This window comes from Ambystoma mexicanum, chromosome 3p (genome assembly GCF_040938575.1).
Source record: "Ambystoma mexicanum isolate Mex_15411 chromosome 3p, UKY_AmexF1_1, whole genome shotgun sequence".
Taxonomy (NCBI): domain Eukaryota; kingdom Metazoa; phylum Chordata; class Amphibia; order Caudata; family Ambystomatidae; genus Ambystoma; species Ambystoma mexicanum.
In genome coordinates, this window is record NC_090925.1 from 199130729 (window position 1) to 199274907 (window position 144179).

The 144179-nt window shown below is 46.6% G+C and overlaps 1 protein-coding gene across 1 annotated transcript; it reads left to right on the forward strand.

Moving 5' to 3' along the window:
• Nucleotides 1-11843: 11843 nt before the first annotated feature.
• LOC138580248 (tumor protein p63-regulated gene 1-like protein) lies at nucleotides 11844-111705 on the forward strand. The gene is made up of 5 exons (XM_069650632.1): nucleotides 11844-12172; nucleotides 72711-72802; nucleotides 77356-77532; nucleotides 103838-103991; nucleotides 106966-111705. The coding sequence occupies exons 1-5, from the start codon at nucleotides 11975-11977 to the stop codon at nucleotides 107158-107160; spliced, it is 816 nt and encodes a 271-aa protein (XP_069506733.1). The 5' UTR covers nucleotides 11844-11974; the 3' UTR covers nucleotides 107161-111705.
• Nucleotides 111706-144179: the final 32474 nt, after the last annotated feature.

Here is a 144179-nt window from a genome sequence, read left to right on the forward strand (position 1 = left end):
GCACAGACGATAACCCCAGATTGGTGGTGTCCTAGAGAAGTGGGAGAGCGCCTAGTGGGTCACAGTTCACAGTGGCAACAGAATCACAGTGGGGAGGGAAAAAGAATACTGTCGGTGTGGAGTTTAAACCTGGTTCTCGTGGGTCTTATGAAGCCACCCTTTCCTTTTAAAAGATTTTAAAAAAGATTTTTAAAGATTTAACATCTTTTTAAAAGATTTTTAAAAATTAAAAAATCTTTTTAAAAGATTTCTAAAAGATTTTAAATCTTTTAAAACGATGTTATCCTTTAAAAAGATTTTTACTACACATGGGGGTAATTTCTTGGTGTACTCTTCCTACCCCTACGGAGTGGAAGAGGTGCCCTGTGACATCAGGAGGGAGGAGGTAGTGTTCAGAGTCAAGGACCACCATCTCGAATCCCTGGAACCTCCTGTCCAGGTCAACGCCATCAAAAGAGATCTCTCCATCCGACTGGAGGATAGCGCTGAAATTGACAAGCCTGATGTCTTTCCTGAAAATTGTCCAGATAGCTGCAGTTTTGCAAGATGGGATGTGTAGTGTCCTGTCAGTTGTAGCATTGGTTTCAGCCTAAGTGCAATTCTTTCAGTGGGGGTAGGCGGGTCAGAACTTCACGTCAAGGGTGTGACGCTTGCATGGGAGGGAAACAGCACTTCTCACCAGCTGTTTCATAGTTACCAGCACTTTAGTCGCTGGGGTCCCATTCAGTCCCCAGGCAGTGTTTCAGTACAGGTGCAGAAAACCCACAACCGGCCCTCGCAAAAAGGTTTAGGAAATATGCAATCCGTGCCCTGCTTCAGGTACCCCTCCCTCAACCCTGTCTCCCGAACCCGCAACACCCCACCCAACACCCCCTCCCCAAACCCCCAGCACTATACCCAGACAAAAGCACTTAACACAAGTTGTGTCTGGGAGGCCAACACCTGCATTGTGCTTTATATGGCAAGAGTTAACTTACAGGTGCTTTGTGTACATGTCATCACAATGACTGGATACTGCTCTGAACTAGGATCTTGGCTGTGCCGGTGAAGATATTATTTACCTCCTCATCTGGTTACCTGACAGCGCACAGCTGTCAGCATGGACGTCAGAGCGGGGAAGTCGGCGTCAGAACCCCATCATGAAGTTCCAGTCGTTGGCATCTTCGGTCTGCAAGTCCACGCACGGTGATAGTGTTAACGGCAGCCTGCTTCTCCTCTCTCACGGCTGCAACGATATTGTTATTCATACCTCCAAATCCAAAACTATTTGGAGACACACCAACTATTAGGTTCTCGGCAATCTGGCTTCAGACCACTGCACGGTACTGAAACGGCCCTCATTGACCTCAAGACACAAATCGACGAGTTGAAGGATAAAGGTACTACAGCTATGCTCCTCCTCCTTGACTTATCAGCGGCCTTTGACCTGGTGGATCATGCAGTATTATGCAACCACTTAGCGTCTGCCGCTCACTTCTCAAGTGAAGCTATAGCATGGGTACAATCCTTCCTAGCTAACCGTACGATGAGAGTGTTCTCCCCTGTAGCGGCAGCGGACCCAATCCAGATCACTTGTGGTGTCCCACAAGGCTCATGTGTCTCCCCGACAATGTATAATATCTTTACTAAGCCTCTCTTTGACAAACTTGACAAATTAGGGGTAACCTATACGAATTATGCGGACGATACGCAGATTCTCATACCACTATCAGGCAACTTTGGCAACTTTGTCAAAGACACAGCTTTAGTAAACAAAATTTACCTCCTCATTCAGGCATGGATGGCCTCCCACGGCCTCTGCCTAAATGACGAAAAAACTGAGATATTGATCTTGGGTTCCGACTCCAACCTAAAAAAACTGAGTCCCAACTATCGCAACTTCAACATCGATGGTAACACAATCAAGGTGGCTACTGAGGTAAAAACTCTTGGCTTTTACCCCGATTCCACTCTATCTCTCAAAAAACAAGTTAACACCCTGGCATCCTCTACAGCGTACACCTGTAAATTAATCAGGACCTGTAGACCTTACCTCTCTAAAACTAACTGCATCTTGCTAGCCAACGCATTAGTAATGTCCAAACTGAACTATTGCAATGCCCTCTATGCAGGTGCCAACAAATCCATTATCAATAAAATGCAAATCCTCCAAAATAATGCTCTTAGAGCAGCCCTTGACATACCCCGCAGAGCACATATTTCTAACGTTAGGAAAGATCACCACTGGCTCAAAATCAGTGACAGAGTCCTGCTCAAGACACTATCACTTACCCACAAAGGGCTCAACAACACAGTACCTCCCTACATCTCAGCCAGCTTGACTAGAAAATCATCCAGCCACCACACTAGGGCCACCAACCACTACCTGCTCGAAACACCTAGATTCAGACGATCCAAAGCAGGCGGAGCAAGCTTCCCTGTCAGAGCTGCCCAGGCCTGGAACGCATTGCCCATCGCACTGAGAGCTAACCTACCCTACTCCAACTTCAGATGCAAGGTAAAAAATTGGCTTTGGTCGAACAACAACTAATTCTAGTGGCACCCAACGGCCATGACACCCTTGTAATACAGTCCAAGATGATTCTGCTTTCTTAATACTGTAACGTGTTAGTGTCTCATTCCAACTGCTTGCATTGACATGTATGTACCGCACTGTTATGTACTTTTATACTCTGTATGCAACCCAAGCTTAAGTAACCTTGTACCTGCTGCGCCCGGCTACCCCTGGGTTTTGTGCGCATTATCAAATAATAAACATAAACATAAACATAGCAGCTAATCCATATAAATCTGCAAGCATAATGCTGCGCAGAGCCGGAACCACTGACCACCCCCTTCCCTTGCTTAAATCTCTAACTCGTAACTCTCCTCCATTCCTCCCCACCCACACCCCTGTTTCCCTTTTCTATATTGGGTCCCCGCCCATTTCAAAGTACACACTTACCTGCTGACTGCCAACTTAATCCCACAGGCAAAACTGTCACTTGTTGCAGTTCCCACTTCCCCTCCCCACTTGTGCCCCCCATTTTCCTATAGGTAGTAATCTCTGATGGGTAGGAAAAAATGATGACTTTTGCAGTCAAATTTTCCTACCCTGTCAAATTTTACCACCTCTGCATTTTTACATTTTCTTCAGCATTGGATCCTTCATAGATTTACATACTCTGGATATTCCTCATCGTCAGGCTGTGAACCCCCAGTTACCTATGTTGTAATACATTTCCTAAAGGACAAATGGACACCTTGAGTGTCCTACCCACATTGTTGTGGGTGCTTTTGGTCCCTAGCAATGGGATGTCGAGTGTATAGCTCTGCCCCAGCAGCTTCCCCTCATATTTCAACCATCTTCTTTGCTGACAGGAATCCTTGTGTTCGTCTCTCCAAAGACAAAAATTATTTCAGCAACAAATGGCTGGAAATTACCTAAAGTACCAACTGAGTATCACAAGAACGCAACAATCACGTTGCCCTTCTTTTTCCAAAATGCTTCTACTCAGGCGGAGACAGCATTACATTCTTTAGACGTCAAATGGGCCTTAAAGTATTACCTCGACCGCACAAAAGACTTCAGGGCTACAAGACAACTTTTCATTGCATTTGGGTGTAGCTTAGGCAGCAGTGAGAAAGACCAAACCCACAGAGATTCATATTATTAGCACTCGTATCCCAGAAGGAATGCGCCCTGCAAGGCCACGAGGGGGCTGAGAGCTCCCTGTGAGAAGTTATCCCACGAGAAAGAGGGCATGAGCCTCCAACCTTCACCAATCCAAACACTAAATTATAGTGCCCAGATGCCCCATCCCATGATCCCAGCATTCCAGTGTACCGGTCAACGCCAGTCCACCGGCCATAAAACTGTAAGTGTCCTATTCCATTACAAGGATCACAGCAGAAAGGGGAGTTCACCCCACCTGATGTCCCTGTGATTTGTGCTGCGAGGTGCCAGGACGGGAAAGTAAAAAGTTTAAGCTCAGGGTGGGAAGAACTGGAACAGCGCTGCCGCGTCTGGGATAGAGCAGGGGTTTAGAGTTATCATGACCTCAAAAGTAGCCTCTGCGCCCATGTCTGCAGTACCAGGTGCACATTAGGCCACAGAAAGGAGATCTACTGAATTGTTACAGTAATTGCCAATTACGAGCTTTGCACTGGATGACGTATGAAGAAGAATCCCATGTGGAAGAAGAGAAGCAGACGAAGCTGGGCCCAATGGCATGGCTTTCCCTGTGAAGCAGGTCGCATGTGCATAGGGTCGCACCAACCAGCTCAGAGGATTTCTTACCTGTGTGATGTCCAAATGTGCTATCGGTAGGATTTTCTTATGGGTAGCCAAAAATGACATTACATGCAGTCAGATTTTCCTACCCTGCCAAATGTTCCTATCTCTGCATAGCCTACCAAATGTGCCTTGTGCCTACCCATTGAAATGTACCCACACTTTCCGTCTACACGGTCAAAATGTGCTATTGGTAGGATTTTCTGATGGGTAGCCAAAAACGATATTACATGCTGTCAGATTTTCCTACCATTTCAAATTTTCCTACCTCTGCATTGCCTGTCAAATGTGCCTAGTGCCTACTGTAAGCCTACTGTAAGGAACTCATGGTGGCAACAGTAAAGACAAACACAAGTGATAACAGTTCAAGGGTGTTTATTAGACTGAATGTGCAGGGTGGAAAAATGCCTAATCTAAACCTAAATCTAAGATGGGGGCAAGCTACGACCAACAAATACTAATAAGGCAGTCCTAGTGGCATCTTGTTAAATAAAAGGGCCTATACTAAAAAATAACTATTGCCAATCCTTACAAATAAATACAAAAGAGATTGGGGTAGTGTTGACAAGAAAGAAAGAAGTGTTCACAAATTATAAGTCAGGATGTGTTAGCCGGGGGCCTCCCTTCCCCACATTTTGAGCGCGGGACACGGCGGGATTCCTGAGCACAGCACACTCTCGAGTTTTCCCAGCACGAGACGACAGTTCTGTTCTCAACTATCGGGACTTTCGGTGGTGAAGTCTCTTTTCTACAAAAAGTCTCTTGCCTCCGAGGACCTGATGCGTTCAAAATAACAAACAGAAAGTTCCTTTCCAAATGTATGCTGGGTGATGACTTTTCACCCCATGGATCCTCCCCCTTCAGGCTCAGATCCACAAAGGTTCCTAGCAATATCAGGACCTTTGGTGATTAAGTTTCTTACTTCCGAGGGCCTGGTGTATTCAAATAATAAACAAAAAGTTATTTTCTGATTGTACTTGGGTGATGATTCTTCACCCCCGGGTCCCGCTCTTCCGGGCTCAGACCCCTCTTGAATATCAGCCTCCCTCCGTCGGGCTCACTATGGCTTAGTATTCAAAACAATTTCCCATTTTGCATTTACATGTCTTAATGTCTTTTTAAACAGTTCATTGTTGACATCCCTCTGTCGGGTTCACTCTTGTCAAAACACTTTCTTTGGGATTTCAGGCTTAGCCCCTATTCATCGGCATCCCTCTCTCGGGTTCACTCTTGCCAACCATACAGTTCTTTCTCTTTTCTCACTATACAGGATTCACCGTCCTTAGCTTTTCAATTACGTGTAGGTCAAAGACTTTCGACTGTACAGGGGGTTTTGCTAGGCCCCTGTATGACCACTATGACCTTCTCCTTCGGCTCTTCTAGGGCCTTCTGGTATCGGTAGTTTCAACAAACATGGGATCAACCAGAGTCTCTCGAATGAGCACCCACGTGGTGCCGGACCTCTCTGCAGCTGGTTTTTCCTTAATGTTAACAGTTCTTTTAACTTTCCTTAATTTGCCCTTTTTAGACTTACATTCAACACAGTTCAGTTTCTTATCGGCTCTCCCCTCAACTCACTGGCTGTGATGAACCGCTTGGCTTTTCTTATCTCAGGTGTCAAGGCTGGTACCCTGGTAGCAAGTGTCTCTCCCTATGCTGATTATCAATGTAGACATGCTCTGTGCACCGTTGACATCTGCTGCAACACACGTTGGCTATTGTTCGCGGTCTTACATTTCCTTTCAGGGAGGCTTCATGGACTGGGTCGTAAAGGGCAATGTCGTTTCTCTCCTAGTCACCCTTCCAGTCTTTGCCGCCTTTCTCCTCCTCTTCATCTGGCATGCTTGGATAGCTGTTTCGTTGTGCCATCTGCCTTGTTCGTCATATGCTCTCAAGCTCCACCTTTTATCCCTGTGGGGAAGGGAAAGGGGCATCAGGTGTGCATGACGATGGTCAATTGCCCGACTTTGCCTGACTCTTGTGTTGGGACATAAAGACAGATTAAGTTCATTATGGAGGAACTCCCGTCCCCTGCACACTTTCACAAGCTCAAGAATAGAGCCAAACAGTCAAGATTGAATTTTGTTGACACAACTTGTGTTTTACATATACAGTTCTTCAATAATTTCAATTCATCAACAAGCAGTTTTTCACTTCAATGATCACAACAAATCATAATTCTTTGAATTCTTCATATGTAGTTTAATTTTTCAAAAAGGCCCAACGCGTTTCAAGATAACATCTCTTCTTCAGGGGAATATTTGATATGATATGATAGGTTATTTATAACGCGCGTTTCTAAGTGCGGACCCGGGGATCGAACCCGTGTTGCTCCATGTCGTTTTGCTTCCAAGGCGAGCACGTTGCCGCTGAGCTATCCTCCCGAGACGATTTTCTCGAAAATTTCTCTATTTTAATCACATCTAAAGAAAAGTTTCAAAAGCATATCATTACTAATTTTTAAAGAATAATTCATGCATTCATTATTATTGAGTTTACATAAAATGTGTTCAAAAGGTAAAGCTTCTATGTAACCATATGAAGAATACATAACTTTTATTTCATGTGAAATGCTCATAATTCAAAAAGTAGTTTTACGTTTCGTATAGCCAATTTTTGACCTCTTTGTTGAGAAACCACTATAAGGTTATCACAATCTCTATTACTGTCTATTATACACCTATATAATGAGTAAGCCTTCTGTTGTGCTGGTTGAGAAAGTACAATTCTCTAAGCTCTATTTGAAAAAATGCTAAACGCAATAGTTCATGAAAAGACATACTTATGGATCAATCAAATTGTAGTCAATTCGGTATCTTACTCAGTTCGATATTGGTAAAGGGCCCTAAATGGCTGTTTCTAAAATGGACCTCAATGATTTTTAAAGGACTATAAATTCCAACATTTATAAGGTCCTGTAAAAAAGGATCCAACAACTGTCCAAGTGTGTTTAAAAACCAGAAAAAATTGTAAATCCAAGCAAGTGAGGAAAGTTCCTTTCCCCTTATCTTTAAGATGAGGTTAATTGCAGTTGGAAGGTAGTTCAGGATGTGATAAAGGAAACCCAGTCTGTATTCACTTCTTGGGTTAACATGGCTACGGGTTTCTAAGAGGTTAAGAAGCCTTTTAAATCACTGTTCTATGATTTATAGAGGTCACTATTCCTCATGGGACTAGGTCCAAGTCTAAATTGGCTCTCACTTACCTAGTTCTCCTGCAGTAGGGAAGATGGTGTTCTTCTCATTGCGGTTGCTCTGTGAGTAATGGTTACAAAATGGCAATTTTTTAAAGCGGTGCTTGTTGGTGACGTCATCACGTAATAACGTGTCATGACGTCACCATAGTAAACAAAAGTTTGTCCGCTCGCGGGAATATGAAGAATTCTATTTCCTGTCCAGTAGTAAATCAGAAATGTATAATTGTTTGTAAAACTAATATCTTCAGGATTGGACAATGGGCCAAAAGGTGAATGTGAGGAGTGAAGGCTCTGCTGATTAGGCATGATACAAGGTCTGTACTTATATTTGCTAAACAATAGTGGGAATTCAAATTGGACTCTAATAATATTAACCCAAATCTCTAAGATGTCCGTTTCGATGGTCGTCTCTAGAAACGGTGCTAATTGGTGACGTCGTCACGTACTAACGTGTCATGATGTCACCATTGTAAATAACAGTTTGTCCGCTTGTGGGAGTAAAATAATTCTATTTCCTGTCCAGTAATAAACCAAAATACTATAATAGTTTGTAAAACTATTATTTACAGGTTTGGACAATGATCCAAATGGTGATTGTGAGGAATCAAGGCTATGCTGATAAGGCATGATGCAAGGTCCGTACATATAAAAGCTAAATAATAATGGGAATTCAAATTGGACTCAACAAAATAAATGTTCCCAAATCTCTAAGATGTTTCTATCGATTCAACGTGCAGCACGGATGTTAAAACCGTGTGCAGTGAAAAAACTCTTGAGGAATAGATGCCTTAAATGTTAGGATATTTGAAAAATGTGACCGGAAAGTTTCTGTAATCTGTTACAAGGGAAATAAAAATGTTATGTGAAACCCAAAGATTAGGTATATACTAACCTTTTTTGTTTATGCAAAAAAACATTTTGTGCAAGAAATCTCTATTTCGTATTTTTTACCTTTGTCTAAAATTGGTATTAGTACGTGACGACATCACCAATTAGCACAGTTTCTAAAGATGACCATCGAAACTAACATCTTAGAGATTTGGGTTAATATTATTAGAGTCCAATTTGAATTCCCGCTGTTGTTTAGCAAATATAAGTACGGATGTTGTATCACGCCTAATCATCAGAGCCTTGACTCCTCACATTCACCTTTTGGACCATTATCCAATCCTGAAGATATTAGTTGTACAAACAATTATAAATTCCTGATTTACTACTGGACAGGAAATATAATTCTTCATATTCCCACGAGTGGACGAGCTTTTGTTTACTATGGTGATGTCATGACACGTTATTACGTGATGACATCACCAACAAGCGCCGCTTTTAAAAAACTGCCATTTTGTAACCATTACTCACAGAGCAACGTCAATGAGAATAACACCATCTTCCCTACTGCAGGGGAAGTAGGTAAGTGAGAGCCAATTTAGACCTAGTCCTTTGAGGAATAGTGACCTCTATAAATCATATAACAGTGATTTAAAAGGCTTCTTTACCTCTTAGAAACCCGTAGCCGTGTTAACCCAAGAAGTTAATACAGACTGGGATTTCCTTTATCACATCCTGAACTACCTTCCATCTGCAATTAACCTCATCTTAAAGATAAGGGGTAAGGAACCTTCCTCACTTGCTTGGATTTACAATTTCTTCTGGTTTTTAAACACACTTGGACAGTTGTTAGATCCTTTTTTACAGGATCTTATAAATGTTGGAATGTATAGTCCTTTAAAAATTATTGAGGTCCATTTTAGAAACCACCTTTTAGGGCCCTTTACCAATATCGAACTGGGCAAGATACCGAATTGTCTTTTCATGAACTATTGCGTTTAGCATTTTTTCAAATAGAGTTTAGAGAATTGTACTTTCTCAACCAGCACAACAGAAGGTTTACTAATTATATAGGTTTATAATAGACAGTAATAGAGATGGTGATGACCTTATAGTGGTTTCTCAACAAAGAGGTCAAAAATTGGCTATCAAAACCTACAACTACTTATTAAATTATGAGCATTTCACATGAAATAAAGGTTATGTATTCTTCATATGGTTGCATAGAAGCTTTACCTTTTGAACACATTTTACGTAAACTCAATAATAATAAATGTATTCATTATTTTTGGAACACATCTTATGTAAACTCATCAATAATGAATGTATGAATTATTCTTTAAACATTAGTAATTATATGCTTTTTAAACTTTTCTTTAGATGTGATTATAATAGAGAAATATGCCCCTGAAGAAGAGATGTTATCTTGAAACGCGTTGGGCCTTTTTGAAAAATGAAACTACATATGAAGAATTCAAAGAATTATGATTTGTTGTCATCATTGAAGTGAAAAACTGCTTGTTGACGAATTTAAATTATTGAAGAACTTTATATATAAAACACAAGTTGTGTCAACAAAATTCAATCTTGACTGTTTGGCTCTATTCTTGAGCTTGTGAAAGTGTGCAGGGGACGGGAGTTCTTCCATACGGAACTTAATCTGTCTTTATACATTTCACAACCCATATGCCAGGATTGACTGCTATCTCCCCTGCACCTTAAATTTGCTAAAAACATTTCTGTTACAAAGAATAGGACAACATAAATTGAAAGAACTATCGGGAAGAGGAGTGCACAGTGAATACAACTGTAGATCCTTGTGTTGGGACATGTCAGGTAAACGGCTCTGGTGTTTGTCCGTTGTCTTTCGTGGTGTGCGAAAGTGATGGTGTTGGAAAGAGGGGCGGGGGGATTTTCTGAGCATCCTGCAGGGTAGGATGGGGAAAGAGTGTTATAGGGAATTATAACCCTCATACTAGTGCGGTTGGTAAACTCAGGACGATGAGATTGGTAGGGTTTGTGCAGTCGAATGGGCGACTATTGAGCTCTGAGAGGACATTGAATAGTAGCTATCCTTGGTGCAGCCATAACAGCCATTGGACATTCACACATACATGCCAGCATGCACAATTCCAGCAGGGAGATGCTAGTCCTGACAGTGAGGACCGGCTGTACCATATTACAGGAGCAGCTAATATGCACAAAGCGTTATCAAGCGCTTCGCAATGGAGAATAGGAGTTCATTCCTACTGGCATGTGAAATCGAGGAGAGTAGACATGACATTTATGAAGTTTGGAACTATATATATTCCTCTGGAACTGAGCAATAAGGATGAGAACGTATTTGAGGAATTATAACCCATTACAGTGTGGGTATGTGACCACAGTGTGGACATTTTTTGTGTGAATAAGAGCCCCGAAGAAGAGCTACAGGCTTGAAACACGGGTCGGCTCAAGAAACGAACAATACATTAGAGGACTAGATATTTCATTTTCTATTGGGCTTTATCACTGGTGATTATGAAATTGATCAGAGGCTTGTGTGCTGATGAAACCTAGTCTTCTACTTTTGGGTAGTTCAATGATTGGGTCATTTGTGGGATGACTGCCTTTTCTGGGTTTCTCTACGACACCATTCATTAGTTACCACTAGCGCATAGATAAGGTTTGGTTCCACGTCACAATGTGTTTCAGTCCTGATTTTAACTTTGCATTCAGGGACTTATCGTCCTGGGTTTATTCCGGGACTTCAGGTCTGAACCAGGAATGGACTTCCATCTCCCGAATGGAAAGTGGGACGTTGGCATGGAAGTTCACGGAATGGCTTTAGTTGATGCTCAGGAGGAAACTGCTGGATGTCACTGAAGCAGTGACACCTACTGGTTATTCGCAGTACGACAACGGAACCGTAGATGTATGTCATGTTTTGCCATCTGTAACATTCGCATGCATGAGTACATGGCTAAAGAAATATGATGTACATGTAAGCACGTGGATAACTTTGTAATTTGAGAAATTATAAAATTAGACAATGTGTTCTGATATTTGACTAAGATATAGACGTTCCTCCCAGCTCTTGAAAGAAACGTAATTCACTCCCGTTTAACTCACATAACCCTGCCTGTACTCCCAACACACGTCGTGATTAAAATAAATACACAAATTAGCACAATCCCGCCCAAACTCCGCTACCCAAAGGTGGCTGGCTAATGCACCTGCTGCATCAACCAGCATATGACTTGTGCTTGTATTTCAGTGAACTAGTACAAGAGGATAATGCACCTGCGGTAGAGGTCTCCAAGTGTAACTTGCAGGTCTCGTTTTCACATCCCTGTGCCCAACCAGAGACAGGAATTGTAGTAATACGTTGTTGTAGTGCTTGCGCACTGTATAAAAATAGACGTGTTCTCCTTCTTGTCTCTTGAGAATGCCAGAGGACACGGCGGTAGAAGGGGCGGGAAGAGCGGTTGTGTTGGTGAAAGGAGACTGTTTACCAAGCACCTTCCGGGTAGCTAAGGAGAAAAGCAGGTGCAGCAGGAACTAATACCCAAACCTCAGAGGCGATGAAAAAAGAGAGACAAAGCGAGCCAGGACGTCGACTGCCTGCACGGTAACCCGCCTGCAACCCGGAAGAGACACCCAGTGACAGGCCTCTGTCTGTACCCCCCTCAGCCGCCATGGAGGAGGTCAAGACCGTCAGCGGAGAGCTCCGGGAGCAGCCGCCGGGGCCCAGCGCCCTCACTGCCCCCGGGGAGGCGGGCCCGGAGCCACACGCGCACCTGTACCCCAAGGAGCCCCGAGTGGGGTACACCCCGAGCGCCCTGGAGCCTGCCCCGCGGAGAACGAGGAACGGGGCCGACTACTTCATCCTGAGGGTAAGAGGGTCCCCAGCACTCACTCAAGACGGCAATAACTGCCCCTCTGAGGCGAGTGAGTCAGGTGAACTCACACAGAGCGGCCACAATAAGCCAAAGAGTGACTGCGGGCAGTGACAGGCGAGTGATGAACGAACTTCGGGAAAGCCGCCTAGGAGGCCACACGAGAGGCGGGGCTTTCACCACGGAACCTTCTGGCAAGCATTAGAAGTTTCGCGAATGTTGACAATACCACTCCTGTAACATGCAAAGTAAGGTAGAGACCCTTTGCTGTGTTGCATGGGAAATGGGAGTGAGAAGGGGGTGCTTTTTGGCCTATTTCAGATGTCCACATCTCCTTCTGCCACACGCAGGGATGCACGGAAGCATCCTTCACATATAATAACATATTGGGATTTTGGGGTGTTTTTCTCATTTGTCCTTCCAGCTTTTAGGCGGGGATTAAAAAAAAAGGCACGATTTTATGGGGAGGTTTTCATCGTCATAATTAGGTGGCATTTTCCTCATGTGGTATCGCCGATAGGAGCCGGAATTATCAGGCAGTATTTAAAATGCCTCCTGTGTTCACCATCATAGCCAGTGCTTAAAGTGGGCCGGGGCCTGCCGTGGCCGGGCCCCGGCAGTCTCCAAAAAGTGGGACTGAGCCGGGGCCCTGCCAGGGCTCCCGTCCTACCGCAACATTGGCGGGATGATGTGCCTGCAATGAAGTCAGGCGAGCTGATAGAAGTGCCAGCCAGCCACAGCGACGCTGTGACTGGCTGCCACTTCCGTCAGTCATAGTAACTGCATCTGGTGACCCCTCGCGCGAGAGGTCACCAGAGGCAGTTACTGTCCCTTTGTTTCCCCAGGTCGCCGAGGCGTCTTTAACCCTCGGCGAACATGGGGATTCCTCAACATATTTCGAGGTTTATAAAAGATGGCTTTGAAAGTACACATTTCAAGCCATCTTTTATAAAGCTTTGCCGACGGACAATTTTGTCCGTAGTCAAAGCTTTATAAAAGATGGCTTGAATTGTGAACTTTCAAAGCCATCTTTTATAAATCCGAAATGTTTAAAAAAGATGGCCTGAAAACTAGTCAAACCGAAGGGTATGCACACAAATATATATAAATGTTATATATTTGTGTGCGTACCTTACTATGGTTTGTGTACTATGCAAGCCATCTTTTCTAAACATAGAAATATGTAACATATTTCTACGTTTATACAAGATGGCTTGCATAGTACACAAACCATAGTAAGGTACGCACACAAATATATAACATTTATATATATTTGTGTTTATACCCTACGATTTGCGTACTTTTAGGCCACGCCCCTCCCACAAGCCACGCCCCCAAATGAGGGCCCCCCTCGATTTCTTACCCCACTTAAAGCCCTGATCGCAGCCATGTTCTTCCCAGGACCGGGTCCATTACCTCCTCTCTTCCTCACACGACTTTAGACTAGGGGACATCCCTGCACGTGCCCCACTTAGTCCTGAGTGCAGTGCAGGTACTCGCTATCCTACAGTGCCAGCTTACTGTTGAGAATTGTCGATACTCCTCCATTAAAAATGTTGCCTTCTTGCTGAGAAGTGCAGATACTCAGGACCAGCAAGTACCTACCCATTTAAAGCTCTGCCTGCCCCCCTCACTGCCTGCAGAGATCAGAAAACTCGAAGTTCAGGAAACCCACGAACCAAAAATAGTGCCATGCACTCAGTCAAAATGAAGTCTCCTTCTTCTGTTTGATGTGACTCCCAGAGACCAGGAGCAGGCGATTCCCATCTGAATAGATGATGCTCGCGAAACTTCCCACAAATGCAGCTACAGACCAACCACAACAAACTGCCACCACCAGGGGACCCACACCATAATACAGCCACCACACCTCACACAACACCTCATTCAAATAGTCCCTCGTAAAGCCAACAATGCCCAAAAATCTCTCAGCCGCCCTAACAATAATCCTCATTTCCTCAGTCTTGCTCTGCGTTTGAAAAGAACAATTAATAACCTCAATCATAAACAGCAAAAACGTCTCCTTTGTCATCACCAACAAGTCACTCATCGCCAGTGGCTGCACAACACCAGCCACAGCAAAAACCGAAGGGGGCAAGAGACCACCCCTAGCCCGACAAACCTTCTCAACCCGATCCACACCAGCAGCTGGCAACTGTGCAACTGCCTCCGCATAAGACACATTGTGAGACACTCTTGGACTGCCCCTGAACCTCACGGACATACACAGGACACCCCTTAAACATAACGCGGTGATCCCCGCCACAGTTCCTACCAATGGGTACAATCTCACTTACACATCTTGACATCGTGGCCACCACCACGTTTTGCACAACACTGCTCACCTCTACAGACACCGGCCACGTGACCAAACCTCTGACACTGAAAACATCGCAAAGGAGGGGGCACATACTTTGCCACCCGGAACCTCTCATAACCAAACCACAAAAGCCGTGGCACTTCCACAGACTGAAACGACACCAAGACGGTAGTCAAAACCACTTCCCCATTCCTAGCACCGAACCTACACACCCCTAAGCTCAGACACCAAAAAGTCCAAATCGGTACTAACCAGAACACCAAAGACCACCACGTTACCACCAGCCACCCGAACAGGCGGTACAGAACACACCACCAGAATCCCCACCACCAGAATCCCCACCACCTTGTGTAAACGCAAAACGATCTCCTGCTGCTCAAAAGACACACAGCAAACCAAAAGCTTACCCCACCCACCTTACGGATAGACTTCGGCAAACAAGCCCACTCCTCCGCTGAAATCGCAATTCCAATGGGACACACCAGCCTGAAATCCCAACCCTCCACAGCACTGGCCACAAGAACCATAAAAGCTTTCTCCTCCGAAGCACCAGCACCAACCCCCTCACTCGCCAGACACCATGCCGACTACATCACCGCCCGCATCTCTCACCACTCAGAACAGAGATGCTAAGCCTCTACATGCTCCAACACAGAGTACCTCAAAGACACAGTGACACCATGGACAACCCCCACCGATCCACAGACACATCCCGTGGCTTAACCCTCTTCTTGGCAGAAACCGACTGCCACTCAGATCCAGAATCACTAGATCCCGAGGAGTCCTCCATCGGCAAAAACAAAAACTTGACCCAACCTCCGCTGCTCCCTTCAAGTTCCTCTCACATGCCCCGTTTGAAGCTGCCACTCGTCCAATCAGAACATCTCCCCCACTTACAACTCACGCACTTCGGCCGTCGGCTCCCGCCACAACTCGGGCATCCCTCCATGTTCTCAGCAGTAGCCTTTGCCGCCCACTCTCCTCTTTCCTCTCGCTCATTGTCTAGTCCCTATCCTAGAAACGGAACTCCTGTGCCCTCCCTGCGCTTCAAGTCTTCACTAACATTTTGCTCCAATGCTGTAGCGAGACAAGCAGAGGCTTTTAAAGCTCCCCAACGAGCTCCCGCGTCCAGTGGGTTCAAATCCTAGCACCTGCCAGCCGCCACAGGTGTTCTGCTTCTTCCACCAATCCTTGGCTTGTAAACATGGCGACACATCTGTGTAGAAGGCATTCTGGCAAATGTAGTCTTTAGAATAAAAAAGTACAACAGTCTTAGGGCGACCACATTTAAAAAGTAAAAAACCGGGACAGGGCAACCAACACAAAAGTAGGACTAACTCTTGGAAGTGGCTGTTAAGGCACTATACTTCAGTAGCGTTTGGAGGAGAAGAGGGTTTAAGTGTTACTGTTCAAAGAAACACATATAATTGATTTATCACAAATGAACGTTATCTTAAAGTTGTAAAATGCAGCATTTCTTCTGTGCGAGATTGTGCATTCCTGCCTGCCAGCTATGAAGACCTACTACCAAAAACCGGGACCGCTGCAGTTTCCAATGAGAACATAATTTTGAAAAAAGGGGACAGAGCACCAGATACTGGGACAGTCGCAGCAAAACCGGGACGTTTGGTCACCGTAAACTGTCTGCCACTGTCCTGAAGAAGATACAGATTGGAATTGAACTGAAATGCAATGGTACTGCTTCCAGATAACCAGTGCTGGAAAAAGATAAGAAATTACTAGGGGGGGAGTGAAGGTGACGAACGGGTGAGCGAAGAGAATGGAGGAGGCACCCCGATAACCGGGGCAGGGGCCTTCCTTCTTCCGCTCTCTCGTCCCTCCCCCCACAGGGGCAGGGGAGAGGGCGGCAAGGTGAACAGAGGAAAGGGCGCCAAAAGCCCACAAAAGCCCGCGAAGGGTAACAAAGGAAGAAGGAGGAGCTTGGGCTACATAAGCGGCGGGCGCCCGGCACAGGAACACTTGCAGCTCTTCCAGCAGCCGGGCGCCCGCCAAAATCGGAGGATTTCGTTTTAAGAAGGATGTCGTTTTGGGTTCCTGCTCTCCTTGCTCACCCCTGTTCGCGTTGCTGTGTGGCGGTCACTGCAGCTGAAGGCCTTTCCAGCGTTCGCGTGGGAGATTCTAGATGTCATGGTGGTCCAATGGATGATTTTGTGCGCCGGCTGCAGTCACGAGAGGAGCTCGGGTGTCGCGGATAGAGAGGGAGAGAAGGTACATACAGGGGGGAGAGCTGAATGCTCCGTTGGTTTGAGGACGGGGTGGATAATCATAGTGCGGCTGGCTCTGTAATTACATAGAAGGGGTTTTCAGTAACTGGTGGTCTGGTCGCCGGAGCAAGTAAGCGGGCTCATTTGAGGTGGGAGTGTTATGGGCCATGTAGAAATTGTACATGATGCAGCAAGCGTAACGTAGAAAGAGCGGGGTTTATGGATGTGTAAAGGCTAATGTGTAAAGAATAAATACGGTCCCGAGTCCCCCTATATGTCTAAACGCGAGTCGGGTTCAGACAGCGAATTTTAGCCAGTCTCGGTGGCACGGGCAGTAAAAGCACGTGGATCGAACCTGGAAGGTTGGTGGGTCAAACTCCCCCTCAGATGAAAAAACTGAGAATATAACCATGTGTGTTAAGGGGAGGGTGGTAGACAGCCCGGTCTCATATTTTGGTTGAAGCCAAGCGAAGGAATTGAGAGGGTATATAAAGGTAAAGGTTTGTCAGAATAGCTCGACCGCAATAACCACTTAAAGTGGGATAGACATTTAACAATATGGTGGTAGGCACCTTAGAAATAGCAATGGGCAGCGAGAGGAAGGTTGTTATGTATGGCTTCAGGCGCTTTTAGGAATCAGTATATATGGTAGTAAGGACCGGTCCCGGGCAGCGGGGTTTTTTAGAATCAGACTAGGGGGCGTGCCTTTTCCCAAACGGCAGGGTGATACTCGGAGCCCCCTATATGCAGTCGCCAGGTGCGGGGAATGCCGGTGCCTATTGCAGCGAACTGCTACGTACTCAAACAGGTCAAAGACCGGCAGGGCGGGGGTAGAGTCGGCTCAGCCGACACTGTAGGGGTTTCTGGAGTTAGTATGGCCGAGCGGGCTAAGGAGCCGCGGTCACGTCACTCACCACAACAGGCGGAGGTCGGCCCCTCACACCCGACGTCTTTTGAAGAAGGTGCGTTTCTTGCTTTTCGGCGTCGGGGCGGCATGGGACAGTGTAACTGATAGCGCAGGGGCAACGTGCTCACCGTGGAAGACGCTGAGCAACACAGGTTCAGGCGCTAGATTCGTGCTTGAAAACAGCTGGCATTAAGCACGTTAGAAGTAACAGTACAGTTACAATAGTATGCAGTGCTCTAAGCCTTTGACCTAAACTTACTGCGTCGCTCGCAGGAAAATAATGAATAGCACTTCATTGCGTACAGTGGTACAACACGACAGAAATGTTGGTAGCAAGCTCTTTTGATAAAAGGAAGGTGGTACCTGTTCAAGGGTATGAAACCGTGTGCTGTGGCGCCTGAGATTATTATGATTAACGGCTTGTGTAATAGCCCGTGAGCTAAGGTTTTTTCAGACTACAATCAACTTGTGGGGCTTGCATTAGTAGAGGACATGGGGGTGGGCATCATTGTGGCGTTTGGTGCGGTGTGGAATTATGGAAGAGTGCTGCGAGTTGTTTTAATTTGTACAGGGGCGTGTAGGGTGTCAGTATGTACCGCACTGCCGCCTGCCGGCGATATTTGCAGCTGTGCACTCGGGGCTAATGGTGCAGGGGTTTACTATGGCAGTGGGTGGTACGACATGCAGGACAGGGGTCTTCCAAGCACAACAAAGGAGGGCAGTTTCATATGCCTTACATGGACCCTATGGCAACACCATTTCAAAAGTGGTCTATATCGGGGATGGGGTTTTAGAAGCAACTCTTTTCCTAGATGCGAAGAGCTGAACGTACAGCTGGTATGCAATTTTCCGGCCAATATGTCCTCCAGCATTAAGGAAATTACCTTTTTACCGTCAGTTGAGATGGGTGAGCAGGGCAGTGGGCTTGCATATGTAACCAAGGGAATATTCCATGTTTACAGCCAGGTTTCAACTTGTCCTATGTGTCGCTTTTATTTTGGCCAGGCTGAGCGACCCTCTAGCAGCGAGGTGATGGTGTGCGGCCAGGGAAAGTATGGAAGGCTACAGCCGGGGGATTAACATGTGTAATTTCGGCGGCGGCAATACCACTAGACAGTGACTGTTTTTAAACCGCATCACTTTCCCGTGCAACTGCACATGCGTAGGGATAAAGGAATTGTACGCACTAAAATCAAGCATTATGGGCGATGTCTTGTGGGGAGACAACTGTTGGGCAAATCCTTCAATTGTTTCAGAAGCGGATGTTACCAGTTAGCAACGGCGAGTTTATTGGAGGAACAGCCTTAGTGCACAATAGCGCGTAGAGGCAGGCCCGTGTGAAGGGGAAACAGGAACCAGGGTGCCTCGAGCGGCTAGTGTGCCACCTATTAAAAATGTCAGGCTTCCCCTGGTGCAGGAGGGTTGGCATCCGTGGCTGGGAGTATCACAATCAGTTTATGGGTTACATTTGTGAACAGAAGGTGTTCACAATTACGATCACCTACATTACTGTCATGGGGCATTAACCAGCATGGTGGCTAGACGATGTCTTTCACCACGTTTGGAACGGATGCGCATAGCAGGTTTCCTAAAGATGGGATTAATGTGGCCATGGGGGAGTTATGACCGTAAAGACCGCAGGTCAGAAGGTTTCACGTCGCGGTTGAGGGTCTGGCGAAGGGGTTAATCATGGCCTTCTCAAGGGAGTCACGCGCGAGCAGGGCCGTTGCACAGGGATAGGTGGGCTAATTACGGGCACCTGCAAGCAGTAATTGTGGTACAAATTGCGCGGGAGCGGCGGGTGAATGAGGGCTGGCCTTGCGATGCTCAGGGAGAGCCGGCTGCATTGCAAGTTGCGGTACGGAGTCACGTTCTTTCGCGGGAGGCCAGCAGCAAGCAGAGCTGCATGACAGGAGGGAGCCCTCACTTTGACATCTGGGCTGAACCTGGGGACACAGGTTCGATTCCCGGCAGGGCCAAACTCAGCTGTTCAGTGAGAATAAGCAGCGCACAGATACCTGAGGGTTCATAACGCTATATAAATGCAGAAGTAGTTTCATCCCGCTTGGGAGCAGGACGACACTAACCAGACCGGAGTCCAGCTCCTGGTCCGCCCGGAGAAAATGCAGGCATTAAGCATATTGTATGATGTTAGCAGAGAGGCGGCTCCGCGTCAGGGACTTCTTGTGGGCCTCAGGGTCGAGATTTTAATGTGTTCACAATGGTTTGTATTTGAAATGAAGATGCGTGCCGATTAACATGACCCGACCAGGTACGGCTTAGGCAGCCTTTACAACGGACTAGGAGACAGGTATTGCAGTTAGGAGGAAGGTATCGGGTGTGCATTAACTGGCTGAAGTCTGTGACAGGATTATCAAGGGAGGAACCATTGGCAAGGTACAGGCACGAACAGTTTCGAGTTTTGATATTAGGGGACTTTTGGTGGCATATGATCTGGCAGTAGGGCCAGGGGTACATGCATATCTTATGTTCGGTTCCCAAAGTCATTCAACCTACCAGAGCCTTCAGACCATACCGATGGGTTTTAAGGCGCTATATAAATGCAAAATAACATATCATAACATAATATGTCAGATACATAGTCTCCAGAACAGACAAGAGCGACCGTGGGAGTACACGGTACGGCAGCCAGGTTGCGTGATGCTAGGGGCCTGTGGGTCGAATTAAAAATGCTCAAGGGAAACGCAAGGGGGGAGCGTTCTTGGGTCGGGAAAAATGTTATCGCAAAATTTATATGGCTAAAAGTGGGGCGCTAAGAGTAAGCGAATTGGTGCCAGCCAACAAGAAGGGGTAAAGGTTTGAGTTTCCTGAGGAGCTGTGACATAGGGGTACAAGGAGAGCGGGTATACATGTTGCGGAGGAGATCCAAGACGGATCAAACAGGGAAAGGCAGAAGCAGCATGTTAGGGGGTACCCGGGACAGCCCGGTTTGTCCAGTAGGATGCGTAAGCACGTATTTGAGGCCGAGGATTCGCACGGGGTAGGAGGAGCCTGTTCTGGTGCATAGCGATGGGTCAGCTTCAAGCCTTTTTCATTTTAAATAAGTAATGGACATGGCACTGGTGGAAGCAGGGTTCTCGATGAGGGTCTACGGGACACATTCCTTCGGGATAGGGGCAGCCAGGTCAGCAGCAGGGATGGGCCTGGGAGCAGAAGCAATCAAGCAGATTGGGGGCTGGAAGTCCGGTTGTTTTAAGCGATAGGTCAGGCCCGGCAAAATGTAAGATTAACGATTCGACCCCCCCCCCCCTCCTATCTCCCCTCAGTAGCATCGACGAAAGGAAGGCGACGGTCCGCCTGGGTGGTTGGCCTTTCATTTGTGACAAGCCAAGCAAGAAGAGTTGACCGCCGGGGAATACCGGGTGCAATGGCATGGAGTGCCAGGTATGGAGTGGACACAGCTGCGGGGGCACGTGCACAGACTCCTGAGGGAACATCGGAGGCCCGATGTTCTGGTGGTGCCCCTCGGTGGCAATGACTTGGCTGGTCTGGTGAGGGGGATCTTGCTCAGGGAAATGATGTCTTCATTTCAGGAGTTATCGGCGGAAATGGGGGAGACCGAAATCGTGTGGTCAGAAATCATCTCGAGGCACGAATGGAGGGCCGCTGAGAGTCAGGCAGCCGTGGAGAATTCAAGAAGGAAGTTGAATTGGGCCATGGCTAAGTTTTGCAAAGGGAGAGGCTTTCAGCATATCAGACATGGTTTGATCAACCTGAAAAACAGGCAGTACTACTTGAAAGACGGAGTGCATTTGTCGGAGCAAGGAATGAGTTGTTTTTTCTGGAATAGCTGCACAAAATTACTGGAGTGATAAGCCTGGAAAGGGGGGAGCCACGGTGGGCGGTAACCCACCTTTGGCGTGGCGGGTTGTGGCAACCTATGATAAGACAAAGACTCCGAATGAGCCATTGCTAAACCGGAAGGGGCTACGCCCATTCTAGACAGCGCCTCCTGGGAGCCTAAACGGCGGGGGTGTCTGGCGGTAGCAATTGGGGCTCAACTTCCCCCCAACAAACGGCGCTCCCCCAGTCCGCAAAGACCTGCAGGGGCAGGCAGTTTCTCAGGCTCGAAGGCCTTGGGGGAGTTGTGCCTGCAATTCAACATGGAGGTAAAGGGGGAAGCAGGACGAGGAGCAGTCGCCACACCTTTTGGATCTAATTTTTAATACCTGTTTGCAGTGGTTATGTATATTTAAAAATAAATCTGCGGCCTTGTTATGCCAAAACAAGAGAAATGTCTCATGAAGCACCTTACTGGAGGGGAAAGGAAAGGGGCTTGCAAAATGAGAAATGGTTGATACAAATGGCATAGCTAATGGACAAATGCCCAGGTTATGGGGCGTTGCCCCAGGTCATGCAACTCAGTAGCTCGTCATGGAACCCAGAACCCAAGCCTGGCGATTTGCATAAAAGCAAAGAGCACTTTGGGAATGTAAGAATTCACACACTTTAACATTTCAGACCGCTCTAATAGTGATTCTTCAAGACACTCTTTAAAATCATCAATGTAAGTTTAACTCTTATTTTTTTTAAAAAAATTGGTCACCATAATCACACTAACAAAAATTGCCTTTAAATTGCAAGACATATATACCATTTTGATCAGCTAATGAGCAGGCTATGAGGCTATATTTCTGCATGCCTGTCGGTGCAGGACGTGGCTGTTTCCAGTGACAGCCTCCTTGGCAACAGATCTGGGAGTTCTCTGTGCCCCAGTGCTCTGGCAGGACACACTTTGCTTTCTAGTTCCATCCGAATTCCTGCTCTATAGACCAATCTAACCATTTGCTTTGAGGGTTGGAAGCACCTAGTGGTGCCAGCTGCTCATTACACATGCTCTTCTGTTTTCCTAGCCCGCGGCTCCCCCTGCATTGGACTACGTTTTGGGGTGGGATTGTTTTCTCGCTGGTCTTTCCCCTGTCCCAGACACCTTTCCCCCCTTCCCTTTTCAGACTGTAGAACTGTATTTCAAGCGCCGTTTCTCTTCCCCCTTCATTATTCGTATGTTGCAAGGGCTGTAAAGCATGTCAATTCCCAAACTAGCTCTGCTGGGGTTGGTTGGAGTTGGCCAGTGTTGGTGATGATTGCTTTCTTGGCTGTGCATGGACGGGGCACAGGAAATAATGTTATTCGCATGCTGTCACTGTTTATTTTTATTGTGTACATTTAATTGTTCTGACCCAAGGTAATGTCATGTTCATGCTTTTCCAAATACAATAAATACAAACACGTTTTCTTGACCGAAACTTCCTTTCCCAAAGTCAGAAGTTTGTGAGACGCGTATACTGCGGTCCTGCGCGACCCCTCCTCTGGCTTCTGACTGGCTACTGCCCCATACGTACACCAGAAGCCCCCGCTTGAATAAGGAAGGGCTTCCCGGGTAGCCACTGGCCCCGGCAGGATGTTCCCGAGAGCCTCACATCTTTCCTGAGAGGCCGGGCTCCACTAGTCCTCCTGCAGCATCTTCGCTTTGTGAGCCTCACACATGCCCTAACACTGTACCGGCCGCGCCAAGATGGCTTCTTGGTGATCTCTAGCCACCCACTGGCGTAACAGGGGGCCCCCACGGCGCAGGGGGCCCCGCCAGCACATGTCCTGGGAGGGGGCCTCACTGGAGAGAAAAAAAAAAGATACATTGGGCCTCATTACGACTCAGGCGGTAAGGGTTTTACGGCGGCGTAAACAGCGCCGACCCTTACCGCCTGAGTACGAGGTCCCTTAGCGCCATGGAGGTTTTAACACCTGCTTTTAGCAGGTGTTAAAATCCATGGCGTTAAGGGACCATGGAGTTAATTACGCCACGTAATTTACGGTGGCGTAATTAACGCCTTCCCCACTCCCATTATGACCTATGGGGCAAAATGGGAATGGGGAAGGGTAAATGTGAAAATGGGGATTTACCGCCCCGCCAAGGTCGGAATGGGGCGGTAAATCCGCCAACCACCATGGCGTAAACGTAGTTTACGCCATGGTGGTAAAGTCACGGCCCAGGCGGTAACTTACCGCCTGGGTCGTAATGAGGCCCATTATAATTTATTCTGTATTCATAAAGAAAAGATTTCTGTAACAGAAATTATTTCTTTTTGAAGGCAGAGTGACTACAAAAAGAAACGTTCTTTTTGAAGTCTGAGGGCTCTGCCCTCCCCATGGCATGGAAGACCCTAGGCTGGAGGCCTCCATGTCATTGGGTGGGGGGAGCCCTATGACTTCAAAAAGAAATAGTTTATTTTTGAAGTCACTCTGCCTTCACAAAGAAATTATTTCCGTTATAGTTCGGTCCTTAACGGAAATATTTTCTTTATGAAGTAAGAGTGACTTCAAAAAGACACAATGGGCCTTATTAGGGGTTGGCGGTAACCATGCCGGTGCTACCAGCAGGTTGCCGCTGGACCCGTAATGATTTACTGGTGCCCGACTTCCTAGTAACACCGGGGCATTACAACCCCGGCGGTCTGGGAAGTCGGGCGCCGGCAAATGGTAATTCCCCATTTCCATCAGACTCTATGGGAATGGGAACCACAGAAGCACCGGCACCATTAATACCGGTGCTGGTGCTTCCATGAAAACTCTGCGGGTGGGTGCCGTTCTGCCTGGCAGGTCGGGCCTGGCGGGCGGGACAGCAACCCCCGCAGAGCTGTAATATTCTGGTCCGGAAACAACGGTGCCGGTAAGCCTACCGGCACTGTTGTTTCCAGACCGGCATAGTTGCAATGAGGTCCAATTTCTTTTTGAAGTATTAGGGCTCCCCACAACCCCATGACGTGTGTGAGTGTATGGTGAAAGGGTGCACACTTTAATGTATAGGTGGCTGTCTGTGTGAGTGTATGGTGAAAGGGGGCACACTTATATGTATGGGCTGGTGCCTAGGTGTGTGTGCCTGTATGGTGAAAGGGTGCACACTTAAATGTACGGGTGGCTACCTGGGTGTGCCTGTATGGTGAAAGGGTGCACACTTAAATGTATGGGCGGGTGCCTGGGTGTGTGAGCCTGTATGGTGAAAGGGTGCACACTTAAATGTACGGGAGGCTACCTGGGTGTGCCTGTATGGTGAAAGGGTACACACTTAAATGTATGGATGGTTGTCTGGGTGTGCCTGTATGGTGAAAAAATACACCCTTAAATGTATGGATGGCTGGGTGTGCGTGTGTTTATATGGTGAATGGTGTTTGTGCTTGCGTTCAGTGGTGCAACAAAACCTACATTTCGGGGGGCTAACCCTTCAAATGTTGGGAGAGGCGCTAATTTCATGGGCGGTGGGGGAGGGGCAAACTTATTTGTTTGGGGCCATCTAATTTCTTTATGCATTTTTATGATACTATTCTAGTGCAGCGTCAATGTTACAAGCAGTTAACTCTCTCCTTTAAGGTTGAAAGCACCCACTTATGGACTGCTGTGAGAATAGGTGGTCTCCGATTCCCCCTCTACCCTTCCAATCACTCCCCTGGCATGCAAGTATTAAACCCACATCACAATTTCAATTGCCTAAAAAATGTCGTATTTGAATGCAGGTACTAACAGTAAAATGCTTTATGTTAGTAATTGCTGGGCTCTTGTTAGCAGTAAAACCCAGGTGCCATTTAACATCTGTGTCCTGTTCTGTCTGGCAACTGCTTGAAGGTACATGGAGGTAATGCCTGAATTAGCTACCTGTCATCTTCATTACTCCTAGTCCCACTCTTCATCATCCCAGTACTTACCTATGAGTCAAAGAGACTCATACGTAAGCTCTGGGACAAGGAAGAGGGACGTGAAGGTAATTCTGGGCCCAGGAGCTGATTTTGGAGGTTCGGGTAGGGTTGGGAGGGAGAGGGGATGTGTGGGGGGGGCAGGATTGTGCAACAAATCATAATGGCTGTCCTTGTCCAGGCTAAGCAGGCATGATATTTGTATTTGTATTTGTTTATTATAACGCGCAGACCATCAGGCCCGGGGGCATCAGGGCGCAATTTGTACAGGGTTGCAAGAAAAGAACATACAGGCAGATAGATTACAATAAAAGTATACCAATACAGCATAATAACAATCTTAATAATTACAAATATTACACATGGTACAGTGTCCCTAGGCTCCGCAGAGGAAGTATCCCTGAGGTAGTTGGGTAGGTAGCAGACCGGAAATCGTGCAGGGGAACAGGCGGGCCGGGTAAGTAGGACAGATGTCTAACACAACTATTGCTGGTCAAAGAGCCAAGATTTGGTTTTATTCTTGAAGGTGTTGAAGGAGTCTTCAGCTCTGATGGCAGCGGGGAGGGTGTTCCAAAGTTTGGAGGCTAGGACAGGGAAGCTAGTGCCTCCCGCTTTTTGGAGCTTAAACCTAGGGATAGTAAGGTAGTGAGTCTGAGCAATTCTTAGTGGTCGGGCAGTGGAGTGGCGTGAAAGCCGACTGCAGAGATAGATCGGAGCCTTGTTGGCTAGGCATTTGTGCGTGAGGGCAAGCGTTTTTAGGGAAATTCTCTGCTTCACGGGTAACCACTTAAGGCTAGTTCTGGCTTCTGAGATGTGGTGGTTACGAGGGATGTTCAGGGCCGCTCAAATTGCATTGTTCTGGGTGGTTTGGAGTTTGGACAGGTTTTCTTGGCTGGTGCCTAAATATAGAGCACTACAGTAATCTATTTTTGCCATGATAAGTGTTCTCGCTAGTGTGACGCTATTGTGGGTGGTGAGGAATGGTCTGCAGGCTGAAATGAGTTTGCACGTGTAGGCGGAGGTGGACCTGACTGCATTAGTTTGTCTTGACAAGGATAAGGTGGAATCCAGGTAAAAGCCTAGTGTTTTAGTGTCTTTCGAGACTTGTATGGAGTTGCCGTCTATGATGAATGACTGATAGGATGGCTCAAGTTTGCTCAGGCGTTGTGATGTACCCAGGATAAGTAGCTCCGTCTTATCGTCGTTCAGACATAGCTGGTGATGGGCCATCCAGGCTTGGATGACCAAGTAGACGTCATTGAGGGCCTTGGTGTCAGCGAGATAATCACCAGAGATGGGAATGAGTATCTGGGTGTCGTCCGCATAGTTGGTGTAGGAGACACCCAGATAATCAAGCACATCAAAGAGTGGTTTCGTAAAGATATTGTAAAGAGTAGGCGACACGCAAGAACCCTGAGGAACACCGCAATGAATAGGGGAGGGAACTGCGGCAGCGGAAGGTGCAAAGACCCTCATAGATCTGTTGCTCAGGAAGGATTTGATCCAGGCCGCTGCGGAGGGAGAGAAGTTGGCAGCAGAGTGGAGGTGTCTGCAAAGGATCTGGTGGTTAACCAAATCAAATGCGGCGGAAAGGTCGAGGAGTAATAGCATTGCTAATTTGCCCTTGTCCTTCAGGACTTCGATCTGGGTTTTTAGGTCTAATAGAGCCGTTTCGGTCCCATGTCTGGGCCGAAATCCGGATTGTCGTAGACCTAACAGATTGTTTGATTCAAGGTATTTTTGGATCTGCAGGTAAGCTGCACAGTCCAGTATCTTCATCAGAAATGGTACTGTAGTAATAGGTCGGAAGTTCGTAGGTATGCTTGGGTCAAGGGAAGGTTTTTTTAGTAGCGGGATCACCCAGGCGTCTTTAAGGTTGTCCGGGACAATACCTGTTTCAAAGGATGAGTTAATGAAGGCTGTAATGAATGGGGCTAGGTCATGAGCGGAGTCCTTAATGATGGGAGCTGGGCACGGGTCACCTTGGCAGTTGGATGGTTTCATCCTGATGATGATGTTTTCTACTTCAGTGACAGTGAGCGGTGCAAAGGTGAAAGGTTTGATGTTGGCAGAGTTGGAGAGGGTGGGCCTAGTAGGGGAGAATGAGCGGTTGTCACGCCTCAGGCAGTCCTGCTTTTCTTTTATTTTAGATTGGAGCATAGAGATTTTGTTTAGGAGGGCTGCTTGAATGTTAGCACTCCATTTGCTGTCTTTCGTGCAAGTGTCTGGCGGGGAGACTGGGGTTTCGAGCTCTTTTAGGACTCTAAAGAGTTCCTTGGAATTAGAGTCGGCTTGCATGATACGATTATTAAGCGATTCTTTTTTAGCAATGATGATGGCGTCTTTATAAGTGAGGGAGGCGAGGAGGAAGCCGTCTTTATGCTCATCAGATGGGTGGCTTTTCCACCGGTTTTCCGCGCAGCGTTTGGCTTTGCGGAAGATTCTTAGCTGTGGAGTGAACCATGAGTTGAGATGTGCTCGTGGTTTAGCCTTTCTAGGTTTAATTGGTGCTATAGTGTCAATAGCCGTGAGCATCGTTTGGTTGTAGATGTCTGCTAGGGAGGTGGGATCAGAGCAGGTGTTGGTCGCCGCATTAAGAGAGGGGAGTAACAGTGGGAGGAGTTGTTCTCTTGTTATATTTTTTTTATTACGGGTGGGGAGGGCTGGGGCTATGGGTGTTGGGGCTCGCGGGGTAGCTTCAATGTTAAATGTTATGATGTGATGGTCAGACCATAAGCATGGGGAGTTATTGAGGACCTGGATGTTGCAGTTGGAACCGGCTAACCAATCGATGATCCTGCCTTTGATATGGGTTGGTTCTTGTATGTACAAGGTGAGGCCAAGGTCAGTAAGAGCATACTCCAGATCAGTTGCTACAGGATCCTTAGGGTCGCCGCGACCAAGATTGAAGTCACCTAAGATTATTGTTTGGGAGTTGTTTTTTGTTTTGTCAAGAAGAAGAGTGGAAATTTCACTAACAAAGGTGGGTGCCGGCCCTGGGGGCCTGTAGATAAGGTGAAGAGTGGCCGTTTGGTTAGGTGTTAGTAGTAATTTGATTGTCAGCAGTTCAGCTGATTCGAGTTTGGAGTCGGATACCACTCTTAGGTCAAGGGAGTTTTTGTGGATGAATGCCACGCCGCCACCTCTAGTATGGGCAGAGGAGCGGTCACAGCGCGTGATGCCATAGTCAGGCGGTAAGGCCAAGGATAGAGAAGGGCCAGAGGCGGCATGTAGCCAGGTATGGCAATGAAGTCAAGGTCGGCAGTGGTGATAAGGTCGGCTATGTCAAGAGCGTGTGCTGTGAGGGATCTAGCATTGATGAGGGCACCCTTGAACACAGGCAATTTAACCCCTGTGGTCTTAGTTTTGTAAGTGGCGGTGGGCGATGGCGGGCTGGGTGGTGTGTGTGGGGCTTGCTTAGTGGTGTTGGTGCGGGAAGGACGAATGCGGAATCTGGTGCCTAGTCTCTTGTTCCTGAGAGTGAGGGGGCAAGGTTGGTTAGGAGTTGGTTTCGTGGCAAAGGGTTTGAGCCAGAGAGCTGGGTCATTAAGGTATTGGTTAATCTGGTTGCAGGGGTGGTGAGCGTCAATGGTAGTTGCTGAAGGACTCGTTGAGGGTGTCAAAGTCATGGTGGGTGACGCTGGGTCACGTAGGTAAGGGCAGGCCAGGTTATTAACCTCAAAGGTAGGAGTGGTTGACTTGGGTGGTTGAGTGAATAGGGCAAGGTGTGTGGCTAGGAGGTAGTGCAATAGAAGGCGCACGCTGATGTGCATGATGATGGTGGTGCTGGCTGCCAGAATAGGTTCCCTATGAGCTTGTTGACAGGGACAAGATAGGGTCTCCTTGAGTGGGAGTGGTGAGATAATGGAAGGGAGTGAGGATGCTATGGTATGGCTGGAAGCCTGGGCACCTAGATAGGGATAACCCAATGGCTGGAATGCAAAGGTCAGGGCAGCACTAGATTAGCGTAATCACAGGCTGTCGCCCAGATATGTGGTATTAGTGGCTAGAGAGGCTTTTTGGTGCAGCCAGCCTAGCTATCCTCAGTTTGGTATGACTTTTTTAACTCAGCATTTCTAATAAGGCAGTCCTGCTAAGTGAATTACCTGGCTAGACGGCCATTTGGGTGATGCCAGTCTTGCAGTTTCTTACTGCAGCATTGTATATTTTTCTGGGCATCTTTGATCAAATTATATGAATCAAGTCATTTATAAAGCGCCTGTACACAAGTGTTTCTAGGCGCAACACCACAAGGGAGGGAGGATGGAGGCAGGACAAGACAAACAATCTTACTAAGCCTTGTGTCATTCAGATCGTGCAAGTGCGAGAACGAGAAGTGCGAGGGGGGAAGTGCAAGGGAGAGGGGAGGGAAAAACAGGGCAGCAATGCTCTTGAGTAAGTGCAGCCAGGGCAGCGCGGCTCTGGGTAGTGCAAGGAGAACAAGTACTGTAGGGTTATAGTTACAGCTCCTAAGTGTGTGGTAGGCCCAGAGGCAGTGCAAGGGTGACTGATCAAGAAAGAGTCTGAACTCAGTGAGACTCTGAGGGTGGCCAAGTAACCAGTCGATACAGCAGAAAGGTAGGTCAGGTAGGCCAGCAGGGGAGGGAGAGAGAGAGAGCAGAGGAGAAGAGGAAAGTTTTGAGCTGCTTCTGCTTCCGGACCTTCAGGTGGACCGGCTCAAGTTTGAGAGGGCCATGGAGGCTATTCCAGAGGGAGGCACCTGCATAGGAGAAAAATCTACCCCCCACTCTCTGCCTGGAGAAGCGTCTAACCCTTAGAGAGTTGTAGGTAGCTGAGGGAAGGGCTCCAGAAGGAAGGTATTTTGGAAGAGAGTGTTGGGTGTAGTGTGGGCCCCAGGCCCAGAAAGCCTTGTGGACAATGCAAAGGGTCTTGAACTTGATCCTTGCAGCAAGTGGGAGCCTGTGGATTTCATGGCTGGAGAGATACGATCCCTGGGCTTGAGGCCAAGGATAAGTCTCGCAGTCCTGTTCTGGATTAGTTTCAGAGGGTGGAGAGTAGAGGTAGGCAGATTGAGAAAGAGGATGTTGCAGTAGTCCAGCCTAGAGAGAAACAGGGCTCTGGAGACAGTGAGCTTCTGGGGGAAGTGAGAAAGGGAAGAGTCCCTTTGAGGAGGAGCAGCTGGTAGTAGGACTTCTTGGCGACGTCTGAGATGTGAGGAGAGAAAGAGAGAGTGGAGTCAAAGATGACAACATGGTTGTTTGCCTCACAGGAAGGCGAAGGAAGAGGGCCCAAGGCGGGCGGCCAGAGTGAGAGAGGGAAAGCAGGGGCAGGAGTCCAAATGAGAAGGATCTCCATCTTACTGACATTAAGGCAGAGATCCTTGGAGGCACACCAATCCTGAATTGCGGATAGACAGTCAGGAATGAGCGAGAGAGGAGAGGTGTCTGAGGGGAGCCTGAAGGAAAGCGGAGTGTCATCTGCATAACACTGAAAGTTAGAGGAGAAGGTAGAGATCAGGTGGGTCAAAGGGGCCAAGTAGAGGTTGAAAAACAGGGGTGAGAGGATAGAGTGGAGAGAAAGGGAACAAGTTGGACCTGGGAGGGGCTGTCCAAGAGGAAGGCGGTCAGCCACTCAAGGGGCTGATCCGTGATGCCCAGGTTCTCATGAAATCAATTGATCAGGATTGATCAGGATGGCGTGGTTGACCGTGTCGAAAGCAGAGGAAAGATCAAGGAGGATGAGGACAGAAGGACTGCTGGAATCAAGGTTGGAGAGCAGATCTTCACAGGTGTTCAGGAGAGCAGTTTCCGTGACTCTGGCAGCTCTGAAGCCAGACTGAAGGTCATGGAGACAACCAACAGATTCCGTGGGGAGAGTAAGCTGGGAGATGGCCAGCTTTTACACCAGTTTACCCAGGAAAGGGGTGATAGAGATTGGGCGATATTTTTCCGGGCAGGATCGGCAGACGGCTTCTTTGAGGAGTGGGTGCATAAGGGATTGCTTAAGGGGAGAGGGTAACGTTTCAGTGGCGAAAGAGTGATTACAGAAATGGGCCAAGGCTGGAGCGAGGGTGTCAATATGGTCCTTAATGGTTCTAGAGGAACAGGGGAGCACCTGTTTGGATGACACTTTCATAGATCAGACTTGTTTAGAAACCTTGTCAGGTGTTGTCAGAGAGAAAGAAGAGAAAGGAGGAAGAGAGGTAGAGATGGCCTAAGGGGGTCTGAGAGAGGAAGACGGAGAGAAAGAGGAGATGGAGGACAGGATGTCCTGAGTTTTAATGGAAAGTGAGATGACAGAGACATACAGAGGGCCTGGGAGGGAACAGGAGAGGTAAAGACTGCAACAGGATTGACCAGTTCCTTGCAGATTTTAAAGAGTTTGGCCGTGTTGTTAAGAGGCCACGGGCTTGAATGTGTGTTCTCTTCTTGATGAGTGTAATTGCTTCGATTGGTATTTTGGAGCAACCAGTCTAGGTATGTCTAAATGTGGCCTGGCATGCTTTACTGTAACTTTATTACATGTCTACACTGGTCTACATTGTGCAGCCAGTTGTTTTGTTTTCATTGTGGCATGGCATTTTAAATAGCAAAACATTAATGTCCTTGTGCACTGTTGGTGACTTGCATCTATTTTTTTAAATTTATTTATGTATTTGTATTGGCTGAAAAAATCAACCTTTCAATATACAGAATAAACACATTATTAGACAAATAATTCATTAAACAATTCATAAAAAGACTCATTTTTACAAGAGCTCTGGTTATCAAATCTAAACATCACTAAAATACACCAAACGAGAAAATTAAAAAATCAAAGAAAGAAAGAAAAATACTAATATTTCCAAACAAGGTTCCATCATACAATCAATTAAATGGTTCGGTACTAAGTTCTTGGTGGGCATGCTTGACAACCCTAAACAATAATATTACAAATCGTGACATTAGCATCTAAGATGTCAGTACAATGTTTTCTTCCAGTTTTAAACTATGTAGAAAGTTGACAGCTACAATTTGGATTGACATGTTGCCACAGCCCAATAGTAGAGCCCAACTTTCGTATTGAGATATACTCATCAGATGTTCATAATGTCGTGCAAAAAACATTTCTCTTTTGGGTCATAATATATGGCACTCTGTGATCACATGTGTTAGAGTCTCTGGAGTGATACCGTCATCACAAAAGCGACATACATTTTTATCTGTACTCACAAGCCTGCGCCTTGCCTTGATGTCATTAGTGACCCATAGGTTAAATCGAAGGCAGAGTATACCATTATGATACTTGAGCGAAGGACAGCGTATCAAATAAGGCGGTAAGATGCCGACTCTCTTCGGGGAAAAGCGCAGTGTGTCACTTTCACGAAAGGTTAAGCATAGGGCACAGGTAGTTATCCAATCAGTCTAGTGGATCTTGAGTTTTGCTTTATCAGGATTGGAAAGCAGAAGTTCAAGAGTGATCTCGGCTTTTGCCAAGATGTGATAGACTTGATCATGCGAGTTGTTTACAAATACATGATTGGTGAGAACATATACTGTGATAATATTTTCAGCAACACATTTAGCTTTGTGGACATCAAACATTTATTGAATAAGGAACAGACATGCCAGTTATAGTGCACATGGAGCGAAAGCAGCCCCAGCTCAGATTTTATCCATGCCATCGGTACACATTGAGGCAGATGTAAAACAGAGCGCCAAAATTTAGCTTCCCACTGAATAAATTTAAAAGAGTAATCACTCGGCATGGTTTCCAGACCATATAACAATATCGGTATAATTTTCTTGGTCCAAAAATGTCACATAGGCGAAATAGAAAATTTGCCATATTTATGCATGATGATGCAGGCTTGAGATATGGCTGAGGTTAACTTAGTCTCCAACCGCTCCAACTGGCCCTGCGCCTTTGGTTTCCCTTCAAAATGCATTCCCAAATAACAATAATTTTGTACAACCAAAACCGGAGCACGATTAATATTCCAAACAAACGTCAGTGGACCCTGATGCCTGGGTGAATACTGAACAATTTGAGTTTTAGTTAAATTAATTGTTAATCCATTTGATTGTATGTATTCCTGGAAAGCATCAAGTAAGTGCTGGAGACCGACCTGTGTCCTGGAAATTAAAACAAGGTCATCAGCATACATAAGAGATTGAGTCTGGTGATTATTTAATTTAGGGGAATCTGAAATAACCTTTGACAGAGGGACTCTAACATCGTGTATAAAATAGTTAAAGATAGCAGAGGCCAATGGACACCCTTGCTTTAATCCTCTGTAGGTAAACATTTTCTTTGAGAGAAGTCCGTCCAAGGTGATACGAATCTGGACGGATGTGTCATGATGTAAGGAATGAATAATATCATATAGGGCAGAGGGACAATGATCTCTTTGTAATTTGTTCATTAATATGAAGCGACTGACTGAGTCAAAAGCAGCGTTAAGATCAATAAACACAAACAAAGAAAACTTGCTGCTTTTGCTTGTGACATTGGGCATTAATGGCGTTGAGGGTCAATAAATTGATATTAGTTCCCATTCCTGCCATGAACCCAGTTTGATTGGAATCGCGCAAATTACAAGTCCCTAGCTAGATATTAAACTCTCGAAGAACCAATCTAGTAAAGATCTTGCCCGGAGCGTCCAAAAGCGCTATTGGGCGGTAGTTCGACGGGACAGACCGGTCACCTTTTTTAAATATGGGGATGAAAATGGAGGACTTCCATGATAACGGTATATTTCGTGTGTATGATATATCTTTGAAAATGGTAGCGAGTATGTGGGCCCATTCATAAGGGTTTGCTTTAAACATCTGGTTAGAAAGCCCATCAGGTCCCTCTGCTCTAGAAGAGTTAATCTTCTGTATGATATTGTATATTGTTTCAAAAGAGGAGTCCAGCTGCCAGACCGATGTTGAGACTGGGTCATAGGGATGAACAGCATACTGGGGGTCAGCATATAAGGCTGAAAAATGGGCAACCCAAACCTGGTCAGACACACCATTAATTTGAGCATCTGCTTGCTAATGACAGGTGTGATTGTTTAAAAGAAACCACAAACCAGAGGAGTTGTTGTTGCGCATTGCATAAGCCATAGCTTCACTATCTTGCTGGTATAATGTGGCCTTCCGACCACGTAGCCAATTTTTATATTTGCATTTGGCAGATTTTAGATATTGCCACTTAGTCGAAGTTGCTGTGGCTAAAATTGTTCTTTTGATCTTTCTAAATTCGACCCTTTTTAGATGGGTTTTCTTGGTCAAATACATGGGGATGTCGAATGATGTTACGTAGGGAATCGTAACTGTTTGGACAAAAGGTTGTAGCAGATTGGTGTACTGATTTTTGGATGTGGATTTCGAATTAGCAGCAACCGCATGCTCAAATTGGGTTAATGTCCTCAAGTTCCATCTCACTCGGGAGCGGGAACTATTAACTACTAGGTTGCCACGATAATACTCCTCATTGCGTTTTAGTGTCAAGTTCCAGTCAAGGTGGAGAATCAGAAGACTATGGTCGCTCTATGAGTGATCTTTAATGGTTAAGGATTCAATAGTTTGAAAAAGCTTGTGATCAACGTAGATATAATCAATTGTGCTGTTGCACGGGCCACGATGCCACGTGTAGTGCGCTGGCACATCTCCCTGAACTGCACCGTTCACCATATGATAGTTTCGCTCTTGCATGAGTGACAGCCACTTGCATACTGGTTGACTTTGAGGCTTATCTTTCCAACAGTCTAGATTTAAGTCTCCCAGAATGATGGTATGTGTGATCGTAGGATCTAGTGAGATGTAATGAAACATATTGAGGAGACCAGCATAGAAAACCTCATCAGACATTGCAATAACATTTCGATATATGTTAATTAGAGCGAAGGCCTTCTCTTGGTGATTTTGACAAGCTGTATATACGCCCCAACGGAGGCCCACGATAAAATTGAGAAAACTGCTTTGATGTTTACCGCTACGAGAAGGCCCAATGACAGTCTGCCTCCACTAGGAACCGCCGAAATCAGGGCCAATTCATAATTATCCCATATTGGTGGTTTAATTAGCCATGGCTCCTGGAGTGCTATAATATGATAGGATTCCGACATGTCTTTGAATGAAGAAATTAAATGGACATGGCCTCTAGAGTTCCACCTAACAATGCTTAACTTTGATAAAGTGGTACATTGTAATGGTTATTGAAGTAAGCTCTTGATTCCCTGAAGTTCTCAATTTCTCTCGAGTGGTGCCCCGATAGATGTTTGGTTTTGTGTTAGGTGTTTTAAATCTTGTTGATATACTCTCGGGGTCTTTCGCTAGCAAAAATCCCATGTCAAAAATGAGCATTTTACTACGCCATATAGAATGCCAAACCACACCCGAAGGAATCCAGAGTCTGACTATGGAGAGAGGGGAGTCCGTAAGAAATTCAATCTGGTTGATGTCTAGGGTAGAAATGTTACACAGGTCTTCAATTTCTCCAAATATGTTTAAGACACTTTGCTAGTTTAAGTCATAAACTGGATGGCTGCCCTCTCTACATTTTGGGATCAATGTGTGGAAATTTGCATGTTGTGGATGTAAATGCTGTGAATGAGTCAGAATTTCGGATTTGCGAGGGGTCCATTTCACAGCATCAGGCCGGGCAGAGGTTTTTGGTGGCCATTAATTCTCTGGCCGCCGTGAATCGTGGAGTTCGGCAGGAAGATTTGTTTTGTGGGAACCAGACAAATCGGTTGGACAAGTAGTCGAAGAATGTTGATGTCCAACTGCTTGAGAGAAAGCCTTTACCAAGTTTATGGCTAGGTATTCGTCAACTCTTTTTGAGTTCATCAACCGCACCCTGATGCGTGGCGGTTTCAACTGAGTGAAAAGGCTGAGATGGTAGGGCAAAGGACACTGATTTGGGCTGTATGAAAGGAGCCGCTAAAAATGGTGGTTGCACCACTGCTCCCTGACTCCCGGAACCTACATGCTTCTATAGGTGTGGAATCAAAAGTGACTTAACAGCCGCAGGAGGATTAGGTAATGAATCCTACTCATAAGGTGCAGTTTTCTGCGCATGCTGGAGTGATTGAACCAGTTGCGAGAGTGGTGAAAGAATCTCATTCGTCCTTTGCAATTGACTGGTAGTGCTTCTTGGTAGTACGGGCTGACTATTTACTCCTGCCTTTTTAGGTTGTTCAGCTTCAGTTGCTATTAGGGCAGTCTCAGTTTGTTGCGGTAAAATCGTATTTGATGTTTTACCAAGTGCTTTAAAAAGGGCATTTAAAGTGCTTTTTGGGTGTTTTGTGCCAATTATGTTTTTGGTTTTTTTGATATTGCCGATTTTTTTTTTAATTTTATTTTTATTTTTGAACTTGGGATTTCTAGATTTTAACTGTTGTAAATGACTTTGCCCAGCGGTCAATGTGATTTTCGCACTTGGCGCCTCCGCGACTGGCAGGATAGAGGGAACGTCATTGACAACAGACACGATTTTATTTGGTTGCAGAGGTAGAGCCCTTTCAGGATGAGTGACCATAGGACCTATTATGCCCGAAATAGGAGGAAGTGGGCAAGCGACCACGACCGCTGGAGCCACCGAATCTGGGGGTTGAGTAAACAATGATGCAGCGGGTGACTTTCCATTACATAGAGCTGAAGGGCTTGAAACCATGACTACGGACTCATCCGTACTTCTATTACTTTGGTGAGTTTTGGATAAAAGTTGCAAGGAAAGCCATTTCATCAATTCCTCAAATTGCGTTGCTTGATGGGCAACTTTAGAGTCCAATGATTCAAAAAGTTTGCACAAACTAAAGATGGCGGTATTAATAGCTGTAAGAGCTGGTTGTATCATTAGTAAGGTTTGGGCAGAGTTATCAATGGGAAGCAGTCTGTTAGGACGCGGCGTGGGTAAAGCAAAGGACTTTAACATTGGTTGCTTGTTCATAATGGAGGGTTCACATATCACTGAGGCCGAGCTAGATGTGCATTGGTCCCCTCCCATGGAGTTGTCAGACTCAGATAAGCTCGCATGAATTGAAAGCACTGAATGTTCTGTAGATAAATGAGGAAATTGACATATTCGAATTGGGCAATGCTTGGCAATTTTTCGTGGATTCTATCATGGTAATGTCAGAAAGGGCGTGCAATATGACGCGTTAACTTTTCCAATGGTCAGGGGAGATAGCGTGTGTCACCCCGGATGATGAAATGGACACGGGGGAGAGGGAGGGCACTCCCGGTCTATTGATTTGTGTATTAAAGGGAAATCTTGTTTGCCTTCTAGCAGAGCATGGTGTAATTGACGTGGCAGAGAAAAAGGTTTGTGGTAATGAGCCAGAGCCCAAATTACCTTCTGGCATTGAATTGGATAGTATTGCAAGAGATAACGGCATAATAGGTGGCATGCTAGTAGTTAGCTTGTAAGAAGTGAAAGCCGTCATTCATAAACACGTGTCACACAATGAAATAGCCCAAGGAGAGCGGACAATGACAAAATAATAGCAGAGTAACAAGCTGAGATTGTACGTTCACGCTCACCTAGAATATTTGCTTCCAATGTGTTCTTATTCAGAGTAGTGTCCAGACCCTTACCAGGTTAGAAAAACAAAACAGCAAAGTTTGCCAGGCCCTACCGCGCCGCCGTGGCTACGCGGCTAAGCGGACAAGCGTACTTTAGAAAGTTCTTTGGAACGAGTGTGTGCGCTCGTGTGCACGAGTGGGCTCTTTCTTAAAGGAACCCAACAATTAGTCCACAAGAAGGGCGGGACCTGGACAAACAGAAGCAAACAAAGCAAAATCGATGCTAAAGTCGATGTTTAAGTCCAATTTAAGTCCAGATGCTTGCCCAGAATGGGTCACCCGAATTTGGCAAGTCCCTTACTTGGGTCCACACGAAACACTCACTGGTGAATCCAGGGATCTAGGAACAACAGCTGAGCAGCACTCCCAAGCGGAGAAGCGTACTTTAGAAAGTGTTTGCGAAGAAGTGCATCTATTGGATTGGTGTTACCCTACAAAACAATTGCAAACACTCTGGCTTTTTAGGCAATTTTTATCAGAAAGTGTGCTGTATATCGCATTAAAACACATATTTATATCTTTCTCCTAGTGCAGTGTGTGGCACATTCCTTCGGCAGCATGTTTGCGCGTATTGTGCACGCGTGATAATCTATGCCGGCCCAGAGTGTGGTGCGACCAGTGATTTGTTGCTGAGTTGGTGGGGCCCCCTCAGCATGGCTCGCAGGTGGGCCCCCACATTTTGTGTTGCGCCAATGTAGCCACCTTATGCCCAACGGTGGTGTTTCTGCTGAGAGACAACTGCCAATTACTTGTTTCACTTTGAGCCCCCACATGTCACCCCTCCAATGCTTGAAATGGGACTCCTGGTTAAAAATGGCTCCACGGTCAAGATGAATCAGTGCAAATATTTTCAGCAAAGGCTGCATCTGATTCCTCTGGTTTTGGGAAGACGTCCAGGGCTTTGTTCCAAGCTAACGGGCAAGACCTGGTACTTGTTCTGTGTCACCCTCGGTAGGGTGATGTTGGTTGTTGGGGGAGCCTCTCAGCAGCAGGCATTTGGTCCCTGGTGCATTGTGTCCGCAGCACCATGGCAGCATAGCTTGCAGTGCTCGCCATGGTATTCCTGGGCAGTAGTTTCAGCTCTCCGGAGTGAGTCTTTGCCATCGTTTGGTGAGTTGAGGCCAGTTGTGAATTGAGCATTTTTAGTTACGTTTAAAGTATGATAGTATTGTGTTCAATAGTCATCTTGATGTTTATAATTTCCAAATAATATTATTTTTCCTGGCTAATACCCTATTGCAGAGAACTGCTTGTGGTACCTGCGTGCCTCGAGCAATTTTGTGCCCTGTTTAACTATGCAAGACATACGTGTAGGCTATAGAAAATGTAATATGTATATCGTACACTGAGGCGATATAAACAGAGACGGTGGACCGACCCTGCCGGTAACGGCAGGGTGGCCACTTTAAGGGCAGAAAGGAAGCCTGGTGTTGTGAGCTAAGGGCCTGGAGTGGGAGCCGGTTAACACCTCACAAACACCCTCTCCACCCTCCCACAGAGGACACAGATGCCAGTGTTTACCTTCCGGGCTCGACTCGCGCACTATGGTGCTGACGCGGTACCGCCCCTTTTTATTACCGCGGCAGAATTACGTCACTCTGCATCTCTTCACGTGACTCCACCATACTCCTTTATCATAAGAACAAACCAACAATTTAAAACATGCACACTAATAACCTGGGTCCACTGTGTCTTCACCCAAACTTCAAAACAACGGGGCAGAAACATTTGTGCAGAGTTCACCCATCAAGTATACAGACATTTAGACGGGATCTCTTCCACGCATCTCGTTGGGGATACCTTCTTCGCACTCCACTTCTCGTTCATCCCTCACTCACTGCCCCTGTGTCAACTGGCTCTTGGGGATACCACCCGCCCTCCTCCTCCTCCTCCTCATTCCTTTCTGCATCTGCTCTCCCACTCCTCTCGGTGGGTGGTGTGCTCTCTCCCAGCCTCCTGAAGAAACTCGAGTTCCGGTCCCGGTGCCCCTGTCATCGGATGCAGTCACCATCAATCCTTTTACCTCTAAATACATTGGGTTCCGTTCGTAGGTCAGTGATAGTTTTCCTTTGTGGTGTCTGTTTCTCACTAGGACCTCATCCCCCGGAGATAGATCATGTTGCTGGAGGCCCCTCCTTGCATTCTCCCTTTTCTTTCTCGCCCGCCTCTCAGAGAACATTCTCATGTCCTCAATCTGTCTGGGTGCTCTACCTTCTCTTTTGTGGAGCAGACCTCGAGGCCACCTCCAGAATAACACCTCTGCGGGTGCCACCGCTGTTGAGCAGTGTGGGGCGGATTAGAAACTGATAAAGGGCTCTTTTTAGGCATTGAGCCTGGCCGTGGGCAATCCTAAACACAGATGGTAAGGGTCCGCATTAAACGTTCCATTCCCCCATTCGACCTTGGTCACACAGGTAATATCTTGCGGTGTCGAATTCCACAGTTTTGCATAAACTGCGCAAAACTCTCTCCCTGGAAAGTACGACCATTGTCCAAGCATATCTCCTGTGGGAATCCATGCAATGCGAAGACCTTCTCCATCCTCAGCAGTATGTTATCGAAAGAGGTCGACTTTGGGGTACCGAGTCCATTGATCGATGAACACTAAAAAGTGGGTTCCAACCCCGGTGGACCAAAAGTCTATATGAATGGTGTCCCACAGATGATTACTCCTGGTCATGGCCTCTATCCGAGGCTCTCGCTAAGCCAGAGCCGCTGCCTGGCACCACACACAGCTTCTCACATACTCGTTGATGTGGCTCCTCTCCAGTTTCGTAAACCATGCCTTAAGTCTCAGCCAGGCCTTCGTTTTAGTGGACCCCTGGTGTCCTTGGTGAGCTAACTCTGTGACCTGTGAGACTAGTGATAATGGAACCACTGTTCTCTCTCCCCTCAATAGCAGTCCATCATGTGTAAATGATAGTTCCACGTCTGATCCTCTACAGCTGTTCGAGTTCTACTCAGGCCTCTCAAGTCCACGTGTTTAGCCCCATTAGGACATCTTTCCATTCACCCTTGTGCAGCACCTCCCTGACAATGCAAAAACATCCATCTTTGCTTGAGGCATCAGCTAAATCCTGAACAGGCATCAAAATTGTTGTGGCGGCATCCACAACGAGGTCGACAAATTCTTACGCCTAACACTCCTCTCAACCGGTCCCATAGTCTTTCCCGACGGGATGTCTCGACCGGCAATCTGCCGCATTGAGACCCAGGGTGGTACACCAGGCGTACTGCATACTCTCGCAGGGCCAACAGCCATCGCTCTATGCGAGGTGGCATTTACGATGATGATCCTGCCATGATTGGCAGCAGAGGCTTGTGATCCGTGACCAGAGTCTCCGGCCTCCCCAGATTGTATAAATGAAAATGCCAGCACCCCTACAGAACTGTTCCATGTCCGACAAGGACATGCTTGCAAATGCTACTGGTTTGACGTGTCCTGTGGGGTCGCACTGAGTCAGCACCGGCCCTAATCCAAATGGGCTGGCATCTACTATGATCTCAGAGTCAAGGCAGGGGTTGAAATACACCATGGTGTCTTCCATCGTGAGTGCCTTCTTAATCTCCTCAAACGCTTTCTGTTCCACGTTGTCTCTTTCTTTGTCAAATTCTGCAACAGCTCTGCTAATGTCACTACGTTCTGAATTTAACGTCTGCCATACATCATCATGCCGAGGTGACTATGTACCTCCAACACATTCTCTGGCGGTTTTGCTTCTTTTATGCCCTTTACTTTCATGGGGTCAGGTGACACGCCCCCTTCACGAAACAAAAATCCCAAAAATTCAATCCTGATTTGGAGAAATTCTAATTTTTCCGTGTGAGCCCCAATGACTTAATCCTTTCCACAGTCTTTTCCAGCCGTGACTTATATTCACTTATGTTCACTTATATTCAGTACTCCCTCTAGATCCGTCAGCACCCCTCTGACAATGTTCTAAAACACCTCAGCTGCTGACGAGACTCCAAAATTGAGCCTCTTGTAGCGGTATAGACCCCTGTCGGTCATGAAGGTGGTAATGTATCTGGATTCTGGGTGGAGGACAACTTGATGATGATCTGTCCTCAGATCCAACTTGGAGAAAAATCGGGCTCCTTAAAGTTCCCCCATGATGTCCTCAATGGTGAATGTTAAATGATGTTCACGTTTGATTGCCTTATTTGGCAGCCTCATGTCCATGCAGATGCTCACTGAGTCTGGCTGTCTAGGTTTGTGTGCCACTACAATTGGGGACATCCATGGGCTTGGCCCCTCAACCTTCTTAATGATGTCCAGTTGCACTATGTGGTCCAGTTCCTTGTTCCTTAATGTGGAATGGGAGCCTTATGTGTTTCAGGGCCACTGGCCGAATACATTCATCCATGTGAAGCTTCACCGGTTCACCTACAAGTTTCCCAATTCCTACAAAAACCTCTGAAAAAATGTCCAGCATCATATTGATGTCCTCAGCATACACACCATATGCAAAATTCACAATTTCTAGTACCTTTGCTGCCGCAGCACAACTGAGTAGTGTATCTTTGCAGAGAGCCCCTTCAACAGTATTGGCTCCACCCTGCCAAACGTGAATATCTGCACTTTTGCTTGTCCCAGCACTGGGGGCCCAGGTAATGACTCATAGTGTCTTTGTGCCATCACGTTGACAGATGCTCCAGTGTCTATCAACACCGCTACTTCGGACCCATCCACGCTGACCACGCACCTTGGCTGTCTGTCCTTCTTAGACATCAGGGCACAGACGCTGGAGATGAAAAATACCTTCCTTACTTCATCATCCTCTTCCTCAAATTCTTGACCACCGGGTTCTTCGTCCTGGTCCACCTGTGCCACCCTCTGGGGGCGTCTTTGCATAACAGCTCCCATTTTACTGGGGCCCTGTGGCACCACTACACTACAACACTACATCCGTGCAAAATGGTCAGGCACCCTGCACCTTCCACATGTGCGCCCCTTCGCTGGGCATTCTGCTGTTTGCGGGAGGCCATACTCGCACCTTAAACATGGAGATGGCAGCTCTGGCCCCTTTTCTTTCCGAGGGCACGCACCCTTCTTGAACAGTCTTGTTCCTTGTTAGTGCCCCACCAAGCACACCTCATCAATTTTTTTGTGTACATATCGCTGCATCCATCGTTGAGGCTCTCGTGTCAGCTAGCTTGTATGAGCGTCCCATTTAGAGAATGCGCGCCAGTCAGACCTAGTACTCTCAAGACTTGACGTCTCATCTTCCCAGAGGTGCATCCTTGAATTAGCTGTTGCTGAAACCTGCGGTCTTCGTTGTCCCACGCACATGCCGATGCCAGATTGACACTGCCATGGAAACTGTCCTGCTGAGTGGGCATTAACAGTTTTTGTTTGGGCCTTGCCCACTAAGGCCCTACCCTGTCTACGCCTCTGCGCAAGACAGATTCCTTCTGCGCATATCTCAAAGGATGCTAGCACATGCCTCGGCCTGCCGTTGGAACCTCTTGCCATTCTGACGGTCCTGTCAGAATGTGGATCCAGTCCAGCTCAATTCTTTCCGGTTTGTTTCTCCTAGGAGGGCCGCAAAAATCCTTTGGACCTCCCCCTTTAGATCTTTATCCACAACCGGCTCTGGCAGATTTTTTACCCTTATGTTAATCCATTTGCAGATCGAGGTTCTGTGTTGCCACATTAAGCCGCTCTATAGCTTCCCCGTATAGTGTCATGCCTTGTCATGTCTTTGTCCATTTCTTGTAACCTCCTTTTGAGGATGTCCGTCCTCTCCCCCAGCTGACCAACCTCCTGACGTATTCCTGTTAAGGCCAAATTGAGGTCAGATCTCATTAGCTCAAATTCTTCTTGAAATGGTCAGCGATGAATGTAAGGTCAACATATCGCTGTGGAGGTCCTGTCGTGAGGTGGGCACCTCAGGTCCTCCCCCTGTTGGTTCCCCCTGTTCTGCCATTTCTTGGGATGCTGTGGCCAGTCCCCTTGCTTCTGCTGGACCCCACAATGTGGATAGGGTGCTTCCCGCTTCTCCCGGTGGCGCTGCCTGCTTAGAGTCCTTTGCTTTAGCTGCTGACATTAGTCTTGCTCCCCTGGGCTCCTCACCGCTCTGTCTTCCTGGCTGTGTGGGTCAGTGGGCGTCTGTGCTTTGCCTTACTGGGTCCTCTCAACGCTCCCAGGCGTCCCCCCCCCCCCGCAAACCAGGGCTCAGCTGTACCTCCTCCCAGTGCCTGGGGGCTGTCCACCCCTCGGAGGGCCACACTACCTTCTCACCCGGTGGCCCCTGGGAGCAGCCCTCTCTCCCACCTTCTGTAGCTGTGCTGATGATTGCTATTGTCTTCTGGAGCCCGCTGGCCTCCACCAGCGCTTTTGTGCTCAGCTGAGCCTCTTTCCCTGCTCCCCCCGCTCCCCACCCCAGGCCTCTCCCCTCCTCTCCTGGGATGCTTACTTCTGACTGTGGCTTTTTGAGAAGTACTGTAGGGGAGCCTTCCGAGTCCTCTGCTTCCTCCTGTTTACTGCGTGTGGTGACACAGCCCGGGGCAGCCTGGATGAGTCGGACAGGGAATGGTTCTGTGCCCCCTCCCCTGGCCTCAGGGGCTTGCTCGCACTGCCACTTCTCTGTCTGGACTTGCTTTAAGGTGCCTAGTGTTCCCCTGCCTTTTTCTGGCATCCCTGGAGACTCTTGAGTGCTCTGTGGTGGTGGGGGGGGGGTTCACAGAATCTCCTCGGGCTTTCGGAGCGGCTGCCAACACCTGTACCTAGTTTCGGCGGCCATCTTGGAATCGTCAAATACTTTTTAATCCATCAATCCAAAAATAAAATACAAAAATGCCCACAACCCAGTCTGGATTTGTTGAATGCTATTTCAATGCTAGTATTGTAATTGCAGTTAAGTTCCTGCAGAGGAGGTCGCCTCCGGAACTCGCACGTTACTCTGAAGCACATAACCACATTAAGCTGTAAAAAAGTTGTGCACACCAAAGTACAAATGCGAAATTCAACAGGCTGCAACACCAACTCGCCAAAAAACGCCAGTGGTTCTATTCCAATCCGCCATGCGCTCTCCGCTCTCCTCAATTACTGCTTGGGCACTTCTTCCTCTTTTTTCAAATTCTTGGGTGTATGATTTTTTTGTTGTCATCCTAATGTTTCTATGTGGTTGTGTGTCATTGAAGCTTTTGCAATTATGTTTATTTCTTATTATTATATATTTGAATACATTGTTCTGATTTGCTTTCAGTGTGTAGGCTACTGTTCGTGGTACTCTTTGTGGGCATTCTGCCTTTTTCTTTATTTTGATCTTTGTATTAATGCAGTATCTCCAGAATGGGTCTGTGTCTGCCGTAAATGTGGGCCAGAAGAATATGCTCTGGACTCTGTTCGTGTGTTAGCCAAACCGAATTGTTCAGTGTCCCGCTTCCTACTCCCGATGCTGTGCCTTGGTCCAGCAGGAAGCTTTCTGTGTGCTCCCTGTAAAGGAGCTCCAACTGAAAAATAGCTTGTGCCTGGACAGAGTCACACTGCTGGGCTTCCCCAAATGTATGAATAAGTTAGAGTCCATCCTTATGGTTTCCAGTGAATGCCTCTCGGTTGTGGGGTACCAGGGACCCAATGATCCTGTAAGTTCACCTCTGCTACGCTTTCCTCTGCATCGGTGTCTGGACTTATCTTGCTGGCTTTTGGTTAATGGATGGAGGTTATCCGAGTCTGTGAGTTGTATTCATGGAAGGAGCACAGGATGGTCCTCATCTTTACACCCATGACAAGGCCAGAGATCGCAGGTGCACTCTTATGAACAGACGTCTCTTTGTCTGGCCAGGCATCAACTGTGTGCAGATCTCATCCATGTTGCTATTGCCAATTATGCATTGCTCTTGTTTAGTCTTTCGATCACTACCCTCTAAAGCACCCTCTCTGATCCCTCCGCTCCCTCCCCCACTGGCGTCTTCCATCAGCCAAGGGAGTGATCTGTGTACTGCCGTTCACAGTCACCCCCTCACTTACACGAGTTTACCACAGGCACCTCTGCAGCACTGATCGGCAACCATCTCAGCCAAAAGGAGGCTGCAGACCCTCTGCCCCTTCCTCAGTGTCGGGCACAACCTCTATCTCAGTGTGGTGGGTGGATGGTGAACTGCACACATGCACATTGTCAGCTGAGTGTAGTAGCAGGATGGTAAATGTCTGATGGGGTGTAGGTAGGTGTGGCTCAGCCGTTCTCTAGAGGCAATCTTAGGCGCTGGGCCCAGAGGAGGCTGGAGCTAGTCACAGGGATGCAGATCTGGTAATACATGCTTTCTAGGTCTGGTATCTCACAGATAAACCGCTGTTCTATAAAAGTACAAATTCTTCGGATGCAGTCCATGTTGCAACTTGGTCCAGAGGGAGGCTTGAACAATATGTTGTCTTCCTTGCCTGCTGAACCTAGAGACCCAAGCTACTCATCACTGATCAGGCCCAACAAGGCCGAAACATGGTTAGGGATGCTTGTGGTCTCGTGCAGAAGGGATGTGGCCAAGCAGTTTGGGCTGGACTGCCCCTTTCAGGGTGGGCCCAAATCTGATTTGCATATGGTCTTTCCACATTTTCTAATGGCTTGGCAGGCGAAGAACAAAGTTCAGGAGGGTTGTGGAGAGCAATGCCAGATTAATTCTAAACCTTCCAGCCATCACCCCTTTTCTTTTGCCATCTGCATGTTCCAACCACTGTAGGGGGGAGTCACCTAACTTGGGCGGCAGGGAGTTGGAGTTCTCAATAGCCCCCCCCCTAGGTCTGCTAGATAAAGGTTAAACCGCATGGAAGCAAGAATGCACCCCTGCTTGAGACCCTTTTGTGCGGCAATCCAACCCATCATGGTGCCCAACTGGTCCAACCATACGTGGACTCTGGTGTTATCATGGAGTTGGACAGTCATCTTCAGCAGTCCCGGTGGTATGTGCTAACTACTCAACTTCAGCCAAAGACTATCGACGGTGTCGAAGGCAGCATTGAAGTCGATGAAGGCAATATATAGGTATTGATTACGTAACAGCCAGGCTTGCTGGACAGTGGCGACAAGTGGAAGGCTATTGATAGTTGTACTACAGCCTTTTCTGAATCCTGTTTGATTGAGGGGAATGATATTAAATTCCTCAATCCAGCTATTAAGTTCCTCAAGGAGTACCTTGGAAAATATTTTTGCCGGAACATGTAACATGGCGAATAGCCGGTAATTCCACAGGTCAGTACAACCTCCCTTCTTATGGACTGGTACACTAATAGTGTCCCTCCACGATGGAGGGAGGGTTTGTGTCGCATTGATTCAATGGAATAACCAATAGAGTCCCTCAGCGCAGATGTTGCTATATAGCTTAGGAAGCCGATTACATAGCCCATTAGGACCGGGTGCTAGTAGCCGAAATTAATTCTGCAGTATCTGACTGATCGTTAGCAAAAATCCAGGCATCTGTCAAGCACTCATGCTAGATGTTCTTGGGTGCACCATCGCCCAAAGTTAATTTTGTGTGGGGAAACCCATTCTTTTTCATGAAAATTCCCCCCGTCCCCCACACTTTTCCCTGCCAAAACTTTTTATGGTCATTAGTAATGGAACAGTACACAGATTTACACCATTTTTGCACAGCCCACCAAATACCTATGCCCTTAAGCCTACAACAATATTTGGCCTTGAGAGTTTTTACTTTGTTGACCAGATCCCCCCAACCTAAGGTCTGACCTGGCCATTTTCCAGAGATTCTTCCAAAGGAGCCTCTCCATGTTCTTGTCGTGCTTGTGCCGGTGACCGGTAGTAGAGTCAACACCTTTACTGGCAAAGCACCTGGCGTTGACTGTAATGCTGGCTTTAGACTTGTTGACACATTGCTCAAATTTCTGCATAGCAGCATACACAATGGCATTATTGATCAAGGGCACAGCATTCACACTCGCCTGACAAAAGGTGTTCAGCAAATCATGTGCAATGGCTGAGGCCACTCCCAACCTGTTGCTGTTCCAAGAGCTACGATTACATTGGGGGTTCATTGTCAAAGTGCCCTGAGCTCCCATGGTGGGTTGTTGACCCTTTAGGTCAAATTTAACAACAACAGGTGGTGGCCACTATCATGTCGGTGAAAAATGCATATGTCTTCTATCAAAGATGGAGTCCTTGATATGAAGGCATAGTCAGTAATACTAGCTGTGTTATTGCCCATCCTAGTAATTTGAGGTGGCTTGTTTGAGGGATGATTTCAATTTATCACGGAGAATCCAAATTAGTAAATTAAATCTGCCCAGACTAGGTGTGGCTGGGATATACTCAGTGTTGCTCCCTCCGACACATCGTGCGGAAGTCACCACAGATCAAAATAGGAGTACATCCATTGATAAAAGACTCCATATCCACAAGGATTTCACCCAGTGGTACTCTGTAGGGAGGGTCATATTAATTCATTACGATTTCCCTTACACCCCCATGCACTTGGTCATTGGTCAACGAAATTCTGCCCATCAAAATATAATTTGCGTTGTTGGCTATCGCCACCACTTCCACCTGAGGTTCTACGCCCAAGATCAGGGCTCCCTTAGTTCTTCCCCAGGGTCCCTGAGTGGCAACTTTATTGATAGTGCACAACCGTCTATCACTATCGGTTCAGTGTGCCAGGTCACCTGCAGGACAACTACACCAAAAATATCAATTAACTCGAGCAGGCCATCCTGCTCATACAAGTGTGCATTTCCCCGGGTTTTCCATGAGACCAATAGGAACGGCAGACTAGGAACAAGTTAGACTTCGCTGCTGAACTAAGCTGGTCAACCACTCCCAGTGTCGCTCTTCCTCTCTCTGCTTGTGATGAGTCTTTTACTCGTTTCTTGTCGAAGACCTTGCAGGATTCCCTCCTTGGGCATTCATGTATGAACTTCTGAGTCTGCGATCTCTATCCGTCTACAATCTAGAGGACAGGTATATTCCCTACCCCGGCTCTTCGCCGAGCCCCCACATTTGACAGATTCCTATTGATCTCACCTTCCTCATCCATTATGCTGTGCATTCACACCCCATATTTAGAAAGGCTGCATACTATTGCAAGATGTAATCAATGGTGATTTCGTCCTGACAGTATATTAAGGTGATAGCACGCTTATCGTTTTCGCATATCTCTATAATGCGTACGTCTTCGCTTCTAACGATATAGATATATTAACGTAATGCAATTCTCCATCACCAAAAAGACCACTGATTCTAGGAACTCTGAACTTCTCAGTAAGCGCTGGTGCTGAAGCGCCACATGTCTGAGTAGGAGCAATGACACAGGTGTCTGTTTGCACTAGAACACCGATGACCGTCTCCTCTGTCGCATCATCAGTGCAAAATAAACCCACAAGACTGAACTCCTATTTGCAGTCTTCGCAGTGTGGCCCCTTCTCAGCCCGCTCCTCTTTCGACCGGCGAGCCTGCACCAAGTTGGCATAAGAGCACATATTCCCTTTGTTCTTTTTCACAGGTCGGGCCTATACAACCTCATCACCCCCTTTGGTAAAGGTGGTAGTAACTGCGCACTGAGAGCTGAATATGGCCTTGGGCTTCATGGAGAGTTCCACTTTAGAAGGCCCCTTAGAGACTGCTTTTGGTGCGCTACCAGTGGTGACCTTTTCCATCACGTGTGCTGAGGACCCGTGTACCTTAGTTTTATTTTCGTAACGGCCCCATTTTCCTTTCCTGGTTAGACTGAAAGTCCTGGTACATTACCCCCTGCCTAATAGATCTCTTAGGCTTTCGTTTATACCATCCACCATTTACCACCCAACCATCCTCATTACAACCCTCGTGAGTGAGGCGGTGCATGCAGTGATTTTGTCTAAGGCAACAGCTTGGGTCTTAACAGTGCCAACAATCCAGCTAATTAAGCCTTGCACTTCCCTGTGCATGGTTTCATGCCCTAATAGTTTATTCGACAAATCATCGCATTTTGTTGTAATCATAGTTGGAAGTTCTTCAAGGATTCCAAACTTGGTGCCAGAAGCACAGAAGCACAACTAACCGTGCTATCTTGTGCAACACTGTTGAAGTCCACCAATGGGGCCTCAGGGAAATCCAAATTCGGTGCCAACGGTGAGGAAGTGTTGCATGGCATAGGTGTAGGAATATGTATGTCCATGTCAGTAGATATGGGGCCTTAGGGGGGTGTGGGGATAATGGCCGTAAATAAATATCTTCATTCAGAACAATGGGACCCAGCAGAACAGTCAGTACCTCCGAGTCAATGATCTCGGCCAATTCCATCAGGGCCATTCAAGGGCAGCATACCAAGGGTCTCATCGGCTTCCTCAAGATTATCAGACTCCAAGATGATCAATGGCAGTGAGGTTGGTTGATGTAACACCAATGCCCTAACTACAGATTCAGTCGTTTTAGAGCCCAAGCAGGGCACAGAGGCCGCAAGCTCTGATGCAAGTTCAGAACAAGAACCCTTTAGATTAATAGATTGGTCAACACATGCTGAAAATAAAGTTGGTAATCTTTGTTATCCTCTTAGGGGCTGATTCACCTCCAGCCACTCGAAAAGTCTTCTGATGGCATGAACGAGACGATCGATGTGGGAGAACACCACTATTCTCTTCAACAAATTTCACTGCACACAAGCTCAAAGTCCCAGCATTCAGAGCGTTCCTGTCAGCTCAGCACATCATCTTCTTGATGTATGGGCTCCATGATGCCAGCCTGCGTCTCACCAGTATCTGTCGGCGCAAAGGTAACACGCTTAGCAGCGTGCGCCGCTATTGCCCCACCAGCTCGATTATGCTAGCCCGCTTGTCACCAGTATCTGTCGGCGCAAAGGTAACACGCTTAGCAGCGTGCGCCGCTATTGCCCCACCAGCTCATCGCTTCGGTGTCCTGCCAACTGCAGAGACCAGAAGTATAAAGAAGTCCAGAAGCAAGCCCAACAAAATGCAAAGAAGCACAGCTCAAAGGATACTAAACCCAGCAGTCACCACTCAAATTAAGACAAATTAAGAAGTTATTTACTTCTATTTGATGTATGGTTAGTGTGTGTAATTTTCACACAATGCTCCTAAACCCATCCATTATACAGACAGATGAAGGGTCCATATGATATCCACAGCAGCAAGTATCAGCAGATAAAACAACGGGTATAAGCAACTAAGAGCAGGTGGCGACTGAGGGATGTTTACACCGAACGAGCTGTGTACGTTTTGGTCAGGAGCAACTCCCAGTTACACCGAACTCGCCAATGTCAGGGAGAGAGGTAGTCTGCTCCATAGAAATGTCAGGAACAAAGGTTCTTAGCTGCAGCTGCTCTGCAAACTTCGGCGAACAGCAGCTAACAGCCGAACACTCGCCGACACTCTGTGAGCGCTCTGCGCTATGTGAGAGCTCTTGAAGCCTGATTCCAGTGTTCGCAAATAATTGGGCATTGCCGAAATCAATACTGCCAGCTAACAGCCCGAGACTCTGGAGTTATGGACAATTATTTTAGGAAGATTCTGAAAATAAACGAGCTTCAGGAAAGGAATCGGCACTGCTCTCAATGGGATATTTTTTTATAGAAAATTTTGCAAAAGCCGCTTCAGGGTCACCCTGTATTTTGCCTTTGTTTACCTCTCCTTGGCTTTTGGTAAGGTGCAAGAAGACTTCCTGTGCTCCAAACGGAAAGGGCGGGGCATCGACCTGGTCTAAAGAAGCTCTTGATATTGATACACACACACAGATATCGGTAAAGTTCAATTAAACGCAGATGGCTACTTTAGAAAGGATTCTATTGGCTGGTTATATTGGCACCACGCCTGTTTACCTTTATGTATCTGACATGAAGGAGGCCACAGGATCTACTCAGAACACTGCTCCTTAACTGGGTCAAGGAAAACCGGAAATAGCATGGCTCACCGAGGGGATGCCTTTGTGTTATGTGATCCGACGCCGGGGGGTCTCCAACGTCCTTTGAATTCCTTAGGGGGATTTACAGAAGATATCCTTTAGATATAGATATAAACATCGCAAACACAAAAGTGATTACCAGTAAATGCTCAATGGGACACTTTACTTGGTCTTTGAGGGAAAGCTTTCCTGAAGAGGTTACAGAGATGGATGACGAGGTTTTTGGATGCACACTGGTGCTGCACAATGCAAGGAATATAAAAGAATTAAAGATTATTCCTCATGAATTAAACTTTAGCAACAGGAAAAAAGATGTGGTGCGTTTTTCCCGCGAGCCCATTATTTGGGTGCATAAATACAAGTGTCCCTAGGGTGCGTATGGATTGGAAGTAAGTCCAGGTAAAAAGTGGGGGTGGTTATCTGCCCTGGAATTGTGTATATATGGAGGCACCTCCAGGTGTTCCCAACTCCAGCCCCTGTAATGCCATCAGGATGGAACTGGGTTTAACTTTGTTGGATGTTGGCCAAGCTTAAGAGGTTAGCCCTCGTTTTGCAGATGAGAATTCCTTAGTGTAGGACATTAAAGGATAATTCCGGGACTTTTTTTTTATTGTCCCTACGGTTCGGCCATGTGTTTTTAAGCATAAATCGGTAGATCGTAGAAAACTTTCCTATGGACCTTACCCGACTTTTCGTCCATTAACGCACTCGAAATCAGCCGCCATTTTGTCATAATCCTATCATTTCCCCCCATCGCCCTGGCTCACCTGCGTTTGCGGCACTAAATCATATCCCCCGCCCCTGAAACAGACTTTATCTAAACATTCATATTCCCCGCCTCTATCCGTGACGTGACTGTGCTGCGTAGGCAAACGCGCCCAGGCGTCTTCTACGCGACTCCACACAGAACCCGGAAACCAACACAGATCAGCTCACAACACAGCGCGCCACAATTCGGAATATGAAACTGTACTTTTAAATCAAACCGCAAGATTGTAAATTTGGTAAAGTACATTTATTTGACATCAAATGTTTAGAGAATATTCAGCGATTTGCATTTTTCTTTGCCCTCGATCCAAAATAGTTCGTCTTGAGGCAAGCGATGTTCGTGTGCAGTACACAGGGTGTTGGTTTACGATAAAATAAGCTCTTCGGTCGCACTGATAATCGCATGGCTGTTCCAACAACGAGGCACTAGGCCACCACAACGGTATGTATGTTGCATCTAGCCATTAGTACCGCGTAAGGGCATACTTGTACTTGGCGATCGTCCCATAAAATGGTCAGGGTGGTAACGTTGTTCACGCGGAGAAGCAACTGGCGGTTGTAAAAGCCATCCGCCGGTGTCTGGTACTCGTGACGCATACAATAATGAAGGATGTACCTGTTTTAAAAACATAAAAAATTAAATTAGTCTCACCATCAGATCTTTATTAAAATTATTCATTTTATATATTAGGTCGGGAAATTATTTCATAGCTAGGACAGTGCAACTGGGTATTATACGTCATTTCCAGTAACCCACCCCCTCTCCTCCGCCTTTTTCAGAGCCGCCTGAGTGCCAGTGGACCACTTTGTCACTGATATGATATAATATGGCATTTGCAACGCGCCTATACACAAGTGTTTCAAGGCGTGGCGAGGCAGGGAGGGGGGGGGGTACAAGGAGAAGACAGACAACGATCCTACTAGGCCAGGTGTCATTCAGATCGCTCAAGTGCAGGGGTAGGGGGAAGGTAAAAGTGCAAGGGGAAGGGGAGGGGGGAAGTGGAGTACAAGGTAAGTAGCATAAAATAATAAATACATAGGGCCAGCTGGTGGCGAGTGCAAGGTAAGTGCAGAACAAGTGCTGGGAAGGGGGGGCTGTAGGATACTGAGACAGTCCCCCAGTGCAGGGGTTGACAGGGAGGCAGTGCAGGTGGAGAGTGGAAGGGCCCAGGACCGAGGTCGCAGACAGTGGACCAGTTGTAGCTGGGGAGAGGGAGAGAGAAACCAGAAGCAAAGAGGAAGGTTTTGAGGTGCTTCCGTAAAAGGAGATGGTTCTCCTCAAGATAGTGCGCGGTACAAAACAATATGCCACATAGAACGAACAAGTACAACTTAACCCGTCTTTAAAGCTACTGTATAGTAATTAAATTGCGGTATAAACTCATCTAAAGAGTTACTTACATTATATTTGAATTTTCCATTGTGTCTGTGCGTAGGGCAGCCCCGAAATACCACTCCTTCTATGCCGACGTTATTTCTTCTAATGAACGAACATTAAATGGCTTTCGTTTCTGAAATTATATTCATTATTGTTTCTTACGTTATTGCACCACACCCCCAAAAAGAAGTCTTTCGGGATGGTCCCGGCCTGTCAAGGTCAAATAACAATAGAACCTTATACTGAGTCGTGGGCCATTCCGGCACCCGAGCAAAAAATCAAAGCAGCTGACCTTCACTTTGAACGAGCACACATTCCTAGTTAGCTACATTCAGTGTAAGGCCATCTCACAGGACTTGAAATTTACACTCCATCTTTGCATTTTGTCTGCGTGCATTTGCAGCCCCAGAGAACCATAAATACGGAGACATTCTATATTTTTTGAAAAATGATTTATATTACTGTTTGGTTTAATTTAATGCGCAAATGAACAAGGTTGGATAGACACATTGCATGTACACTGAGCAATCACTTTTATTTACACAATACATAGCTACACATATTCAATGGGCCTGCGACATGAGGAGACTCCAGAGCAAAGTCACAGGTGACACCCGGGTGGTTCGCACTACTGCACGGTGAAGGGAGGGGCAAGGGTGGAGAGACACATTGCATGTACACTGAGCAATCACTTTTATTTACACATTACATAGATACACATATTCAATGGGCCTGCAACATGAGGAGACTCGAGAGAACAGACAATCAAATTACAATCATTTAAACCGTGATGTGTATTTCTCAATGAGCTCTGCTTTAGGTGGACATGGAACAGAGGCAATGTTGGGTGGCAATGCAGTTGTCCCCTGCACAGGTTCGTTCACAACTCCATGTATGTGCCTATCTAGGACATCAACAATAAGTCTCTCAATAAACTCATATTGCATATCCTCAAACACTGGTTTGATCACCCATTGTTTACTTCTTTTAGTGAAGGCCTTATTGTAGCGAAGCGTCCCTAAAGTTCCAGTCGTCCTACTTTGTTGACGGCCAACATTATGGTTATGTGCCAAGACCGCTAGAAGAGTCCGATTTATCATGCCCTCCATGCCAAAATGCAATCGTTTTGGCCTGTACTTTAGGCACATATTGTGGAACACCTCCAAATCTCCTGTGTGGCAGAATTCCGTGAGTCCCCTCAAATCTCTTGTTATAGTTTTATCAAATACAATCTTTTCAATGGCTTTGTGAGTGGGTGATGAAGGAATCAACCACTTCTTCTTCCGTGCCTCCTCTGTGGCAAATGGCCATGTTCACAATTGTGGAAATGTTGGTTTGTGGTCCAGCGGTGAACGTTGCTACAGTGTAGCATTACTGACCGCCATTTTTCCAGTAGAATTTCCAACGACCCTCCACATGTTTTTGAGCTCCACCAAAGATGGTTGCTGATTGACTTGGACCACTGTGAAATACCTTGCATATCTTTTTTTTTACTTGCAGCCGACATTTTTTTATTGATTGTTTTTGCAAGATGCCATACGTCAAATTGGTGATTTATATTTTTGTACTCTTCTCTCATTGTCTTGGCAATTGAAACGTGTCTGTCCGTGGCTATCAGGTCGATCACCATTCCCCGCGATTGTAGTTCTTGCAATGATGCTACAAAGCCAACTTTCTCCATGGCCACTGAGGATGTACTTTGTGACACCTGCACGACCACCGAACTCACAATTTTCTTACTTTCCATGTCCTGAAAGTGGTAGGGGCAGTACTTGGCTGAAAATCCTGGGCTGTCGCACTGTCCATCACCGGCTAGCCTGAACCGTTTGCCCGCGAATGTACTATCAATAGACATTTTTTCCATTCTCCAAGCTTCGCTAATGGCTGGAAATAGATAATCGGTTTGGTATTTGTATAACTGAGTTTTCGCAATGAAATGGATTCCCACAAACTGAAAGAAATACTCTAACTTTTTAAAACTTGAACCACTAAAAAGTGTGGCCGCTGCACAAAGTATATTGCCTGCTGGCAGTTGCCCCAGCATGGGTTGTGCAGACCATGAGAAAGGATGATATTTTGTACAGGTGGCATGTATTTTAAGGTTAGTGCCTCGAATTGCACGAGTCACATTAATCAATGGCTCCCCACATACTTCCCCACCAACCGAATGCCCACATTTCATCCTAATAATAATATCAATCAAACAACTATCAAATACAATGAATTTGGCCTCTTTCCTTATACTGTCACTCTGCATCCCAGCTGGTTCGGCCTGTAACGTTGAGGACATGTCACTCACATGAAAGGTAGAATCTCTGATATCGTCTTCCGCTATGTTCAGTGATATTGATGGTGTTTCATTGTCGTCCACTTCATTCTCTTCCATTGCAACATCTGTTCCTTCTCCGGCGATGGGTGAATAAAACAATTTCTTCAACTTTCTCGCGGTCTTAGTTTTTGCGGGTGTGGATTCTGTGAATTGATCTCCGACTGCATCCGAACTACCAGGAGGACATTCACTATCAATGGCTGGTGGTGGTATAGCTCCGTTGTCAATCACTTCATATTCTTCCCATTGGCACGATGCATCTCCAGTCTCAAGTCCCTGCCAAAAGGTTTGACAAGCAACATCTCTCGTTCGCTTCACTGTCTGTGTAGATCTAGTTCGTACACCCACTCGCAACTAGAGGACAGATTGGAAAAGGGATGTTCAGTTTAAACACAACTTACAGTATTGAACTATTAACAGTGAAAAACAACATAATATAGTGACCAGGACACTAACCTTCTTTTGCTTTCTTTTCTTTGAAACTTTCTTGCCTCGAACTTCAACATCAGGACGCTGTTGCTCCGACTCGACTGCAACGACTATATTTTCATGATAAGCACTTCCATCACGCACTGACGCTCCATCGTCTCCCTGAAACATAGAACTTTCATTAGTATGTATAATAATATTGAAAACACAAAATGTACTTGGGGACCAATACCCACGTACATCTCAATAGCAAAACACGAATGAACGCATTGTGTAGAACATTCAAACGACAATTATTCACGCATTGTTGATCTAGTTAGATGGAACTGTCAAGATCCATACCTCGGGCTCCGCATAGACTTCCATTGATGATATTATTGAAGATGACGCTTCATCAACTCCCTGAAACACAGTAATTGCATTAGTATGGTTTTCTATTTTGTTAAAAAGAACATAAACTTTGTGCAGGCGTCAACGGCTCATCTAAATAGACCTGCACAAATGATCAGTTGTCTAAAATAAATAATGGATATCTAAATATGATTCGATTTGCTCGATCGTTGGAAGTGTCACCACCCAGAGATCTGCATCAACTACTAGGGGTGATGTTCTTGTAGAAGAAGCTCCGTCATCTCCCTGAAACATAGTACTTGCGTTAATAAAGAAGGAAGTATAGCGGATGTATTCACGTCATATGATCTCGCTTGATCGAACTGTCAGTATCCATACCTCGAAATGCATAAGAACATCAAGGGACGCTGTAACTGCGGTGCACACTTCTGCAAGCTGTTGCGCCGACCCGTAACTGCATGCTCCCCCTTCTTCTTGGACTAATGCTCCATCGACTCCCTGAAACATAGGACTTTCATTAGTAATGAACACAATATTGAAAAAAGAAGACACATAGGAGGGCGACGACAGAAGGACATATCAATGGCTAAAAACGAAAGAAACATTGTGTGTAACAATCACGCTACAAGAATGCAAGATCTGATGATCTCCATCGATGGAACTGTCCGGAAACGTACCTCGAGCATCTGAGTGACATCAACCGTTGTCATCAATGCGTTGGACTCCTCAGCATCTCCCTGAAAGACAGTACTTGCATTATTTTGGATAACAATAATTATAACTGAAAACAAAGACTAGAGGACGAGTACTAGGGTGTACCATTAGGTAAAATAATTACACGATAAATTAAAACTATTGATTTACATGCCTAAAACAAGTCAGTGGCAGAATAGCTAAGTAAGATTACCCGATAGGCGCTTGAAGTGGCTGATGACTGCAATAACGACACGGATGGAGAATCTTCTGCCTTCATATTGAGTGGATACATAAATGGGGAAATTATTGTTAGCTAATGCTACACACTACCGCAAGGCCGAGAGCTAAATCCGTAAACTTGACTCACCAGTGGAGGGATGTGGACGAATAGAGTGGGAATAGCGGTTGAGAGCAATTTTCGCTTCGCTCGCAGTGTGTTCTTCTTTATTAGCAATGATGTGGAGTACATGTCTGAGCTAAAGTGCCTGCTGCAGATGCGGTATCGATCACCCCTCTTGTCCGCAAAGACTTCTAGGACTCTACTTTCAAGCTCAGACGGTGGATATCCGCAATATCGGACCCATTCTCTTATCTGATCTATTGTCTTAGGGAAAACATGCATTATAGTACCTTCAGATTTTTTATGGGTCTTCGAAGGGCAACCGCCAATGGAACAGGCAGGCATTGTGGAAAGTTCTGAAAAGTAAAGATCAACAATTCTCTATGAATACCAATGTGTTAAAAAATTAAATGACACATAAAAGGTTCAATGCAAGGTTCGTTTTGGTTCTTGGAACTATACACGTTATTCACATGCGGATAAGTATTTGAATAAGTTTAAAAAAATAGAAAAATAATTTGACTAAACTCAGAACATGTGACTAGTTCCTTGCATGTACTGTCTTGAACGAAAAGAAAACATGGATGCAATTTGATGACTACTAGCAAATAGATATAAATTAAAATATTGGACGCAAAATGATTATGGTACATGGCCTTACCTTGACGAACAAACAGTTAGATGCAGGGATCAGAGTAGTTTCTTGTCGTAGAACAGGGAGCAGTTCACAGGTTGCAAACTGACGAGTTTGCTCGAAGTGGTCACGGAAGTTCACAGAGACGAAGAGCAGATAACCAGCACCTTCACGGGTTGACTAGCAAAGCGCAAAGAAGTTCTCATTAGAAATATGAAGTGGGTTATAAAGAATTCGAAACAGGGGTGTGTTTGTGAATGAATGACGTGTATATGTCGTGGCATTATGCGGTTTGCAGGGGGGCGTCCAGCGTGAGGGGGGATGCTTGGCAGGAGACACGGGGTCTGGAGGTAGACATGGGAACAACAACCCATGCTCTATAGACCACTTTGAAGTGTACATGGTCTTTGGCACCTCTTGGCCTTTATCGCTCCACTTGCCAGCACAAGTACCCCGGTGCGAACTGCCTTTGATAGGGCGGGGGGGTGGATTGGGGCGGTGGTCGTGCAGACAAGACACAGGAAGACTCGTGAATGGAGACACACTTATGTGGATTGCAGGGGGGCGTCCAGCGTGAGGGGGGATGCTTGGCAGGAGACACGGGGTCTGGAGGTAGACATGGGAACAACAACCCATGCTCTATAGACCACTTTGAAGTGTACATGGTCTTTGGCACCTCTTGGCCTTTATCGCTGCCTGACAGCTCCACTTGCCAGCGCAAGTACCCCGGTGCGAACTGCCTTTGATAGGGCGGGGGGTGGATTGGGGCGGTGGTCGTGCAGACAAGACTCGTTTGCCGCAGGGCCTCACCAAGGAGAGGCCATCTAACTGCATGTAAGAGGCAGGCTGCAGGATCTAATACTTGGAAGGCAGGGGGGTGAGTTTATAAATACCTCACCCTCCCAGGAGAATATATGGGTGCAGTTCACCCTGGAGACCCTGGATGCCTAGGCAGTTAGTCAGCAGCAGGCTGGCCTGTGGTGGCAAGGCGGCACGGGCCAGAGGGGGTCATCTCTGTACCCGGTGCCCAAAAGGATGATTTATTATGATCAACTATATTGATTATGTACCTATAACCATGTTTTGTATCAATAAAATCCAATGGCCTTTTATTGCCAACGCTTGAACAAAGTGGTGTGGTATGTATTTTTGGGGGAGGAGGCAAGGCCGGGAGGCTTGATGCCAACCCGCAAAATAACATATATATGTCTGCTGCATATGGGTTCAACGGTTATGTGGATTGAAGGTGGGCGGCCAGCGTGAGGGAGGATGCTGGCCGGAGACATGTGGTCTGACAAGACAAGGCACAGGAAGACTATTCAATGGAGACACACTAGATTCATTTAAAAAATCAAAACAACCATTGTTAAAATATATGTTGGGTTTTATTTTAGATCTTAATTTCAATTGAACATAAATAATAAACATTACACATTGTAAAGTTCCGGTTGCAGCACATCCAGGGAAAATCCGCGGTATTGTCCACTGTCGCTGGGGAAATGTTGTCTAATGGCAAGTACCGCACAGGCAGGTATTACTCTCCGAACGCGGTGTCCGAGCCTCCCGTGAAGCAACCAAGTGAAGCAACGATAGGCCACCAGCCTGTATCACCTGTGAAAATGAAAGATGCAAACTGTATTAAAATGACAAAACTTTCTTATCAATGTCGATTCAGGAAAAAAATGTCATTCTGCTTTGAAAAAAATTCTATCTAGAAAATGCACAATATGGAACCAATTTACATGCGTTCGAATGATATGTAGATGTAATTTTATATGTGGGAGACGACCATGAAATAGTAGTGGCATCACTGACATCACAACCAGAGTATACTTACTCGTTACTCGGATTACGTGGACGAACAGTGACGCGAAGTTCGTGCATAAGCACCATCATCATCCTCAACACGGTCCGTGAGAGGCAGGCTTCCCTGAACTCTGGCAGCTCGGTGATGCATTGCGGACTTGGCTCGCCTTCCGAAATGTAGGCCAAGCACCCGGAATTTTCACGGCAGCAGCAGTTCTCCTCCTCAGTTGGCATTAGCTTGCACCGATTGCACGTGCACCAGGTGGAGACGCCGTCCATGCGACATGGTCCAGGCTCTTCATCCGTTGACTGGTCCTCCCAACTGCCGTCCGAATCCCCATCGTTTTCGCGTGCTTGCCTTTCCAGTAGTTCCTCCTCGGTGTACTCGGGCTTGTACATATACGGCATTATTGTAGCCATTGTGTGGTAAAGAAAGTAAAATAATTTACAGAGATGGTACAGGTGTTCACAAGGCCTAGAAGCGGCAAAGGTAGCTGACCAGAGCACAGAAACGAGTCACAGAATACTCAAAGTAACACAAAGAGAGGAATGGAATCGAAAATCTGCTGCTGTGTGTTGTGAAACGGTGTGTTTATACTTATTGAGGAAAGAGGCGTCCTGCCATTTCCATGGCGACACGTCATTAGCTGAGGCGCAGCGATTGTTGACACGAAACGTGCTTTGGCGTTGGGAAATGGGCGGTACGCGTCTGCTGATGTCAGGCTCAGGGGCGGGGGATTTGATTTAGTGCCGCAAACGCAGGTGAGCCAGGTCGATGGGGGGAAATGATAGGATTATGACAAAATGGCAGCTGATTTCGAGTGCGTTAATGGACGAAAAGTCGGGTAAGGTCCATAGGAAAGTTTTCTACGATCTACCGATTTATGCTTAAAAACACATGGCCGAACCGTAGGGACAATAAAAAAAAAAGTCCCGGAACTATCCTTTAAGGCAACAGCAATTGACGTGTGGCCTGCTGCTCCACAGACCCGCCGATATTGGCTTTCGTGTTACTAGCTGTGATGAGACTAAGCGGAAGGCGCGTATGGAGAGGATTACATGGAAGACCTGCATACATGACTGCTGTCAACATCAGACAACTGAAGGGAAGGCGTCCCTCTGGCTGAGTATTAGAAGCATGGCCAGACACTGGTGCACTGCCCATCTGCACCGAACGCTCCCCCGTAGAGAAGAACCTGTGTACTATGAGGTTTAGCTTTAACCTTTTGCGCACAATGTAAGGACGAACTGCTGTGAATAGCAATCATCTTCTACTGTAACAGGTGCAAAACGCCTCAAACATTGCCACACAGCCTCAAGTGTCAATACACATTAGCACAGAATACAACATTGTCACCAATGTCCTAGTGGGATTCGAGCAGTACCTTTCCCTCTGCAAGAGCACCTTCTCGGTGCCCAAATGGTTGGAACACGTACAGCACTGGTGTTCCCTGATCCTCAGATACAGAACTGAAAGCCATTGGGGAGATCATCTTGTCGCATTGAGGGTTAAAGAATTCAGCAAACCTAGCTTTGTATTTGTCACTGAAGTGCAAAGAACCATAATGCAGGAATGACTCAGTCACTGGTCGGAGTGGACATTGGCAAAGCAGGCAGCACCTGGAATGATGATGCCAGGGTGTTGGGCCAGTGACTGATGGACATTCCCCTGCAGCTGAGCCTGACTTGGCAGTTAAGGAGCCCTGCCACACTGGGTCTTCATGGATGCTTGTGGAAAATCCTCTCAACTCCAAACATAAATACCTGGGTATCTTTTTATACTAGCAAATATGCTTTGCCTGAGGACTTTAGGACTTCTGATGGTTCTGATCTGGGCTCTCCTGTGAAGGGATCATGTAACATAAATAAGATCTAATATGGGCTATTGGTCAACTCAAGCCATGTAGGGCCGCAGGGCTGGATGGTATACCTCCATTTGTTCTTAAAGAGGACCCTGGCACTTGGGCTGAGCTTTTAAATTCTATGTTCGACCATATTTTTCTGTCTCACGTAGTGCCTGCTTCCTGGGTGAAGTCCATTATTGTACCTATTTACAAAAAGGGGGACAAACTTGATCTGTCTAATTATCGACCCATAGCTTTGACTGATGTGACCAGTAAGGTCTTTTCTATTCTTTTGTTCAGGGATCTCAGCAGCGCTATTAGGGAACTTAACCGTTTGAGCCGGTTTCAGGTGGGGTTTCGTTCAGAGCGGGGTATTTCACTTAATGTTCTATTATGTCCCACCTGAGACATTATCTACCTCATTCTCAGGTTGGTGAAGTATACCTAGCGTCGCTAGACATGCCAAGTGCTTTTGATGGTGTGATAAGATCCAGGCACTGGCAAAAAATGTTTTTTCTGAGTATCCCTCGTAAACTGGTTCAGCTGATTGGTCTACTGCACTATCTGTGTTCGCTTGTCTGAGGACGGTGTTCTCTCTTCAGAGAGACTTACCTTTAAAGGTGTGAATCAGGGGTGTACCCTGGCACCTACACTATTCAACCTTTACACGTGCGATGTTGAGGGACTGTGGCAGGCTCCCTCCATTGCACCGGCAAGGTTGGGGAGCGTTAGGTTGGAGTGGATGGCCTACGCGGACGATTTCATACTGTTCGACAGAACCCTGAGAGGTCTTAGGGCTAAGATGCAGTTATTTTTTTTTTTAATATGCCCAGGAAAATAATCTGTTGCCCAATTCATCAAAGTCTAAGGTCCTGGTTCTTTCTCGTAGAACCAAGGACATACAATATGCTTGGACTATGGAACCTGATGGTGTGGAGCAGGTCAAGACATTAATCTATTTGGGATACCATTTGGCTAACAGGGTCAGTATTGAATACTGGAAAACCATCTTGAAAGATAAAGCAAATAAACGTACTGCTCAAATTAAGTTTTTAAAGCAGAAATTGTGTACATTTTCTATGCTTCCCCTGAGGCGCTACTACCAAACCAAATTTGAAGCGATCATCCTGTATGGTCTTGACCTTTCCTCCCACAACATGGGTCACATTTTGAATATTATTCAGGGAAGACTCTGGAAGGACATTCTTGGCCTTTCTATGGCTATTCCGAATGCAATTATCAGACATGAGTTCTGTCTAGTGTCATTAAAGGCCAGGTATGTCTGGAGACAGCTTTCCTTCTTCAGAAGACTGATTGCTCCTCCTAATAATTCCCCTTTATGAGAGTCTAAAGGCAGCTATGCTTGCCGGCTCTGTTCTGTCCCTGAGAGTTCAATGATCGGATGTGTTCTGTGCTGGCGTGCATTAGTGCCTCTGAAGACGATCTGGTTCTTAGACCAGGGCACATTAAAAAGATTCTGTTTAGGTTAGACTGGGCTGAGACAGTGGATTGTATCTACTCGTATGCTAGCTTTGAGGAATACTCAGTTTGTACATGCAGGGAATGTCTACCGCTATACCTTCAGAAATTCCTCTGCCCTGTACGTATGAACTAAATGCGTTTCAGGTTCAATCAACTACCTGTTTATGAGAAAATTAGGCATTGGAGCAGCCTTAATACCTTGGCTGATTTGAATGCACCTGAGAGGGAATGTAGGTTCTGTGGTGTAAGCAACTCTAGTGAAACCTTGAAACACTTGGTTGTTGTGTGTACGTTTTCTGATAAGGAACAAACCAAGTTTCTTCAAGGATAAGATAATTGGTAGCTCAGAGGTGTCCAGGAATTTGTTCTGGTGTCGTCGTATGTGGGGCACTGCTATTTCTTTGGTTTTAGCTTTGAATCTTTTTCTTATATTCCTTGGTTCTGAATTGGATAAGAAATTTAGTATTGAAAATTTTAAATTGATTTTATTATCAACAAATGTACTGAATGGTCTGGATTGTAATGATTTTCTTTATAGAAGATGTGTTTTATTGTAATTTGAAACTTTATTTTATTTTTTATTTGGAATTTATGTTCAACTCCTCCTCCTTGGTGACCTCAACATCCACCTCGATTCTCCGGGTCCCTCATCTTTGCTCTTTCGCGACCTCTGCGATTCTCTCTCCCTCTCTATTCTCCACTCTGGCCCAACGCACTCTGCAGGACACACACCTGATGTCTTGATCTCCTCTGGCCTCCCCCTCTCTATCCCTCTGACCACTCCTCTCTCCTGGAGTGACCACTACCTTCTCTCCTCTCATCTCTCACTCTCCTCCCCACAAGCCAAGCCTACCCCAACACTGCCACCTACCTTCTCAGACATCCGACCCATGAAGCGTGTGTCAGTTGAGCTTTTGCTGCCACCTTCTCTCCCCCCCCACCCTCATTCTCCTGCTGTCTCACATCCGGACACAACCCGGGCCCTTCTTTACTCCTCTATTTCTGATACTCTTGATGCTCTTGCCCCTGTCATGAGGGTCCTCCTGAAGTCCAAAGCTAAGTGCAATTCCTGTTATGACTCCGACCTAGCCACACTTAAGCGTAGGTGTAGAGCGGCTGAGAGGAAATGGAGGGCTTCTTGTTCACCCTCTGACAAACTGGCCTGTTGCCTGCTACAAAGGCAAAACCAACTCTCTGTCCTCACCAAGAAGAGAGTCCACATGCAAGCCTGTGCCTCTGCGACATCTAACAACTCAGCCGAACACTTTAAAATCTGCAAGGAGCCTGCCAACCCTGCTGCAGTCTCTAGCCCGCCTCTTGCCTTCCAGGCCCTCTGCAATCCCCCGGCTCTCACTTTATCTCAAGATCCTAGACATCCTGTCCACCATCTCCTCCCCTCCCTCACCTATTCCCTCTCAGTCTGAGCTTGCTGACCCTCTTTCAACCACTCCCCCACCCTCCTTCTCGTCCTTTCCTCTTTTCTCCCCTGATGAGGTCGCTAGAGAAGTCCGATCTATGTAGGCCTTATCAAAACAGGTTCATCCCTGTTCCTTTAAAACCATCAAGGACCACATTGACACCTTCGCTACGGCCCTTGCCGATTTTTGCAACCACTCCTATGCCTCAGGATCCTTCCCCTCTACTCTGAAGAACTCCCTTGTGCATCCTCTTCTCAAGAAACCTACAGCTGATCCCTCTTGTCCGGCAAAATATCACATTTTTTCCATTACTCCCTTTCTGGCCAAACTCCTGGAAAAGCTGGGCATCTCTCTGCTTAACCTTCATTCTGATTCTGTTGGCTGTCTCCAAGACCATCAGTCTGGCTTCAGAGCTGCCAGACGTATGGAAACTGCTCTCCTGAACATCCGTCAAGATCCGCTCTCCAACCTTGACTCTAACATTCCCTCTGTCCTCATCCTACTTGATCTCTCTTCTGCCTTCGACACGGTCAACCATACCATCCTGCTCAACCGTCTCTGTGATAACCTGGGTATCACTGATCAGGCTCTGGCCTGGCTGACCTCTTTCCTCTCTGATCGACTCTCCCAGGTCCAACTTGGGTCCTTCCTATCATCTATCTTCCTCTCTACCCGTGGTGTTCCCCAGGGGTCTAACCTCTCGCCCTGGCTTTTCAACCAATACCTGACAACTCTCCTCCACTGCATTGCCATTTTCTGCTCAAATTTCCAGTGCTATGCTGACGATACTCGACTCATTTTCAGTCTTCCCTCAGCTACATCCTCTCCCTCTCTCATCTCTGATTGCCTAAATACCATTCAAGATTGGTGTGCCGCCAATGATCTTTGTCTGAATGCCAGCAAGACGGAGATACACACCTTCACTGTCCTTTCCCCTCACTCTCTGGCTGGCCTCTCTTGGCCCTCCTCCTACCCCCACCTGCGAGGCGAGGAAACTCGGGGTCATCTTTAACTACACACTTTCCTTCTCCACCCACATCTCGGAGGTCTCTAAAAGTCACATTTCCTACGCACCTCCTCAGATGTACTCTGCCTTTCCTCTCCTTCTCCCAGAAGCTCACTGTCTCCCAAGCTCTGGTTCTCTCTAGGCTGGACTATTGTTACAGCTTCTTTCTAAATCTACCTGCCTCTACTCTCCTCCCCCTGCAACTAATCCAGAACACGACTGCAAGACTTGTCCTTGGCCTCAAGCCCTAGGATAGTATCTCTCCAGGTCTGAAATCTCTCCACTGGCTCCCAGTGGACGCTAGGATTAAATTCAAAACCCTTTGCATTGTCCACAAGGCATTCTGGGGCCTGGGTCCAAAATACCATCAGCTATCCCTCCGCAAATACCTCCCCTCTCAAGCTCTTCGCTCCTCTACCTCTAACGCCGTCAGGGTCAGTCATTTTTCAAAGAAACGAGCTGGGGGTAGATCTGTCTTTGGCTGGGGCCTTCCTCTGGAACAGTCTCCCTGCCATGAGGAGAACCATCTCCGGTTCCGGAAGCTCCTCAAGACCTTCCTCTTTGCTTCCGCCTTTGCTCCCCCTTCCCCTGCTGAACTGCTCTCTTGGCACCGTGCACCTGGCCACCCTCTGTCCCCTGGGCCCAGGTACCTGCTCACCCTGCCACCCTCCTGCACTGCCTCCTGGCCACCCCTTGCACTGGGGACTGTATCTGTACCCATACAGTTCCCCATACCCCCATTTGCTCTTTTCTGCACTTACCCCGTCTGCTGCCTTAAACAAAGCACTTTCTGGCTGCACTACCACTGTTTATTGCCTCTATCTATTTATTATTATTTATATGTTCCTCTCTGCTCCGCGCTTTCCACTCTCCCCCCTTCCATGCACTTTTCCCCTTTCCCTTTCCCATGCACGTGCGCGTTCTCAATGTCACTGGGCCTAGTAAGATCGTTTTTTTGTTCTCTCCTTTTTCCCTCCCTTGTCTTGTCACGCTCTGAAACACTTTTGTACGAGCGTGATACAAATAAATTGTCATATATCATATCATAGGTTTTCTAGTAAACTGTAAATGCAGCAATCATTTTTTTTTAAATACCCCTCTGTACATGGACAGGTGGTAAAGCCCAAAAAAGGAGGGACATTGAGCCCAGTAGAGAGTGGAAACTGGCAAAGCAGCCAGCACCTGGAATGATGATGCCAGGGTCTTGGGCCAGTGACTGATGGGACAGTCCCCTGCAGCTGAGCTTGACGTAGCAGTGAAGGAGCCCTGCCACACAGGGGGCCTCATTACGACCCTGGCGGAAGACCATGGTTCTATTAGCACCATGGTCCATGCCGGTAAGTTACCGACTCCGCCATGGAGAAAGGGGGAATTACCACCCCATTACAAGGTTGGCGGGCGGTAATTCCCCCTTCCTCCATGGCCCTTCCCCATTCCCATTTTTGCCCCATAGGGCTCAATGGGAATGGGGAAGGCGCTAAGTACGGTGCCGCAAATTGCGGCACCGTAATTAGCACCAAGGTCCCTTTGCGGGTCCCTACTTTAACGGCTTGTCTACACCAGCCGTTAAGGTCGGGTCCCGCAAAGGGACCTCGTAATTAGGCGCTAATAGGTTAACGGCGCCGCAGCCTTTTACGGCGTCGTTAACCCATTAGCGCCTGGGTCGTAATGAGGCCCAGGGTCTTCATGGATGATTGTGGAAAATCCCCTCACAACTCCAAACATAAATACCGCTCCGTACCTGGACTGGCGGTAAAGCCCAAAAAAGGAGGGACATTGAGCCCAGTAGATTGTTCCACAACCACTAAATGACTACTTGCACACGGTCCCAAGAATTCCCAGCTGGGCAAACAGAGTCTCAGCCTCTGCGGGGAATTATATACTCCTACCCTTTGGGTCTCTACCTGGTCACAACCCCTGTGCAGTGCACCTCCATGGCCTCCCAGGTCCCCTCCCCCCTTAGTATGATGAGATGCTCCCAAAAATAGCAGTCTTACTGGCTCTAGATGGCTGCCGATTAGATATGTTCTGGAATCCCCGAATGTGCTGGAATCCCCGGATGTCTGGGCACTGCAAGAAGGCGGCCTTCCTCAGGAGAGGAGGGGGCAACCTCCTGTAGAGAGGAAAGCTACAGCTAGTGAATGTATGCATGAACCAATGAGTGAGCGCATTTAGTTACCATGAATGAATCCACATGCGAGTTCACTCGTACTGAATGTATGAATGAACCCACAAGTGCATTCACACCGACAATAACGAGAGAATCCACGAATAGATCAAGAAGTGAGTACATAAACCAGACAATAAGGGTTGGCATAAGGTGTGCCGGTAGGAAAGATCCAAGGAGTGAGTGGATTCATGAAGACACCTGGGCGGGGATGTATGCATTATATCCTTTGGGCAGGGCAGTTTCTAGTCCATTTGGTGCCCAGGGCGAAACACTAGTAATGCCCCCTCCTCACCCCCATCCCGTGCACCACTTCCACCCGGCGCGCCACTCCCACCCCACCCCACCCCGCGCGCCACTCCCAAACTACACCGTTACGGGACTCCTACCCAAAGTCAAACAGTCCGTCATACAAGGAATGAATTGCCATTTTCAATGGTGGGCCACTTTTCCATTGGTGCCCCAGACAATTGTATGCAGATAATGAGGACTGGGCACACCAAGAGACCATGAATATGTGACAGGATGCAGTATATACAACCAACAAAGAACACAAAATGCTGAAGGGGGTTTGGAGGCATCCTAAGCCAAAAGAGCAATGACAATGAGACACCTGAACCCAATAAACAATCACTTTAACATTCTTTGAATGGGAATCAAGAGTATGCTTGGATACAGTAAAGTGTGACTGTTGACTTGTTATAAGGATACATGGACCTTGGTTATTTCGGATACAGGTATCCGGCAAACATTGCATAAATAAATAAATTATCCGTGTCCATGTACCCAACAAACATTGCATAAATAAATAAACCGGACCGTGGCTTAACGAATATTTACTCAGCAACACTGGTCAAAACTGTAATCAGCATAATGAAATAACTCATCACCAATGCCATGGAAGTGGTTTAAAGTGGAATTGATATATAGTTTGGAAAAGAAGCAGCATGAAAAAAATAATGCTGCTTTAAACTATTGTTTTGGCCAATTTTCTAGGCTTGCAGGGACGCACCATGGGCCCAAACGGGTCTCCATTTGAACAGTGTCAGGGCCACGGTGCGTCCCTGCAAGGCACACCCACTGCCCACAGCCCAGTGCACCTCCCCTCCCATTACAATGCCAGCACAAAACCATTCAGTGACTAATGGCCCACTATTAGCAGTTTCCTGCTGGCATTGCGATGGGCAGGGCTGGTCTTAGCTGCAGGGGACCCTGAAGTGTTTTTATTAATGTGCTTATGCCCCCCTCCACACCCCAAGTGGCGCAAAAGTGGTCAGAGGGAGCCTCTGACTTCTGTAATGTCACGTAGTACTTGTGCACTACGTGACATTATAGTAGCAAGGGGCAGCGCCAGCACGTGACCCGCGGAACCTTCCCCAAAGCAATGCACCGCCCCACAAAGTGAGGAATTTCATCCACTCCAGAGGCTCCAGGGACCCGGGCAATAGCGCCCCCCTCGGCTATTGCGCCCCGGGCAGCTGCCCACCTTGCCCGGGCCAAGAAACAGGCCTGCCTTTGGGTATCAAAATAATACGTGTTGTGATTTCTCTATTTTGGCAAAATAGGAATTTATCCAGCCATCAAGTTTAACATTGTTCAGCTTCACTCCTTAACAATACACGTAGCACAAGGATGTCCACCACATCACATGTATGATCCCCCAGTGAGCGTGACACGCTTATGTGTGGTTGTTACATCCTTGAAGCAACCAAACTTGTGCTGATACAGCCATGCATAAAATAGCCCCATCCTACAAGACAAAGACAATCGCATAGAACAAACAGTACACGCGTTTAGTTCCATGGTTGCATACCCATAGTGAATTGCTCTGCGGATCAGCTAGCGGTGAACTTCAAAGGATGGCTGCTCAGTACCAGGCAGATCCTTTGTTAAATGAAATGGCCTACTGCACTCACATTAACAAAATTCCTTTCATTAAATCAACTCAAAGCACGTGTTTGACTTCCTAATTCACTCCGTTCCACTAGTGAGGTGATCTGGGGTGATGTGATAAGTTCTAGGTTCTTTGTGGTGTAGATACATGGCTCTTAGGCTTGGGCTGATTGAAAGCACTGAAAGTTATTTTTAGCAAAAGTGATGTGAATAGTCACACTTTTCATTTAAGCCTACTGGTTCTAATGTCTTGCACAAACATCCAAAAACATTTCTCTTTTTGACAGATGTTCCAAACGTCGGTATCCTTTTTATTCAGCCAATGCTTTTTTCGATTCCCATTCATCAATACTCATTGCCTGTAATATTGTAGTGAAGTAGAATTGGCTGAAAACTAGGCAGGGTCAAACACATGGCAAATATAACATGAAATTATGTGTATTGTTTTTGTAGCCGAGTGTTTGTATCAAGGTTACCATTTTCAAAAGCTTTGTTTGCTAACTTTGAGGGAATTGTGTGGTGAGGCCCTGTGTTGAATGAGACCCCCTTCAGTCTCGCTAGTTTGTTTACTTGTCATTGTTCAGTTTCAGGCTGGGATGTACAGTTTCTATATATGTCTGCACGTCTTTGCATGCAATGTCTGTCGGGTGCAAGCTGTGGGATAACCCTTGGCACAAGGATGCTCCTTCACAGAGCAGAAATGGGTGAGTGGATAAATCAACTAAGGAGGGATAGGCGCGTGCATGGATAGACACAGGGGCACCGAGTACGGGGGGGTGTGGGGCCTGGGCCCCCCCGGCAGAATGAAGTCAGGACTGAGGCCGGAGAAAAGAGACACAATATGGATGGCCCTTTGCAGAGCCGGCCTTGGGGGGGGGGGGGTGAGCCGGGCGACCTCCCGGGGCGCCATGCCCCCGAGGGCGCTATATACCCCCACCACATCAGCTCAGGGGAGTCTTTCAAGGGCTCCCCCGAGCTGGCGTCGTGGGAGAAGGCGCGGCAGGCAGCCTTTTGCTGTTAAGAGCACCCGTCACGGCAGGTGCCTTTAACAGCAAAATGCGACATTAGTCCCCCCACCATGCCGGCTCGGGGGTTTCTTTCAAGGGCTCAGAGCGAGGAGGATTTAAAAAAAAAAAAAAGTGGCCCCTCCCGGCAGCTGCCCTTAAGGCCGGCCCTGGCCCTTTGTTCCATCCATACTGTGTCTCTCTCTGGTGGCTCGGGTAAAAGCCCGGGTAAAAGCCGGGGAAAAACGATGTTTAGAAATTGTGGGACAGATGCAAAGCAATTTGTACATCTGTGCACCCCTGTTGGCAAGAGGGGTGCACAGATGTAGATGTAGATGTAGATGTAGAGGCACACCCAACCCAAAAGATTTTTAGAAATGGAGGCACAGATGCAAAACAAGCCTGTCCCTCAATTTCTAAAAATCGTTTTGGGTTTGGTGTATTTGTACATCTGTGCACCCCTCTTGGCAAGGGAGACTGACTCCATTAATATACATGGGGTCACTGAGATGACCAAGAGTGAAACTGTACATTCAGTTGTGAGATTACCAGCAACGGTTGACGCTATGCTCCAAGGAGTGAGGTGCCCACTCAATATATCACACTGTTTATAGGTGTGAGACCCATCCTGAATGCTTGCCCAAAGAGCCTTGGCCAGAGTTTCACACTGAAGAAGTGAGCATGTGATCCGGGGTCTGCAGCCCACACACACGCAGGGTATTCCCATGCTCCCACTTGCGAGATTTGCACCAAATTAGTGAGATTGTGCTCCAAGGTAGGAGGCGCACGCAGTCTTTGCTCTGACGTTTGACGCACTCACAGGATGGGACGGCATTTCGTTCTCCCATCCTAGTTGTGTTGCTCTGCCTTTTGAGGGCTACTACAACCTGGATGATTATAGAGGGGTGGAGTAGGGGCAGTGATGGCCTACTGGAATGCAACTCGAAGGCTTAAATCTTTCTTACTTGACTTTAGTATATGCAGTAAATGCTAGCCAATGTTTCCACTGTTCTGTGCTGCGTGCGCCTCCCCCCTCCCCGCGCGCCGTTGCACCAAGTTGGCGACTACATACATTTGCGGTCCTATAACTGCCAGTGATGTCACTTCCTGTATTTGTAACCCCTCCCCCCCCTAACCCCTGGGAAATTCATAAATCAGCTCCCCTGGAGAGACAGTGATGGGTGACTGGAGAAATTGAAATGTAGCCAAACGTACATGCCCCCTGTGCTCTCTCTCAATGTCTCGCTCACTCATGTCCGCCCCCTCTGTTTGCTCTCCAGCATTCCATGCTGTGTGTAACCTGTCACACTGCACTACTTTGCAGGCAGAAAGATGCATGTCATACTGGCTCTCTGAAGTGTACCCACATCACACCCTCCCGCCACCTCTTAATTGTCCCCCTAGCCCATGCTGCCTACTCAATGCACCGCCTCTTACCTCTTACCTTTCCTTCTCTTTCTATTTCCGCAGGCCGCACTGCTGGATCAAGCCATCAAGGATATGACGAACTTGCTGTCCCCTGCTGACGATGGGGCTGTGCAGAGTGTGTGGATCCTGACAGAGTAAGGACATTCGCGCCATCTCACCCCAAGCAGCTATCACTCCTAGGAGAGCACCATAGAGGGAGGTTTGAATGAGCATGGCACCTTAATGCCTTCCCTACTCCATAAAGGCGCCCCACCTTGTGCAAGTAGAGCCACACTGGTGGGAGGATAGCTCAGGGGCAACATGCTCGCCTTGGAAGCAAGACGACACAAAGCGCTTGATAATCTCTGGGTATAAAGCGCCTTTTAAATAAACAATTACAACTACACTGAGACAATCTACAGCCTAAAATGAATAGCCATGCTGCTCTCGCAGTTGGTCAATGCTCAGGGTGTTATTGTAGAGAATCTACTATGAGATCATTTACAGCCAGCTCCCGGCATTATAGGTGGTATAACCATGCAGCTTTCATGGTGGCGAAGGCTTCTTTTCAGACTTAACTTGAGAGGGCATAGGGGCTGTCACCAGACATTCTAGTGGGCATATTGGACCCTGAGATCATGTAGAGCCTCTCTTGGGCATTGTAGGTGGTATATCTCTGCAACACACAGGCTGGGGAAGGGTTTCTTTGCAGACACACCCTGAAACCGTGCAGTATGTGTTCCTAGGCAGTATAGAGAAAATGCCATGCCGCTCATACGGCGGGGCTGCTATGATGAGTTGCAGGCCTATCATGAAATAATACCAAGCCTGTTCCTGGGCCCTATAAGAGGCAGACTGACTCTATCTTGAGGTCATATTACCCCCCCCCCCCATTCCGGATGTACGTGTTTTAAACGAGGTCCATTTCCACATTTGCACTTTACTCGTGGATTTGTCCTGTAGATGTTTTGCTCAGTATTTTTTATATAATAAAGGTCCGCGCCCCTGCCACAGCCTGCTACCCACGCCCTAATCCCCTACCCCCAAACACACAACATGTATTTATAAAAATTCTGCGAGAAAGACCATGGGGAAACTGCACCATTAATGTGAAGACGAGGAAATTGACCTTGTTAAAGACCGGACATGCATCTGAGATTATATACAGCCTGCCCCACATGGATTGTAGAGGTTATACACCTACCCTGAGATATGTATATGGAGATGTATTTGTATTGTTGTATTTGTTTATTATTTGTATCGCGCACCTAACCCTGAGGTAACTGGGCGCTGGAAAACTTAACATGTTGCAGAAACAAAGTTACAGTAATAGGCATACATAGACATTAGGTAGGTCGACCAAGGTTACAGTGAGGTTTGGCTTTCAGATAGATACAGACAAGGGCATAACAATCAGGATAGTGCAGTTATGAAACAGTTAAAGGCAAACAATCCGCATAGTGCGGATAAGATACAGGGCCACTGGCAGCCGGGGCTTCAGATGTTGGACTTGTCAGTAAGCCAGGTTTTAGCCCTGGTTTTGAATGCACTGAAGGAGGGTTCCAGAGGTTGATGGCTTGAACGGGGTTGCTAGCTCCACCTGCAGTTTTCAGGTTAAATCTGGGAACTGAGAGTAGGTCTGTTTGGGAGGATCTGGTGGGTCGGGCTGGCTGGTATAGGCAGAACTTGTCTGAAAGATATTTAGGAGCGGAGTTGACCATATGTATGTGGGTGATAGCCAGGGCGCAGAGAGAGATTCTATTGCGCACTGAGAGCCAGTTGGCTTTTTGTCTAATGCTGGTAATGTGGCTGGATCTAGGAATGTATAATGCTATTCTTAAGGAGTTGTTTTATAGGACTTGGGAGTCTGTTAAGATTCTGTTCAGAGGGCCCAAGGAATGCATGTTGCAGTAGTCTAATTTGGAGAGCGCTAGCGCTCTAGCTAACGTAATGCAGCTAATGGGGGGACCGGTATGATTTACAGGCGTTGATTAACTTGTTAGTGTAAGCTGTTGATGAGGCAATGGAGCTTACTTGTTTCTTTAATGATCCTTCGCAACTTTGATCGGGTGTCCATCAATGTTCAAGGACATATATCGTGGTTCCAGTTTGTTAAGGCAAGCCTGGGTGCTGACAATGAGGAACTCAGTTTTCTCGTCATTAAGGCAGGGGCTATGTGCAGCCACCCATGCCTGAATTTCTGAGTAGATTTTGTTAATTAGTTTGGAGTCAGCATCATAGCACCCTGACAGTGTGATGAGAACCTGGGTGTCATCTGCATAGTTCGTGTAGATGACACCCATGTTATCGAGAGGAGCTTCGTGAATATGTTGTAAAGCATCAGTGAGACGTAAGAGCCTTGGGGCACCCCACAATGGCTGGGGATTGGGGCAGCTGAGGCTGAAGGTGAGAAGACTCTGGTGGTGCGGTTGAATAAAAATGATTTATTCCAGTTGGATGTATTAGTAGAGCAGGCCGCTGCAGTGGTTAGATGTTCAGTGAGGATCTGGTGATCGACTAAGTCGAATGCTGCAGAGAGGTCTAAAAGGAGAAGCATGGCCACTTTGCCTTTGTCTTTCGCCTCGTCCATCTGTATTTTCAGATCTAAGAGGGTGGTCTTGGTGCCATGTCTTAGCCGAAAACCAGATTGTCGGAGACTGAGGAGATTGTTGTCTTCCAGGTGTTTCTGGATATGCAGGTATGCAACTTTGTCCAGAATCTTTGGGAGGAAGGCGACGGTTGTGATTGGCCTATAGTTGGTATGTTGGGGTCTAAGTTTTTTTTCTTTTAGGAGGGGCATGACCCAGGCTTCCTTGAAGTTGTTTGGAACAAGACTGGCCTTAAAAGAAGAGTTTATCATTGTGGCAATGAATGGGGACAAGTCTTTAGCACATTCCTTGATAATGGGGGCTGGGCACGTGTCTCCTTGATATCTTGAAGCCTTAAAGCCTCTGATGAGGTCTTCAACTTACTTGGGCGTGACCGGCGAGAATGTAAATGGTGGGCACTGAGGGATTTGAGTCCTGGGAGAATGTTTATCGGGTGAGCTGCTCGAGACACTGTTTTTTTTGTTGCTTCTATTTTGGTTTGGAGTGAGGCTATTTTGTTTGCTAAGGCTTGTTGTATTCTGGTACACCACGCTGCATCTTTTGTGCAATCTTCTGAAGGTGGGGCTGGGGATTCTAATTCCCTTAGGATGCTGAAGAGCTCCTTGGTCCTAGATTTGGCATTAAGGATTCTATTGTTGTAGATTTCTTTTTTAATGGTAAGAATGGCAGTTTTGTAGGAAGCCGCTGCTATAGTGAACAGTGCCTTGTTGTGAGTGGTAGGTGCTTTACGCCGGGTAGATTCTGCCACTCTTTTTTTCATGCCTTAAGATTTGTAGTTCTGGTGTGAACCAGTTGCTGAGGTGGGCAGCAGGTCTGGCTTTTATTAGTTTGAGAGGAGCGATACTGTTCAAGGCTGACTCTAAGGTGTTATTATAGAGGTCGACCAAGTTATTGGGGTCTAAGTTTTTGAAATGAGTATCGTCCAAGATGTTTTGCATTAGGGGACGGAGATTAGGCAGTGTTATGTTGGGGGTGTTCCTAGCAATAAGTAGTGGGGGGGCAATGGTAGGTCTCGGAGGTGAGATCCCCTGAATGGCGAAGGATATGTAGTGGTGGTCTGTCCAGGCTATAGGTTAATTCTGGAGAACTTTAATGGAGCAGTTGAGGTCACACAGTCAATATAGGGTGCGTCCCTTAGCATGAGTGGGCTCCGTGATTTGATGTTTAAAGCTGAGCTGGGATATGGCATTTTCAAGAGCTAGAGCGTTGGTATCATTGGGGTCTTGGAACCCGAGGTTGAGGTCTCCAAGAAGTATAATTTGGGAGCCTAGTTTTGCGTTGGACGTTAAGAGTCCTATGATGTCTTCCTTGAAAGAGGTTGGGGGGCCTAGTGGGCGGTAGACAAGATGTAATAGGATGATTTTGGGTGGCTGTTAAAGGGAATTTCACTGGTAGGAGTTCGGCAGATGGTAGACTGGAGAGAGTGGTGTCTCCGAAGCCCAGGTGGGTTTTTGCTATAAAGGCGAGACCACCACCTCTGCTTCAGTTTCTGTCGGCTCGTGTAGTCCTCAGGGAGGGCTAGGGAGAGTGCAGGGTCTGCTAGTTGGTAGGCGAGATGGATTGGAATAGTGGGAGGAAAGTTGCCATGGTAAGGGTGACTCTGTGGAGGGCTGCCATGAAGGTAGGGCGGGTGTCTTGGCAGTCGCAGGTACACTGGTCGGGCCTTAATGTAGATCTGTATGTAGCCTGCTTCATATAGTTGTGTTTATGTGATCTTTCCGGGTGGTGGGTCTATTGGGCCTTTACAGACCTGGTCAGAGGAAATTCATTACCTGCCCCTAGCCCCCATGCCCTACGGGGAGTCTAACAGTGCAGCTCTCAGAGATGCGAATGGTGTTGTGTACAGACCTGCGCCGCGATGACAAAGCCCTGTTCCCGGGGATCAAAGGTAGCATACCCCTGCAGCTCTGCAGATGGTGGGTCCTCTGGTTACTCCCCACCTCTGGAAATCCAGGCCAGGCATGACGCACATGCACAATCCAATTGCTTCAGATCAAGCCTCCTGGCAGCCCTGAAGGTGTCAAATCTGCTTATTAAAAGGGGTATTAAAGCAACCATGTGCCTTCACTTCTCTCCTTCATGTTTTGTGTTCCCTCCAGGGTGACCCACTGGAACCAGGACCAGGAGCGCCTCGCTTTGCTGACGGAACGTACCCTGCTACTCTGCCAGTACGACTTTGTGGGCCTCTCAAGCTCCCAGCTCTTCAGGGTGCCCCTAAACTTCATTGACACCGTCTTCTGGGGTCCCTTTACATACCCCTCCACCTCTCTGAACAAGTGAGTTACCCTCAGGAGTCCAACCTGTTGTGATTTATTTAAGGAGGCATGCGGATGGAGAGGAGCGCGGCATGGTAATACAATGGTGTGGTATGGATAAAGCGCATGCATTTATTGTGTTGTCTAGCCTGTGAAGGTTCTCCCGCTCGAGTGCAAGAAATGAGTCCTTTTTTGAGCGAGCAATGATGTAGATGCGTTACACGCACTGTATGATTATGCAACATACCTTTACATCGATCTTCCCTGGATGGGCTGGTCTCCTGCCCGCATGTGAACTATGTTGTCTATCTGCCTAGGCCATAGTCTTTCAGCTTTGTGGTGTGCAGTCACATTTGCAGAGCTTGTACCTCGGTTCTTCGCTGAGGGCATTGGGATTGACTTTGACTCCAACTTGTTTAGGTTCTTCTCTGGCTTATTCTTTGAAGGTGCCACTGGTGGGATCAGGATTGTATATGCCACGTGACCTCCCCATCCTCCATTATTGGACGTCTACTCATGAGATTTCACCATTCAAGGCTGTTTCTGCCCTAGTTTCCTCCCATAGATTCTCTTTTTCCTCATACTGTAGTGTGGGGCTTGCATTGCCATGTGCAATGCAAGCCATAGAATGTTTACTAGTGGTGGAACCCTGGTTCCCTCAAGGTTTCATGGATGACAGTTAGGAATTCAGGATGGGACAGCCTTCTGAGAGGTGAATGTGACTATGCACTCCCTCTTCTTCTAACTTATGCCCTGAAACTTAAATAAAGCACTTCTACTCTTTGTAGCTGCTGGCTTCTCTGTTTTACCTGCATCCTGTGTCTTCTGATGATGTAGTACACTGCACATACATGACAATATTTGTCAAAGACGCCCTCCTGTTTCTATACTCTTTTGCTGCTAATGCAGTCATTATTTTCCTTTTGTCCAGTTCTTCCAGAGACCATCGCTGTGAGAGGGAATTGTCATTCCAGTGGAACAGACCATGAGTTATGCGATTGGTGAACACTGAGTAGATATGTGAGACGTTGTTTGTAGTTCCGAAAGAAACAGAATGTGTCCATGTCAAGGTTATTTTGCCACTCTGAGGATTTCCTGATGACTTTATTAAGAGTGCGCATGAAGCTTTTTAGGTCCCAATACGCATGGGATAGCACGGGGCGATTCTGACAATTGTTACACTTTCTGCATCGGAAAGTTCGGCCATTGTCATGAACCCGTAGGTCTTTTAAGGGAGGCAGCGCTCAATGGGATGGATGGGGATGCAGATTTTACTCTTGCACCAATAATAAGACCGACTCAAGAAGTTGGAAAAAACATAACTGTTTTTAATTGCAATTGTCTAAAACAGGGAGTACAACAGGCGTCAACGGAGGTCCCACAGCATGTCTCAATGGATTTCATAAAAAACATAACTTTTATAGCCGAAACTGGTCATATGTGAAGTATTACTATGTGGCAAAATAAATAAACCTACTTGAGGTTGTGATAGGCATAAGGGGAACATCTAAGTATACTTCCTATGGGGGATAGGATTGTGATTGGGTCTCCAAGGTCAGGTGGACAACTATGCCCACCCCTAGTGCAAGTCATCTTCGCTGTCATAAAATACACAACGTTTCATTGGCTTTCAAACTATAGGGCTGTTCGCTATGTGGCCCCCTACGATTGGTTGGCACGCCTGTACCCTTCTGGAATATTCTACTCACTAGCAGCATGCAAGCTGGTACCCCAGGTGCTTGTGGGTTGGCTTGATATGCCTTCCCGCCCAACTAGCCCATCATCCATCATCACTCCTGCTGTCTGCCATTCAAATTGTCTTTGAAGTTGGCCTTCCAAAGTATCACTGTGCCTGAGAATAGAAGGGAATGTGAGCATGGTCTTCTCTTCAAGTCTCGATGTAGCTTGCCCAAAGTCTATTTTCATCTTGACCATGTGACAGGAGACCGTGTTTTGAGCTCTTTCTTCTCATTTAACACTATTAAATAAATAAAACCTAGCACTTCTAGTGTTTTTCCATTACACCTCAACAGGAGCCCGTCTTGCTTCTCACGTTTATTGTATCTTCTCGAATAGGTAACCAGTTTCTTGGCTGCCCCAACCCTTGACACTGAGCCAGACAACCTTTCTCGAATCTTCCGTCGTTGTCAGCTGTTTTCTTGTACTGTGCCACACTTTCAGCTCTTCTGTTCATGGGGTCCTAGTTTGCTAAAATACGTTGTGGAACATCCAGATCCTATACACATATATAATGGTGGCACCGCCTGCAGTCTATTCACTATGTGTAGCCAGCCTTAGGATTACTTAGTCTACTTGCGTTTCAACATCTGTACAAGTATAAAACGACTTTTGCATTTTCTTCAGTGCTCTTCGCACATGCAATCTTTTTTCCGTGCATCAAATATTGCTCAATTCTCTACTTCGTCGTCAGATTCTATAAGGTCTATATACTCTCTTCATTGGCATCTCTTATGGGTGCGTCATTTCTGCTTCATGTGACGTCACCAGTCTTCTCTTTCATTCATCTTCACACTTCTTCCAGAACCTCCCTTAAGAGACTGTCCTTTCTCCAGCGGGTACATCATATAGGGTTTTCTCAATGAATACCTTGTTTCGAGGACTCTTCGTGGTATAGGGACCATTATTGGCATTGTGCATGTTGCAATTTCCGGTTTCGAACATATAGGAAGAATGGGGGCGGGAATTCCGGTAGAGGCATTTGGCTCCTCCTCTACAGTCAGTTTCGAGCTCACTTGGGATTCCTCTTGCTGCAATTCTTAATATCACCTGCAGCTGTGAAGTGAACAAGCTCAATTTCTATCACAATCATTCAATATCCTTCGTTGGAGAATGAGCAGAAATCCACGCTCGCCTCGTCTTATGGTCAAATGCTACTGGTCCCTGAACATGAGGAGGAGGCGAAAATCACTAGCACCCACATCTCGGCACATTATGCACTTGGCTTTGGCTTCCAAGACTCTCTCATTGCCTGGGAAACATACTATTATTTCCTTTGGAAAGACCTTTGAAGTGACCTGACCCTGGTGGCCATGGGCTAGCTGGTCACTCTTTTTGACAGGAACTGTTATATTTTCAATAGCTCCTTTGAGTCTGGAACAGTTCAAGCTACTCTAAAAAAAAGGCTGCCGGGACCCCTTTACTGAAGAAATCCTCTTTGGAACGACCCGTCTTGTTGTGCTAATTAAAGACCCATTTCCTTTCTTCCTTATGTCGGCAAATGAATGGCAAGTCTTGCAGCAGAAGAATTGCATCTGCATGCAGAGTCGCAGGTAAGGCTGGGCTTGGGCCAGGCAGGACTTAAGACATGGCTATAGTACAGAATGTGTTGTTTTGGCCTTAGAAGATGACTTGAGATGGGCAGTTTATCGTGGTGGTGGTGCTGGGGTCCTTATTTTATTGGCAGCTTCGACCCAGTGGACCACAATATTCTTCTATCCAGATTAAGTAGCTACTGGGTGAGAGATGGCACCCTTAAGTGGTCTGCTTCCTTTTTCTCTTGACAGATCTACCCTACTTTTGAATCTAGTGCAAAAGCGATTTCCTGTGGAGTCCCGCAGGGCTCGTCTTCAAGCCCTTTGATTTTTAATCTGAAGCGGATATGAAACGAATGAAGTATGTGGGGGGAACGGGTGAAGTATGTGGATGGAACGGGTGAAGTATGTGGATGGAACGGGTGAAGTATGTTGATGGAACGGGTGGAGTGTATGGAACGGGCGAAGTGGATGGAACGAAAGAAGTGTGAAGTGAGTAGAACGGATAAAGTATGTGGATAGAAAGGAGGAAATGGGTGGAACCGGTGAAGTGTGTGGAACCAGTGAAGTGTGTCGAACCAGCGAAGTGGGTGAGGTGGGTGGAACGGGTGAAGTGAGTGGAACGGAAGAAGTATGTGGATGAAGCGGGTGAAGTGGGTGGAACGGATGAAGTAGGTGGATGAAGCGGGTGAAGTGGGTGGAACGGATGAAGTAGGTGGATGGAACGGGTAAAACTGGGTGTATGAAACGGATCAAGGAGGTGGATGGACAATGCATAGAGAACGAATAACGTGGAAATGAGCAGACCGGATGATGAAGGGATAACATGTATAGATCGGACGAAGGTCATTGATTAGAAGGAATGCATAGATCTGATCGATCGGATAGTGTACTTAGAACTGAGCGAGTACATACAACGGATGGAATGCACGGAACAGATAGAGGGCACGGAGTGGACACTTACACAAATGATTCGAGAGCATGGAACGATCTGAAGGTCATAAAACGACCGAAGTACATAGAATGGTTGGAGCGCATAGAATGGTTGGAGTGCATAAAACAGAGTGCATGGAACTTTTTTGAGTGCATGGAACGTTTTTGGAGTGCATGGAACGGTTGGAGGACGCTCGATCTCAAGCACCTAAGATAAACCACCATATCACATCTCCACGCTTACTCTCTTCTTTACACCACCACTCAACTAGAAGACAGCGATAATATGACACATTCAGTATAGCTGTTCTCATACCATCACTTGCCTCATACCCATCATCCCAACTAAACACAGCTGGTTACCCACCCTCCAGCCTAGGCGTTCTTCTCAGGCCTAACGCAGCCAGAATCGGTGTGGATAACAACCTGCCTGAACGAACACATACTCTTGATCTCCCAACCACCACACCTACCGCTAAGAAGCAGCTATCACAGGAATGCAACACCGCTGCACACATATCCGGTGCTCACATGCACCTTATGACTCTCTCTCTCTCTCTCTCTCTCTCTCTCTCTCTCTCTCTCTCTCTCTCTACTGACATGAACTTCAGTTCCTGAGGGCGTTCAACCTACCAGCGCCTTGAGATCATACCAATGGTACATAAGGCGCTATATAAATGCAAAATAACATAACATAACATAACATATGAGACCACTGGCATATATATTGAGGTCGGCTTTACATTTTATGCCGATGACGAGCAGTTCATTTTTCAGCTTCAGGAGATAGGTTGAAATTGTGTTTGGAGCAGGTCAGTATCTGAATGTGCCAAAATAGACTGAAGTTTAATGTTCAGAAGACTGAGTTGCGGACTGGTTCTGCTTTCTCAGTCAGCCTGAGAGTTGGTATTTATGGGCAAACTGAAGCACCTGGATGGGTAGTTCAATTTTGACCCTCGTTGTTAGGACACTGTCCTTTGCCTCTGCAAAATGTCAGGAATTTGATTTTCTGGCTTGACTCCTCTTTGTCGTTCGAGAGCCAGATATCCCAAGTTTCCAGTGTATGTTTGTTTTTTCCATCTGTAGTCCCTTAAATATCTTTTGGAATTTTTCAGTTTTACACATAAAATTCAAAATGTAAATGCATTCATCTCTAGCCAGCTTGATTACTGCACTGCCCTTTATCTTGGCCTGTCAAAAGTGGCTATCGGCCGTTTCAAAAGAACACAAAATACAGCTGCCAGAACACATCTTGCCAATTTTGCGAGCACTTTGCTGTCTGCCAGTGGAGAATCGCAGGATTTTTAAGACGCTGTGCATTGTGCACCGTGCACTGTATTTTCAATCGGCCGAGTTCCTCAATTCTAAAGTCTGCCGTTATGTTTCAGGGAAGTGTTTGCTCTTTGCCTCCATCAATTTACTCTCGGTTCCTACATTTAGGTTGGTGGAATGGGGAGGACACTCTTTCTCTTTTCAGGCAGCACGGGTGTGGAACTCGTTACCAACAACTGTGCAGGGGCTTGAAGGGCCTCAAGACTTCTGCCGTGAAGTAAAGTCTTTCCTATTCCCTCTGTGAGTCGGATATTGGGGGCGGGCGAGGGTGCCTGTTTCTCTTTCTGCTTGGTTCCACTAGGCCCGCTTGTTTCAGCGCCATGCTGCCTCTTGTTAGAGGTGATAGGTTTGACCTTAAAAAGTGCTGGTCCATCCCATCCATCCATCCATCCATCCAACCATCCATCCAATGATCTAGATGATCTGTCATGGTGTCTTTCAGGAGTAGTTCCTCTTCTGACTTAGACAATTCCTAGCGTATTATTGTTAAAACTGACAGTCTACCTTTGGAACTTGGTGTTCGGCGGGTGTTGTCTTGAAGGATGTTTTACATTTTCCTGACCCAAACACTTGCTGGACTACTTGCAAGCATTCATCTTTGTTAGTTCCAGCATTGGGTGTTGATGGTTTGACTTCCATCATCATGTGTGCTTCAGTATGATGAGCTTACTGAACCTAAGTGGCAGCGGCTTGCTGTGGTGTCCTGCACAAGAAGTCTGCTAGGTTATCATATTGTGGGTTCCATTCTAGGGAGAAGCCATGCCCTTGTGAATATATGGGGGTTGAACTGGGGCATACCCCTGCATTATAGTAAGCAGTGGTATGTAGGCTGCCACCACCTGGAAGGCTTTCCCATACTAAAGAGTTTGACAGCTCACAGCACCGCTATGACTCCCTTTTTTTAATTTTAGAGTCACATTGCTCTGTGCACATCTGGTCTCTCGGGCAAGTTCTACAGGTTCCATGTCTTTAAATCGCAGCAAAAATGGCCGTGAATACAAAATATTGCGGCAAAAATGCTGTGGTTTTGCCGCCACAATCATGTAAAGGATGCAGGGGACACCCCTGGACCCATTATACCATTTAAGGGGCACGGGGGACAACCCCGCAACCCCCGCTCCCCTTAAATGGTATAATGGGGTACACCTTTACCAGGTGAAACCACAGCATTTTTGCAGCAATTTATTTAACTTTTTTTTTTTTTTACCAGCGACATTTTTGCCGCAATTTTATTACCTGATACCGTTCTACATCATGATGCTGCTGTTTTGTCAGTGTTTTTATAGACCGCAACTAGAATACGCAGACTGGCACGCACCGGGATATTCATTCTCTTCCCATGTTGAGGTATTCAATGGTTGTGTTGATGAGGAGCATGATCTTAGAGTCGACAGAATGACACTTGTTGACTTTTGCCCCACTCCCATTTCTTGTTCACTTTTATTATTATTGAGCGCGGAGCTAGGTTCAAGAAGCAACAGAGCGCTTTTCAGAGGTGTACAACATTACAGATGCATAACAGAGCACTTTTCAGTGGTAACAACAGAACAGATATACAGCAGGATGTAGGATACAGAGGGGGACAGAAGAGGGGTACAGCTGTACCAGGTCTCTGGGAGGAGAGGGGCGACCTGATGGCCAAGGTGTTGAGGAGGAGAGACAACTTAAATGGGTGGGTCTGAATGAGTGTGGGGGTGAGTCTGTCGATGTGGAGGAGGTGCCTTATTCTTGGGGCATAGGCAGAGAAGGCTTGTTTTCTGGTCTTTCCTTTTAGCAGCAGCAGATTTCAAGTCTGCATGTGTCCTGGCTTCTGCTGGTGCTCTGTCCACCGGAGATGCTGAGCTTTTCTGCGAGGTAGCTCAGTGACTTTAGGGCAACAGCCTTATAGATGATGTAGCAAGACTTGACGGTGATCTGTGCATGCAGTGGGAGCCAGTGAAGGTCGATGAGGGCTTTTGTCCAGTCATAGTTGCTATATATTGGATTAAACGGCTACAATAGCTTGCCAGGCCAATTAAGCTTTTTAGTTCAGAAACTGTTTGCAGAGGTGGGGAGTGCTCAAAAAAAGTGTGTTGGGCCTATTGTGTACAGGCCCTAAAGATATCATAACCAACATTGATCAGTGCTTCTATGCTGGCTGGTGCACCCCTGACTGTGTTCTGGAACACTTCCATGTCTGATTTTTAGATCTTCGGATTACGACATGGGTGGAGAAGGCTGTCACCTTTCTCAAACCTCTTGTCTAGTTTGATATGGTGCTAGCCTGCCTGGAGGCCATGATTCGAGCAATATGTGGCTGCTGTCGGCTCTGCTGTGATGCTCTCGATAGTTGAAGTTATGTGCTGTTCTCTCTTGAGGGCTTTGCTCAGAAGCTATGAGGTGGGCCCTGGCACCTTTTCTAATATTTCAGATGTATTGAGTTTCTCAACAACTCTTCCGCCACCTTCTTGCACATTTGAAAATGGGACTTCCCTGTGCCTAAGACTCACTGGTTGCACACCGAGATCACTATGGGGTTTTAGCGGCTTAGTCCTCAGTCAACATTAACCACTGAATAGTGACCTACATTGTTCAATTCAGCCACGGAGTGACCCAGTGTGAGCCGTGAGTGAGTCCTGGTACAAAAACAGTACTGAGGGTCATGTTGTTGCTGTGAGTGAAAATCCTCATATTTATGTATCGTAGAGTCAGTTTGGAGCCATGTGCTGGCAGCACCTTAAAGCATGTTCCTGAGTGGATGACTGCAGACACCTTGCGACAACTCGTGTCGACATTGATTTTCCTTGTTGGGACTCCTGGTTGTTTTTTTCTACCAGGACCACTTACAGGTAGCTGGTGTGAACTAGAAACCAAAAGAGGCCCCTGGAAATGTTTTTCAAAGTGGCCACATATTGCACAATGTGAGCAAGCCCAACCCCTTTCCCGTGGCCACATATTGCACAATGTGAGCAAGCCCAACCCCTTTCCCGGGGCCACATATTGCACAATGTGAGCAAGCCCATCCCCTTTCCCGTGGCCACATATTGCACAATGTGAGCAAGCCCAACCCCTTTCCCGTGGCCGCATATTGCACAATGTGAGCAAGCCCAACCCATTTCCCGTAGGAACATTTGGAGATAAAATGGATAAACGCACAAAAGAGGCCCACGATTCAGAGACCCACCGGGAAACCTCCCGGTGGTCCTCTGCAGTGGTGTTTTTGTGCATCTGCTTGCTCCAGTCTTTGCACAGTGGTGCACACGTTTCCTGTGATTGGGTTGATTTGGGTTGTTTCAGCGCTGCCAGGTGTGCCACTGAACTGGGCATTAATTTACGTCTTGTCTGCTGCCAGGGTACTTTCCCTGGTTGGTTGTCCCAAGTCAGTCTCTCTTTCATGGGCGTCTTCTGTTGGCGTTGAGTTGGGTTACCTGAATCGGTCATGCGGTGGGGTATGTTAGTGCGACTGAACGTCTTAAACTGGGACGTGGCCTTGCAGAGGCCGCATTGATTTATTGTTTGTCTTGCTGGATCACCCTGGAAACTGATTAAAAGCCTTCAGGCTCTAATTGCTGGAGCAATAATTCTCTAGTATCACTCCCCCCTCCCCCTCCAAGCGAGTAACCAGAAGTTTAGTTTAGTTTAGTTTATTTATTTATATTGCGCGCCTCACTCAGGGGTTTCTGGGCACAGTACAAGATAATGCAATTTCTTGGTTACACAGAATACTGGAAAAAATAAAGGTACACATAATCTGACATGAATACATATACATATAAGAGGGTTATTCACAGTTACAGGCCTATTGCGGCAAACAGAATCGCATATAAATACAAATGGGTGGCGCCTTTGTTCAGAGTTACAGGCAGATATATGTCTAACATGTGCAACCATATTGACAGAATTATTCGTTATTAGAGCAATCAAACTAGTATAGTGCACGTCACATTATAGTGTCAGTGCATGTGCTGTTACAAATATACATAAGAGGGGCAGATATATTACTGAGGGGCATCGTTTGTGATGAGCCAATTTTTCATATTCTTTCTAAAGCATCGGAAGGATTGCTTGGTTCTAAAATTGGGAGGGAGTGAGTTCCAGAGTTGGGCGGCAAGGACCGGGAAGCTAGTGCCTCCAACCTTTTTGAGTTTGTATCTGGGAATTTGTAGATGGCCTGAGTTAGCTGATCTAGTAATGCGAGCGTATTGTTTCAAGGCAAATTTATTGGCGAGGTACTGGGAGGCTGTATTGTTAAGGCATCTTTAGGTTAGGGTTGCAGTTTTAAGTTGAATTCTTTCTTTGATAGAGAGCCAATTGTGGTCCCTTCTAATGGCCGATATATATGTTGTCTGCGAGGGATACACAGAGCTGTCCTGAGGGCGTTATTCTGCAAGATTTGCAGTTTTTTGATGATGGAGTTGTTGGCTCCAAGATATAATCCATTGCAATAGTCGATTTTTTGAGAGGGCTAGGTCTCTTGCCAAGGTGATGCAACTTTTTTTCGAGAGGAAGGGTTTACATGGTCGAATGAGCTTGCAAGTATATGCATTTGCCGAGGCAGTGGCGCTGACCTATTTCTTCAGATTAAGGGAGGAGTCTGAGTAAAAACCCAGTGTTTTTTACTTTGCTAGCAAATTTAATGGAGTTGCCATCGATGATAAAAGATTGGTATTGATTGCCAAGTTTGGAGATGTTACTGGGTTTGGCGAGGAGGAGTTTTTTCATCATTCAGGCAGAGACCGTGTGTGGCCATCCATGCCTGAATGATAAGGTAGATTTTGTTAATCAGGGCTAGGTCGTTGGCATAGTCACCTGTCAATGGGATGAGGATTTGGGTGTCATCCGCATAATTAGTGTAGGTGACATCCAAATCATCAAAATGGTTTGCTAAATGCGTTGTACATAGTCGGTGATACACTATGATCCTTGTGGGACTCCACATGTGATGGGGATCGGTATTGCAGCCGCTGATGTCACTCTCATTGACCTGTTACTTAGAAAGGATTTGATCCAATCCGTGGCTTCTGATGAGAAGTGTAACATAGAGGAGAGATGGTTACAGCGATTTCATGGTCAACCAGGTCAAAAGCCGCAGATAAATCCAACAACAGCAGGAGGGCGGAGTTTCCTTTGTCTTTAAGGTAATCTATTTGTATCTTTAGGTCAATCAAGACAGTTTCAGTGCCATGTTGTGGCCTTAAGCCTGATTGACGGAGGCCTAATAGCTTGTTGGATTCTAAGAACTTTTGTAATTGGTTGTAGGCGGCTTTGTCTAAGATCTTCAACATAAAAGGGACAGTAGTAATGGATCTAAAGTTGGTGGGTATGTTGGGATCGAAAGAGGGTTTCTTTAGGAGCGGTAACACCCAAGAATTCTTCAGGTTGGTAGGTACAGTGCATGTGTGAAAGGAGGCATTGATAAGAGTTGTGATAAAGGGAGTGAGGAGGTTCGCTGCATCTTTAATGACAGTGGCTGGACAGGAATCTCCCTGGCAGTTAGATGGTTTGAGGGATGCTATGATTCTAATTACCTCTTGGACTGTTACTGAGGTGAATTGAAATCGTTGAGTTGAGGTGGGAATTTTAGGGCATTGTTTTTGGAGATTGTCTTGCAATGGCAAGGATAGTTTTTTTATTGGTAATTTTCTTTTGGAGCAGTATAATTTTGTTGGCAAGAGCATCTTGGATTTTTGTGCACCAAGTTTGATCCTTGACACAGAGATCTGTGGGCGGAGTGGGCGATTCAAGTTCTCTAAGGATGGTAAAGAGTTCCCAGGTACTAGAACTGGCTTTATCAATCCTTTCATTATAGGAGTTACTTTTTGCTGTGAGGATTTCGCTTTTATAGGTTGTGGTAATTTTTTGCAGGGCTTCTTTGTTGGTAGCGGATGGGTTGTTTTTCCATATGGTTTCATGTTTTCTTATCTCTTTCCTGAGGTCTTTAAGTTTTGGGGTGAACCAGCTGTTTAGGTGTGCACTTGGTTTGCTCTTGCGCATTTTTAATGGTGCGATGGAGCCTATGGCATTGTTGAGCAGTTTGTTATATAGTTATATAGTTCTACTAGACCTTCAGGGTTAGAAGGTAAGATGCAGGTGCCTGCAGAGGTTTGGGAAAAGGTCTAAGGTTGTCGACCGTGATATTTTTCTTATTTCTGGTAAGAATGGGTGTAGCAATGACCTTTGTCATTGTCGGAGAAGTGCAATTTTAGAGGGTAAATGACAGTAAGCAATGGTTTTGGAGGTACAGGGGTGCCTGTGTGCAAGGGGCTGCGTACTGATCACTCCTCTATATATCCAAAGGACCCAATGCTGAACTTTGTCATACGAGGCACAGCGTGTTAAACCGATGTGACCACATTCATGACTTTGCCGTGACCAGCAACAGCGCTAGTGTTTGTCAATGCCTGACTTTCCCATGGAAGCCATATCCTTGTGCAGATGGGAAGCCCTGCAAGAGGAAGCCCAGAAAGTTTGAATAATGATGCCAAGCGCTGCGAGGCCAGCCTCCTGTTTGAGTGAATGCTTAGATGCTGCATATATATTGTCTCTGTGACCAAGCACTAGGTCATAGTTTCAGCCGGGCAGAGGAGATCCTTCACTTAAATCTTCCATTCACAAAACCCATTCACACTCTGTTTATTGAATTGTTTTTCATGATGTTCCCACTTATTGGAGAGTGATGTTGTCTACATGCTTTTGCACAGTCACAATGCTTTGAAATATTGCTGTTTTTGTACCTGCACTTTGGACCCCACTGTTGATTTGTTGTGATTTGTGACAAAAAAGCTAAAATAACCAACTAAATAATAAAAAGCTGTTACTATTTTTCTGAATGTTGATGTGTTTTCACATGCAGCTTGCTAAATAAAAAAATCTTTAAAATCCCATTCAGATATATGTTGACTAGGGTTTTAATTTACTTGCATTTAATCATAGCAAAGATTTAAATTCTAGAGGGTAGGACCACCCCCAGTTTCAGCATATATATTGTCGGCTTCTTTGCCCCTTTCTTTACAAGCGCTCTTCTGGGAATGAGCTGCAGACAGGGCAAATCCTGCAGACACAATTGCAAAGAAAGCTACCGAAAAGTTGGTCGGTACAGGGTTCGGAATTATGAATCGACAAGCAGGAGCGAAAACCAGCTCCCGGGTGTCCGGCAACACCCATTAAGGAAGATCTACCCCAGGGAAACCTGGAGTACACAGCGCACGGCAAATCTAACTTCCACATGAGCTGCACACCTTAACTTTCTGTCAATTAGGTATTATGCATTGCATTTCTATATTTCCAAGAGGCGTCCTAATCTTTGTTTTCAGTCTCAAACAAAGTTAATTTCACATGTGCATGTTTGTAATGCACAAGTTAGCCTGGGATCCAAATGTAGCTCATGGTAACTTTTGTTTTTAAGTTAACTAGGCCTTCCTATGGTAAAAGCAGGAGCTAAATAGCTCCCAACACCCAACAATTTCATACCCAGTGGTAAATCTCTGAAGGACCTTGCAGCCCTTCTCCAGAAGGGCTTCTATCATGCAGCAATGCCATAGCGTGCATCTCCTCCTTGGTAGGGTCAGTTGTGAACCCAGTCTCGACCAAAGCATCCCGAGTCTGAGACCAAACCATGAATTGGGATTGGTTTATCTGGCAACTGAGACTGCCACAGCTGACTAGGAAAATTAGAAGCCCCCTTAAATCAAGGCGAGCTATGGGTGGACATCCTGGCTCTAGTGTCCCCAACGCCCCTAGGCTAAGGAAGTCATTTTGAAATTACCCCAGATCTCACGCAAGAGAGGAACTCTGGTGCCACGTGTGAGCTGCTGTCCCGAGGAGCAGGGGTGGACTGGCCTATAGGGAATTCTGGAGATTTCCTGGTAGGCCTCCGCACCCTGGGCCTCTTTTGTGTGGAAACCTATTTATTTTCTAATTTTGTCATAGGAAAATAGTTGGGCTTCCTGGAAATGTGCAATATGGACCACTTAGAAAATTATTTCCAAGGCCTCTTTTGGTTCCCAGTCCACCTCTGCCGAGGAGAGCCGCTAGAGCCGTTTATAGAAGTGGGCGAAGTGAGCAGCTGCCCGGGGCTCAAACTGGGGAAGCGGGTATTGCAGAGGCAGGTTTTAATCAATCTCCCACATCAGGTAGCGAAAGCTAAGGACGGCAGCGTGCTCCGGCCTGCAGTGTCCCCTGGCAAGCCCCTCCCACATGCAATCAGCACCTTTTCACATGCTAAAAGCCTACAGTTTTGCAGGGCGCCCCTACGGTTGGAGAAGTTGTGACCTTTATGCCCCACTGGGGTTTGGGGTGGGTAGGGTGTGAGAGCAGTGCATATGTTGGGGGGACATTTTAGCTGTTTGTCTCGCGAACCATACTGCTTGGAATCTGCCCTGGCATCACCCAGGTGGTCTGTGCCAGTGGGTCCCCAGCAGCATGACCTGATTATGAAATCATGAAACCAGAGGTGTCCCCTGCAGAGTGCCTCCAAGCGATCAGCACTGAGCCGCGTGCCCCCCAAAATCCAAACCGACTTGTATTCCTAAAATGCTGCCCACAGGCAGCTGGTCACTTTCCAGAAACCACAGACAACAAAAGTGCATCCACCAAGTTCTGACCCGCTTGCAACCAAGGTCAGCCCGGTAAGCCTGGCTTCAGGTTTCCACTGCTAGATTTGTGTGTTACTCTTACTGGCTACTTGTTCTCTATGGATATTATTAGCTGTACTGTACCCACTAAACTTCATAATATTAGTTGTGTGAATAATGAGATAGTTTCTTGTAACTTTATTACCAGAGATAATAGCTGTGCTACCTGCCACGCCACATACCCTGCTAAATGTTAGTCTGTTACAGGGTTGTCCAACTCCAGGCCACCAGGGTTGGAATCCTGACGGGTTTTCAGGCTATCCCTCATTCATATTCATGAGACAAAATGTGCATACATTTAGAACAATTGTATGGAAATCTATCTCATGAATATTAATGAGGGGTATCCTGAAAATCCTCTAACAACATAGAGAATGGATTGCAGGAAAGAAATAGCCACAGTGTCATTCCTAGTATTGTATAGACAGAACGTGAAAAACAACAGACTTTGGGCTGATATGATTTGCGTCAATATTTAGTGAAGCAGATCACCTAGACCGGTTAATAGGGTAAAGAATACAATTACCCCAACCCAAAACCTTGTTAAATATTTTCTTTATTATTTCATCATACAAAAAAAGAAGTAATTGCGTATTTTCTAGTATCAAATTTAGAAAATAACTCACTTATAAACAATGTTGCGCACAATGTTAAAATAAAGACAATGCTAATTTAATGAATTTAGAAGTGTCACTGTCCTGTAAACAAAAAGTAATTTGCCCAAAAATTATTACTAAACATACAGCAAGTTTTATATACAAAACATCACCTCGACATCAACAAATATAAATACAAAATAGAACAAAGTACATAACACCCAAGTTGTGTTCTTAATTCATGAACTGCTCGTACAACCTAGTAAACAAAGAGACTCACAATGCCTCATTTACACTCGCTCACATTCACTCAAACAAGACCCAACGTGTTTCTTTCCTGCAAGACTATTAGATAATTCTACGGAAATTCGTCAGGGGTATAGTGGTGATCTTATGGATGGGCAAAGGACAATTCAACAAAGTCCACCTCTTGAATAAAACTTTGTTAGTGACTTGTATTCATAAATTGGTGTTAGTCCAATTATCTCTGTTCCATCTTGTAATTAGCGGTTCACTCAGACTTTGGTCAATTGGAAGTCTGGTAAGTGCATGAAGGAAACCCCATTGTAAAAAAACGAATGAAAGAAAATCCTTTACGATACTTTACAAAGATGGCCACCATGGAAAGGGAAGGCAGGGCTCTGTACGGAGCCCTGTCTTCCCTTTCCATGGCGGCCTGTGGAAGGCAAGGTGAAGGGCCGGATGCAGCGCTGAAATTAGCTATGAAAGGGTGGAGGGTGAAGAGGGGTAGGGGGGACAGAGGGTGGGGGGAAGATGGTGGCGTGGGGAGCCGGCCATCAGGCGGCATGGAGCGCAGGCCAGTGGTTCAAGCCAGTGTTCCTAGCCAGCTGGCTGGCTGGCACCCCCTACCAGGCTGCTAATGCAATGTTCAGGTAATGGAATACCACACAAATTTGAATCTTTGCCTTTACAAAATTTGTAAGCTATTAATGAAATGTTCACCTATTGAAATAGCGCTACCTCGAAACTTCATTTTTCCAAATACAGCAACCCCACAACCCAAAAAAACAAACGATGGAAGAAGGAATTGAGAAGGGAAAAAAATAATAATAATGAATCACACGATTGAGATCCACGTCATCACAGTAAACTCAATGTACAGTTGTCGGTAGCCCTTGTTAGGTGTGCATCTAGCCAGAGAATCAACAGACCCCCTAGTATTCATGGGGCCCAAAGCGATAATGCCCACTACCCGTCTATTATTGTCATGAGCTCCCCTATTTTTGATAAAGCCTGTCTGATCATTGTTAATTGCGTGCAGGAGAACCTCACTTAACCTGGAAGCAAGTGATTTACTGTATAATTTTGCATCTGTGTATAAGAGGGCTGTGGGGCGCTAGAAGGAGCAAACTTTGCCTGGCTTCAAAAGAGTAGAGTGATTGGTCACTTTCCCAGTGTCCAAGAAGGATTTGAACAGCTTAGTTAATTGTTGGATCAGAATACGAGCAAAGTTTTGAAAAATGTGTTGGAGAAGCAGTCAGGGCTGGGGGATTTCCCCAATGGGAGAGAGCGAATTGCTTGGGCAACCTCTTGGGAGGTTATACATGATTCGAGCAGGTCATTCAACTTGACAAGGACCTGGGGGACGGCCGATAAAGAAACAAATTCTCAGGTGTGGGCATGATCGGCCAGATGTTTGGTTGAAACCCCACGAAAGTATTCTTCCCTATTCTGCAGTTTCCCATGTTCATTAATCACCTGTTTCTCATTCCCATCTCTGATGGTGCCTATATAGTCTTTCGTAATTTGGAAGCTAGAAGTTTGTTCGCCCTGTTTCCCCTGGAGTAATAATGCTGCTTTGTGAGGAGTATGGAATGGGCTGCTTTTTCCATAAGGTGGAATTCCAATGCCTGTTTTTCTACCCAGAGATCTGGGAGCGAGTGCCGGGTCCCCTTCAGTGTGCGATCTTTCTCCCTCTCTCGGACCTCCTCTTCAAAAAGAGCTTGTTGAATCTTTCTAGCTCTCCCAAAGGTAGCCTATTGTTCTATTATTGTTCCCCTGATTTAAGGCCTTTTCGGCGTCCCACACAGTTCTGAATACTAGTTCCCCAGTATCATTCTCCCAGAAATAATTAGTTAAGGCTAGAAATATGGGATTTCACAGTAACATCCCTGAGGCGGAAGTCGTTTAATCTCCATGGGGGTTTGGTCGGGGGTAGAGTTGGGTTCAGTTCCAATGCAAGTTTGAGGGGAGCATGGTCAGAGAGGGCTTTCAGGTGTATATGCCGACCGCTTCTGGGACGAGGGTGGTCGCTATGAGAAACATATCCAGCCCTGAGTAAAGCTTGTGGCCCGCAGAGTAAAAAGTGTATTCGCTCTCCCCAGGGTGAAAAAAACCACCAGGCCTCAATGAGAGAGTGCTCTCTCAACAATGTGGTCATGGCTTGAAAGTTTCTGTTGTCATTATGGGTAGGGGCTAAAGATTTGTCCATAGTTGGGTCAACGACACAGTTGAAGTCTCCTCCAAGTATTCCCTCCCCTTCAGTGAACTCTGCTAGGACACCCAAGAATAATGCCAGAAACGTGTCTTGCTTTTCATTGGGGATAAAGATGGAGGCCAACGTGACCTTGCGTTCATGCAATAGGGCTCTGGGTAAAAGGTATCTTCCTTCCCTATCTCTTAGCACATTTAATATTTTCCGGGGGGGTACTCTTGCGGATCATGATGGCAACTCCATGCTTTTTAAGGCCAGTAGACTCAAAGTAAACCCTGGGATATGCTTTTTTACAGAGTTGCGCTTCATCGGCAGCTAGCAGGTGGGTCTCTTGGACAAACGCAAGAGCTGCGTCTAGGGAGGACAGTCTGTCCATCAGAGCTTTGATTTATCTGTGAATTGATGCCCTGCACACTCAGGGTCACACAGGATAGATCAGGAGACGCCATTATGTATCCCTTCGGGCAGGGCTGGAATGAATAGTGTGTCTAAGGCATGCAAGAGGGATAGGCTAGAGTGGTCGCCCATGAGAAGGGCCGAAGTGCTACCTTTTAAATGAATTACTGAGCCCAGATGGCCACATTCTCGAGCTGAAGGGCGAAAAAAGACAATCTGGTGCTAATCCCTCAGAGCACCCCACACAACCCCCTCCGCCGGCCCGATCAGATGGTGTTAAAACAATATCTTTGAACAAAAACCACCCTCAAATGGCAAATGCATACTCAGTACCAGAGCCAGCAAGCAAAGTTACTTAAAAAGCAGCTGTCCAGCTTCTCGGCATGCAACTTAATTTCGGGTCACTAGGTAATGACCCCATGTTTTCCCTGGATGAGACCTTCATGGGGTCCCACCTCCCTTTTGGTCTCCTGGACATGCCATGGGACACAGGGCTTAGACAAGTTGACAAGCCAGTTCCTTCTCCCGCTGCTCAAGCTTCCCTGGAAGAGTCCAACAATTTCACCTCTTCTTCCTCCGAGCTGATGGCATAATTCTGGTTCTGATATTTGAATAAGAGCTTGCAGTGGGAGCCTCATCTATACCGGACTTTGCATGTTTGAAGCCATGCCAACACTACATTCAGCTTGCGCCAGTTAGCAAAGGTTCGTGATGAGAGATCCTGAAAAAAGAAATGGTTACCCCTAGAAATTCCACAGGCTTTCTTCCATGCTGCCACTATGATTACCTCTTTTTGTTGAAAGAAGTGCAGTCTCGAGAGCACGACGGACAGGAGAGTTCTGTCTAGAACCAATTCTTCGGGCCAGGGATATCATGCAGCGACCGGAATAAGTTGCCCGACACAGTCGGGCAACTCTTGGTCTTGGATGTCTCTTGGGACCCAGCACAGGCGGATGTTGTTCCTTCGTGACCTTTTTCGAGTCCCTCCTGCTTGATTAGACCAATTCCAGTTGTTCCTCGAGGCCTACCACTCGGTTCATGAGCTTGTCTTGATCATGGGCTTGCTTGCATACTGTGGCTTTGATGAAAGTGGAAGTATTACTTTGCAGTGTCCGTGGAATCGGCCCTGAACCTGGGTAGATTCACTCCAGTGGCCACTTATCAGAGGGTAAATGTCCAGAGGCTCAACAGAGCTGCAGGGGAAGGCAAGGGCCATCCTGGCTCTTGGCACGGCAGAGGGGAAGCCATAAAACCAGTTACAGCTGGAAAGGGACTGTCCAAAGAGACTCCAGCAGCGACCTCATGTTAATAGGAGAATTTGTGGAGAAGATATTAGGCTCCAGATTGCTGGAGCCCAGTGGAGGCCCCCTTTAATCCCCAGCACCCAGGCGTAGATGCTGGGAGCGAATAAAGATGAGTCTCCCAATAGGGCACAGTATACAGAGGAATCAGCACCAGGCAGATCACCCTAGTCAAGGGCGATGTCCGGATCTTGGTGTAATAGATCCTGGGAATGAACGAGGAATCCCAGGGAGGGCACGCAGAGCAGGTACGGAATTCGACCATCCACATGGTGGCTATGTGCTCTCCTGGGCTTTTTTGAAATTTTAAAAGAAATTGAATGATGGTAGATGAACCTCCGGAAAATGTGTGGTGCTAATCTGCACATATTTTCTTATGCTCACCGCACGACATACACATAGAACCATATACTCTGGGTGGACACAGCCTACAGGAGCTGTCCCCCCTGTCATATTTAGTTGGGAAATGACAGCCAAGAGTACATAATGGCATCTTAGAAGGGGGAGGGCAGAAACTTCCTCCTGCCATGGCCAGCCTAATTAACTAAAGCTCCATGGATCCGCCCTATCCTTTTGTTGGCTCTGCTGGTGGCAGCTTTGCATACTAATCAGAGTTCATTTAAACAGGCTCACAGGGGCATGGTCGCAGGGCTAACAAAAGAGGCAGGAAACCCAAACACCTTTGAAATGCATCTGTGTCAACCTGAAGCCAGCTCCCGCCTCTTAGTATCAAGGGCAGTGACCTGTCATCTGTGGGACTGCTGTTTACAGTAGTTATCCCCACAGGGGGACCACATTCAGAAGTTAAGAGTATGTGGTATGGTGGCGACTGAAAGTCTGATCTCGCTGCAGCTTCAAGGGAGACCATTAAGGTAGGCTGCGCCTTGACCAATCACTGTTGCCCTTTTGGCTTTAAAAGAGTGCTGAGCCTCTCTTTTGGCAGATCATCTGAAGACTTTGCAAGGAGTAACAAGAAAAACTCATTTGGATCCTGGCTGAAGGTACAGTCTGCCTTATACCTTACACCACTCTAATTCAGAGGACCCTCCAGCAGCTCCAGAACTGGTTCCAAGCCAGCACACAGCATGCCCTGCTAGGCTCTGCAAGCAAGCTCCCTCGGTGGGAAGTGCCAGAGAGTCTCTGGACCAAACCCAGGACAAGGCCGGTGCCTGTAACACTCTTCTCAGCTTTGGGCCGCCCGCCTTAAAGGATGACACAAGCCCAGTCAAGAAGCTAGAAGGAGTGCATCGACAAGCATCAACCAGCATTTGCCAAAAAGGACATTTTTCGATAGCCCCTCAAGCTGGAACCGACTGCACTGCTGACTGTTGTCACGCCGCAGTCGCTAACATCGTCCGAGACGCCTCGACCGGTGCTTCAGAGCCACCAACCAGCACTGAGGCAACAATTCCTGACCCCGAGCCGCAATGTAGGCCAGCCTGAAGCTGTTTGTCCAGTCTCGCTCGCCGAACTGCCTGCTGCCTGATAACCACAGCTGTCTCCCATCTTGAACTCTGTTGCAGGAGCTGCAAAGTGCCCTGAAAACGATTTGACCCTGTCGAGCACCAAGAACTTCTACAAGCACAAGGTGCATTGTGGTTCTGCCCCCCTGGTCCTTCTCGGAAGGCCCCTAGTGACATTTTATGACTCATTGCTCCCTTTGTGTTGAAACCAAGTATCCTTGTACTATTGCGATTAATTACTTTACCAACTACCCTCCTATCATTATCCAGAGTGCATCCCTTTTCCATCTTGAAACTGTCTGTCCTCTGGATTCCTTTACAGGGTGGGTTGTATTTTGTAGTGTGCTAGAACTGTCGTGATAATAAAGTAGATATTTGTATACAAACTTGACTGGACAGTCCCTTTTATCATTGGGTAATAATTGTATTTTTGCTGTGTTGCAACTAACTAACGATCCACAACCTTGTGGAGAAAAGCCTGCCGTTCTGTCCATATTACCAAAATTGTACAAGGGGGTTTATAATTTGCTTGTAGTTCCAATCTGTTCAGATCCCTTCTGGTGTACTAGAGGTGTGGGGCTGATTGATGGTTACAAACCGATATTCATCCCTGGACCACTGGTGCCCCCGGACGTTTGTCTCGGGTACGCCACCTCTTCGCTTCAGCGGCTGCAAGCTGGTTGGGAGAGCTGCCGTGCAGGAGGTGTTCTCAGTACAGAGCTCTCTAAAGCAGTCTGCCTATGCGCCCCTCCTCCGTGGAGATCAGCTGCGGGGGCAGGAGGCCACCTGAAGGAAGCGCAAGCGAAGTCCATCCACCAACCCCACTGGGCACCGCTGGTGGTGGACGCAGTTCTCGGTAATGAGGTGCTCAAGCAGCACCCCCACAGGGCCTATGCAAGCCTTGCTGAGTGTCCAGCTGTCCGGGGGACATTCCGCTCATGCCAGGAGCCAAGTCCTGGCGTTGCTGATGAAGGCCCCATCGAAGGTCAGAAGTAGCCTGCCACGGGGCCTCACGGTGCAGGCATCACTGCCATCTTGAAGCATTCGGCAGAGAAGGCATTCCACCATAATCTTCAGTTGGGGAGCAGACAAATCCTCGGCCTGCCGCTCCACAGGGTCGCGGGTGTCAGGAGACCAGGGACATCCGTCTGATAGGGGTAAATATTATGTAAGATAGCGGCATTGAGGGTTTTTCAGGAGCCGGCCGGCAGAGCCTACAATAAATCTCCAATCATCATAATTCCAACTTTCCATCTTTGATTTTTCTTTTAAGCAAAAAGCACTTTACTTATCGACATATCAAAAGAATTCTATTTTCTGTATCCCTTTAATTATTGGAGGAAATTGTGTCTGCCATTTTCTTGCATACATATATATATTATGGTGCAGCAGTTCAGTATCGAGATACATAGGAAACCCGAACATTGTTTTATTGCCAATAACCTTTGACTTGCATGACGTATTTGGCTGAAATTCTGCAAACAAAATGGTTGTCAAAGGCAGATCCGCTAAAAAAAGATAGTTATTAAGAAAGTAAAAAACATTGTTTCCATTTCATTTTCCCATGAAGAAAAAGTCCACATTTCTGCGCATTGCAGAGCCAACACTGCTGGACGGAATTGGACCAGGTACCAAACAACTTGGGCATGAAGCATTGACTCAATTTCCGGGAGAGGTCTGGGGTTATTGCATCCAGTAGTTTTGGAAATATTTGACGGAGAAGGGGGTGTCCCTGCTCCCAATATTATAGGTGTATAGATTTCCCATGGTCCTTTGCAGGAGAGCGTATTTTCAGAAATGAAAAAACTGCCATTTGTTTTGTTGTTTGATGCAAGAGATAACCGTGGTTATTTCAGAAATAACCACAGATAGCCAAAAACAAAAAGTGGAAAAAATGCCACTTGAAGGAGGAAAAAGGATGCAATGGCAGCAAGCTAGAGGTGGGGAGGGGGAAAGAGGACACCACGTGAAATTGCAGGATTAGGGTGCTGGGGACCAAGTTCAGAGCTCAAACGTTTTCTCATAGTTGTGGTTATTCAGTAGGTCATAAAAGAAAACACGATCAGAAATGTATTTTGCATTTATTTACAGCGCACATAAGGTATCTAGGCGCTGGTGTCATTGTGGAAGGGTACGTTATTTATAATGCGCTTGTGTGTGTGTTTTTTTTTTTTTTCCAAGCACAAAAATGAAAAAGAAAAAATGTGTCAAACAAAATGACAAGTGGTTGGTGGAGTGGGAGAGAGATGTGGAGTTGGAGGTATTGAGGCAAGTGGGAGCATGACAAGTGGAGGAGGGCACTTGAGTGCCTGGGAGGGCAGGGAAGAGTTTTGGATTTTGAGCACTTTTTGCAGGTAACCGCGGTTATTTGCGGGCACCTACAAATAACCGCTTTTATTTGTAGTACATTGTCAATATAACCACGGTTATGGGAAAAAAGGTTTTTTTAAAGTGAAAAAAAAATGGGATTAATAGAAAACAATTTAATTTTACAGCTACAGTGAGGTGGGGAGGTAATGGGTGTGGCCGAAGGATATGGCTACTGGGTTACTTTAAGGAACTGAATAGTGAAATATGGAACGTGGCCACTGTGAGAAACCAGAAGGTGTCTCCCCCACTAGTCCCCAGAGAACTGTCATCCAGGTGGCCATGACACGGCCATCGCTTTTGTATCAAGTTCCTGGTGGTGGACAAGTGTGGGAGGATCACCTGAGTGAGGGGTCTTCGGGGAATGGCAGTGGGCACTGGATGGTGAGACGCGGTATCCCCTTCCCTGTAACACTGTTACCCAATCCTACCAGGTAGGATATTTAGGAACTCTACCCACCACACCTTTTACAACACAAACACTTTCTCACAGACAGCCCACTATGAGAGAAACAGGCTAACACCTGAGCAGTATACCTGACGTGTCCTAATCCTCACTGACCATAACACACACCTGACTTCCATTAAACTTCCCCACATGGATAAAAGGCAGAGCCCGATAGCACACTCTGAGTGAGGAAAAGCACACAAGGAAACAGCAGTTTCGAGATGTCGGCTGTATAAGAGAAGAAAGACTGCAAAACAGAAGGGGATCGCAAGGAGGGAAGTTCCCTTGACCTTTTTTTCGACAAGTAACTGTTACTTTCTGGAAAACTCAAGAATACTAGGAAACCAGACTGAAGAATCCTGCATTGTGTGTGTCGGAGATACCCAGGACCCTTCTGCGTCAACAAGGCGGGGAGAAGCACGAGCCGTCGTGGTACCGACCTTGGCTCCAAGAACAAAGCAGCATCAGTGAAATCAACAGAGCCAGTGAGTTGGGGAGACCGATACGAGACCGGTCTGTGTTGAAGACAAGGTTGCAAGCAGCAACATTGTAAGGCTAGCGCTGGAACAGACATTGCTAAAATGCGTATAATAAAAGATGCAAGTAAAGTTGAACTGCTGATGAGTGATTAAACTTTCAAAGCAAAATACAATACCTTTGACAGAGTGGGCCGGCACTGTATGGGTGCTCAGTCCAAGGTCTCTGTAAGGTATCCAGCTGAGAAGTGGCAAAAGTGAAAGTGAGAAAAAGGTTATATCAAGTAAAGAACGAGTAACTGTGAATCAAAGTGGTCCTGCAACGGGTTGAGCACAGTAGAAAGTCTTTGATTTTTGAAGTAAGGAAAGCTTGCAAAATTAGATAAAGTTGGTCCGAGCCCGGCAGAGGGGGACCTGGGGTGCACCGAAAATCACTCGAGAGGTTGTATATGTGAAATCCTAAAAAAAAAAGGAACTTTAATGTTTGTTTGTTGGATCAGGCCCTCTGAAATAAGAGACTTTGTATGGCAAAGAGACTTTGGCACAGAAGGCCTTGATGTTGAGGTTTTGAACTGCATTTTCATGCTAGAGAAGCCAGAGACTGTGCTAAGCTTGAGTGTGCCGCCTTGTCCCGTGCTGAAAACCTGGGGAACGGAAGTCTGCGGCTTGAATATCCTCACATATCATTTCATGAACACTTTTCTTTTGCATAATATTGTTTACCACATTATTTGTATTTAGAAGTAAGGATTGGCAATAGGTTTATTAGGATAGGCACTTTTATTTTGAGCAACTCGACTAGGACTGCGTTAATATTATTTGATGGTCCTAGTTTGCTCCCATCTTTAGATTTAGGATTAGATGGGTGTTTTTCAAACCCAATTGAAGTTCAATAAACACCCTTGAACTGTGATCATTTGTGTCTGTCTTACTGTTTGAGACCATGTCTTCCTTACACCACTGGTCATGGCTGTATGCCATGGCAAGTGGGCTAGAAGTGTTTTGAAAAATACAGTGTGGGACATGTATAGAGGTCACAGCAGAAGGATGCGGCCACCTAGTGGGTCCAAAAGAAACATATTGGGGGAACATATACAGTGGACATGGCCGAAAGCCACTTGGCCATCTTGTGGTTTGAAAAAAAACATATTGGGGGAACATGGCTAGTGGCCCAGTAGCATTTTAAAATATACAGTGGACACGTACGAAGGCCATGCTTACTGCCTAGGGCCCTGGCTAGTGGGCCTGAAAGACATATTTAGTGGGTCTAAAGGAAACCTAGTTGGGGAACATGTAGAGTGGACATGGCCGAAGACCAAGGCTAGTGGCCCTTTAAAGAAAACTATGGTATAACAAAACCCTTGAAATTCACTGAAAGAACCTTAGTTATTGTGATCAGATTTTATTCAACAAAAGCCTTGAAATTCAGCGGATGTGAGAAGTCGTGACCGGCTTAACTCTGCTCGTTCCCGCTGCAAAGCACATGAGCACATACATATTATAAGAGAAGCGATTCACAATGACATACAAAATGGCATTATGTGGACGTAACATTATGTGGGACATCAACGGGAGTGTGCCAAGATAAGCTGGCCATGGCTTCCACATCCGCTGAATTTCAAGGGTTCTGTTGCGTTAAATCTGCTCAACATGTTTTCAGTGAAGGTACATGCTTAGTCCTTTACAAGTGGCAACCAACCAATCACTCAGAGTGACGTGTCCAAAGGAAAGGAAGCTTTCCAATCTGTACCAAAGCCCCAGGACCTCCACTGGAGCATGCCGAGAAATCTTCTCCAACTCTCAAGAGTGTTGGCCGGGAAACCTTTGAATTACTCATTGCAATCGCTCTGGGCAGCCTTCCGAATCATTGTTTTTCTGCCTTTTGTAGCATTATGGCATGGTATTCAGGCTTGCTCCCATCCATCCCTTCAGAATGAGCCTCCAGGAAACCCTAGACACGCTTTGACCTTATTGGGCATCATCGTTCGGATGTAGCATCTGACCTTTGGAACAGAAAGATCAGGTCCCATGTCAGCGCATACCCATTACTACGTATGCAACACTGAAGCATGATGGATGGAAAACCTTTAAATTAATCGAAACACTTTCATTTATTTTGGCTGGTCTGGACACCTGCCATCGATGGCAGTACCACGACTGGTTTTCATATGGTCAGCCCCATTCTGGATTGGTGCACATGGCTAAACAGCATAAGAAATTATTCCAAGTCTTCATGATCAATTCAAAATCTTCCTTACTTAACTTTTTATTTTAGCTTGAGAATTCTTCTACTGCCCTATTGGTCATGTTTACCAGTTAAATGCGTACTGTAGACCATGATCTTTTATTGGCAGTCATGAGAAAAAAAGGTTCAGGGGTAGAATGGGCCTGTTCTTTGTAACTTGTGAATTTGTTGAAATCTAATTGTTAAACCCCTTCTCTGTTTTTCTGTTCCCCTCTTTCTCTTTCTCTCTCGCTCTTTCTCTCTCTTGATCCCAATCTTTCTTTCATCTCACCTCCCTTTTCTTTCTCTATTTCCTCCGTGCGTTTGCTTTCCCTTTGTCTATTCCTATTCTCTTTCCTTCTGTCTTGCTTCCGTTGTCCCTCCCCTTCTCTCTCTCTCTCTCCCTCCCTTCTTCTCCTGCACCTCCTATCTCACTCTCCTATCTGCATAGGCGTGAGGGTCATGCACTCCGTATCCAGTGGGACAAGCTGCGGCAGCCATCGTTTCTCTCCCGATGGAACCCATGGGCAAGTGACCTGCCCTACCTCACCCTGACCGAGCACCCGGCAGCTGGGATCGAAGAAAAGGTGGCACATATGTGCCAGGTAAGACGAGGCATCTAATACTGAGAACCAACACATGGGTAGTATGTGCCAGATAAGAACCAGTAACTATGACTGAAGAAGTGAGCTACCCACTTAAAAGCACCACATCTGTTTGTTGCTCAACATGCTTAGCACATATCTTCCTTTCTATGATACCAGTCTGGTCCTACCTGATGGATCCACATGCACCCAAACTCATTCTACATCATGCCACACCCACGCTGATGCCATTTCACCCACTTTCCCGTCCACTTAGCTTCTCCCTAAACCATTTCCTCCAAAGACTAGTGTCTGCACTGGGCAGGGGCACAAATCGCCACCATCCAGATAAGCCATGTGCTCCTACACCACCACTCAAGAAGTGACTGGAGCGAAATATAACAGCCTTCTAGCATTATGTTTGTACCCTTTAAGAACCAGCAAAGCGGGGAGTGTTCGGGATAGGTGGGCCCGCATGTGTGGCAGGTAAGAGGGAAGGGGGACCTATACATTTCCAGTATGAACAGCACTCCCGCAAAGAGCCTTTGGACCAACATCTGGCCCACGTGTGCCAGGTACCTGGATCATGCAGAGAATGCAGAGATGTCGACCACATGTGGCAGGTATCTGGCTAATGCCATTCCTAGTGAGACTGTGGAGATGTGGGCCACATAAACCAGGTACCTGGCTAATGTAATTCCTAGTGAGACTGCTGAGACGTGGCGTACATGTGCCAGGTACCTGGCTAATGTAATTCCTAGTGAGACTGCTGAGACGTGGCGCACATGTGCCAGGTACCTGGCTAATGTAATTCCTAGTGAGACGGCTGAGACGTGGCGCACATGTGCCAGGTACCTGGCCAATGGAATTCCTAGTGAGACTGCGGAGATGTGGCGCACATGTGCCAAGTACCTGGCTAATGTAATTCCTAGTGAGACTTTGGAGCAGTAGCCCACATGTGCCACGTACTTGCGTGTAATTCCTAGTGAGACTGCGGAGACGTGGCGCACATGTGCCAAGTACCTGGCCAATGTAATTCCTAGTGAGACTTTGGAGCAGTAGCCCACATGTGCCAGGTACTTGCCGCGTGTAATTCCTAGTGAGACTGCAGAGACGTGGCGCACATGTGCCAAGCACCTGCCTAATGTAATTCCTAGTGAGACTTTGGAGCAGTAGCCCACATGTGCCAGGTTCTTGCCGCGTGTAATTCCTAGTGAGACTGCAGATACTTGGCGCACATGTGCCAGGCACCTGCGTGATGTAATTCCTAGTGAGACTGCAGATACGTGGCGCACATGTGCCAGGTACCTGCCTAATGTAATTCCTAGTGAGACTGCGGAGACGTGGCGCACATGTGCCAGGTACCTGGCTAATGTAATACCTAGTGAGACTGCGGAGACGTGGCGCACATGTGCCAGGTACCTGGCTAATGTAATTCCTAGTGAGACTGCGGAGACGTGGCGCACATGTGCCAGGTACCTGGCTAATGTAATACCTAGTGAGACTGCGGAGACGTGGCGCACATGTGCCAGGTACCTGGCTAATGTAATTCCTAGTGAGACTGCGGAGACGTGGCGCACATGTGCCAGGTACCTGGCTAATGTAATACCTAGTGAGACTGCGGAGACGTGGCGCACATGTGCCAGGTACCTGGCTAATGTAATTCCTAGTGAGACTGCAGAGTTGTGGCCCACATTTGCCAGGTAGCTGGCAAATGTAATTCCTACCGAGACACTGTTGACGTGGCCTAGAGACCCAAGCTACTCCTCACTGATGAGGCTCAATGAGGCCGAAACATGTTTGGGGATGCTTGTGGTCTCCTGCAGAAGGGATTTGACCTAGCAGTTCGGGCTGGACTGCCCCTTTTGGGGTGGGCCCAAGCCTGATTTGCTTATGGTATTTCCCCTTCGGTAATGGCTTGGCAGGTGAAGAACGATGGTCTAGAGGGTTGCCCAGAGCAATGCCAGAGGTTGGGGTTAATTCAAAATCTTACAGCCATCACCTCTTTTGTTTTGACGTGGCCCATGTAATTCCTACTGAGATTGTGGAGACATTCACACGTGTGCCAGGTAACTGGTACTGTAATTCCCACAGAGACTGCAGAGCAGTGGTCCACATGTGCCAGGCACGGGGCCAGTGTAATTCCTATTGAGACTGCAGAGACATGGCCCACATTTGCTAGGTACCTGGCTAATGTAATTCCTACCGAGACTGTGGTTGCATGGCCCAAGTGTGCCAGTTACCTGGCTAATGTAATTCCTACTCAGAGGGCAGAGACATTGCCCATGTGTGCCAGGTACCTGGCGATTGTAATTCCCACGACGGTGGTGACGTGACCGACGTGTGCCAGGTACCTGGCAATTGTAATTCCTTCGACTGTTGTGACGTGGCCCACATGTTCCAGGTACCAGTCTAATGTCATTCCTGCTGCGATTGTGAAGACATTCCCCATGTCATGTCATGTAATGTACCTGGCTAAACCTAATCCTACTGAATGTGTGCAAAAGTGGCCAACGTGTAGCAGGTAAGGACAGCCCTCTGCCTTATCTTACAACCAGCACACTGTGAGAGTTCCAACACCATAAGAGGCTGTACACATTGCACCTACTAACTCACAGTTGGTACACTATGCCATTTTACGCGATAAGAGACCAGCCTCCTGCTCCTAGTGTCTCTTGCCCACTGCTAAGTCACATTTCCCAGACCATACGACAACATTACACTTATCTTAATTTCGTTTTTGCTTTATTTATTTGTGGTCAGGAGTCTCTTATGTCACCCTCCTTTGTTTACCTTTTTCTAATTCTCCAGCCCCTTTTTTCTGCTTTGTTTCAATCCTTGTTGAAAGGACACTGATTAAAAGACAAAATTTGAAGTTCTAACATGAAAATCCACGTCACTGCACCCTGCACCTCTTAGCTCATATCTTCCACGTAGTGTCCTCTCTTGCAGCATTGGAGACCACCCCACTGACCTCTGTGTTTCTCTCCCGCAGCTGGGGAAGTTCAAGGAGCAGCTGGTGGAGCAGGTGCGGACAGCGCATGCAGAGAACCCGCTGCCGGGCCGAGCCAATGGCCTGCTGGTCCTGGAACAGCCAGTCACAGTGGACACCTACCTGGGCCTACTCTCCCTGATCAGCAGCAAGGCCGAGATGGGCTACTCCAAGTCCAGGGGCTTGTTTGGATTCTGAGACTCTTTCTATCCCCACTGCAGTGCATGCACATCCTATGTCTTCTGCGCGCACTCCATGCCGTGCACCCACACCGGTCTGTGGTACACACACACCCTAGTTGAAATCCCCTCTTCTGCAATCCTGTCCCCCATCCCCTACCTGGGCTACTCTCTCTGCAGTAGACTCTCTCTCATAGAGTGTCCTGGAGGGGCTGCTGCAGGGCAATTACTCCTTTGTTCCCAGTCCCAATCTGAGTGCTCTCTTCTTTTTGCATATGTTGAGGCATTTAGCACTGACGGGACCCTTACATATGCTATACCCCTCAGATTTGTACCTGTCCAAAAGGGTTCCCATCAGTGTCAAATGCCAAAACATAGGCAAAAGAAGAGAAAGACCCATTTTAAAGTTGGTATGTCTGTGATTGACATGCAAAAAAGGGATTCCCTTGCAATCTGTATCCAAATGACATCAAATCACTTTTTTTGTGATTCTCCGTTATTCTCAAAGTATTTAAAGAATAGCAGTGGTGTTAAAAAACGATTATTCTGGCTTCCATTATTCCGGCATGCATTATTTTGCATTTTGGGACTTCTAGCTTGCCAGTCAACATGTGGATACTAAACCTAAATCGACATTATTTTGGCTGAACATGTTTCTCTAAGAATTTAAATATTGTAAGTTTGCTTTCCTATAAAATGTGTATTTTGCAAGTAAACTATCAGAGCTGTCAAGTTTCCTGTGGCCATGCGTGAGATCACCCAGTCCTGTTTTTTTCCCTTTGGATTCTGGAACTTGTAGTTTTCCTACATTTCAAATGGGTAAGAAAGAACTGCAAGTATAAGAAGCAAAAACAAGACTGCATAGCTTTCACACGCATGGGAAACTTTGGAGACCTTTTATACAAGACCTTATTATAGGCATTGAAATCCAAAAGGTTAATATTTGGGTCTGGTGCTGCTTAGAAGACATGTGTTCAAGTGCCTTAACTGTAGAATGCTTTAAAATCCCAGCTTCATTGTTTACCCAAAGTGTGGGATCGCCGGAAAAGAATGACATCTCTTCTTATACAGAAGACTTGCCTCAGCAGAGCCAATATTACATGTATTCCCCTTTTGCTGCCATTCACCAAAGTGGCATGAGCTGTCTAGAATACTGCCCCCCGGGAGAATTAGTGAAGCTCTTTCCTATGCCCCGTTATGCTATGTAATTCAGTCTGGTATAGCATAAAGACTACCATTTTCACGGTTTGGAGTTTTAGGATCTACAAGAGGTGGGGTATGGGGCTAACTTGGGAGCAGGATAAGGTTATTATGTGCATATCTCTGTGGTATCTAGTTTGTAAACATTTTGTGAGTTATCTGGAGCAGTGGTTAGTGTGTGCTCTAGGTAAATTGTTTGTGATTTTGGTGGCTGGCAGAATGGTGTTTAAGGACTGTGAAGAGTTATGTTGATGTATCTGTGATGGGCTACTGGGCTATTTAGGGAAATGTGGTATTGGCACCTGTGGTGTGCATTTCATGGTGTAACCTTTGATGTTGTGGGGCTGGAGGGCCTGTGTGTGTAGACATGTGTGGTTATTTAAGGTTGGATGTAGAATGATTTCAGGCGACATTACCAGGTCTTGCTCAACAGGCCACCTAATAACTAAGGACAACCTTTTTCCAGTTGGAAACATCCCAGTTGGTATTTACTTACATAACTGCAAAGCTGCCTTTCTCCAGCTTGTATCCCTTGTTATGCCATTATATGCAATGTGAGAAACACTGTTAATCTAAGTGTTATTAAATCACCACTTGCCGATTGTTGAAATTCTAATTGGGGTCTTGGCGGGTAGCTCGCCCCTGACAAGGGTTTCCCGGCCGGACCCCCGCCTTCTGTGAGAGATGCAGGGAGCCTGGTGATCTAATCTGCTGTCCTCCTTTCCCCAGCCGTCACTCGCATGTTTGCAGGCATTTTGCTGAGCAAGCATGTTTTCTTTCTTCTGGCCGGAAAGGGAGACGCTGCCATCGAGACCTCAGTGGCTCCATCTCTGCAGAAGACAATGCTTTAAAGGATCATATCTTGTTGCTGGCTGACCGCTGTTAGAGCGTGCCCACTGGCACACACTGTGCTCTTCTAGTTCACGTGGCCGCTCTGGATATTCTCAGTGCTCTTGCTACATTTGCACTATAACATGTCCACACAAAGACACTACTGAGAAAAGAACCCACAGTCCCAATTGCGATCTGCACAGATCTTCTAGAAAAGTACCCGCAGCCTGATGCAAGATGCACAAAAAGGCATCACAAACCGTGGGTATTAATGGTACACTTGTGAAAGGCCACCTATAGCTGTGGCATCTTCTACCGCCTACACAAACAAGTTAATCTATAGCTGCAAACCCTATTTGTCCACTAGCAGCTGCCTAAAGCTTGCCAGAGTCCTAGCATTGTCAAAAATTGATTCTTGCAATACACTCTTCCTAGGATCCTCCGAACAGAATTTAAATAGGCTTCAAGTCTTACAAAATAATTCATTGAGAGCAGCACTTAATCTTCCCAGATCCAGCCACATCTCAACTGTCAGACGAGAAGCCAACTGGCTTGCTGTTCGCGAAAGAATCACTCTCCACACTCTGGCAATCACACACAAATGTCTGTCAAACTCAGCTCCTAAATATCTGTCAGATAAATTCAGCAAGTACCCACCATCCCGGCCTGCCAGATCTACCCAATCCAATCGCCTCGCGGTTCCAAGGTTCATCCTTAAAACTGCAGGTGGTGCCAGCTTCCCTGTCCAAGCAGACAAATGCTGGAACTCTCTGTCTATTTCTCACAGACTAGAACCATCCTTTTTGACCTTCAAAACCGGAGTAAATATCTGGCTTAGTGACAAGCCCACCCGACGAGGCTTCCCCTCTCCACCTTTTGCTCTCACTTGTAATTGTTGTCAGACCAAACTGTAACCACTGGTCTTCCCACCCCTGAGATCGCTTTATTTATGCCTGTATCATTCACACGTAACTCCATGTCCAGAGACCTAATTGTAACCACTGGTCTTCCTATCTGTTGTCAACCATTATTTATGCTTGTAACACTCAGGTTTTACACCGCCCAGTCACCTCAGGGTTTGGTGCGATACAAATAATAAACAAATAGCAGATGCAATCGGGGCACAATATGGACACTGTATCATTTCAAAGTGCATAAAATGGCAAGTGTCTATTTTATCAGCTAATGGCTACAGGCAACATCTGAACAAATTGCCCATGAAGGCCCGAAACCAGGAGCGAACTTAACAGGTGCTGTGTGTGTGTGCTTTTAGAATAAAAATGCCCCTTCACATTTCTAAACAGGGCAACATTAAGAATATCTTATCCAAAAGAATGGTCTCTAAAATGGGCCATCAATGGTAAATCGCTCCCACTTTAAATGCTCTGCCAGATGAAAAAAAGCTAGTTCAAGTATCTCACGTCCAAGATGGGTCTCAGTCCTTCTTGGGTACAAGGAAATGAGGGGAATATATCACCCAGCCCTACCGCTCCCATTCCCCCAGCAGTGTCTGTTTTTCTGGTCATTGTATTCTTTCTCTAGTATATTGCCGTCAGTTTTAAAGGAGGATTATTACCAATAACTGGAAATATCTGCATCACGATCCAAAACTGAAAAATCTCTTCTGTAAGCCGCCAATGATGGCATACAGGAGAGGTAGAAACTTCAGAGAAAGACTTGTGAAAGCAGAAAAATGTCCCCAAGATTTACAAAGAACATTGATGTTACGCAAAAAAGGAACATTTCCATGTCTCCAGTGTAGTGATTGCAGTCACGTTATCAAAGGGAATACTATCCAACATCCACACACAGGACAAAAATTGCGCTTAGAGACTTTGCGACCTGCAACAGCTCTGGAGTCATCTATGCTATAAAGTGCTCCTCTGTCCTGCTTTACATAGGTCAAACCAACAGAGCAGCCCACGACAGATGGGTTGAACATAAGTCTAACATCCAGACCCAGAATCTGAAATCTCTAGTGGCGAGACATTTCAAGGAGTTCAGGCACAATCTGGCTCAAATAAGATGTATTATATTGGAAGTGGTCCATACTCCAGCTAGAGGTGGTACTAAATTCAAGAAACTAGCCCAGAGAGAGATGCATTGGATACATTTGCTTGACACGCGGAAGAATGAAGAGTTCAACCTGCATTGTTTTTTATGATCTTAATCTTTCACTGTTTGCATTTTTTAGCACATTGTATTGATCAGACCTGCCCAATTATTTTTCAAGAATTAAATAGTGTTCATGTAATGCATGTTTTAGCATGGCTGGTACAAACCGCATCAAAGTTCACCCTGATGTGTTCATAGATTAGCGGTACAAGAAGGTGTTATTTATTCAACTAAGTGACTTTATCACTGAACTTGTGTTTTCTCCTCATTACTGTTACAGCTATTACTGTGATCTTCCAATTACATCATCTTATGGATAACTGTAATGTTTTTCTCATCCTTTGTCTCCCCATTGTTGTCTCTTCTGAATGTAACACACACTGAAGTTGTAACGTTTCAATATACTCTCCTGAATGAATGTTTAAGTCTTTTCTTATATATCCACTGTTCAGTTTACTAGTGATCTAGTTCGGTTCTCTTGCTATGACATTGAAAAAACAAGACTTCTTCAAATATATTTATAAGCATCATATTACCTATTAGAACACCCTAGCAAGTGTTCCATGATGCGGATTGGTCAATCAGTGGGCTATAAGCACTGGCATAGCCCACAGATTGATTACAGCCATAGGTCGGTCTGCAAGGACTCAGGGGCGCCGAGTACGTGGGTGCTCCGGGGCTCGAGCACCCGCCAGGAGAATGAGTTTGGGGGCTGAGCCCCCTCCGGACAGGGACAGAGAGAAGACACATGTCTCCCTCTCCGCCGGCCCGGTCCGGTCCGTGGCACTGAGAGTGTCTGCTGTTACGCCCTACCTCACTAGACCAGCAAGAACCTGTCACATTTCTCACCTCGGAGAACCGTGTATTTACTTAAGCAAATACACTGCTCTCCGTGGTGACAAAACAGGCCTTGAAGCGAAGGCAGCGGACAAAAGCCTGCCATGGGGGATATCAGTAGTCCCTCCTCCCCCTGTGTTGCAGCTGTAGGCTTAACTGCTGGCTCAGCTTTTACATGGCCTATCCTGCCAATTATCAGCTTTAACCTTAAAAAAAAGTGTATTTGTGTGCATGCAGGGATTGTATGTATATATGCATGTATGAATGTATGCGTGCGTGCATGCATGCATGCATGCAAGGAGTGGTTAAGTGGTTGTATGTTTGTATGCTAGGATGTGTTTGTAAGTGCACACCTATGAATGAATGCAGTGTGAATGGTGTACATGGGTGTGACTGCGCGTGTTAATGAGCGCACAATCTAAACGTTCTGGGTGCTGTGTGAATGACTGAATCAGCTGTTTGGGTGCATGTCTCTGAATGTGTCCATATCTGTGTATCTGTGTGTATGCACGCTGGGGCCTGGCAGGGGCATTGGAGCAGGAACTTTTTTTGACAGGAGCATGGCATATTTTACTGCCGTTTTTGGGCAAAGGAAAGCCAACTTGAGTGTTTTTATGTGATGGTGGGGTTGGAGTGGGGGTGTTGGAGAATACTGTAGTGGGGCTGGCTGGGGCTTTCTGTGGCATAGAATGTTGTACTTGCATTAAGGGCAAAGCCAACATGATGAGTGTTCCTACATGGGGAGGGCATGTTTCCTTATTTTGACTTCAGTTTTTATTTTACTGGTGTAAAGGTCAAAGGCAACATAAATATTCTTACATCGGGGGGAGTATAACATGAGTGCAACATGTTCTTACATGGGGAATTTGTGTGATGATATGCTATTTATATAGCGCTTTCGCCAAAACGCTGTACAGAGAACCTAGTTACAGGAAATGTATCACCCAGGCGAAGTTTGCACTCATTTAATGAGCTTTATTTATTTATTGTATTTATTGACATCGCCCAAACCCGTAAGTATCACAGCACTGGTACAATTTGGTGAGCAGAGAAAACAGTACAGTACAGAGTAAGAGAGAGGTAACGAGGTGCAAAAGCAATATAATAGTGCCAGGTCCATAGAGGAGGGTAGAGATCAGGGAGGTAACTTTGAAGTATAAAAGGCTAAGTTGGCCCTGCCAGGATTTGAACCTGCAAATCGCACTCGGAATCCAACAGCATGCGCCCAGCCTGCTGAGCTATCTTACCTGCTAGCCAGCAAGCGCATGTTTTCTTACTATGGCATTACAGGTTATTACTGGTGTTCAGGCCAAAGGCAACATAGGTATTCTTACATTGGTGTGGGGGCATTTGTACAGCATGCAAGGCTTTTTTTTTCTTTTTTTTTTTTACTGTGGCATGACATTTTTTACTGCCGTTAGGGAGCAAATGCACCATTCTTATATGGGGAGTGGGGGATTTGTGTAGTCAGCAAGGATATATTTTCTTAATGTGACACGGCTTTGTTTCACTGGCATTAAGGCAAAGACAACGGGAGTATGTTCTTACATGGGGATACTGGCATGTATTGGGAGAGGTAGCATAAACATGCTTTGTTATATTATCGTTACTGGCATTATGGGCAAGCAAACATGAGTATTTTCCTATCTAGGAAATAGTGGCATATATAGGTGCACCAGAATGGACCTGTGTGAGCACAATCGATAGGAACATGTTTTTTACACTTGCAGAATACTGGGATGTAGTGGGCAAAGGCATTATGAAAATGTGTTTGAAAATGCTGCTGGGCATTGTTGGTGGCTTGGCATCTAACAGACTTTATTATTTACCTTGCAAAACCGATTGTAAACCGTGTAGCTTTTTACCTAATGTATCACAGAAAGTGTACTGAAAAATGCACTATTTTAACCTATTATTTAAAAACTGTTCTCCAGCCCCACTTGTTACAGAATCATGGCTACACCCTTGGTGAGTTCAGGTGAAAGATTGATGTAATGGGCCAAAGGAAAGCATAATATCTACTTGGCCTCCTGGGTTTGGGGGGTGGGGGGCTCAGAGGGGAGGTTATGGGGGTAATCGGTAGGGCAATAGGTTTAATGTCTCATCTCACGAACAGTTTTCAAAACTGCCCTCCAGCCCCCCCCCCACAATTTTGAGGCTGGCTCCACCCCTGCATATAGACTTTAGCGTCCGTGGTGGCTATGCTGCAGGTCTTGAAGGTGCTCAGGTTGCATTTACAATTGCAATGCAAACGCATTTCTTTTATTTATTTATTTGTTTGAATTTATAAAGAGCACAACAGCCCTAAAGCATCGTGATGCTGTTATAGTACATTCACTTAGATACAACTTAAAACAGACTCTTCAGAACAGAATTGCAGGGGTTCAAAGACTATGACCTCATTACGAGGCTGGCGGTAAGGGGTTAACGGTGCCGGTAAGGCTGCCGGTGCCGTTAACCCCTTACCGCCGCATTCCGAGGTCCCTTAGCGGGTCCCGCTAAAGACGGCTGGTTAAACCAGCCGTCCTTAGCGGGACCCACTAAGTGACCAGGGCGCTAATAACGGGCCTGTAATTAACAGGTCCATTATTAGCTCCCTCCCCATTCCCATTGAGCCCTATGGGGGCTCAAATGGGGATAGGATTTCTGAATGGGGACTTACCGGGTCCTCCAAGGTTGGAATGACCCGGTAAATCCCCATTCAGGGAACCCGGACATGACTTTGGAGCCAGCCATGGCGCTAATGGCACCATGGCTACCTCCAAACTGATAATGACCCCCAATGTTGTGGAAGTGTTTCATGGTTACAGGGGAACATCATTGGAACATGATTCAGGTAGAGCCTAGTTGAATAACTTGGTTTTTAGAGCATTTCTGAATGCCGTGAGAGAGTTTTCCTTTCTTAGGATGAGTGGGAGGGCGTTCCAAGCTTTTGGGGCTAACACGTGGAAGCTGGTGCCGCCGGCTTTCACTCTGAGAGTATTGGTCTCGTTTTGGTCTGTGGACTGGCACCTGATGTATTCGTTCAGCTAGGTAGGAGGGGGCTGACTGAGAGAGGCATCTGTGTGTGATAGTCAGGGCCTTGAACAATATGCGCTCTTTGATTGGGAGCCAATGGGCATCTTTTCTAGCTTGAGAAATGTGCTCTCTCCTAGGGATATTTGGGGCCGCTCTGAAAGCGTTGTTTTGCATGGTTTGCAGTTTGTTGATGTTTTTGGCAGATGTGCCTAGGAGTAGGATGTTACAATAATCCAACTTTGCGGCAATGGTAGCTCTTGCAATGTTGAGGCAGTGTTTTGGCGATATGTGAGGTGTCACTGCGTTGATGATTTTAGGTGTGAGGGCAGCAGATGATGAGATGGCGCTGACTTGTCTTTCCATTGAGAATGAAGTGTCCAGGTATACACCCAGGGTTTTTACTGCAGCAGAGACTGTAATAACAGTGTTCTCAATGCTGAAGGAGCTGTTTGTTGTCCTAGTTTTTTCAGGGACTCTTTGGGGCCTACCAGTAGACTTTCTTTTTTTTTTCCCCGTTGAGACATAGGCCATTAGCTGCCATCCAGGCCTGGATGCAAGCATATGTCTTCTGGAGAATGTTGAGGTCTTGCTCCTAGTCACCTGATAGCGGGAGAAGAATTTGTGTATCGTCAGCATAGTTGGTAAAAGCTATGCCGAACTCTTCTAGGTCGCTGAACAGAGGTAGAGTGAAGGGATTATAGAGAGTGGGGGATATGCAGGATCCTTGTGGTACCCGACACCCAATGGGGGAAGGAGTGGCTGATGCCTGATCAGAAAAGACTCTCATGGCTCAGCCCTCCAAGAAGGATGTAATCCAGGTGGTGGCTTCTTGGGAAAAATGTGCGGTATTCGAAAGTCCAAGGTCGAAGGCAGCTGAGAGATCAAGGAGTAGGAGGAGTGAGGACTTGCCCTTGTCCATGGATCCAAGTAGCTGATTCTTAAAATCAAGGAAGGCTGACTCTGTGCCGTGACGAGGATGGAAGCCAGATTGTCTTTTCCCGAGGATCTCGTGTGCTTCCAAGTAGGACTGGATCTGCACATACGCAGCCTTGTCCAGAATTTTCAGCAAGAATGGAACAGTGGTGATTGGATGATAGTTGTTGGGGGAGTTGGGGTCAAGGGTAGGTTTCTTTAGTAGCAGCCGAACCCAGGCTTCCTTAAGGGAGGGTGGGATGGTACTCAAAGCAAAGGAGGCATTAATAAAGGCATTGTTAAAAGGGACCAGAGCTCAGTCTTTAACTAGACTAGCTGGGCAGATGTCACCTTTACAGAGCGATGGTTTAATATGCTTCATAATCAGTAGGACTTCAGGTACTGTTACTTCCCTAAAGGCAAAGGTATGTTTATGCCATGTGAGCCACCTGAGGATGGCATGGTGGCAGAGGGCTTTGATTTAGGTGATGCGACCTTGGGCAGGTTGTCGAATTGTGTCTTGATTTTTTTCTGGAGTGTTTTAATTTTGTCTAACATGGCATGTTGAATGTTATTACACCATGTTTCATTTTTCTCTGTTGGTTGTGTAGAGGTGGGGGGGATAGTTAGCTCATTAAAATTGGCGAACAACTCTTTGGGCTGGGAGTTAGGTTTCTCAATTCTAGTGTTATAGACAGATGCTTTGGCTGTAGAAATAGCCTTTTTGTATTGTTTCGCAACTGTTAAGTAGGTATCTCGTGTGGACATGGACGGGCTTGTTTGCCATGCGGTTAGTGTTGCCCGTTTGGCAGTTCGTATATCTTGGAGTTCTTGGATGAACCATGAGTTAGCATCTAGTATGTGCTTGGCTCTTTTTTTTCTCCAATGGGGCAACAGCGTCTGCTACCTCCTTAAGTGTGGCATTGTAGAGCTCTACTAGTTCTGTAGGGTTATTTGATATTGGCTGTGCTAGAGCTGAGGCTTCAAGGAGATTGAGAATTCTGTCTTTGGTGAGTAGTTTTTTTGACCTTGCCATAGTAGCTGGCACCGGTGGGCTACGTTTTTTTTTTTTCTCATTTTTTTATTGCTTTTACATCAAACAAACAACCAACAACCAAACTTGCAGTACATATTACAATGTTTCAAATTTTGTACAACACAATCATTGTTTACTGCTTCTCCCATACCCTCCCCCCCCAAGCCTACGTCACTTCGCGACCTACTTCTACATTCTGCGAAGGGGTTTCCTCTCCTGTGTTCTCCGCTGGGTCCTGGTCGCTTGACCAATCCTGCGTAGACCCAAATAGTGTAGCTATCAGGTGTCTCCAGTTCGTCAGAGTTTCTGCTTCTTCACCCCCCCCCCCTATGTTTCTGGCTTCCAGCCATACTGCAGTTTCAGTTTCTGCCCATTTCTGAAGGTCTTTCCACCATATTTCTATCCTAGGTCTGTGACATGCCTTCCATCCCATGGCTATCCTGCGCTTCACAAGTATATACGCCAGATCCTTTGGTTTACTTACGTGTTTAAATTTACATGGTCTGGGGAAATCCCCGACCAGACATGCCCATGCTATTTCAACAGTTATCTTAATCCCCTTTTCCTCCAACCTGTGGGCTATTTCTCCCCAAAGTTTCTCGATTTCCCGGCACGCCCAGAACATGTGCGTCATCCCAGCGTTTTCTTCGCCACTTTTGGGGCACAATTGCCTTCCTGTATTTTTAAAAATTAGCTATCCTTTGAGGTGTCATAAAGCCCTGTGGATTATGTACAGCTGTATTTGCTGCAAGCTCGCATTCCGTGACACTTTCTTGTGGTACCTTTGGGCCCACTCCCACATACCATCACATACCATCACTCATAGGGGCACCCACTTCCTCTTCCCAGTCCTGCCGTAGTTGTACCACTTCCTTTCCCACTTTGGACATTACCAGCTCATATATCCTAGATATCTCGTGCCCACCCTCCGCTATGTCGTATATTATTTCTATGGCGGTGTCGGGTTGTTCTTCCAGTACTATTTCTGACCATGTTTCTTTCATTCGCTGGACCACCCTATGATATGCAATATATTGTCCCGTATATAACCCTGTTTCCTCCATCAACCTCCCAAATTCCTTTATCCTCCCCTCTTGCCATATATCCCCCATTGTCGCTATCCCCACCGATTCCCAGTGTTTCCTGATTGTCTTCCTTAACTGGCTCTCCTTTCCCGCCAGTGCAACCAGTGGCACCTGCGGGGAGCACGGGTCGGGTTTTCCATTATCTGACAGGTCTTATGCCATATTTTCCACCCCAATGTCATCATCTCTGGGCGCCCTTCCATGTCTGGTTTGGACAGCCATATAATTTCCTTCAAGAAGAATCAGGCACAGTCCTGTATAAACAACCTACGTTCTGAGGTCTGGTCTTCTGATAGCCATTTTTCCACGTATTGTAGCTGGCTCGCTAGATAGTAAATTTCGAAGTTTGGCAATTTTATGCCCCCTTATCATACGCATTCTGCAGTTTCCAAAGGGCAACCCTGCTCCTCGTCCCATACCAGAGGAACCCCCTACATATACTGTGCATCTTATCAAAAAATCATCTTGGTATCAGATATGGTATATTCCCAAAATAATGCAATAATCTAGGTAGCACCACCATTTTCAGCATTGCCCCTCTTCCCATCATCGCCAGAGTTAGCCTCACCCAAAACTTCATGCTATTTTTGATGCCCTTGACCGCTTTCTCAGTGTTATGTTGGTGCTCTGCCTCCACTGTATGATAGACGTCTATCCCAAGGTATCTAAATGTATTGACCTCCCACAGTATTTGTAGAACTGGCAATTTCTCGCATGGAATTCCAACAGACAGACAGCGCCGCAAATCGTTCCATTACCTCCAGGACATATTGGAGGTTTTCCTCTGGGTATTGTAAATACAGCAGCATGTCGTCTGCCTACAAGGAAATCAAGTGTTTGTTCTCCATTTATGTGTATCCCTATCATGTCATACTATTGCCTTAGATATATCGCCAGAGGCTCTAGTGCTAAGATATACAGCATGGGGGACCACGGGCATCCTTGTCTAGTACCCCTGCTAAATTGCCACCTTTCTGATATTATTGCGCTTGTTTTGACCCTGGCCAGCTGTGTGCTATACAGCAATTTGACCTATTTAAGGTACCCAGGTCCTATCACGTAACTGGACATGGCTGCAATCAGCCATAGCCATTTAACCGAGTCAAATGCTTTCATTGCATCCAGCGATACAATTGCAATTTCGGAAGTGTCCCCTTTTGTATGTTCTATAACACGGTGGAGTTGCCTGAGGTTGTTAGTTATATTTCTATGTGGGACGTACCCGGTCTGGTCGGGGTGTATTAGTTTTTCAATAATCCGTTTCATTCTAGTACCGTTGTAAGCATTTTGCTATCTTGATTAAGCATTGACAGCGGTCTGTATGATCTGCAATCTCTGCCCGGCTTATTGGGTTTGGGGAGCGGTATTATAATCGCCTCTCTAAGGACTCCGGGAATCTTCATATTTCATATGCCTCATTGAGAATATCTAAAAGCGTGGGGAGCTCCTCCTTTCTATACATCTTATAAAATTCACTAGGAAGTCCGTCGGCTCCTGGAGCCTTGCAAGTGGGTAGCTGCACCACCACCTCCTCTAATTCTTCCAAGGTAATCGGGGCATCTAAGTCCTCTCGCTCCTCTGCGCTGATTCTTGTCATAACTATATCTTCCAATGTTTCCTTTATGTCCCTGTAGTCGCTTCCCCCTTCTTCCCCATACAGTTGTTGGTAGTATTTTAGGAATTCCCTTTTCACGCCCTCTTGGGTATCCACAACACACCCATCCTCCTTTGCTATTGTCCTGATCGTTGGTCTGGGAGTCTCGCTTTTATATAACCATGCTAGCACCCTTCCTGGTTTATCTCCCCCCCTGCATGTTGTCTTTCTACATATCTTTTATAGTTTAAATTGCATAATCTCTCCCGATGTCCTGCACATACTTGTTGTAGCCTGCTTATGGTTTCAGTGTCCTCTTTAGTGTTGCCTGCCCTTCTCATCATTTTCTCCAGCTCCCTCCCTGCTTCCTGTAGTCCTGTTAATATCCCTCCTTGCAATCCCTTGGTCTTAGCTATGGCTATCCCTCTCACTACCAATTTGAAGGCTTCCCACAACGTACCAGCCGAATCAACACTGCCAGTATTGGTCTCGAAATAACTCACTATTTCCTCTCTCAAGTCCTCCCTGAACATATTATCTTTCAATGCCTCAGCTCGGAGGCGCCACGTCGGTATCCTTGGCCTTAGAGGTCTGTATTGCCATGTAAGAGCTAGTGGCGAGTGGTCTGACAGGACCCTTGCCTTGTAGTCTATCTGTACTATATCTGCCATCAGCTCCTGCGTAACAAACATGTAATCCAGCTTAGTATGCAGATTTTGTGGGGCCGAGTAGTGTGAGTACTGCCTGTCTTGCAGGTGGCACATCCTCCAAGCGTCCTCGAACCTGAAGTCTGTTAACAATGACTGCAATGCCCTGGCAGCCGGGGTGGGTCTATCTATTTTGTTATCCGATCTGTCTGCTCTTGGGTTTAGTGTGCAGTTAAAGTCTCCCCACCCCCCAAATCACTGCCTCCCCCAAGTACATGCTCAGTTTGGTATACAGAGTCTTAAAATATGCCACTGTGTCCTGGTTTGGGGCATAAGTATTTATGATACATATTTCTTTATTCTCCACCATCCCTCTTACTGCGACCATCCTCCCATCTGCCTCCACTGTAGATTGTAATAACTGGAATGGGACATGCAGCGCCACCCAAATAATCGCCCCTCTAGCATAAGCCGACTATGTCGCGCCCACCACCGTCCCCTTCCATTTCTTCTGGATAACCTCTAATTTTTCTTTCGTAAGATGTGTCTCTTGTATTAGGGCTATATCTATTTTCTGTCTACGCAGGTACATCATGACCTTATTCCTTTTCAGGTAACTAGTGAGCCCCCTAACATTCCAAGTTATTACTTTAAGATCCCCCATTATCCAATGCCTTCCCAAGGTCTGCAGGTCTTGCTTGTAGGCCATCGCTCATGTCTATAGGCTCTTACCCCAACTTCAACCCATCCCTCCCTTGTGCCCCAGCTTACCCTTCCTCCACCCTCTCCCCTCCTCCACCAGCCCCAACCTACTTTCCAACTCCCAACGTTCCCTCCCGACTTCTAAAAACACCCCAACACACTCTCCTCCTCCCTCCCCGCCCTTCCCGTACCCAACTGATGCCCAGCTCCATCCCTGGATCTCAGGCCTACCCGCATTTAGTACCTATTCGGTGTCGCCGATACTAGGACACAGCAGGGGGTTGCCACCCTACCGTCAACCCAACTATCCTATCTATCGGGGTATAAGAGTGAATCCATCGCGTTTCCTGATATCTGCCACATTATGTTATACTCCTTCTATATTATACTCTCGATGCATTGCCCCTTGGTTTCAACATCATCCTACTCTATCTTATATTCAAGTCCCAAAGTCAACATATATACAGCACCTCGGTCTCAGGATCAGGTTACACTTGTCCGTACCGTCCTCTTTCCGACTGTCTGCTCCCTCCGGACAATTTTGGGCATCCAGCCATTCTGTTGCATCTTCCGGAGTCTCGAAGAACAGAGTTTTGTTTTTATGAAAGACTTTCAGTTTGGCTGGGTACATCAGCATATATCGCAGCCCTGCATCTCGCAATCTCCTCTTCACTGTCCCATAATTCAGCCGTCGTCCCTGCACTTAGAGTGTGTAGTCCGGGTATGCCGAGATGGTCGCGGATGCCCTTTGTATGGTGCCCCCTTTCCGAAAGTGTTCCAGAATCTTTTCCCTGTCTCTATAGTTCAGTATCTTGGCGATGATCAGCCTTGGGGGAGCGCCTGGGGGGGTGGGGTCTCCTTGTGAGCGCTCTATGTGCTCTCTCCACCGCAAAACCTTGAGTAAGGGCTCCGCCTCCTATTTCCTGCAGCAACATGTTTTCAACGTAGTCCCTCGGGTTAGGGCCTTCTTCTCCTTCCGGAAGGCCTACTATGCGTACATTGTTCCTCCGGGCATGCCCTTCAGCTTCCTCCGCTCTATTCTCTACATTGCTGACCTGTTGCTTCAGTATGTGGATCTCTGAGGCATGGGATGCTCGAGCCATCGTGTTCGTTGTCACTTCATTCTCCAGCTCATCTCTACTTTCTGCTATTTTCCGTACATCCTGTCTGAGTAGATTGACTTCCTCTTGTACTGCGACCACTTTGAGCTCCAGCGCCGCTTTGAGTTCAGCTGTGGCTGCCTCCAGCTTCCTCTCCCATGTCGCCTTCAAGTCCGCAATTGCGTCCAGGATCTGCCGGTCGTTGCGCGTTGGGGTTGTGTCCACCTGTGGGTTTTTGTCTTTAGGGGTAGCTTGTACACGACTGGGATTCGGGCTTTCTGATGTTGTGCTAAGGCTGGGTTTCTTGTTCTTTGAGCGGTGGTGCTTCTGGATCTATTCTCCAGGGGGCAGGGGATACCTCGATTTCTGCGGTCCCCTCTCAGCACAGCCCTGTCATAATATTTGTCGTGCAGGTCTGGTTTCCAATTTCCAGATGAGTCTCTAGCAATGGATTAGCTGCTCGCCCGCTCTGCTTCCTCCCCGACGCAAGCTCACTGCGTCTTGTCCTAGCTGTGTTGTAGCTATGTCTTTTTTGTTGGTTAAATGTTCTTTGCCCGTGTTGTGTCCAATCCTGTCCTGCTCTCAGGTCGTGGTGCTTGCTCTCCACCCATCTGCGTTTGGTTTTCCTTTCGTGCCTCTGCCGGTTTCCTACTTCAGTGCTCCGGCATCCGTTTTATCCGCCCTATGGCAGGCGTTCGCTCAGCTTGCTTCCTTTGCAAACCTCTGTGCTTGCTCTCATCTCATTCCATGTGCCAGCCTCAAGGCGTGCACGTGTCTTTTGAGCGAGGCGCTCTTGTCTTATGCAATACAGGTTCCCGGGCTGGGCTATTTAGCTTATATGCCCCTGTTCAGCAGTGTCACACCCCTCTGTTTTCGCCCGCTCCTTCATTCATTGCCTCCATTGGGAACAAACATTGCGTGTCGTATGTCCTGCAAAATTCATATTCCCATATTTGCTCTTGCCGCGAGTGAGTCTATGCCGTTGTTAAAATGTTGCACTGTTCACTTTGGGGATGTCAATTTCGCGCACCTCACCCGCTCACGTTGTCCTGTGGCCGTCCATAGACTGGTCAGCTCATGTTGCTACTTATTAAGGCACATCCACCAACCATATAGCATTTATGCTTTCTTTATGTGATTGACAGTGTTACATGTATATTGCTTGGTCAATTTCGTTTCCCTTTCTTCCTTCGGTCTGTGCCTGTTTCTTCCATAGGGTGCAGCCCGCCTATGTCAGTCTCCGCGTCTCGCTTCGTAGATATGCAGCTTGCTGCCGTTTACTTCGGTGGTCAGCTGATCATGTATTTACTCAGCTGTGCCACCCGCCGCGGTCCGCGGTCTGCAGCTGGCCGCTTCTGACGTGGGCCTCTCCCACTGCGTGTACTGCCCTCCGGTGTGCCCTTGCAGCTCCCACTCCCCTGCTCCTGCGCGGTGCCGCGGATCCGTGATGTCTGCTGACAGGTTCAGCAATCTTTCACAAACCTCTCCTGGCTGCTCCCTTGCCGCTCCTCCTCCGTCCTAGGGTGCTGCCTGCACATTCACTTGCTGCAGTTCTATACTTTGTGCCGGGAGCGTTGGTTGCACCAACAGTGTTTACTTCGTGCGTCTGATGCGCAGTTCTCATTCCCTCTCCGTCTGCCTCGTAGATCCTGACGAGGGGCTTGCGTTTCCTTAGTTGAGGTAGACTGACCCTTTGTTCCCCGGGTCCGCCATTTTGTTTTCGTAGTTTTGTTCACGGCCGCATTCAATAAGGCTCTGTTTCTCGTCTTCTGTTCCAATGCACACGCCGACTTCCATTTATGATCAGCACACCTTCCGACATCCGTATCCTTAATTGTAGAGATCTTAGGCGTTTTTCTGGCATATATTTATACGGATCGCTTCCGGATCTGCAGGAGCCGCTCAGTGAGACACATCCTACTCCATGGCTAGATAGCTATGCACCCCCGGAAATGGCGTTCTTCTTTGGAGTGCTGTTTGCATTATGCACGAGGCAAGTGAAGACCGAATGCTTTGACCAGGAGGCGTGTGCGACCAGGCCATCATTCCAGATCACAATCATGCGGGTATTGTGGCAGTGCAAGCGCATTCACTACGGGGTGGGAATCACCCGACTGCCCCCAGTGGGCTAAGTTTATCTCTAATTTTAGAGGGTATAAGGAAATGCAGTAGATGGTGGTCGGTCCGGCCTCAGCACGTGTTTGTCGGCACACATTTATAATCTCTCTCACCTATGAATGCCCATGCTTCTCTTACTTCTCAGGTGATGACCAGTCTTTTTCATAATTCCCCTTTCCCACTATTAAATTCCATTTACATGTGCACTCCCCAGTGAACGTTTATTTTCGCTTTGTTAGAATTCCTTTGCCTTTCAATAGTTTGCCCTGCTATCATTTTCAGTACATTCCCCAGTGCATATTGATTGTTATTCTGTGCAACTCCCCTATGCACACCTTTATTACAATACATTAATAAGTATCCTGCATCACCTACATTCACTCCTGTGTTTATTCCTGGCCCTTCTATAATTCATGTTGCTCATACTACACTTTCACCTATTTTCAGTGCATTTCTCAGCACGTTTATTGCCGGACCTACATATCTCAATATTGTCCGATATTTGCTGTTCTTCCAATGTGATTTAATTTGACCTTCCAATCTTAATTTCTCACAATAGTCTATTTGCTAAATGTGCATGCTCGCTGTTTTTGCACACAGGTTTTCCATCTTGTTTTCAGTCTCTCACTTTCTCAACACTGTCCCTTTCACTCCTCTGGGGGCACGCGTCTTCCATCATGTTTCCTATTACAATGCTTCAATGTCCTGCAGCACCTGCCAAGGGGCTGCCTGCCCCACATCTGCCACAGGGTTAAACACTGTCTCGTATGGTTCCTCCTTGTGTAGTACCGGCCCCTGTGCAAACTCCTCCTGTAATCCAGGAGTCAGTAGCCTGTGCCCAATATATTCCACCTGAGAACATCTGCTGCAGCGCTCTCTGCCCCGGGAATCCTTGCTGTGATACTATCTGTCAAGGGAGTCTTTTCCCTCGTCCACCCCGAGAGGGAGTTACCTACCCCTATAATCTGACCCCAGGCAACTCTTGTCCCTTCATTGCACCAGGGAATATTTGCCCCCGCTGTTCGGCCTCGTGCAAAACCTGCCACTGGCACTGTCCAATCACATCAGGATCATCCGCCCCATGCCAATTGCCCAGGGCCTACCTATCCCAATCATATGCATGATGGAACGTTGCCAAAACTGCCCTTTAGCCTCGTAGCCAAGACAATCTTGCAGCTGCAGCCTGTGCTTTTGACAAAGTATAGTTCGTTCGTTGTCCATTCATGGCAGAGTGCACCCTCTCCAACTCGCAGCAGGAGCTTTCATGTTTACTCCTGCCATGTATGAGACGGCCATTGTGGTGTTCTTTAGCGGATGAATAATGAAGAGTCACATCTTCAGATTTTTTATTTTTGTATTTATTCTTGTTTAAACAAAGTGCAAGTAGCTGCATGTTAAATGCAGTATGTATGTTGTCTCTGCCATGGCATGGAGCATGACTTCTCTGGTCCGGAGCATGGGCCTTCATCTCTGTTAGTGCTCCTGTACACCTTCTCTCATTTCCTGATTTCACTTTAATCTCCCGCAAGATCAGTATACCACATTCCTCCCCCTGTAGACTGTCCTCAAAGTCATATAGTTCAGTTAGTCGCTCTGAACCTGGTTGGGAGCCTCACCTCTCTGCAGGGTCATTTGTTTCTATCGCCACTGCTCCATTCAGGTATCCTTGTGGGTTCCCCTTCATAGAGCTCCCTCTCTGCCTCGCTCTTTCCTCTTTTTCCTATCTTTTCTACTCTCTCGTTTCTGCTCCTGCTTGCTGTTGCTGTCTCTTGTGCAGGTGGTATCATCACTCCTGGGTCCATCACAGTGAACAAGTTCAGTGGGTTCTCTTCCATTTCTTCTGGCTATGCTGCAGGTCGTGAAGGTGCTCAGGTTGCAATTGTAAAACCATTTTTTAGTTGCAGTCATTGCCTTTCATATGCATGATGGAATGTTTCCAGTTTCCACTCAAAGAGCTCACAAAGCACCACCTACCCTGCAAATCTGTGATCGTTAAAGTCAGCAACACAAAGCATTCATTTTAGACTATCTTGGGATGTGAAAAAATAAAGTTGCTTTATGTAACTATAAAAATGTTTTCCTCATCATGATTAACAACGAGCCCGAGGTTTGTGAGAAAAAATCTGCATATCTATGTTTGTTTATTACACAACTTCTTTTATTACATGTGTTAAAACCACTGAAAGTATAGTGGGTTTAAATAGATTTTTCAGGTTGACATTATCTTGCATTTATGGACATATAGTTTACCATTCGGGATGTAAAAATTAAAGCCACAATAATACTCTTTTGGCTTAACATGTTGCTATAAGGATTTACATGTTGTCATGTGGCTTTATTAATGTTAATCAAAAAAAAAATGGGTAAAAAGTATAATATATATATTCACACAGAAGGTGGACCCAATACAATATTGCTGCCCAATAGTAGGTCTACCCGGTTCTCATGGGTAGTAGTTTCTCTTGCACCACAGTGCAGTGACCAAACTTCCAGAGGGTCCTTCTGGTACAGCAATACAGTCTAGTGGAAAACCTGCCATAACTTCTGGTGGGCATGTAGACCACCTTAGGGGTGAGGGTCATGCTGCGGTATGAAGGGTATGATGTATATTGTGACAAAGCACTGTTGTACTTTTTAATCAGGAAACTTCTTTACTTCTTGTTTTCACTTGAATTGGGAACGTTTTGTTGGTGGTGATACTCCACCTTGCAAATGTATTTTCTGTTTAGCGAGCATGTCGTTCTCCCGTCCTAGTCGTGTTGCTCTGCCTTTTGAGGGCTGCTCCACCCTGGATGATTATAGAGGGGTGGGGTAGGGATAGTGATGGCCTAATGGAATGCAACTGGAAGGCTTAAATCTCCTTATTTGACTTTAGTATATGCAGTACATGCTAGCCAGTTTGTCCACTGTTCTGCGCCCCCCCTTGCATCAAGTTGGCGACTGTGTGCAAATGTGGTCATATAACTGCCAGTGATGTTACTTCTCTATATTCGGGCACCCAATGAAAAATTCGTAAGTCGGCTCCCCTGCAAGGAGTTACGCTATTCCACAGAAATGTCAGTGGGTGGGGAAGCCTAGAGAAGTGGACGGCGTGTGGATTCCGTAACGGAAAGAGTTAACTTTCCGTTCCGAAATACACGTTCCTAGACCAATGTGTCCATGTAGGCTGACGGACGTGAAGGAAAGAAATTAAAACAATGGAAACGCTTTCCCAGCGTCACGCTCACAGACATTAAATAATGAAATGAAACCAAAGTAAATGCCTTCCCAGCGCTTCAAATTAAAAAGGGGCAGACATGAGCTGCCCTGCAGCGTAGCGGGGAACGTATGGAGAACTTTATATTTGGCAAGGAAATGTTGCAGGCTCTGCCGAACGTGCCAATGGAGACGAAGGGCACAGAAAGGTAAGTGAATTGCCTGTTAATGTAATGTATGTGCAGATGCATATGAACTGCATGTTTATGTTGAGTAATTGGTTTCTAACATTTGTGTAGTGGGGGCCAGGGAAGCACACCTAAAGTAAACTTAATTATAGCAGCTAGCAGGCATACCCACACCTGATTCCACTTTACTATGATACTCCTCCCACCCTAGCACCTTCCACCACGCTATAAAAAAAATGAAACCTGTTTAATTGAAGTACAAAAACTTTCTGCAACATTAAGTTACCATTTTACAGTTTTTTGTACTTGAATTAAACATGTCTCATTTAGTCAACTTTTAATTAAACAGTGAGGATATTCTAATAGTTTTATAGACCTACTGCTCGGGCCGTACTGGGCGTTATAGTACCTCATACCTCATTAAAGGCCCCCATTAACTCGGTCTTCAGGGCCCATAATGCCCAGTACGGCCCTCGCTGCAGATCTATAAAGCTATATCAATAGTTGGTCCACAATGTACCTAAATATGGTAATTGTGGGGTTAATTATGCACATTGAATTACTTTGTCGCTTTTGCAATCAACCAACATGTGCCATTCCTTTATTTCTTTTATATTGTACATTGTTTATTTTATGCTTGCAGATGGCATATGGCATCTGGATTAATTCATATCTTTGATCAAATCTATTCTTTTTTTAGCATCAGAATCGTTTCAAATTCACTGGTGTTAAGGGTTTTTTACTATACCGGTTGATTCTATTGCTTGGTTAGTCCTCTTTAGATACGTTCTCTTTCTCAGCTTTCTACATAGCTTCTTAGTCTGTCCTTTACTTTATCACCATATAGCCATGGTAACTACATAAACTGATCTTCCACAGCTTTTTACACAGCTTCTTAGTCCGTCCTTTATTTTGTCACCATGCAGCCATGGTAACTACATATACAACTGATGTGATTGTGACGTTCCACGTCGTCGGTTAAAGCAGAGATCGTTAAAGCAGAGATCTTTGCCTTTTGTACACAGGCAGGCAACAGTGTGCTTACACCGCATGTTGTATTCCACTATTTTGACCTGGTTTTGCCACTAGGTTTCTAACCGTACGCTAATTACCTCACCCTATAGCCCCTGACTGCGCACCGTTTACTCCGAGGCTAGACTTTCTCTGGTCAACGAACCTACTGAATATATTAACATGTTCCATTGAAGATCCCACATTTGATGTTCGAACGCCATTGAGACTACAACACCTTTTTTACTGAAAGGTGTTCTTACCCATGTTGCTGAGGCCATGCTTTTGTCCAGTACCTTATACACAGTGCTACAAAATGATTTTCTATTTTCTCCAGGTCCTGAACTCCGCAGCATTACGCCCATGTTGCGTTCTACTGGTGTTTCTTTGATATACCTTTCAGGTACTTTTGACAGGTCTTTTGTTCTTTTTGTGTTTTCTTTTACCTCGCTACACACCAGGTGGTGGATTAGTCATTACACAACCTTACACTATAGCAGCATGGCACTATCTTTCTCCTTTCTGATGGAGCTACCCACATGTGTTTCTCTCCGCTCACGAATTGATAAGTCGTTGGCATGATTGATCCAGGGGCATTTTACTACCTTGTTTGAAAAAGTTAACCATAGATCAAACGTTTTCTAATAACCTTAAACGTTCTGCTGTACGTAATTAATACCATTGGGTCCAGAATGCTTGGTTGATTTGTGCATTTAATTGATAGATACTCCGGATAAGTTGGTACTATCATATATTTGATTTGATCTATTACTTTACAGATTGGTTTAAACTGCACTTGAAGAAGGAATATTGTATCCCGAAACGCGTTGCGCTCTTCACTATTTGAGTATAAAGAAGAACTGAGCAAATGAATATTCTCCTGTGTATATATTAATTTTGATCAACTGATGTACTTATATTAAGTCATGATAACCATTTAAGATTAGATTGGCTGTGTCGCAGCTCAAAGGTGTGCAGGGGGCGGGAGTGTCCAATACTATTCGGGCACCATCTTGGTTTACATGTATTGTCCAACTCCGGGTCAGGGTTGCGTTACCTCCCCCGCACCCAAATGTATTGTTACTTATTTCTTATATTGCTTTAAACCTTCTCGAAAATTAGCTGTGCAATAATACTCATTGCACTGTTTGACAAGGAGCAAAAGAGCCATCATGCCTCATCTGACTGGGTGATGTAGCTGGCATGTCTTTCCTCATCAAACAGATGACGCAAGTGTGGACAAGAATGCATGTCTGAAGTACACAGACAGGCCAATGTCCTTTCAAGTGTACAGCACAATGATGCAGCTGACAAGGCATGTGTCTGTCATGTATGTATGGACAAATACTGGCCTTTCATGTCATGCAGGTGCTTCTAATTTGAAGTGGATAACATGTTTGATCAACTAACATCCACATACATGAAATGGTATGCAGACAGGCACACTCGTTGGCATTAACAATGCCCATTACTATTCATATGGGCCGGCTACGAACAATCATATTCAGATTGCCAGAATGGCAAAGCTCTGCATGATGACCCACCATGAACTATTATTCACCATGTAGAGTATAGTGTAACCCCTTACACCATACAAGTGTAATTGTATCTACATCACGCCTGCTGCTAGGGGCAGTGGTCTGTGGGCACTGATGCACCTTCAGTCTGGTCACATCACAGGGTGTCCTGACAGTCAGCTCTGATATGCATCATGACAAGGCATTCCATGGGAGCAGGTGACAATTTAAACGTGCAACTCAGCATCAACCTATGTGATTGGTCAACGTCTATCGCATATACCTGTTGAGCAATGCAAAGAGACAGGGTGCAAGAATGTAGCAAACAGTACATGTAGGTGTGTCATTTATTGGCCATGGCACAGATGAGTACCCTGTGGGTGATGTGTTCCTGTCAGGGGGGCATATCACAGGGTCTGGCAATTTGCACATGTTCTTGACATTGATACCCTACATACATGTATGTCACTGCTGTGTAGGCCAGCAGACAGTGATGTGTACTGTCACTCAAACATGTGCCACACATGTCCACCACTCAGGATATTCCCAGAAGGCCATGTGACATGATTCTAAACGTTAGCAAACATGCATTCCCAAGGATGTTATACAACTGCAGCCAGACGTACCACTAAACATATATGGTGGGTCATACATGATTGGCTAGTGAACGGTTAGGTAGTCAGTGAGGATCTGGAGCTCCTCATCAGTGAATCTCGCCTTCCTCTGCGGACCCGTATCCTGCGCCGTGTCTTGGGATGAAGCCTCTACCTGCTCTGCAGGGTGTCCCTTCTTGGCCTGCGAGGCCCTAGGTGGTGTTGCTTCACCTGTCTGTCTGCGACCACTTTGGCATGCAGGTGCTGGGTCATCTGCGGCCAGAGGCCCGCCACGTCCTCCTGGTACTGGGGCAGATGTGTCCTCACCACATTCCTGACCCCGACCCGTCTGCTCCCTTTCCCACTTGGGGCCTTTCCACTTATGTTTCAGGTGTAAAGGATAAATGGATTACACACCAAGATATTGTTCTGGGCAATATGAAGAAGGGACCAGTCTATGTGATGTGCAATGTAGATGTGTGGTCCAGCAAGGCTCCAATGTACCTGAAAAGCAAAACATACAGTATGCAATACGCAGAGGTACCCCTAAACTCAACAATTGCATGCGCGATACCTGGCAAGCTTCCGAAAAGCAAAAAATAAGGTATGCGCTAGCAGAGGCACCTCAAAACCAAAAATTGCATACCCGAAACACTGTAGGCCTCAAAATCCATGCGCGTATGCACAGTGTGAGAAACCTGAAGGTGATTCCCTGGCTAAACCCTTGGGATCTGTCATCCAGGTGGCCAAGACATGACCATCGCTATTGGATCCATTTGCTGGGGCTGGACCAGTGAGGGAGGATCACTTGGATCCCCCATCCTCTGAGAGTGGGACAATGACGGGTGAGATGCGGCATCCCCCTTCTTTCAACACCTTTTCTCCATCCTACCACATAGGACATTCAAGAACACTGCCCCTCCCCCCCCCTTACCAACACAAACACTTTCGCACAATACTTAAGAGAACAGACTAACACCAGAGCCATTTACCTGACATGTCCCAATACAAGGGACGGGCAAACTCAGGCAATTGACCAGAATCACACACACCTGACAAGCCTTTCCCTTCCCCACATGGATAAAAGATCAAGCAAGAGAGCACAGTACGAGCAAGGCAAACCACGTGATGGGACAGCTAATCTACCACAGCCGTTCAAGAGGAGAAAGGCAGCAAACAGAGAGAGGCTAACGAGGAAAGACAGGACCTTGCCCTTTTTGACAAAACCCAGCAAAACCTCTGCAGAAGAAATCGTAAGGCTGAGTACAATAGCTCAAGTGTGTTGCAGCAGAGGTCAATGGTACCCGCAGCGTATCAATGCTAATAAGTTGGAGCGGGGAGGCTCTTGCCACTGTGGTACTGGCCTTCTCTTGCCACTGTGGTACCGGCCTTGAATCCAGTTACGAAGAAAGCTAAGCGGTTCATCACAGCCGGTGGATCAAAGAGCGAGCCGATGAGAACCGGACTGTGGTGAATGAAAGTCACATAGTGGCAAAGTGAGAGAAGTTCAAAGAACTGTAAAATTGTAAAAGTGAGCCTAGCTGCAGAAGGGGACCGGCACCACGTGGGTGCTGCCCTGAGAAATGCTGCCCAATCCCTGTCAGAGTGAAACTACAGATACCAGAAGGCTGCAGGAGAGCCGCAAAGATAGGTTAAAGTGGTCTTACAAGAGGTCATGCAGTATAGTCAAAAGCCATTGACCTAAAAACTGCAGAGAAAGCAAGGGAAGTGAATCCCACAAACATTAAGAACAAAGGTGAATGTGAAGTTGGCAAGAGTGAACCCAGAATAGAGGGATGCTGATGAAGAGGGGGCAAAAGTCTAAAGTCCCAAGAAACAGTGTGTTGAGAAATGTCCACTAGAACTGTTTAAAAAGACATTAAGTTTCCGGAATGAAAGCAAAGCCATAATGAACCCAGAGGAGGGAGGCTGAAAGTAAAGAGGGGTCAGCGCCCAGAAGAGGGGCATCCAGGGGTGAAGAATCCTCACCCTAAGAGAAACCAGGAAACAAACTTTCATTTTGGTAAAGAAACTTTTAGTGTTTTGAATACGTCAGATCCTCGGAAGCATGAGAGACCATCTCTGAAGATACTGATATTGATAAAGAACTATTTTGAGGGTCCAGTGGCCGGAAGAGGGGGAGCCAGGGGTGAAACCCTCTCCTAAAGTAAAGAACTGATGGTCTTGATATTGCTAAGGACTTTTTGGAATCTGAGTCCAACAGAAGGAGATCCAAGGGTGGAAAGCCATCGCCATAAAGTGGTAAATAAAAATCATAGTGAACCCAGCAGAAGGATGCTAAGATTCGAGAGGGGTCAGGGCCCAGAAGAGCGGGACCCAGGGGTTATGAATCCTCATTCTAAAATCCATAACTATCATTTCTTAAAGGAACTTTTATTTTGTTATCGTGGATACATCAGCTCCTCGAAGGTAAGAGACTTTAAAGTGAAACAAGACTTGGCCATCGACGGTCCTGATAACTGAAAGCAGAACTGTCGTCTCGTGCTGGGGAAGCTCAAGAGTGTACTGTGCTCCAAGATCCTACCTTGCCCCTTGCTCAAAACGTGAGGAAGGAAGACCCAGGCTACCGCATCTTGACATTTTATTTGTGAATAATTCTTTCTTTTCTTGAAAACTATCCCACACCCTTGTTTTATTAGTTGTAAGGATTGGCAATAGGTTTTTCTTAGTATAGGCCCTTTTTTATGTGACACGACACCACTAGGGCTGCCTTATTTTACATTTGATGGTCGACGCGTGCTCACATCTTAGATTTAGGTTTAGATTGGGCGTTTTTCCAACGTGCATACAGTTTAATAAACACTCTTGAACTGTGATCACTTGTGTCTATCTTTACTGTTGCCACCGTGAGTTCCTTACATATGGTGTCATGGTGGGATATGATTCAACTGCCAATAATTGAAAAAAATATGCTAACAAAGGCAAGCCCCACAAAGAAAAATTCAGAACTAGTTATCTGAATGAAACGGCTTGCGTAGCACCCCCAAATACGTGTTTGCGATACTCGTCTGGTTAGTACCTTTGCGCACACAACCAGTAATGCCGTGAGCCACATTGTGTAGGTGCACTGTGTCCCGTGCATGCGACATAACTTATGCGTTAAGGACCATGTTATCAGCTGCTATGGATGAGAGACGCACACCACCATTCCTCCTGCCTGCATACTGCTGATTTTGCCTGCTCTGGCCCTGCCTTTCCTCACTCCTCATCTGCTGCTACCTGCTTGAGTGTTAGTGCCGTTTGCAACCAGCACTGTCTTGGAGTGCCTGCTGGCCTTCTTTTGCCTGTACTTGTGTGTTGGACTGTGACTACCTCTTCCATACTTGGGACTTCTACCACTCCCTGCCAACACCACTACAGCACCTACCCAGGACCCTGCTAAGCCATACCTGCCTCAGGGGTGCTATGTCAGATCCATTGACATCCTCAGAAGAGTGCAGCACCCCCACATTGAGGCAGAGGGCTGCCAATTTCACCTCCACCAAAGTTGGCATCCTGGTTGATCGGTTCCTAGATGCCTATGGTGCCCTCTTTAACCCAGCAATGCAGCTGGTGAACGAAGCAAGACTGAAGATCTGGGATGACAATCACGGCTGCCATCAACGTGGAGGGGGTGGAAGTCCACATGAAGACCACAGTCTAGAAACATTGAGTTGACCTCAAGGCCCATAGCTATTCCAAGGTGGTGGCAGTCCTTGCCAAGGAACCCACTGTGGCGGTGTTCCATGCAGGTTGCCACCGGTTCACACAGGTAGAGCTGCGGGTTCTTGAGAGGTTTTATCTGGACCTTCATGCCCAGATCTGTGCCTGGAGACATCATCTGGAAGCTGCTGGTGAGCACCCATGTGGAGCGATGCTCTACAGTGTATGTTTGGCATGCATGTTTGCAAATACCACATTCTGTTTGTAGCTTGTGTGTGGCGCAGCAGCTTGCTGCCTCATGCCAATGCTAGGCGCATGTGGCATCAGAGATTGGATACTGGCATATGCATGGTTATTGTCCGTTTATTCATCAGTGACTTGTTGGGCTCGGGCACATGCTGTGTGAAATCATGGACCAAGCGCAGTGGCAGTACGAATGTGGGCCTGCTATATTGTGGGCATGATGGACACTTCCATGTGTGGCCCAACTGCAAGTGCATCCATGCAGTTAATTGTGCTCAGGGTGACACGTGTGCATGGATGTCTGTGAATGTCAAGTTGTTGCATTGACATCTCCAGGACAGGGATGAGACGACTCATCCCCCTGCATTTGGGGCACATGTGTACATGCAATATGTGTATGCTGTGCCACACAACATGAGCAAATGATTTGCAGATATGTGTGGCGGTCCTTGTTGCTTGCTTGCAGTACATGCTGTCACATATGCATGTTGGTGACTGTGTTTGTGTGGACAGGTGCCCTGGTGCATTTCCCATGCTGCATGTCATCCTTGTGTTTTGTTAAGGTCTTGCAGATGGGACACCTTACAGCGTTCGTCCAAATTACCAGCAGAGAAACTTGGGCCCATCAAAGACTCCCCACCGCAAGAACAGAAGACTCAGCCATGGGGCAAAGTATACTGCCTTTTATTATCTACAGACAGGGATCATACAGGAAAACAAGCCTCTACCATTCTCTCAGCTCCCTAGCCTGTGTCACACGTTTCTATGCATGAGTGACATCACAAAAATCAGGTCCACCCCAAAAACCTATGTGGTGTCCTCTGTGGTCAGTTTGGACTAACTATGTATACAACCACTATACATTAGTCTATCTATTGGTTCCTCATATCAGGTGGCTGCGCCTGAGACTACCCCCAAAAGTTGCAAACTACACTGTTGCAGGGTTGCATGAAGACCATTGACCAGGCTTGGGTCCCTTTCTGGTCACAGAGCTACGTGTACCTTTTCAAGGTGATGGGAAGGAATATGTACGGCTGTGTGTTCCATATTGTTGCCACTGGTCTGATCGCCTAGCCTGGGAGAGTGCCTGCAGGTTGCAGTTTTGGTGGGCAACACTTGTATCATTCCACTCTGTCTTGCTGGGAACAGCTTCTCTTCCCACCACAAGTAAATGGGCATTGTCGTGGTCTGCTAGGTCACATGTGAGAGGACCGCAAAGTGAAGCCTTTCTGTCTGCAATTATGAGGCTTTTATCCTGAATTGTTGCTGGTGGCTGCTGCCTCGGGAACCTGGAATTTTCCACCTGCCCTTGTCCTTGGTTGTGAACACCAGCTCTGCGCCTCGTGCTGAAGGGATAATCTCTCCCCGTCCATGTATTTGTTGCCTGTCTTTTCCTACCTGATCCACTTCAGGGACCCTAAAGGTTCCCTATGTGTTTTCATGGCTTCTTGTAGTTAGTTGCAATAAAGCAAATGAAAGCTTGGTCCACGTATATTCTGCATCTTCACTTTGGCAAAGGTAAGGTTCTGAGCATTATGTAAATATATCTGTCCTCTACCTGCAGGAGTCATAATGATGTCTTTCATGTCTACAAGTAATAAACTAGTGCATGTTTTGTGTAGCTTCATACATGAATGAATATTTGCTTCATGGCCAACGCGGCTAGGTCATGATGTCACCTTCCTTTGTTCTCCTTCCCCCAGAAGCTCACTGTCTCTAGAGCTCTGGTTCTCTCTAGGCTGGACTACTGCAACAGCCTCTTTCTAAATCTGCCTGCTTCTACTATCCACCCCCTGCAAGCCCTGGGATCATATCTCTCCAGCCCTGAAATCTCTTCATTGGCTCCCAGTGACTGCAAGGATTAAATTCAAGGCACTTTGCATTGTTCACAAGGCTTTCTGGGGCCTGGGTCAACTCTCCCTCTGCAAATACCTTTCTACTCGAGCTCTTCGCTCCTCCAACTCCCTCAGGGTCAGTCACTTCTCCAAGCAACGAGTTGGGGGTAGATTTCTTTCCTCAGCTGGGGTCTCCTTCTGGAACAGCCTCTCTGCCTCTCTGAAACTTGAGGAGTGCCATCTTCGGGCCTGGAAGCACCTCAAGATATCCTCTTTGCTTCTGCCTTCGCTCTTCCTCTCCCATGCTGATCTGTCTGCTTCGGCACCAAGCACCTGGTTACCCTCAAATTTATGGGCCCAGATCCCTGCCCACCCAGCCACACACCCGCACTGCCACCTGGCAACCCTTGCACTTGGGTCTGTATCTGCAACCCTACAGTCCCCTTACCTGCACTTAGTAGACACCCCTTGTCTGCGCTTTAACCTTGCACTTGCCACCCACCATGCTGGCTGCACTACCAGTTGTTGTTTTATCCCTTGCTCAGTACTTTCCACCCCTCCCCCTTTGCACTTTTCCCCTGTCCCACTCCGCTGCACTTGTGCGTTCTCAATGTCACTGGGCCTAGTAAGATCGTTGTTTTGTCCTCCCCTGTACCCCTCCCTTGCTTCGTCGCGCTCTGAAACACTTGTGTATGAGCATGATACAAATAAAATATGTCATATCATAACGATACCTGCCTTTATTGTCAGTCGATCTGATCCATTGACGTGACCTGGATACGGTTTCAATGGCTGTCTGAGAGAATATCTTTTGTCATAACTGTGATACATTGGTGCAGTCGGCGACTGGCCAAACAGTGAGTTACACCTTTCATTCTTCAAGTTGACAGTCGGATAGGGGTCATAAGTGCCATTTGGGGACCCTCTGTTCAGTTGGTTGGTCATTGGTATGGTTGCTGTCACGATTCGTGAGAGAATTCACCGCCCGCTACGCAAACTGCGTCCGCCCTTGCTTTCCTCCCTGCACCACTGGTGGTTGCCATGGCGCCTCCTCCAACGCCATGAGCGTACGCATCGTACGCTGATCACAGCGCATTCATGCCAGAGACTACCACCTGTTGTCAAGGTCATCCGACGCACAGCATTGCATCCTACCGGCAGTGCAGAGGCATAAAGAACCAAACCTCCATGGCGCTGGTGCTTCTAATTAAAGTAAGTTCCCTCGTGTTCTGACCTTGATTTGCTGCTGTTCTGATCTTGTTGGCTCCTGGCTCTGCTTCTTGACTACTCTGTGGATCACGCATTTTTTGGAACCTTTCGTCTTGGCTTTCATGGTTTACAAAATTCTCCACCGAACAGGAGTACCACCCCTCTGTTTCGCATATCAAGTAACTTTGGGTCTCACCCTAAGTTACCAGGAGAATCCAGACGTGGACTCCTTGCTCACTGCTCTTAGAGAGGTAGAGCTTCTTTTCACTGATGCCCAACTAGGCTGAAACACGTGTATGGGGTTGCTGTGGTACTCTTGTTCAGAGGAGAATTGCCTAGCATTTCGGTGCTGGACTGCCCCTGGGCAGGACAAAGACTGATGTGCGGGGAAACATCTTCTCTATGAAAAGAACAGTGAGCCGAAGACTTGGTTGAGACTCTCCCAGGGGCCATCCACCCAAGAAAAAGTCAATGGGCTTTGTTCGTGCTGGCAGAGAGTTTCCCAGACCCCCCTCTGTTTTAAATACATATATACATTCATTTGGTTCAAATGCATAATACAAATCAGATACTCCTGCAAAGGAAAGGTTAGACAAGTACTATGCACAAAAAGGTCCACATAGATGATCCCTAGCTAAAATTGTCCAGCCCTAAATTGCCTAGGGCCTCGTTCCCTATTATTCAGGATACAGTTCCCGCAGAAATTAGGATGCAGTAAAAAAATAAATGCAGGTGGGTCTCTGGGGTCCAGTGAAGGGTTCTTATGGTTAGGGTTCAAGATACACTAATGCCCAAAATTAGCCCCAACAGTCAGAAGTTTTGCATAGGCAAGCAAGGGCAAAGCCAAATGTATTAGAAATGGGTTTATTATAAGCCCATTGATTTATAATGGGAGTATGGGGGTAATTTAAAATCTTTATAACTTACCTCCCTTACTCGGAATCTTCCCTATACTTGATAGAATAAATGAAGGGTGTCCTACATTGTTTTTCCCACCAAAATCCACAGTCCTCAATTTCCAGGAGTTGCAGGTTTGAGCTCCACTGCGGTTGGTGTCTTTGGCTGGTGCAAGGACTCTTGGTCAAACAATGCAAAAATACCCGATGCAGCACCCCTCTCAGGACTGGTCTCGGGTCAGGTAAGCAGTTTTTGGACGGTGCACGCCGTGCACAGCAATGCAAAAGAACTCAGTGGCCGCAGTCTGACTTTCTGGTCCATCTCAGGGCCCCTTTGTGCTAGGACGCCGACATTTCGCAGGAGGGAGACTTGCAGTGGCAGCCGAGAGTCCACTAAGTTTCAGGCCGAAACTAACTGGGTACGGTGACGTCACAAGCACGGTAGCTCAAAAACGAAGCTGGTCAGCTACAGGACGGTTCTAGGGCACTTTTGAAGGCTGTCTTTGGCTGGGCACCGAGCAGACATCGGGAATGGATGGTCTCTCCACTCCAAGGGTCGTAGCACCTCTGCAAGACTACTAAAGAACATGAGCAAGATGGGGCTCCACCAGGGCTGCAGCAGAAGTTGGTTGCCAGGCCTCCTTCAGTCAGGTTTCTTCGCAGGTCTCACAGCTGGACAGGATACATGGCTCCTTCAGGTTTCTCCAGGATCTCTGAAGAATGAGTGCAGGGTTCCTCTTCTTATCCTAAAAGCCAGGTAAGAGCTGAAACTCCCAATAGCAGGATTAGCCCACACACACCCTAGCAGTGTTCCAATCAGGACCACTGGTGGGAATATTCATGCGTACCACTAAGGCGCACAGAAACCAGTATGTGGATTGGAGTCAGACTGACCATGCCCACATCGTGCTTGCAAGCACACATAACCCTCTAGTAGCCCACCAAAAGCCTCCCGGGCACTGGAAGTCCTTATAAGGATTTTCCTGTCATCTGAGGCGAGGAAGAAGGCTAAAGAACAAGATGGCAAAATAACGGGTGAAACATCTCTGGCACAGCCATGTTTCACCAGTAGCCGTAGTTAGCCAAACACAGTAAAGCTAAAATGAAATTCCCCAAAAAGTGGGGAAAAGTCACTGCTTCCACCAGCCCATCTTTTAAGCGAACCTAGAGTAACCAAAAATCCTCTGAGTGTTAGTCTAGGGCCTAACAAAAATGCACTTCATTGCACTGTAGTGCAAGCTGCTTTGCACAATGATAAAAAGTTACCACAAGTGATACAAAAGTAACCAAAAGTAGTAACATAGTAACTTGACAGTGACTTCACTAAGGGAAACAATGTTTCCTAGTACTGACAGCCTGAAGGACTGATCAGTTTCCCCATAACATATGAGCAAAGGCCAGTACAGTGAAGCTTAAGGCTAGGAAGTACAGGTCATATTCAAAAATAAAAGCAGAACCTTTAGGGGTTCCATGAACATAGAAGGAAAGGTGCAGTAAAGAGAAATCTTTCCTAACACACGCCCCAGACTAAGGGACTGAGGGAACTAATCCACCCGTGGATGGGTCCTCTGTTCCAGTCTGTTATCCCTGTTGGACAGCCCATCAAATTTAATCAAATTGCTACATTTGGGATCTGGCCTATGCCCAATAGTGAGGTTCAAGGCCTGCAGACTCATGAACCATCTCAGTCACTTTGGATTCTCTCCCTTAACATCTATCAACCACTTCAAGGTTTCGGGGGGAGCATGGAGCATAATAGGGGTGTACCGAATAGTTAATTTACTATTCGGCCGAATACCAAATAATTGGTCCAACTATTCGGCCGTAGCCGAATAGTGAGCTGAATAGTTGTTTTTTTAGGAAAACATGTTCTAGGGCATAATAAACAACATTTCAATGAATAAACTAAGGAGGCATTCTATTGCATAGCTACTCTTATTTATTAATTGGACACATCTCTGTAAGCTTATGCCAAAAGAAAAAAAAATACAAAACAGTTCTGGGAAAAAGCCCTCACTCCTAGTAAGAGTAACCTGTAAGGGGAAGGTTATATTTTAGGAAAACAAGCAGTTCAACATTTACGGCTAAGAGGCTACTTCTGTGTTCAGAATAAATATCTCCAGCTGAATTGAACACTCTCTCGCTGTCCACACTGGTAGGAGGAGGTGCCAAATACACACATGCAACTTTTGCCAACCCTGGAAACCGAACACTGTTCATGTCCCACCACTCCAGCGGGTCTGCCGTTTCAGGGAGCAACGGCTCTCTCAAAAAGACAGTGAGCCCAGTGTCCAGGAAACTTATTAACTGACTCACACCAGCCATGAACTGCTGAACAACACTGTTCCAGAATTCCCACATGCCACATGGTGTAACACTCTTCTTAGGTGGTGGCTCGTCCTCTTGCGGGTCAGGGTCTGCAGGTTGCCCCTCTGGAGGGGAGGTCTGCTCACAGAGGACTAATGCAGTAGAGTGCATAGAACATTTCACATTGTTGGCCACAACATCATTGCTGAAAAATGTTAATTTGAACCGCGGATCGATACCTGACACCACACAGTAGATAGGTATAGCCTCAATGTCTTTGAATCTTGCCTCTACAGCCTTCAATAACTCTGCTTTCACTAGCTTCACACCAGTGTCCCTAACCTCACCAGAGCTCAGGTAGGACCTTAAAGCTTTCACAGCAGGAACCACCAAGGAGATGATTGATGCATGGGAGCAAATCTCCTTTGTGAGCTCTGCAAAGGGTGCCAACAAAGATAAACCATTTTCTGCCAAAAGCCACTGGTAGGCAGAAAGATTTGACACTTTATTGTCCTCCGCACAGTACAAACTTACTGGCCGTCTCTGCCCTACCAGTCGCCCGAGCATCAAAAAGGATGAGTTCCACCGTGTTGACACATCTTGAATCAACTGCAATTCAGGCAACCCAAGATCTTTTTGCAGTGCGTGCAGGCGGACGTGGCAGAACTAGAATGTTTGAAGTGGCCTGCAAGTTTTTTTGCATGTGCCATCCTGTCCGACACAGATCTTTGCACAAAAAGGCCATCATGGATGCAAAGCTGTAGGGTGTGAGAAAAACACTCCACACTAGCTAAGTCTGCTTGTCTGAAGGCCTTGCACATGTGAGCTGCATTATCCTGAAGAATGACGAGCACTTTGGAATGGCTAATTTGCCACCTTTCTAGCATTTCTTGGAACGCTAATCCTGTTTTGGCACCAGAATGGCTTCCGCCAAAAGCCTTGCACTGCAGCAAAGCTCCATACCTTTTCATGTTGCTGGCCAGCCAATGTCCTGTTAAAAGATTTCACAGTGTTATCAGATGTCCAAATGTCCACAGTAAAAACAATTTTCTCTGCCCTCTGAACCTCTGAAGCAATAAACTGGCTCACTTTCTCATACAGGTCAGGGATGATGCGTGGTGAAAAATATTTACGTGATGGTACTTTGTACCTAGGCTCCAATTTATGGAGTAAACAGACAAAACCTACATCCTCAACAACAGAAAATGGTTGCAGGTCTAGCGCTATCATTTGCACCGCATGTGCGGAAGGGCTGTACAGAGTCCACACTTGTTTTTTGTCCAGGCAATCTTTAATGGACAGCTGTGACAATGCCCTCTTGCACTTCGCGGGAGACACATTGCTGGTGATTCTCCCAACAACTGCCTCTTTTTTTCCTTTCATATTGGACATAGTCATTGTGATGTTTGGACCGCAGATGGTTGGTCAGTGCTGATGTGCTGCACTGTCTCGAGTTTGCAGAACCATGAGACAAAACCGCAAGGCACACAGAACACACTGTGTTGGAGTTATCCATATTAATGGTAAAGTAATCCCACAGAGGGCTGGTTTTCTCCTTAGTGCTACTCATGCCGACAATGAAGGGGTTCTGCAGCTCTGGGTGAGGGATAGGGTTTCTGCTGGGCATGTCTCCTAGCTGTTGCTTGTGGGCCTTTACGTAAATCAGAAGCTCGTACTGGTGACAAAGAAATGTAAAGCAAAAGTCAAACTTAAGAGTACGTTTTGGCAGGGCAGTACCGAATGATGGCTCTGGCCTCTGAAGCGGTATTGGGGTATCCTTCAAAAATGTTTTTGAAAAAGCCTTTTTATCAAAAATAACAATGTAAAAAAGGAAATATGAATGACAAAAACCATGCTTGAAATTGCCAGGAGCTGAAGGAGCCATTATGTACATCCATTGAATGCGCAAGCATATTATAGCAGTCTTTCATTTAATCAGGCATATGCACCGAGTGGTAACCTCCCACCTCAAGCTTCCCCCGAATAGTAAAACTCCCATAGTACTACCAGGATGGATTGTAGGCACTAGGCAGGCATCTGCATCAAGGTGGTGGAATGGTAAATCCGTCTCAGGAGTGAGCTTCCTTGTTTGGAGCTGCGTCTTTTCTGGTATAACTAAGGTAAAGAAAAGGATTATGTTACTAATATCACTTCGCTATGCGGCTAATCATTTTGACAAGTGTTGCAGAATTAAGAAAATGCACAATTTTTCTACTCATCACATTTTGTCACAACAAGTCTACAAGAACAAATACATGGCACAGGACAACTGGATCATAAGGTAGAATTCGGAAGATCAAGAAACACTATTGCCTAAAAGGAACACACTATGAGACTCTTTGGGACGCAGAAGTCCCATGACAGCCAGCGGAACTGAGATCCACTTATAAAACATTTCAGACACAGAACTCTATGAAGGGCAAGGCTAAAAGCAACTCTCAGTATCAACACACGAATGCTTAACAATCTGCAATCTCTACTGGGCCAACCCAATCGCAAACTGGGGAAAATTCAACTTTGTCGAGACATTGAAGACTACATATGACAGCTATGTCTCAAAGAATATTTCCATGGAGAAAACAATCAAAAGAAAAATGCCACCAATTGTGATGTCACAAAAAAATGCTCAAACTGGTTTGCCCTTTATGGGTACAACCTGAAACGTGAAGCTTACATTGATTGCCTGAGAAAACCTGTACACTGACTCTGAAATACTTAAACAATTGGCAACTCCACATTTTCACCTCCCCTCCAAAACACCCCCGCAGCCTCACCGTGCTGAAGGGTTGGGGGCTCGTTCAAAGTCAAAGCCGCCGGGGTGTGCAAAGTGCCCCAGTCGCCTTTTGGGGGTGGGGGCCGCACCTGCAGGGACATCACGAGACAACGGAGGGGGTCGGGGGACATGGGAGAACATCATGGGACAACGGAGGGGGTGGGGAGACATGGCAGTACATCATGGGACAACGGAGGGGGGACATGGGAGAACATGGCAGGACAACAGAGGGGGTGGGGGGACATTGGAGAACATCACGGGACAATGGAGGGGCTTGGGGTACATGGCAGAACATCGGACAACGGAGGGGTTGGGGGGACATGGCAGAACATTGCGGGACAATGGAGGGGGTGGGGGGACATGGGAGAACATCACGGGACAATGGAGGGGCCTGGGCTACATGGTTGAACATC

Excerpts from the sequence above, each read along its gene's own strand:
- LOC138580248 (XM_069650632.1), top strand. The coding sequence starts at position 11,975 with ATGGAGGAGGTCAAGACCGTCAGCGGAGAGCTCCGGGAGCAGCCGCCG. Across the intron at positions 72,803-77,355 it reads AGTGTGTGGATCCTGACAGA|GGTGACCCACTGGAACCAGG; the intron begins GTAAGGACATTC and ends TGTTCCCTCCAG. Across the intron at positions 77,533-103,837 it reads CCCTCCACCTCTCTGAACAA|GCGTGAGGGTCATGCACTCC; the intron begins GTGAGTTACCCT and ends CTATCTGCATAG.